The 144,179-nt window shown below is 38.8% G+C and overlaps 8 protein-coding genes and 1 non-coding gene across 15 annotated transcripts in view; 4 read left to right on the top strand and 5 right to left on the bottom strand.

The window, feature by feature from the left end:
- Positions 1-6,453, bottom strand: part of ibtk (inhibitor of Bruton agammaglobulinemia tyrosine kinase) — a 22,245-nt gene extending 15,792 nt beyond the window's left edge. The window contains exons 1-6 of one of the 2 annotated variants that reach the window (XM_043260900.1): positions 6,149-6,453; positions 4,467-5,303; positions 3,708-3,804; positions 3,095-3,219; positions 356-466; positions 102-272 (exon numbers count right to left, since the gene is read on the bottom strand). In XM_043260900.1, coding sequence (XP_043116835.1) covers positions 102-272; positions 356-466; positions 3,095-3,219; positions 3,708-3,804; positions 4,467-4,790 — 828 coding nt within the window. In that variant the 5' untranslated portion in view covers positions 4,791-5,303; positions 6,149-6,453. The remainder of the gene's footprint in view (positions 1-101; positions 273-355; positions 467-3,094; positions 3,220-3,707; positions 3,805-4,466; positions 5,304-6,148) is intronic. The other variant, XM_043260899.1, reaches the window with a different exon arrangement.
- A 555-nt stretch (positions 6,454-7,008) lies between these two features.
- On the top strand, positions 7,009-9,176 carry tpbgb (trophoblast glycoprotein b). The gene has a single exon (XM_043261998.1). The coding sequence runs from the start codon at positions 7,485-7,487 to the stop codon at positions 8,631-8,633; it is 1,149 nt and encodes a 382-aa protein (XP_043117933.1). The 5' UTR covers positions 7,009-7,484; the 3' UTR covers positions 8,634-9,176.
- A 23,273-nt stretch (positions 9,177-32,449) lies between these two features.
- Positions 32,450-47,425, bottom strand: ube3d (ubiquitin protein ligase E3D). 5 transcript variants are annotated; one of them, XR_006252855.1, is made up of 11 exons: positions 47,260-47,425; positions 46,097-46,299; positions 45,206-45,296; positions 44,891-45,107; positions 43,796-43,856; positions 42,415-42,508; positions 42,209-42,317; positions 40,946-41,115; positions 36,947-37,085; positions 34,071-34,272; positions 32,450-32,577 (listed from the first exon to the last, which is right to left on the bottom strand). XR_006252855.1 is itself a non-coding variant. In XM_043262087.1 (10 exons), the coding sequence occupies exons 1-10, from the start codon at positions 47,334-47,336 to the stop codon at positions 32,557-32,559; spliced, it is 1,182 nt and encodes a 393-aa protein (XP_043118022.1). In that variant the 5' UTR covers positions 47,337-47,424; the 3' UTR covers positions 32,450-32,556. The 5 variants fall into 5 exon arrangements, 1 of the variants encoding a protein (XP_043118022.1); XR_006252857.1 differs by having other exon boundaries at positions 45,206-45,293; positions 47,260-47,424; XR_006252856.1 differs by having other exon boundaries at positions 46,097-46,296; positions 47,260-47,424.
- A 261-nt stretch (positions 47,426-47,686) lies between these two features.
- rpa2 (replication protein A2) lies at positions 47,687-60,317 on the top strand. The gene is made up of 9 exons (XM_043260026.1): positions 47,687-47,824; positions 48,022-48,113; positions 48,932-49,033; positions 51,897-52,010; positions 53,596-53,670; positions 54,011-54,127; positions 56,149-56,268; positions 57,222-57,316; positions 60,083-60,317. The coding sequence occupies exons 1-9, from the start codon at positions 47,812-47,814 to the stop codon at positions 60,168-60,170; spliced, it is 816 nt and encodes a 271-aa protein (XP_043115961.1). The 5' UTR covers positions 47,687-47,811; the 3' UTR covers positions 60,171-60,317.
- A 93-nt stretch (positions 60,318-60,410) lies between these two features.
- themis2 (thymocyte selection associated family member 2) lies at positions 60,411-66,804 on the bottom strand. The gene is made up of 6 exons (XM_043261274.1): positions 66,632-66,804; positions 65,367-65,507; positions 64,587-65,012; positions 61,762-62,933; positions 60,636-60,744; positions 60,411-60,514 (listed from the first exon to the last, which is right to left on the bottom strand). Exons 1-6 carry the CDS (start codon positions 66,726-66,728, stop codon positions 60,432-60,434), a joined length of 2,028 nt encoding a protein of 675 aa, XP_043117209.1. The 5' UTR covers positions 66,729-66,804; the 3' UTR covers positions 60,411-60,431.
- Positions 66,805-67,230: 426 nt separating this feature from the next.
- ppp1r8b (protein phosphatase 1, regulatory subunit 8b) lies at positions 67,231-71,662 on the top strand. Its single transcript, XM_043261275.1, has 7 exons — positions 67,231-67,371; positions 67,700-67,760; positions 68,354-68,507; positions 68,592-68,809; positions 69,569-69,713; positions 69,900-69,964; positions 70,047-71,662. The coding sequence occupies exons 1-7, from the start codon at positions 67,322-67,324 to the stop codon at positions 70,398-70,400; spliced, it is 1,047 nt and encodes a 348-aa protein (XP_043117210.1). The 5' UTR covers positions 67,231-67,321; the 3' UTR covers positions 70,401-71,662.
- Positions 67,970-68,139, top strand: LOC122361376. The gene has a single exon (XR_006252935.1).
- Positions 71,663-74,520: 2,858 nt separating the features above from the next.
- Positions 74,521-83,630, bottom strand: LOC122360587 (cytochrome P450 4B1). Of its 2 annotated transcripts, none has more exons than XM_043261342.1 (12): positions 83,374-83,630; positions 82,712-82,856; positions 82,570-82,614; positions 82,187-82,314; positions 81,323-81,447; positions 81,090-81,244; positions 80,090-80,193; positions 79,759-79,949; positions 77,837-77,970; positions 77,255-77,319; positions 76,345-76,427; positions 74,521-75,398 (listed from the first exon to the last, which is right to left on the bottom strand). In XM_043261342.1, exons 1-12 carry the CDS (start codon positions 83,545-83,547, stop codon positions 75,221-75,223), a joined length of 1,527 nt encoding a protein of 508 aa, XP_043117277.1. In that variant the 5' UTR covers positions 83,548-83,630; the 3' UTR covers positions 74,521-75,220. The 2 variants fall into 2 exon arrangements, with proteins under 2 accessions (XP_043117277.1, XP_043117276.1); XM_043261341.1 differs by having other exon boundaries at positions 80,090-80,196; positions 83,374-83,629.
- Positions 83,631-84,999: 1,369 nt separating this feature from the next.
- Positions 85,000-89,668, bottom strand: ttc29 (tetratricopeptide repeat domain 29). Its single transcript, XM_043260411.1, has 10 exons — positions 89,607-89,668; positions 89,446-89,509; positions 89,298-89,366; positions 89,033-89,202; positions 88,079-88,264; positions 87,398-87,610; positions 86,884-86,969; positions 86,717-86,808; positions 86,154-86,274; positions 85,000-86,058 (listed from the first exon to the last, which is right to left on the bottom strand). The coding sequence occupies exons 2-10, from the start codon at positions 89,505-89,507 to the stop codon at positions 85,762-85,764; spliced, it is 1,296 nt and encodes a 431-aa protein (XP_043116346.1). The 5' UTR covers positions 89,508-89,509; positions 89,607-89,668; the 3' UTR covers positions 85,000-85,761.
- Positions 89,669-144,179: the final 54,511 nt, after the last annotated feature.

The raw sequence follows: 144,179 nt of genomic DNA, 5'->3' as shown, positions 1-144,179 counted from the left end.
AAAACTGTAAAGCTGCTTTGACAAAATATAATATAACGAAGGTGACCTGACCCAGAATTTTTATTTTGATGCATCACTAGTTTTGCGATATCCAGGCTGACCTGTTTGGGAACGTGGCTGGAAGCAGGAGGAGGTGCCAGGCCCAGCTGATGGTGGGTGTTGAGCCCAAACGTATAGACGTATCCCTCCTCTGTCAGAACAACAGTGTGATCTCGGGCCGCTGCGATCTGAGAGCAGTGATGGGACAAGAGCCCCTCCACCCTCCGGGGAACCTATGATACGAATGCGAACGCCAAGTCTTAGAAAGACAGCAGATGTAGAAATGCGTGTGTCGACCCACCGTAAAGTGTCCTACCAGATATGTCTGTTCATCACCATGTCCGAGTCGCCCGCCCTGTCCGTGTCCGCATGTGTATACCTGACCTTTCTGGGACAGGAAGACAGAGTGGAACTTACACAGCACCACCTTAAAACACACACAGAAAAACAAAACATTACCATCATGTTACCATCACAAAAGCACAAAAGTTTGGACTGACAATCACTTTTTGGTTAAGTAAGTCCTTTTTTACATTTTCTAAAATTTTAGTAGTAGGTACAATAGCTAAGTCTTTACTGTCCCCTTTGATAAATTGAATCACTGCTTAATAAAATTATGTATTTCTTGGAGGTAAATTCATACACACAAACACACAGTCAATGACTGATTCGGCTGCTGTAGCTTTAGACACAACCTTTGCAACAAGTCGGTTAAAAGTCACTGGAAAAAACACCAAAGCGCGTTGCATCACCACAATGAAAAAAAAAATCCAAAAAAGAACTAATTTCACTTTTCTAGGCCCTTTTTTGGCCCCCCACCAAAGATGTCTAATGCAATTACGTTTAAACACCTTTAAGTGTAGCAAATACTTTAAAAGGCCACCGTAATTATGATATCGTTGGAGATTATCAATCAATTGAGAACCGAGACCTGGACAGAATAACTGCGGGCCCAGAACGAACCAGCTGCGTCCTGCTCGTCACGAGGGCTTTGACTTTTAGCCGTGACAGCTTTGCCCTTTCTCCGCAAAACCCGCCAGCTCTGGATTGGCTTGGAGTCGACTGCAGCGGAGCAGGGGTGCCAAGGTCAACATCATCACTAATTTAACACGCTCCTCAAGGCTGAAACAGAAGCGAGAGATGTTCTGTAAAGCGTCCAAGCTCTGCGCTGACTGGCAGCCGTACGCATGCGTTCGCAGCGCTTATTTAATCTGCCAAAGTTATCCCTGAATGAATATTTTAATATTTAACCGAAAGCACCTGCAGAACAGCGCGGCGGGTCACAATGCGCTCTCTTTCCATGTAAGGGGGCATTGGAGAGCTGATGAAAGGGTCAGGAAACAAGATCCGTCATCACAATGGGCAGTGTAAAATTAAAGGACCGCCCTGCACTTCAGAAATTAATTAGCCGAATGTAAGTACACGCATTGACTGAACAATGAAAAATGAAATGCATCGCTAAAACGTCTTCTCAAGGGTAAGCTGCTATTCTAGAAATATTCCAAACAGCTGACATCCATAGCCTTATGCTTTCTGATCGTGTTTTCTCCTTTCAAAACTGCCCGAATCCCAAGTGAAAGGCTGACAATGGGATCATGCAACACTACTGGATCACATTTCCCATCCACATATGAGCACAAGCTGGTTATCCATCCAAAATGCAAATGAGTCCCCGCTATGACCATGGAAAAATGGAAACTTATACAGCGTTAAAGCACGATGTTGGCATCTTTCAGGGTCAGGTATGCCAAAGCAGCTCAAAGTAGTTGCGTGAGTTCCGACACAAAGAGGCTTCTCCTCATCAACAAGAACATAGTTTTCATCCTCAAGGGCATTTTCGAACACGATTTGCAGAGTAACAAAGCGGTCTTGGTTTCCTCGGATGGTTTGAAGGGACCCTTGGAGAGTTTTGTTTTGAAGGAGGTTCCCTGTGAGGAGCCCGTTATCAAGGCAACGCTCGCAGGTCCTCTGTTTTCACAGTCCTCTCTTGTTGTCACACGCAACCCCGGGGAGTTTTAGGCCCTGCTTGCTCACACGTGCCTCCGGGAATTGCATTGCAGATGAGGATTTCATAACACTATGTGCCTCATCAGCAGAAAATAATCCATATAGATGTATAATGATGAAGTTTAAGAGTGACTGCGTCGAAAATATTAAGCTTCTGAAGATGAAAACCTCCTTGCTGCCTTTCAGTTGTGGAACAGTTAAAGCATTTATTAAATCTGGGTAGCTATTTTATTATTCATATATTTTTTTATGTATAATATTCTACTTCTCTTACGGTATTTTACTGTTTTGTAAATACACAGAACTTTGGTACACTTTGAGTGCTTTATAAACAGGTGCACTGTAAGTGGGGTGCATGTGCGAGCAAAATAAAAAAAATAAGTTCAGAGAGAATACCAACATTCAGCATTTGCATACCAACATGGTTGACAGCTGTTAATGCAGTAACACCTTTTTAGACTGACCAACTTTAATACTTGGTACGATTTCTACTAGATAGAAAAAAAAAAAAAAAAAAAAAAAACCCTTACTAAAAAGAAAGCTGCTTTTTTTTTATTGAATACTCCCTTATTATTTTCAAATATAGTATATTAAACTCATGAAATAAATAAAAAAAAAAAAAAATATATATATATATATATATATATATATATATATATATATATATATATATATATATATATATATATATATATAGAATTTTTAATATAATACTGTTCACTTTATCTTTATTATTTGATTAAAAGACAACAACAATAATATTACCCCTATTATTAATTTAATTATTATTAATTTCATCAAACTCTCTTATAAAAACCAGGCTAAAAACTTGTGTACCCCTGTTTCTAAATAATAATTATGATGATGATAATAATAATAATAATAATAATAATAATAATAATAATAATAATAACAACAACAACAAGTTAAATTTATTTAGAAAAAAAACAAAAAAAAAAACTAATAACAGTCATTTACAAAAAGAACTGTTGACAGAAAAAGAAAAAAGACTTTTTCCAAAACTTTAGTAACACTGAAAGGCATTTACCTGCTTGACATAGATCCGAGATCTTGAAAACAGGTCCACGATCTCAGGATGGTGTCTGCTCTCCTGGTTCCCATGTCCCAGACTAAAATTTGTGTTGCTTCCCCAAGTGTACACTTCAGTAGGGTCTGCGATGAGATCGGATCAACAAAGTGAGCTGTGTGCTTGTGTTTGCAGCCCAGTAACAAATACTGTTCACAGATCCAAGTCTTAACTCTTCAAGCGAGAATTTAAAGAATTAAACTCAACACGGAGTCTAACAGGACAGCGTGAGTGTATACAAGCACCGTTTGTTGTGTTGGAAACTGATGATGTGCTCAGATCCACAAATAGTCAAACTAAACAATGTGAACTGATAAGGAACAATTTTGGTTTCAATGATTTAAGTTCAAGCCAAACACAAACATGCTCTCATTTAACTGCCAACATATTCAATCTTAGAGCATGAGCATGAATGTCTTAGTTTGGACTGAACAGTGAAACCAACAAACAATCATGGTTCTGGCATTTTTATTGACTAGATGTTGTGTGTCAATATGCAAAAGTGCTACAGGAGAAACGAACAAAGAGCACGTAGCACTGCCCCAATCGTAGATATTAATAAGGACATGATTACCAGTGTTTCGGAACACAACGTGAGCTGGGCGATCCTTCATGGTGAGGTCTAGGGCAGAAAGACCCTCCTTGTCCTGGATGGACAGCGCTCCTCCACGCTGGAACACAAACCAACAAACCAATGGAACGGGGAGGAAAAGATTAAGCCGTTCTGGCGGCTCGTATTCTACAGACTCACGCGTCACACAGGCGTTACTTGCTTGCTTTGGGATTGGCAGAAGCGGTCTTTCACTAATATGGACATTCAAAAACCACCCAGTTTTGGACGGGGAAAGAGCGCACTGCTTGTTCGCGGTTCAAGTGAAGTGTGCATAGTGTTGCTAAATGTGAGGTTTTCCTGTGAAAGTGGGCAACTTTTACACCGTTGCCGCCGGGCGCTGTTTTTCGTGTCCAACAGGGATGATATTTAGCCCCTGCAATGTGAATTTTACCAAAAATGTGCATTTTATCCCAGGAATTTCTTTTTTGTTGTTGTTGTTTTGACCTGATGCACATGCAGGTTGCCAGATTGAGGACACCAATGTGCACATGACGATGAACAAAATTAAATACAATGCATTTTCCTTCAACCAAGCAACCCGGCGGCTAATAAAAAGAATGGCATGAGTCTTGAGAAAGAACAATGTATGTCTATGTTTACGCCTATGACGAATCACTACGTATTTAGAACCGGTCTAAATATAAACACCAAGACAAAAACATGCAGCTTTAAGTATCTGTAAAGACATCATGGTATTTTTCTGCTTTGGTAGAGTCTCACCTTGATGAGCCCCAGGAGGCAGTGGATTTGGCCGTAGAAGGCGCTGCGATGCAGGGCGGTCCACCCAGACTCCTTGTCCTTCGCCAGCATGTCGACGTGCTTGCTGTCCAGGAGCCACCGAAGCAGGTCACGCTTGCCCAGCGAGGCCACGAGGTGCAGAGCCGTGCGCCCAAACTCGTCCCGCAGGGTAGCCGCATTGTGACAGTGGACAGACAGAAAGCCCCGCAGACGGCCCTCCGAGCCGCTGGTCAAAGCGGCCATCACTTCCTCCGCGTGCCTCGCGGAGCGGCACTTCGGTGTGCAGTCTGGGCTTCCCAGACTCATTTTAGCTTCCCACCCGCTAAGATACAACCCCTAAAAAAAAAAAAAAAAAAAAACCCAAACACCTGCAAGCTTGTGCTTTAACTTAGACTGACACAGAAATTAATTTCTTAGATAACTGCGATAAATTAAAGAAAACAAAAATGAAAAAGAGGGAACGGGTTTAGCCTTTCGGTGAATTCAGGGCGCTAGGATTGTGCATGTGTTGAGGTTCCACAGCACCCTAGCGGCCCCCGAGAGAGAAGATCTAGCTCATCTCAATCCACCATGCCACCAACACGTTCCACGAAACCTTTAGGACGATCACGAGCATCGAGGAAAACGCCGCTTTCTATGTACAAAAGCATACAAATATATTCCAGTTTTCTCAAAAAAAATAAGTTAACTTGCGATCTATTGCACTTTACAAAAGGCAAGTCCTGCACCGTCCATTCAAGAGTCCATCAGCTTCGAGGGGAAAGTCTCCTTCCCCCCAAAACGCTCCACCATTTAAGCCTCCATAATTGCAAAAGGTGCCTGAAAAGAAAGAACGGCAACTTCATTATACATCAAGAACACCGAAATGGCGATTAAACTGTAAAATTCACCAGATAATACAAAGTTGTGCTTTTATTCATCACTAGACTAGGCTGCAATTTGAACTAATTTTCCTAAACTAGACTGGAAACCACATGAAGTACTCAAACTAGTTCTGTTTTGTGTAAAATTATATAAAAACTGCATGTTTTTTTTTTTAGTTGTTTTTGTTTTTTTTAATAAATGCAATATGTAATAAACATCAAACATTAAATATATACCACAACAGCATTATAAAAGTAGCATTAAAACATCTCCTGTAGTAAATAGTAATAACAAAGGTTTATGGAATAACTTTAACAGTCGATGGGAATGAAGTCAGTGTTTAATCTGGTAGTTAACACTAAATATAATAAAAAAAAAGTACACATACTTGAAGAAACATTATGAAGTGCTAGTTTGACACCTTCCAAATACCTCCACCATCAGCTAATTCTGGCTTCAGTTTTATTGCATCAGTTTTTGGATATTACCGATGTTATCATTATGTGTTTAAATTACTGAGCAAACGAGTCGTTTGTTCACATCTGGAGACCTGTCTCTCGTTAAATACCGTCAGTCAGGGACACTGACAATCAAGCTAGACTCAAGCTGTAATATTTTGTCGAAACGATGACTAAAACACGAGCCGATCGCGGATACGACATAATAATAGGTGATGTGTGTCATGAAGTCTGTTCTGAGTGACTGACACATCACCATCATGTTTATGAACCATATTGGGCTGAACTATGCACTCAAACCCCGTCAAATGAAAAGACAAAACGCTAATATCTCTCGCTCACCTGACGCTAGATGAAAGAAAATGACCGGTTTGTGTTGTCTCCAACGCGACAGATCCACAGAAACATCTTTAAAGGGAACCTTGACGTTTTGCAGCAAATATGTTGCAGTGGAGTTAGTCGGTTAAGTAAGAGCTAGAAGCGCGGACGCACGAGTAAAGCGAATTCTGATTGGCCCGGCGGAGACGTATCCTTACATTTCACTGGACGGTTCAACTTGCAGCCCTGTATCGCTATTTGTCATTGGACGGCTCGGCGCGTAAAAGACTTCACAGTTTGCGCTCGTGAAACAAACATGTTTTATTTACTTGTAAACATCCCAGTTATTTATGATTGTGCGCATATCTCGGTGACGGACTACACTGTGTGCTGCTTGCTAATGTCATGGCGAGTTGGATAGGGAGTCCCCTCTCTTGCGTCAGCACAGTGGGGGCGGGGCTTACAGGGCATACCTAACACATGAATCACATGACTCATATTACATATTCATATTAGATGATAGATAGATAGATAGGTAGATAGATAGATAGATAGGTAGATAGATAGATAGATAGATAGATAGATAGATAGATAAAACATATTCACAGGTATGTTATGTGCAAGTTTGAAATGTAAATGTGTGTTAAACAAATAAATGTATGATACTGTTGTGTGTTTTACATTTTATCGCAAATGGTTGTGTCGTGTTTATAATGTTTTATATCCAGAATGTGTAAATACTGGTTTATTCACCTGCACATTCCCGTCAAAGAATGCGCCATTTGGAAAACTTTACAACTCGGCTGGATCCTGCAGGATCGTGTGTGGTCCCCGACGCCCCCTGTTTGCTCGTGATGGTACAGTCCGGTGAACGGCGCGCGGGGTGGATGGAGCGCGCGGCGGGGGAGAGTCATAACAGCGCGCGCAGCGGGACAGAGGCGCGAGCCCCGAGCGGTGCACGCGAAAACATACGGCAAACCACACGATTACGGGTTTGCGGATCTACGGCGTCTTTTTAAAGCATCGGGAAGTTTAACAACAGTTCGGAGTTTTTGCACAGGAGTCGGTCGAGTGATTGGGAGACGCTAACGTTACTTTTGAAGAAACTCGCTTTGCGTTCTGGACTTGGAAAAAGAAGTGACGGTACGAACGCGCAAAGTGACGGAATCGGAGCAGGCGCGTCTCAAATCGTTTGCTTGCTACCGAGGAGCTGAAAGTTCAAAGAGCCACCCCGAGTGAAAGAACAAAGAAAAAACATGTGAGATTTTACGTTAAACGGTTGTTTGAGAAGCGCGAGCACGTTGCTTTCGTCTCCGCGGAGAGAAATACTTTCCCGCCGCTGGGTTCGCGTCGTTTCAAAATGTCCGATGTTGGATTATTTCTTTTGCTTCAACTTCAGAGAAAACAAAGGAACATGTGTAACCTGACTCTCTGTGTTTTACTCTTCCTGACGTGTTCCTGCTCGTCCTTATCTTCATGCCCTGCCCAGTGCTCCTGCGAAACCTCGGCGGTGAGCTGTGTGAGCCAAAACTTGACATCCGTCCCACAGCCCCTTCCAGAAAACATCATCACGCTTAACATAAATGGAAACGAGATATGGAATCTGAACAGTGAATCTTTTCCCAGGCCGCTGGAGCATTTAACAAACCTTTACGCGTCTGGAAGTCAAGTGGAGCAACTGGACTCCCTGGCGTTTAAAAACTTGCCACGTTTGAAGTTGCTCGACCTCAGCAACAACAGGATTTTGGGGTTCAGCGTCGAGGCTTTGCCTAAAGACAACAAGATCGAGGTTCTAAACCTCAGCAGGTCCTTATACAATCACTCCTACGTTGGCGTGCTTGCAGATGTTTTCACGCACCGCCTGCCTAAGGTTTCCCATCTTGATCTGTCCAGTAACGACCTGGTGCTCCTTCCGGAAGGTATGTTCACGGGCTTGTCGGACCTCACCGTTCTGGATTTGAGGAACAACTCGCTTGTTGCAATCAGCAATGACACGTTTTGGAACCGGGCGCTTAAAGAGTTGGACTTGCGAGACAATGCGTTGAAAGTCCTGCCCAACGTGACCCTTGAGAAGCTCAGCTCGGTCCCCGATTTGCGAGTCAGACTCGCGGGAAACCCCTGGCGCTGCGATTGCAATATCGAGGACATGTTGATTTGGTTGGAGAGGCATCAGTTTGTGGTGGACCGATTAAATCTGACCTGTTACAGCCCGGCAGGACTAAAAAATGTCTCGCTTCTAACCTTGGAACAACCGCAGCTCTCGTGCTGGAGCGACGACGGACATGCGATGGACCGCGTGCTGGAGCCCTCCTATGTGTTCTTGGGCATGGTTCTTGCCCTCATCGGGGTCATCTTCCTTCTGGTCCTTTACCTTAACAGGAAGGGAATCAAGAGGTGGATGTACAACATCCGTGACGCGTGCAGAGATCATATGGAGGGATACCATTACAGATACGAGATCAACTCAGACCCGCGGCTAGCCAACCTCAGCCTCAACTCCGATGTGTGACGGGACACTTGCACGAATGGCACGCAACGATCAGACTCTAGCTTTGCATGAATACATATATAACTGTAGAGGTTTGCTGTGACATGCATTCTTTTCCGTCGGATAGGGCGTTAACTGGATTTTGCAAGCATCAACCCCGTTATGCTCACTGCAGGCTCGTTCATATATGCTGGCGTGTTGCTATAATGTTTCCAGTGATGCATGATCAAGTGCATACGTTTAAAATTCATGTTTGCCTTTTCATAAAAGCACAACGGACGGGACTGTGGAGGAAGTCCTGCTTTTTTCCGATGAATTACAGAGTAACCTGTCTTTTATGTCAGAACTATCGTTTTTTTTTTATCGTTTCATTTATTCTGCAAAAAAAAACAAAACTGTTCCTACTGCCATGCATGTATTTATGTATTTTTTCATTGATGTAAAATTACGGCAATATCCAATTTTTTTATGATGAGTTATTGGTTTTTATATCTACATTTTGTTGGCTGGACATAGATCAACTCTTCTAGGGGATGCCCTGTTGAATTAAAAGTCTTGCACATATTTTTTCTCTTCAGTCTAGTGATTATTTGATTCAGACGTTTTTACCGTTACAAGAGACTTGACTTTTTATGATTGCTGCTGAGATTATGTATTAAACCCAGATCTCGAATCGCTTCCTTTTGTCAATCGTTGGACTACTTCAGTAACGGAACAGCATAGATTATACCCATTCGATTATTGAAATAATATTAAACTCATTGACATTATTTATTAAACCGAATATAGGTCTATCCCCCATTCTGGATCTGTTTCCAAGGCTGTTTATCCACCTCCGGGCCGTGAGGATAGACCACAGTAAAACAGGACCTCACACCTACTCGAGGTGCCGAAGCCGCAAAGATTTGCATAACATTCAAAAACATCTGTTCGTGATGGGCCTGCAGATCCCGGCATGATATTAAAACGACAGTCGTGAGGGACATTCACGCAACATCAATCATGACTGATCATTTCCAGAAACGGATTTAATAGCCAGCATTTAGTAGCTTGTTATTTCGTTTATGCCCGAGAAGCACTATAATCCAAATGGGCTTCTTAATGAACATTTCTTGGTCTCGTCGGGCATGTTATTCCAAAGGAAAGCAATTTGTCTTCATTTATATCAAAGCATAATCATTTTGCCATCTCTTTCGGGTTGACGTCACGAATGTCTCCGCTCGCTTCTTTACAAAGCAGTTTCTGACCAAAAATGCGTTCATAGCGCTGGTTGGTTATTAACCGGTGGATATTTGATTAGTTATTAATATTTGAAATGCAAAAGGCAGCTGAAATGATGTGAACAATACCGAACGCTGTGAGATTTCATATTTAAGACTAATGATAAGACAGCAGCAGAACCTGAGCTGAGTGCTATATGAGATACTTGTGGCCCATCCAAACAAAAGCGCAAATATACATTTCATCTCCATTCAGCCCTGTGTGACCACATGTGGTTAGCTCTCTTTTAGCTTCCAATGTTGTTGTGATGTGCTGTAGCGTGACACAAATATGATTCTTTAGTCTACTGTAGATTTGTAGTGATTCGCGTTTGAGCCGTATATTTCAGGTTTGGATTTCGTGACATGATCTTTGACGAGGTCAATGGAGTTTAGCCATACATTATTCATTTAGCATTCAAGGAATGTAATGCATCAGTATTTGTGTTACCTGGGAATTGCACCCTTGATGGCATTGCTGTTGCTAGGCAGGCAAACGCCTTCCAGAATTAGGTAAGTAAAATATGTTTTACATCTTAAAGCAACACCACCTAAAAATTTTTTTTGCGTTTTTTAACCACTAGACCTGAACAATCGGCATCATGCAATGTGTTGACCGAGCATTGGCATTGTAGCATATTTCCGGCCTGGTGTGCATTATAACCTTAATATTTGCTTCTGTTTGATCTAGAATTGGCTGATTGGCGCTTTTGAGCTTCTACCAAGTCCACCCGATTTCAAGTCGTGCATGAGCGCCAGCGCCGCCAGCTTTTGTTGACATCGTTCGGCCGCACAGCTGAGCAGGAGCTGGATGCTGGGATCAGACGCGGCTCCGTTGGGTTGAATCTGGCAGCCGATGACACTCCAAGGAATCGCCGCACCTTCCCCGGAGGACAGGGCGCCAGGGAAGGAACAGGTGCTTGCTATCTCACGTTTCCACAGCGACAATCTCGACCTCATGCGCTCGGTGACTCTCGGCAGACTTTTATTAACTACGTAGCTCAGACATGCTTGGCAGGGCAGGCGTAATTTGATGGAACAATAAAGGCGGGAGAACCTTTAGAGGAGGGCCGGTGCTTTCGCTTCGCCATTGCAACCTCTTAATGACCCTTGTGCATATTAAACCTAGACTCCAAATAGACGAGAGCAGGATTGGATATTTCAGCCAACTGAGACTGACATTCATTTTTATTATTATTGTTTAATCGCAGGGCTTGCCTAGGCTCGCATAGCAACGAAATGCCACACTTTGCATCTTATCCACCCCACAGGAAGAGGAAGTCTTCTCACTGATACAGAAGGTAAGGTGGCCGTCTGTGGTCTACTTTGTGGAAATGATATTGCAATCATAGGTGGGCATGAAAATATGCACATTAATAGAATTGCCCACAAATTGTTGTACAGATCACACATCATTTTTTTTAAATCAATTGTTTTGTCCAATGGAAACTAATAGGTACTGATGATTTCATTTCAAGTTTATTATATGAAGTCGCCTTGTCCGCAATGGCCACACACAACAAAACCCCAATTAATTTACTAAAATGAAAAAGTATCCTTTCTGTGGCAATGGCATCATTAAACAAAATGTAATAAAAATAGAAACTGGAACTTGCTTTTACCAATTAATATAATGATTGAATTTGACCGATTTTAAATTATAAGCTTAAAAGCGATTACCCATAGACCCGAGACACTGCTGTAATGCGCCCAAAACTATATACAACTATATACAATATAAAAATACCGATTTACTTTGGTATTTCTGATCATAGATCATTATTTTATTTCCAATTTTTCCACAGTAGGGTGATGCACGTGGAACAATACTCCATTGTTTACTGAAAAACATTCTTCATCTTAAAAGTATTGAAAAATTACGAGGACTTCGATTACTATAATACGTTGCTGGCTAGATGTCCTGTTAAAAAACGTCTTTTAAAGTCCTTAACAGATCATATTACCTACATTTTTATCTTTGCTATTATCTACCTGATGTGTTCTGATGATAATGATGAACATGACGACAAAATACTGATACTTATGAAGGGCTTAGTAAGTGTCTCACAGTTTGATCATCTATCATGCCACAAGCTGGCACACTCATGCACTTAAGTCTCTTTATTTTCCAAGTCTTGTAGATTCTGTTAGTCAGATCTGAGGAGTCATTGTAAAATAAATATCGCTCATGCAACATTCTCACTTCTCTTTAATGGGACGAGCTACTTTGAGAATATATTGTGAAGAATTTACAAATGAAACACTTTTGACTTCTCAAGCACATATAGTGGCAATATTATACTTATAACACTCATAGAGCATCCATACCCCACATCTCTAATCATGATGGCATTAAGGGAAAGGCTGCTTCTGCTTAATATGGAGTTATGATGCATTATGTGCCAGTCCATCCCTCCCTACTGAGTCTTATTAAATGACCGTAACAATAAATGAAGACTAATACGAGCCTTGCCGGTCTAATGCAGCAGTTCTCTGAGAACACAATCAGACACATGCATGTAGAAAGGAAAGAATGACCTTCATTTATTCTGATAAAGCACTGTTCTCAGGCCTTGAAATAATACACAGAGAAAGGTCAACCGTTACAGTGACCAAAGGGGAAGTGTGATTCCAGTTTGGTTGGTGATGATTGGAAAAGTTTTCATTTTTACAAAGTGATTGGTACATCAATACCTTTTCCAGATGTTACCTGCGCTCTATGAAGACCAAATCAAGAGACATACAACTTATTGCATGGTTTTGAGTTACAAAAATCAAAATGTATCGATTTAATAAAATGTCTTAAGTTGCAAACATTTTCCCGTACGCAAGTGCAATTATATGTACATAAAATCCATTCTAAAATCCTCAAAACATATCTATATTATATAAATGATAAACAGGCATTTCAAAATTATTACAAAACCAGTATGTCATATATTGCATTTCCATACAGACTGATGAGCTCGGTTAACATAATGTTGATCGTAACTACAATTAGTTCAATCTAACTCTTTTTTTACATTTCTTATTTCCTTTGAAATAAATGAGTAACTTACTGAAAATGTCAAGAAAACTGAGCAGTTTTTTTAGTTCCTAGCATTTTGCATAGGTTATATATATATATATATATATATATATATATATATATATATATATATTTTTTTTTTTTTTTTTTTTTTTTATTTGATTGTTTTATTTATTTGATGTTGTTGTTTCTCTAAATGGAAAACCCCATTAAAAGACCCATAGGAAAATCTCACAGCACCCATATATATATATATATATATATATATATATATATATATATATATATATATATATATATATATATATTAGGGAACGCTACATACACTATATTACCAAAAGTATAGTCATCCCCTTCCAATGAACAGGTTTAACTACTTTAGTTATATCCATGAGTACAGATCTCAATGGTAATGCATATAAGGATATTCTAGGGAATTGTGTGCTTCTAATTTTATATCAACAGTTTGGGCAGCTAGTGATGTTTAGTGATGAGTTTTTGACTCAAACTGGATTAGGAGTTGGCTTCATACTGACTCAATCATACATTTTATTCATTTTTTTTTATACATGAATGGAGGCATTGGCATGTTAGTATAGAAATGGCTCCTGTCACCAGTGCTATAAAATGAAAAGCACACAATTCCTTAGAATATCGTTAGAATATCATTATATCAATACTTTTGGCAATATAATATATACGAGGTATTTTGAAGTAAACTGGTTTGATATTTCGGTCCTCCTGACCTGTTTAATGTATAAGCCGAGCGGCACGGTTGGCACAAATCTCACAAGAGCCCTCAAGCCGCTGTCAAGTACTGTGCTGATAGCAGTCCTGTGCGTCATGTCATGGTATTTATGATTTCTATTTTTAATTGAACTTGACGGCAAGATACCTACACCTTTAAAGTGCATGACGTTTCAGGGAGAAAGAGTTAAACAGTTCGTGCAGTCTACACAATCGAGCTACAGTCTTCGGTCTTTAAGTATACATGATGTAAAGCGTTATCAGTTTTGAAGGATTGTGCATCACTTCTGTCTCTTATCATAAATGCACAGCACCGAGGCCCGTTGCAGTCTGATTACCGTGCATATGAAGCCACAATCACATCATTCCCGTTAGTTTGACACTGACCGATATCGTTTCGTTCCACAATTTTGGTCGTCTTCACGTAAAGCCATCGTACAACCCAGAAGACATGAAACATAGCGCAGAAGGCTAATTTGGAGCTTGACGGGATAAATCAGCATCCACTTTCGTCCTATGAAGAAGAGCAGCTCCCGCATTCCGGCTTGAAAATAACACGCTTTTAGATAACATGAGAAGGAGAGTAAATGTTTATTTTGGGGAAAACTGTTTACTAGGCTAGAAAATCAAATAGGATGCGAGTGTCTTTACAGCCCGGGGGTGTGTTTTTAGGTTTGAGCCGCTTGAATCTCCCCTATTTGGACAGAGACGGCTTTCCATGAAGAGGTGAACGACCCAGAGTTGTTGTTTTTTTTGTTTTTTTTTGAAAAGTCTGTCCTCTGACAAATCGAATCCTGTTCAGATAAGAATAACTCTGAGTGTGATATTTTTTTCACAGTCCTTCTCATTTATTTTGACCTTTGACAAATCCAGTAACTCGAGTTCACTTTTCCATCGCTCTGTCTGGTGCTCCTTCATTATGGATTTTGACCTTTTTGCCAACTTTATCGGTAACAGTCGGTGGCTCAAATACTGCTGGAATCTCTTCTGACATAAAAAGAAAATGAAATCGATAAGTCTGATCCTGGAAAATGTGCAGAGTGCCCACTTCATTATCATACAAGATGTACACCTAAATCCTTTACAGGTTCAAATTAAAATTAGTTAACGTATCGTGAACTAACAATTATAATATTTTAGCTATTTTACACGTACAGTGTATTTCAAGTTGAATAAATTCGTATTACGAACAACCATGAATGCTAAAACTATTTATAAAATAAAGGTACGGCAAGTGATTTCTGAGAAACGTTAACCAAACGATGCCTTCTCCAGAAGGTCACTCCCCTTTCTTGATAGCTCCACCCCAAATTCACAAACGTGCTATACAACGCAGGCTCCTCCCTCTTTGTATGTGGACACGCCCCTTACTGCTGATTGATTACGAATGTGTTTCTGTGCTCGATCGGATCCACAGATGCCGCACAGAACCAGTTAACATGTTGTTCACTGTTAGTCCATCATATGTGATTAATACATAATAATGTAATTCATAACTGATAATGAAGCATTTTTGGAAGTACTTTCTGTTCGATTTGCATCATTGATTCATTGTTTTCCTGCTCGTCCCTGTAAAGCTGCTTTGATGAAATCTGTATTATACACAAAGCGTATTGGCAAATACATATTTGACAGCTTTTTGACAGCTACAGCTGCTTTCAGCGATAGCCTATCAGTCTGAGAGATTCCACCTTTAGATTTAATATGAAAGCAGGGGAACTGAAGTGCAAAATGATTTCATCAAACTCATCGATCCGTGTGGTGATGGAGAGAGACTTTGAAATGCATATATCCACTAAATGTTTGCTTTGAAGTGGATTCGACCAGCTAGCATATAATCCCAAGGCTAACTGAGTCGATTTTTTCATTTAGACTAAAGTTGTGACGGCTCTACGGACGATTGCAAAAAAAACAACCGCAACAGGACTTGGTTTTATGCGTCAGTTGTTGATTGGATGTTGAGATGTGGGCGTGGCCAGACTATGATTGGAAAAGTCTTTATCGCCAGTGTCGAAAAAAGTTCGACACATGCACGGTTGAATTGTTCACAATAAGAACCCTAACATTTAGAAAGCGCTCTGTTGCACGTGCGTACGTGACGTTCCTTAACACTTGCATCTAAACAACTGGCATTTTAGTAAAGCTTCGGAGATCCTGATCCCGATCCGGACACGCCGTGACGGGCTTCATGTGTTATTAATAAGGAAATGATTGTAAGGAGTTGAGTTGTGCTGAGTCAGACTGCGGCAGCCGTGGTGTGTTTTGGAGGAAGACGGCTGTGCTGTGAAGTGTAACAACCGATAGTGACTGAGCTCGAGGAAAGGGAACATTGCCATCAATCTGTCCGCTTACTGACGGAGGGTCTGCGATAGAAAGTGGATTCGGTGGGGGATTTAGGGAACGTGTTCCCAAGCTGAGGCTGTGACACAAGATATATAGTGAGCTGCAGACTCGTGTGAGTCAGCATCTGAAAAGAAACCTCAAGATACCGATTTGATCACTTTAGCGGCGTCATGCTAACAGCACCCCTCCTGTGAAGCGCACTCGAATCAATTGATTTCAAGAGCATGTCGCTAAGCTAACGGCGCAGCGCTCTAATAAGCATAAAAATAGCAGACACGCATTGTGGAAAATTCAGTTTTTATTTGGATGCGCCTTTGTAAATGATACAAACATAATATCCATTCAACACCTGTAGAATATTGTGTCCGCCCGTGCAAAAAAAAAACTTTATCTCAAAAATCTGATATTAAAATTAAATGTGAAATTCTATCTCATAATTCTGAGTTCATATCATACTCTTCTGGGTTCATATCTTGAGATTCTGAAAAAACAATCTTGCAATTCATTCATTCATTCATTCATTCTGGGGCAGAAACAGGTTTTCCTCCCCCTATAAAACAACCAGAATTAGTTCTGCGAGAGGTTTAACTTCTTTCAGTGAGAAATTCGGTGAAACAGCTGAAAAAAAAATGTTGGAAAAAATGAACCAGAAACTTTTTAGTTTTAGAGTTGTTTGAAATATTTCACACCGTGTAGACTTCTTTTTTCGATCTGTTTAAGCTTTGGGCAAAATAAATGTTGGCAGGAGAGACCGGTCAGGGGAAAAAGAAAGTCTATTTCATGCCTCATTATGCTAAAGCATAAACGACTGATAAACAATGAATATAGCTTTTTCCATAAAAGTGAAAATCTATACAAATAATCAAATTCCTGAGCCCACATTAACCATTATCCACACACACACACACACACACACACACACACACACACACACACTCACTCACTCACACACACGCACACACACACACACACACACACACACGCACACACACACACACACACACACTCACACACACACACACACACTCACACACACACACACACACACACACTCACATACACACACACACACACACACGCACTGACACTCACGCACGCACACACACACACATGCACTCACACACACTCGCGCACACACACACGCGCACACACACACGCACTCACTCACACGCACACACACACTCACACACACTCACACACACACACACTGCTGAAAGGTTCAGAGAGACAGAAAAGTTCACCCTGCAAATACTTTCCTTTCATGTCCAAACAAGAGCAGCTCGTTTATAGTCTGGAAGTCACGGAAAGCCAAGAGAATCAGTAAGGGTCATTAAACCTAGTCACAGTAAACAAAAAAAACATGATCATTTATTTTTTTTTTAAACATGTTCCAAAATGTTTAATCTGGTGAATCTCTGACATTCTGCAGTAAACCTTTTCCTCAATATACTCCCATTTCATGTCTGTTCCGTTTCACAGCCTGTTTGTTGCTTTTATTTTTAGTTATATGTAGGAACTGTCATGCGTTAATCGCTTTTTGCTTGCCAATGTTCGAACGGCTGTTGATGAAACTCCAAAGACGAGACCCTCCCCGACTTCCTATGTTTCCTGCGAAAGTCTGTAAACTGAACGTGAAGGACGTTTTCAAAATCAAAAGGACGTGACATCTGCTACTGTAATGTCGGTGTGTTTAAAAAAAGGGTTTCTTGCAAAACCTATAGCCTCAAATATATTCTAATATGCAAACATGATCAGATGCTTTCCTAACAGCTGCTTTTCCCCGCTTTCAGTTCATTGTGTTCCCGTATGATGCAGGGAAAGCTCACAGAACATATTAACACGTTCATCCAAACGTGCTTTCAGCAGAACGGACAGATGTTTGTTAGCAGTATATTTTTATATGATTGTGAGCAAAGAACGAAAAAGAACCTCATCGCGAGTATATCGGTGACCTGTAAGTCACAAGCCACAAATTGCTGGCTGCACTTCACTTAACGTCATATATTTCACCCGTTTGATGAATGCATGCACGAGAGCAGCAGTAAACGGCAGCCGGTGAGTGCAGGAGAACGGCTTCAGGATGTGGGAGTAATAACAGCAACAAAAGAGGAAAACATCTAACTTATGTCTCCTCAAGCACCGAAAAAAAAGTGTTTCTTCCCTGTAGTCTGTTGGCATGTTGTCAAGGATCGTGAGAATGTATTCAGAATCAGTCAGGGAGAAGAATGATTGTAATTGACTATAATTGAATGCTCATAGTCTGTGATTAGTAGCATAATAGACGGATTACAAGAGACTGTGAGTCTTTGCATGCATGTGTTTTGCACCAGCAGTATCTACTGTATCCATTCGCCATGTTACTCAACACACGTTAAATCTGGGGCTCTATAGGTTTTATATTTGTGATGTCACAAAACCAAGCAGTCCAAAATGAGCCATTAAGTTAAAATACTTTTTTTGGTGCCGTTTTGAGCTCTGAAATTGTCCTTTTAAAGTATGTACATTTATTTTAGTGTTATTTTAGTATAACTGATATGCTACTGTAGTTTTTCTGATTTTACGGTTACACATATTAGTTGCTTATTAGCATGCATAATATTAGAATATTAGTCAATTATCAGTGCTAATTAAGCACATATTAGTGCCTTATTCTACATAACTAAAAACTTAACAACTACCACACTAACTATTAATAAGCAGCGAATTAAGAATTTATTGAGGGAAAAACCATAGTTAAAAGTTAACAAGTGTTACTGTTTTTCTTAATATTTTGAATTTGTTTTTCTACATTTAGATTTTTATTTAAAATAGTTTTCTTTTATGTATTTATTATTTTTTTATTTTATTATTATTTTCATTTTTAGTTAGTTTTAATTTTGGCCTATAGTTGCCTGTCTTATCTATAGTTTAGTTTTATACTTATAGTTAAGTTATTTTAGGACTTCAGTTCTATTTTAGAATCAATGAGAGAGTACTATTTTATATCATTTTATTTCAGTTCAAATGAATTCAAGTAGGAAATTTTGACGTAGCTGACGTAAAAAGCTTTTTCATATATTTTATGTTTATTTTATTTCAAGTAACTGTTTGAACTGTAAGAATCCTTCTTCAAGTTAAACCTAAGAAACTAAGGCCTTAAAATAAAGCAGTTATTACATTGCAAGAGATGCTACTTGCAGACAGACCAGTTGTTACTGTATTTGCTAGGCAAGTGTTAATTTTTCCCTGCCTATAATTAATAACTAAGTGTAAAGAACAAATGTTTTGCACAAGAACAAATGATTGTTGGTTGAACTCATAAGGAAAAGAGCGTCTCTGGAGCGTCACGACACACATTATTAAGCATCTGGTAATGAGATGTGCATCAGTGGTGCATGAGAGAGAGAATAATGATCACACAGGGCCTGCACCGAGACACACACTCTTACATTACCACCGCATATTAGACTTATTTTTCAAGGTATGAGCTCTCCGTGATGTGAACGGTGTGCTTTCCTGTGTCTCTCTGCCCTCGAGACACACGCAGGTTTACTCAGCCTGATCCTGTCGACAGGGACATAAAGCACTGTTCTCTGGGACGCACAGTATGTGGGAGATTTATAACAAACCGCTTTTAATTACTTCAATGTACCGTTTAGCTTCTGTTCTCAGGAGGAATGAACAAACAAGTTCCACTGTGCCGCTTTACAGAGATGAACTCACAGCCCTGAATACCTGCTTAGACTTTTGTATATAACATTTTTTTCAATGTTCATGTTTAGTTACACTGAACAGCAGGCTGGAGGAAGTCATCTTACTGAAAGTACTAGATTTAAAAACTAGATAATTTTTTTTTTTGCATACAACACTTAACTGCATTCCTATGTGCTTTGCTCACTCCAAAGTCCCTACTAACTTTGAAAATGACCATGAACCATACGATATTCAAATTTGACCCCTATTTTTATATTTTCAGTGTTCATTTTTTGTGAGATGAGGCAAAAGAGCAAGAATCCGTTTGCATGAACGTTTTTTATTAAAACCAGATGGTCCACAGCTGAGAAACAGGCAAAAATCCAAAAGAGCACATAAACAAGTACATACAAGTTCCTCGAGCAGAACAAAAACCTTGAAAACAACAAACAATGACTCACCAAACATGACTGAAACGCATACAGAGAGCACGGGGATAATTAATTACGGGTGTGAATAATCAGTGTAATGTCTCAAGCCGGACTCACACTGTGCAATTATAAGTCCTTTGGGATTGTACCTGTCTGACTGTACGAACATGATGATCAAGTCACACTGTGGGATCTCAGTTGTTATTAATGACAGATTGTACAACGGAAAAGACGTGCTAAAATGCGTGCAAAAAATTGTCCAGAGTTTAATATAAACTCGAGTTGCGTTGCACACGGTGCTGACATGTTGACTATCATAAAAAGTATATAAACGGCGACAATACCAGCGAAGAATAAGCACACCCACACGAAAACAGTGGCACAATCAATGTTTATCGTAGCAAATATCAGATGTATTCTGTAAGCGGAGGACACAAGAAGAAATCTCTAGCAAATCTTCTGACACTGCCAGAGAGGTCAAATTTGATTGCAACGGCTATTAATCGGCTGTCGGTGAACATATCAAACTAACAATCAAAGACTGCAGATTTTAACCTAGGATTATAGGAATCTTTTAGGATTTTCAAAATATGTCTCAGACAGCCAAATTGCGCCTGAAATCACACAGTGTGAGCCGGGCTTCAGTTACATACATTCTGATGGCGGCATCAAAGAAATCATGTTGTGACGACATTAGAAGTCAACCTTGGAGCCTCAATCATGACAGAGATTTAAAGAAAACACCAGTGAAAATTGGTGGATTTTACATGCTGAGACGCTCCATGCCGTATATACGGCAACAGCATGCATCCCCTCATTCAGGTTGTACGCTGAGGAGCCGAGAACGAGTCCCGGCATCAGCATTTGGTTCAGAGTTTTGGCATGGGGACATAATATCTGCTGCAGCTGTCAAACCTTCCCAACACCCCAGCACGAATTCGGTGACCCGAGTCCCCAAGAGGACCACGGGTGAATACATCTCTGCTGAAAATAGCCATGCTGCTGTTCTGCCCACAAACATTTCTTAATAGAAGGGATTTCCACCTTCAGTGAAAAATTGTTACAGCTTGGCCATAAAGGGGAAGAAAGCCCTCAAGGAAAAGGTCTCTATGGAAGCTTTACACAAAGGTTGTAAAACCTTGCAAAGGAATTAGGTGTTGCCCAGCACACAGTTCTACAAATGTCTGCCCATGAAGAAGCAACAGTCTGGGTGGAGTGAGCCCTCACTCCCAGGAGGCATGGTCCTCATTGGGATTGGTACACCAAGGCAATGGCATCCAATATTCAGTGGGCCAACCCCTGCTTGGAGTCAACTTTCTCTTTCTGCTGACCTCTCCAACCGACAAGAAACTGCTCAAAGCTTCTAAGAATACTTGACCCTCTTAATGGAGGTGAGCACAATCAAGAGCGCGGTCTTAGTAGACAGGTACTGTATTTCAGCTCAACCAATTCCAGCAACTCAAGGGATCTCTGAAGTCCATCCAGGATGACAGAGATCCCAGGAGTGAACAAGGATGATTTAAAATTCTGGCACACCTCAGGAACCTAATGATCAGCTCATGCTTTCACAGGAACCAGCAGTCCACTGAATTGTGATAGGATAGGAGGTACATACACTTTCAAGGTGCGAGAGTGACAGCCTACGCTCTTACACCTCTTCCAGGAAAGAAAACAAATTTAAGCGGCATCTTCAGGGCTCTTCTCTGCAAGAAGAACACCAATTCAAAAACATACTCCACTTCAAAGCATGAGCTCGCCTTGTAGAGGGGGCACTAAACTGAGTTATAGTTTTTAGCCTCACCCATGGCAGGGTGTGCCATGTCCCATCCAGGAGGTTACAAAGACCTGGACATGGGTGCCATATGGATGCGCCAGGGAGGGGCTGTTGTGAGGAGTTCCAACAACCAGGTCCAGGTAGGCCAGTACGACGCAACCACCAGGAACTACTCCTCATCCTCCCTGACGTTGCACACTGATTGTGTGAGCAGGCTCACTGAGGAAAATGTATACTTGTGTAGGCACACAGCTGGCTTTGGGCTCTGAACAGGTGACTCGTGGGAAGTAAACAGGTCTACCTGAGATTCCCCAAAATGAGTCCAGATCAGCTAGACCATTTGGGGGATGGAGTCGCCATTCTCAGGGTAACCTGGGCTGTTACGAAAGCATGGCATAGTGTTGTCTGTGTGGACCAGCCTGATTGTCAAGCAACAGCGGCTGGAACCGCAGCAAGGCTGGAAGCCAGAAACTCCAGGCAGTTGATGTGCCAAAGCAGTGGAAGCCCTGTCCAGGACTCTGAGACTGCCTGCCCATTACACATAGAGCCCAGCCATCACAAGAGGAAAAGAAGCAGCAATCTGCTATTACTGGAGATATACAAAGTCAGGGCCAAAGAGGCTTTGGGATGCACCAGTGAACATAGGAGCTCCATAGACTCCCTCCATGTGAGCCGTTAAGAACACTGTGGTTAGGCTTTTATTTTCTAAGCAAATGTACCACAAAAAATCTCTATCATGCCAATCCTTGTACACTGGACTACCTCACAAATAAGTGGCCATTTCAACACTGAGTTTCCTCAAAGTCTGATTCTGATAGAGGAATCAATGTCAGCGCTTTGTGCACGGATGTCACAAGAGCTTCATCTTAATATTGTTTTCAGATTACCTTTCTGAAAGAGCTTCTTGGCACTGTAAAAGGCTAATGTTGCTAAAGCTACTGTTGTCTCTGCCTGTTTTTACTGATGGTGCCTTCGTGTCCTACCAGAAAAATAAATAGGAATGTGGTAAACATATGAAAGGAATGTCAGTTAATCGCTTGAGTTTCTGACAATTTTAGTGCGTGCAATTTGTTGAGTGTTGCCAGTTGCCCCAATTTGAGAAAACGATGACAGGATGGTCAGTTTAGTTGAACAAGTCGATTAAAATACTTAGCGGTAAATTCCCATGTCACGCTGATCTCGTGTCTGATAAAATGAGGGGCTCCACAATGTAATCTTGTTAGGATGCTTTTAAGCGGGACCCGTGCTGACTGTAATGTAGTGTGTAGTGCACGCCTGAGCTGTATCATGCTAATGACTTCTCTGAGAATAATTGATAAGCTGGACTCATTCATTACTTTGCACTTGTTCAAGATCATGCTTTATTAAGAAAATGGATACCGCTCTCTCTCAAATTCTCATTCATTTGCCACTGGATTTGAAGAAGAAACTGTTATCAGCATCAGCTCTTTGCTTTTAACCCTTATTAATGTGACTGTTATATTTGATACACACGTCCCTCAGTGTGATTGGAATGATCAAAACTTTGATGTTAAACCTAATACATATAGTGGGTCACAGCTTGAACATGGGAAACTGTGGGTTGAGAACCACTGTTTTAGTAAAATTGTACAAACTGTCAAATCTTTACTGATAACTCTAAACTTTATAAACTTTAATATAGTTAGTAATATTTCCAGATGAACACTTACTGGGCTACCGAAGCAACTTGGATTTACTTGATTGTCCAGATCATTTTTTAGAAAAATCAAGTATCAAGACCAATATAGATATGGGGTATCAACTGATTATAAATTAATTTCTTCATATAAATATCAGCATCTGCAGCAATTAATATATATTTACATAAAATGGTGGTGATTTCCTCCATATTCTCACTATCACTTGAGCCATGTAAGCAAATATGATGTATCAAAAATATGAAAACACGTATGAATTCAGTTTTCTCAATTAAATTGAGATAAATTGGTAGTGAATCCATTTTAAATTAATGGATGTTTTCTATGTTCACTAGTTTTTAAAAACAGCTCAACCCAAACTAAAATTATGGTAACAATTTAGAATGGGTAACACTTTTTAACTAGTAACTATAACGTTTCTCTCAATAAGTTCTTAATTTGCTACTTGTTAATAGTTAGTAAGCTAGTTGTTAAGTTTAGGTATTGCGTAGGATTGGACGTAGAATAAGGCGTTAATATGTGCTTAATCAGCAGTAATAAATGGCTAATATTGTAGCGATGTGCACGCTAATAAGCAACTAACAGGTGTAACCATAAAATGAAGTGTTACCAAAATTATTATTATTTATAATAAATCTTAATCTAAACTAATAACCAAAAAAATGTTAATTCTGTCATTAATTACTCATCCTCGCGTCGTTCCAAACCCGCAAGAATCCCGTACGACAACAGAAAGCAAGCGCTGCGTTTCGTCTGCTTAAGTGATAAAAGCATTGTTTCTTAATGGTTTTGGAAATAGTCACTGAAAACCTGAGGATGGTGATACTATGAAATAACAAAAGAGATTTCTATGAGATTTCCAAGCAAATGTTTGACTGAGAACACCAAATTAGATCAAGATTTGGGAAAACTGTAAACACTCTACCAACACTAAGTAACCTTTCAACTACATGTCAACCAGCAGTCATTAGAGTATTAGTAGACTGTCCACAACATACTACATACTACTATCAGAAAGTATATGTCAACTTATTCTACTAACCCTAAACCTACACTAACAGATAAAGTGTAACCCAAGATTTTCAGCACAGCAACTATTGCTATCCAGATTATTAAGAATATTAAGTCTTGCATCGGTTCAGCGGTCCATGCATTGTGTAGATGATGAACTTTAATCATAAGCACCGCAAGAATAAACTGAACTTCATCTCACTTATTCGGAAGCACATTTGGTGAATCAGGTTGCCATCTAGCCCCTAGATGTGCCATTTCCAAAAACAGGCCGACATTTAAATGTCTATGTAATGCATGTGTCATTAAATGGTAAGCCACTTTATTTGTGTCTTGACGAAAAATGTAAATTTTGTCAAATTTTGGACAGCCGCGCTCACACACACATCCCCCCCGTTCTGTACGAGTCGCCTGAGCTCCACACATTTTGACTTCAACATGGCAAAACCGCTCCAAAAGGCAACGACTTTTAAACCACGTTATGTTTGAATTGATAATCGTTGAACTTCTTTTTAATTCGAAAGATATTTGACAGAAAAAGGGGACAGTTGGTTGTGCGTTTAATGGCGCTGGATGCAAATCAACCCGTTTAACTCTTGTGTATCCGTTGTAAAATGAAAGGAGGAAAACCCATCTGATACGACTCTGGTGTAATTTGTGCTTACAGAGAGCGGCCCGTCTGAAGTTTGCTCTAATTAAACAGTACATGCTGTCCTGCAACACGAAATGTAATATTGCTAAAGTGGCGTGAAACCTGAGTGCGTAGTATAGATAGCAGATGTGTGGCGTTCAACCGTAACACTTGCCTTCATCACGCCGCTGATAGAGACAGTTACTACTTCTCTGGTTACCCTGCCTTTCTGAGCGGGGCGTGCTTTTGATAAGAGCCTACTGATAAATGTAATGAGCGACCGGACAAACTCAAAGAGGAAAAGACGTGCCGTAAAAGCAGTCCGTATGACTCTTGCACCATTTCTGACGCCATATGATGGTTTTGATCGTGAAACTAGTTTCCTATTTAGATTTTGCGACTGCATTCGGATTAAAATGGTATTTAGACGGCAGGTTTGACGTCCGAGCACACGAAGAGCTCCAGCAAAGAGACAAAAATTCAGCAAAGAATATTCATTTTCAATAACACCCAGATGCAATTTGATTGAAAATGAATCATTTGGTTCTTTTTAATGACTCTCACATGCATTCTTCCATAAATGTGAACGATCTATAGTGCAAATAACCAATATATTCAATAACCAATGAATCTCATGAGTCTTGTTAGTTTTACGCCACCACTAAAATGACCTTTTACACTACATATTTGAAATGCATTTATTTCTTATTCATAACATGTATGAAACACAATTTGACAATTACATTCATTGATTTAGTTTCAAATATGTATTCTTTATAAGCGCTAGAAGACTCCCAGAACAGTTAAGGAACTAGAATCATTAAAATGCAAGCATCTTCAGATAGGAAGGGAACGCTGTGATGGTTGGATTTATTATATATTTTCCATTGTGCAGTTTTTTCCCTTACCTTCAGCAGTGGATACGGACCATTTTACATACAAAGAGGAAGGAAACAAAACCTTTCTTTGGCACACGTGGCAGGTGATTGGTCTAATTAGGGAACGCGGCAGAAACAGACAGAGAACAGAGAGCTAGAGAAGAATGGAGAGCGCACTGCGGTGTGTGTTATATGCTTCAGTGTGCACACAAATATCCCTCTAAACAGCATTCAACGACCCGGTGGATGTCAGCTTGTGATCAAGGCTATTAGAATTAAACCAAAACAAAAAAAAAGTAAACAGTAAGTGAAATAAAATACAAAATCTAAACAAACAAGTAACAAAATTACAAAAAAAATAAATGTATATGGAAAACAGAAAAATACAGACATTCAAAATATTAATAGAAACTGTTGGCTCAAATAACACTGAGAAAACTGCATTTAAATTAAACAATTGAGTAAGTAGTTAATAGTTAGTGCACAACTTACACTAATATTTTTTAATAATAATAATTTATTAAAAAATATTTCATATTGTTTTTGCCATGGAATAAAAATAAATGTATATATATATATATATATATATATATATATATATATATATATATATATATATATATATATATATATTATTTTTTTTTTTTTTATTAGTAATTGCAACTTCATACTGGAAATTCACAAAAATTAACAAGACAATTGTATTGACTTGCTACAATTCAATTCAATTTAAATTGCATACTATATTAAGTTAATGTACTGATTAACACGTTAGATCGACCTAATATTATAACAACAATATATTATACATATTTCCATCATTATATAAGTACATGTAGAGCTTGTATTCAATATTACTCAGACATGATCCTGGAGCAACATTACTGTCCAAAAATATAGACTTCTACCGAGCTCCAGTGGGAAATGCTAGCTGATTAACACGGGTGCAGAAACACCTAACCCTGATCATAAGCCTAAAACACATATTTCCAGAAAAAAATTTCCCTCGAATCTGATTGGTTGATAAGAATGTTGTACTTGGTGGAATCACATTTACCGTAATCACGCATGCTCAACAACTGCCCCATCGTAAAAACAAAAATACACAGCATTTAATTACATTAAATTACAAAATCTAAAAAAATCCCAAGAGGAGAATTCACCCCATTTTCAAAAAAATGTCAATGGCAGTAAAAATCCTGATTAGATATCACTATAATTCTGCATGTAAAAAAGAAGCCTTTTTTAAACAGAGCGGGACACTCCTGCTTCTTGATAAAGTCAATATTCTGGAGGTAACAATATTAACTTTCAACAAACAACAAAAAGAAACAGGCTTTTAACGTTAGACATAATCAGAGAGAATTCAAAACAGCTGGGGAGGAATCAAACACGAAGAGGAAAATGTCCAAATAAGGGCACACAGGAAACAACGTAACAATGGTATTCAGAGGAAATCTAAGGGCCTCCAAATCACTAAACACACCCCTGACTGTAAGAAGGACTCAAAGGACTTAAAATGAAGTTTAGTTCACTTATTAAATTAGATTTGTTTTGCTTGCAACCATGCGTTTATTTAAGCCGAGGTTAACAGATCTCACGAATCTAGAGTTCTCTGGGATGGCTGACATCCGAAACACGTTTTAGGCAATATAAAAACAGCAGAATCTCTCCGAAAATCATGATCGGAAACAATCACGAAGCCCAAGAGAAGACACCGCTTTCAGTGTCTAGTCTGGAGATTCATTAATAACTTCGTATTCGTTGGCAACGACATCCACAAACATGCAGAAACAGAGAAAGAGAGGGAGAAAAGCAGCCCCCGGCCACAGCTGAATCTGATTAGATTTCATGCAGAGCTCTCATGAAATAATCAAATGAGTGAGATATTGCCGCCGAGTCCTCAGGCTGTACGGCTACAGATAATTCAGTGCTCAAACCCATGTTTCTGAAGATATTAAATCACACACAGCCGCTCGCAGAAAGCATTCGGGCCCTTAACTTTCTCTCTCATTTAACGGATTACGGATCCGCACGTGAATCTCTCCGAGATGTTTACGTTTCAAAGCTCAGAAACGATTTTAATCTGCCTCTTAAACTGTGTTTTGCATCAGCGCCGCGGGAATCGCCGGCTTTGAGGGCGGTTCAGGTGTGAGATGATGGAGTCTTTGCTCTCATGTCTTGGTCTTGGAGCGGGCAGAGAGCTAGCGGGGTGTTTTTCGGGTTAAATTGGGCGATTTATCTTAGCTGTGTGGAGGCAAACGGATGAGCTCCTGCCGTACTGTCCATCTATCATCACCAGCTCCCCTGTGGAGGTCAGAACAACACGTCGTATAATTCTACTGACCCCTTGAGTACCGGACAGAAAACCAGCATGATCTTTTTGGAAATAGGGAAATAGTGCTATAATTTTATTGTTATCGATCATTTTAAAACCTAGAAACTCTTAGATCTTAGCTAGGATCGTTGCACTTCAGTCCCTTTCTGCAGGTAGGTCTGATACATCAGCTCTAAACTCTAAATCATTATTCGATCTTTCTTCCCTGACATCTCTTTCATTTTCTTTGTTAGTCGTTTTCTCTGGACACCCAAAAGGCCTTTAACGGACGGATCATCAAAGAGTTGAAGCGCCCGGGCCAAAAAGTTCAGCAAACTCATTCATATTTATTTGCCGAAGTGAGAAAGTTCTCGCTGCGGTGCTCCCGCGACCCGGACGGGACGGGTTTAACCGCTTACGCTGCAGGTTTGTTTCATTACTTGAAGAAGAACTCCTGAAACCGCTGCATAACGAAGCTGGATTGACCGCAGACTCTGCCCGCAGGCCTGGCCTTTCTGCAGGGTGAGCGGCTCGGCGGTGTGGAGCTCTAATGAGACACCGGGGACTGGTTCTTAGAACCAGAACCAGAGACAAGAGACGCTCGTCCAGGATCTGAGCGAAGAACATCTGCACTGGAGAGACTCCAGAAGACCTAGTGAGACGCCTACCTAGACAGAACGTTAAAGCATCCTAGGCCCTTGACACTAAACTGAAACAACCAACAGCATACAAAACAAATCAAGCGAGATGTGAATGTTTTTGCTATTAAATCAGAAATACAGTAAAAATAGTAACCGTAAAACCGTTTCTGTGCGAATATATAGTGAACTAAACATTTTCAGCATTGTTAGACCAGTCTTCAGAGTCACACGATCATTCAGAAATCATTCTAATATGCTGGTTTACTGCTCAAGTGCTGCTTTATAATTTTGACGTATAAAAAGTTAAAAGAACAGCATTTATTTGTAATAGAAATAGTTTTTAGCATTATAAATGATCAGACAAGAACAAAAATAGGTGTCTTCGGGCCCTCAGACGTCACTCATCACATGATTCTTTCATTGACATTACTGAATGGGCCCAGGAATACTTCCAGAAACCTCTGTCGGTAAACACAATCCACCCAGCCATCTGCAGATGACTACTACAGCTCTACCATGAAGAAGGAAGCCATGTGCGAACATGGTCCAGAATCAAATCAATTTAAATACTAGTAAGAAAATGAAAAAGGCGACACAAAGAAAACAAAAATTAAGGTACTGATGTAAATGTGCACATATGATGACAGATGAAAGGAAATTACTGCAATAAACATAAGACACACAAATTGCAAATATTAGCTAAAATAGATGATTTTAAACGTGTGCCTCGTCACAGTTCTGTCTCTGAGCTCTTCAGGCAGTTCCTTTGACCTCATGATTCTCATTTGCTCTGACATGCACTGTGAGCTGTAAGGTCTTATATAGACAGGTGTCCAATCAGTATAATCAAACACACCATCTCAAGGATGATCAGAAGATATGAACAGCACTGGAGTTAAATATATGAGCGTCACAGCAAAGGGTCTGAATACTTAGGACCATGTGATGTTTCACTTTTTCTTGTTTCATAAATTATAGCTGATTGTATTCAGGAACGAAACATAAGAATCATAATCTTGTGTTGGTCCGAAAGACGATGGAGAAACCCTGCTGAGTTTTTGTCAAGGGAAGAATGATGCCAACTAATATAAGAGTTTTGGTGGTGTAAAAAAACAACAACTTAATAATAAAAAAAACAATTACTGCAAACGAGTTCCCTAGTTCGCATTTTCCAGGCGTCTGTTGAAACAGTAAGTTTGGCTGCAGGCTGTTATTTGTCAAAAACACAAGTGCTGTCAAAGAAACAGCGCAATGAGGATCTGGACTAACTGTGTTACTCGGTGGAGCTGGGCAGCGTCCGGCTCCCGGCGGCCCCAAAGACAGCAGCGGCGCTTTGATGGAGTACAGTCTGCTGGCAAATGCAGTTTCCCCTAAATTAGGTGCTGAGTGAAGCGCTGCAATGCATCCGTACAAGTGCGCTGGAAAAGGCCAGGGTGGCAGTGGTCAACCAAAAATACAATAGTCAGGAACATAAATACCTTTTTATGACATTCTGCAGTTTTTTCCATGATTACAACGAGATGTTTATGTATTCTTCTGACAAATTTGATTGATGTGCAACACCATGAATATATAGCGCACTCGCTAAGACCTACTTTTGCAATAGTTTCACGCTGCTTTTGTCTTTTTGGAGCCTGATGATAAAAATCATCATCCATTGTCAATTTAGGAAACTAAGCGGCTCAGACATTCTGAAAAAAAAAAAGCTCAAAAAAGCCAATGCTCATTTAAAATAGACTGTTTCAAAGTGGAAAAGTCTTCTGTGGTCAGTTGAGTCCAACTTTGATGTTCTTGTTGGAAATCATGGTCGCTGTGTCTTTCAGCTAAAGAGGAGGGTGTTATCAGAGTTCAGTTGAAAAGCCATTATCTGATGGTATGGGGGGTATAAGTGTATACGGTATGGGAAGCTTGCATGCTTTGAAAGGTACTGTGAATGCTGAGAGGTATATAAAAGGTTTTAGAGCAACATATGCTCCCCTCCAGATGACGTCTTTTTCAGGGAAGGTCTTGTGTATTTCAGCAGGACAATACTAAACCACACATTGCAGCAGGACTTCATAGTAGAAGAGTCCGGCGCTAAATTGACCTGCTGCATCATTAAAAGAAAAATATGTCAAAACTAACCACAAACTATTCAGCAGCTGGAAACCTGTATAAGGCAAGAATGAGACCAAACAAAACTCCAGAAACTCAAAACCTTGATACCCAGATGTCTTTAAACTCCTTTGAAAAGAAGAGGAGATGCTACACTGTGGTAAACATAAAATGTTTGTGGGTTTGCTGAAACTATAAGCAGTTCTGTCTTAGCTATGTTGAGTTGAAGGTGATGGTCCTTCATCCAGCAAGAAAACGTCTCTTAAGACATGCTGAGATGTGAGCAGCTATCACTGGATCATCAGGATGGAATGAGAGGTAGAGTTGAGTGTCATCAGCATAACGTTGACAGAAAAGCCGTGTTTCTAAAAGAAAGAACCTAGTTATGCCATGTAGACGGAGAATAGAAGCGGTCCAAGAACTGAGCCTTGAGGCACCCCAGTAGCTAGATGTTGCGTCTTGGACACCTCATATAACAAAAGCATTTTCATTATAGCCCTGAAAGTTTAGTCATAATAAAGTAATGGAATCATCTGAAAGACAGAGTGGCATTTCAAACTCGACACTAGAGCGAGGTGATTGATGCGATTTAGCTTTTTGAGGATGAAAGTTGCTAGAGTTTCCTTATGGGAGTGTGCTCAACAGTGCAAAGCAGATTTCATCCGTCTCTCTTAAAACCGAAGGATCTACTTGAAGAAAGAATATCTATCAACACAGAATTGAGAACTATAAAAGCCAAACTCTTTCTGATACACATCATCTTTCCATAATTTTATCCACTCCGTTTACGTAAACGCTAGCTGTCCTAAGAAAATGTTAGAGTTTGTGCCATTTCTCTTACAGCTAGCAAAGCAGTGCTATTCATAGAGGCCTGTCCAAGATTAATTAGCTTATTCATCCCTGCACAAAATATCACCTCACTGTACTTATAACTACACACATTCCTGCTCGTTTCACTCAAAGCGTAGGAGCCTGACGACACGCAGACGTTTGTAAAGGTAACCTGTCATCATGATGTGTGATGAAGAACAGCGAGCTCCGAGCGCATTCAGAGAGATCTATGAATATATTTATCCGTCACGTCTGGGAACACAGTGTTTCCCGTCGCTCACTGTATCGCACACTGCTGCAAATTCATACACTCCGGAGAATGAGCCAAGATAGAAAGTGAACCGAGCTGTCGGTGACATGTTTTGGGAGTACTGTAATTGTAATAAAGCATAAGGAGTATTCTACACAATACCAGTCATCAAAACCCCAATTAGAAAGATAAATGAGCCACTTCAATATAATACCACGTAGACTTCGGTAGACTGAAAAACAGCACAACTCTAAGGGTTTTATATAAAAATGTTTAATGTTTTTGCATTTAATATCTGAGTTCATGTGTCGCTGCATTGTGATGCTAAGCTGCTCCAATGGTGTCTGACTTCACTGCTTCACATCCGCAAGTAGGCCACCTGTAGAGAGAGGATGAAGAGACCGTTTAGTTCACCATACTCTCAGTACAGTACATCATGTACACTGTGCTAAAATCACCTAATACATGCCAAAATATGAAGCATATAATTACATCTCCACGCATGAAGTACTGCACTGCGCTCAACTAGTGATTAAAATGAACTGGAATTAATATAACTAATTCTTTCTCTTAACTCTTCATCTCAATGGACTACCAAATAATTCTTTTAAACCATTTCCAAGATGGTCTAAACATACAACATGATGCAACAACAATTAGCGTATTGCTCTCGGTCGCTGCAGACAGCGACAATAAACACGTTTTTCAGTGCTTCGAGAAGTCTGATTCTGAAGCGATCGCGTACACTGCCATTTAAAAGGTTGTAGGATCAGGAAGAATGGAAAAGAAAAATCTGCATTTGAGTAAAAATCCAGTACATATAGTAAATGTAATTATTATAATTGGTTCTATGTGAATATATGTTAAAATGTAACTTATCAAAGCTGTATATTCTAGTCTTCAGTGTCTGTTTTTACGGAAACCATGATACATTTTATGTTTCAGCATTCTTTGATGAACAGAACGTTCAAAATAACAGCGTTTATTATTATTGATCAATTGAATGCATCCTGCCCCCGAGCGTCTTCTTTCAGACACGTTTCATTTAAAAAACAACAGCATTATCGCATATAAATGCTGTAAACTGACCAATTCTGGCATCTTTTCATCAACAATGACAACTTAAAAACGTAAAGGTTACCCACAAATGGCCGCTTTACTTTAAAAGCATAAAGAAAAAATGTGGCAAATGTTTAACCAAATCAGCTTCATGCAGGCCTTGGGTCCCGTGACGGATGATGATAAACCCAGGCTCAAGGATTTGTCCCTGCTGTGAGTTCCCCGTGGCCTTCAGTGTGCTTCACACTTCCACTAACTCATGCACAACATCAAATAGACAGTATTTCAATTACATACATCAGACTTATGGCTGAGTGATCCTCTGTAACTGATACACCCTGGCATTCAAAAGTGCACGTTCAGTATTTTCTTTTTTTTTAGGGAAAGAAAGTAATACTTTTATACAGCAAGGACGCACAACACTGCTCAAAAGTGACAGTAAAGACACTCAAAAATGTAACATAACAGTTCTATTTCCAATAAATGCTGTTCTTTCTACAGAATTTGGAAAAAAATAAACATATGATGGTTTCCAACATTTGCAATAATCAAAAAATGACTATTGAGCAGCAAATCATCATATTAGAATGGTTTATGAAGATCATATGATACTGAAGACTAGAGGAATGATGCTGAAAATTTCACGGTAATACCGTTTTAATCAAATAAACGCAGTGTGGTGAGCAGAAAGGACTTCGGACAGTTGAGTATATACAACATCATAGCTAGTTTAGCTAGAAATTAAATGACAAATTTTATTAAATATGATGCAAACCAAACATGCTAAAACGGATCTCAATGCTCTGATCAAACCTTTTATTATCTCTATGGGTCAGTTGTTTGCATGTGTCTGCTTGCTCTCAGCACAACAATGAACAATGAACTGTCCCAGCATTCCCAGAGGCACGTGTTCATGACGATGCTCGTCTGCCATTTTATCATCGGAGCACTACAGAAATTGGCAAGAGGAGTGATAGTTTTCCACTTGATGGAGAAAGTTCAATGCCTGCAACAGCTGCAGCAGAGCAAACACATGTTGCTAGTATGAGAAACAAGGTTAAGATAAACCACGGCAACAAAAGAAGGACTTGTTTTTTAATGTAGCACAATGCTTTTTGGCTCCCTATAAATGACCTGAGATGAACAGGTTTACATTGCTGCTGCCACAAGAATAAAGTTTAAATACTAAGAGAATAAAGTTATATATTTTGTCACTTTAAATATTTTTATAAACGCAACAGTAGTCTATAGCTGCTTTAATGAATCGACTCGCACGAATGCTTTCAAAAATGGAAGTGTTAAACATTTATTTTCATAAATGAACAAAAGAGTATATCAATATTTGGTGTGACCACCCTTTGCCTTCAAAACAGCAGCAATTCTTCTAAGTACACTTGCACACACTTTTTGAAGGAACTTTTGAAGGTTGTTCCAAACATCTTGGTGAGCCTACATCCACAGAAGATCTGTGGTTAGTTTTCTCACATCTCTTCATGTAATCCCAGACACACTCGTTGATGTTGAGATCAGGTCTCTGTGAGGATCATGCCATCACTTCCAGTACTTCTTGTACTTCTTCTTACGTTGAAGATAGTTCTTAATGGCTTTGGCTGTACGTTTGGGGTCGTTGTCCTGTTGCAGAATAAATTTTGGGCCAATCACACGCCTCCCTGATGGTATTACATGATGGATAAGTATCTGGCTGTATTTTTCAGCATTGAGAACACCATTAACCCTGTCCAAATCTCCAAGGAACCTCCCCCATGCTTCATAAGCTTGATGCGTCTTGAAGTTTCCTTGGCCGACCACTGTGATCCTCAACGTTGCCCGTTTCTTTGTGCTTCTTCAAAAGAGCTTGAACAGCACATCTTGAAACCCCAGTCTGCTTTGAAATCTTTGTCTGGGAGAGATCTTTTTGATGCAGTATAACTTCCTTGTGTCTTGTTGCTGTGCTCAATCTAGTTTTTTTGTTCCTCACCTAGTTTTAAGCCTCCTACACAGCTCTTTCTGCTTCAGTTCATGACTGGGTTTCAATCTACGCATGACATTGATGATCATTAGCACTTGTTTGGTATAATTGGTTGATCATACACCTGACTATAATCCCTTTGTGCAGGTGCACCTATAAGAATTGATGCTGGTTTGAAGGCAAAAGGTAGTAACACCAAATATTGATTTGATCTAGATTTTTCTTTTGTTAACTCAATTTGCATTTTGCGAAAAATACAAATATAATTATTTGTATTTCTGAAAGCATTTTTTGTTTACAGCATTTTTTCACACTTGCCTAAAAAAGTATATGCACATATATATATATATATATATATATATATATATATATATATATATATACACACACACACACACACACACACACACACACACACACACACATATAAAACTCAATTTAAAAATCCCAAAGCTCACATGCACCATGATTATTAGTCTCTTAATATAAAATCTGTTGTCAAAAATCCTCTTTTCTCAAGGAATTTCTTCATGCCTCTTGTAATTATTTCCCCTCTTTATCAGCCTTTTTTTCCTCAGTAAGAATGTAAACGGAAATCTAGATTCTTTTGAAGAGGATAAAGCTGCACATCAGCATTAGCGTCGAGTCGAGCCCTGAAACTCTTCACAGGGAGGTGGGGAAAGACTGCAAGGAGACAGCCGTTTTGCTTCCTTAATTGGGAGCAAATATGCTGAAGATTCAACAGAAACTGAGGCAAGTGCTTCAACCAGGCTATCTGCCTGATACCAGTGCGCATCTGCTTCAAAGAGGTTTTGTTTTTATGCATTAGGCTATAGAAAAGCATTCTTACTCTGCACTCAAAGGCATTTCAGTTTAAGCAACCCGAATAAAAGCTACTGATGTCAGCTTGGCTGAAGGTGGGCAATTAAAAAATGCTGTTGAATGGGGTGATGGGTACCAAAACTTTTAGATTAAAACCTATGAGCCGTAATATATAGAGCCTTGTTATCATCCATCCTTATTCTGCTGGATCTCTCTGCATTCACTGCAAATCTCGACAGTGACCATTATGGGAACAGTACTTGCTCACAGTAAGATCATTTAGGGTATTTTTAGAAGGAAGAGGAGTTTAAACCACATCAACTAGCCACTGAGGTACCTCAGGGCTCGGTATGTGTCCCTTTTTTTTTTTTAACACAAGAACACAAAATGTTCATGTTGATTTTATAGCATGAAAGACATCAGTAAAACCTCCTCGGGATTTTAAAGCGTTGAATTTTCTCGATAAAAGTGGTCACTATCAAACGTCTGAATTGGTGAACACTCTGAACAGTTACTTTTAAAGCTTTGTTGTGTAAAACGCTGTATTCATTTGTAAAGATTATCACAATAAGCGAAATGGCTTGTGTTGGCTCCCAAGCTTATTTTCCACAATAATCTAAAATCCAATGGAAAATACGATGGGGTTTTTGTCAAGGGAACCAGGGTGGATTGGACCTCGGATATTAACACTACAGCACTCTATTATACTGTTAATCACCCACAGTGCATTTCTACCCTAGTCTATATTTTGGAATTTTATTATCGTTGTAGTAGATTCGATTAAAAGCGTAATCTAAATCAATAGATATTATGTAAAAAAGAGAAATACAAAGAAATAAGGCGCAGTGAGTAAGCAGTCACATGTTTTGGCACGCGTGTGGTCCGAGCGGTATGTGACCTGATATGAGTTCATGCAGCGCAGGAATGTAGGAAGTCTGGAGGTGCTGGACATCAGAAGCTTCTGGAGCTCCTCGCATGAGCTCTGGGGGAGCGGCAGGGGATGAACGCTAATGTCCTTCTCCCAGGCATCCACAACGCTGGAAAGAGAGGAGGAAAAATAGAAGATGAGTGAGAGAGAGTGAAACGCTTCTTACACTGAGCTCAAAACCGAGCTAAATCGAGTTACATGTATGTGGTTTTTAGTAAATAAATAAAGAGCGGGTTTTGCATCATCTTAAATAGTTTGCATAAGTTTAAATAAAAAGAAAAATCCACATTTTCAAATTAGTTCCAAACAGGATCATTTATTTCTATTTATAGCTTTTTATTTAGCCTTTTACTTCTGGTGTTTGCATTTAGGTTTTTAAATGTTTTTATATATATTTTTAATTAAATGTAAAAATTTTAATAAAATAAATTAAGTCTGTCTTGATAGTTTATATTTTATACATTTTATCAACACAAATGCATAAATATTAATCTCTCTCTCACTCTAACACACACACACACACACACACAGATATCATACATACAAAAATATATAATTTTGAAATATGAAATTTCATTTGATCCATTATCTTCTGTAGAGCTTTTTTTTCCGAAATTGATTTTAAAAATTGCTATTAACTATTATTGAACCGACTAGAGCTGAACAACAACACTCGCCTGCGGTAGAACTGCTATACAAATGAATTTATTTCATAATTCGCAGATTTTTCAACTTCAACACTGATTTTCAACAATTGGCATTACATAAAGCACTACAGAAATCAAAGTGACTCAATAAACCGTCCTGTATTAGTTTAATGTTTCTTTGTCTTTGGCGCAGTGAACAGCTCTGGTTCCACAGAGCGTTTCTGAACCAATAAAATGAGGTTTTGGTGACCTACAACTAAAAATCTCCAGCCAGGAACACAGGCTGAAGGTGCAAACAGAAAGTGTGATAACTCTGCACCCGCAGAAGCAGCTGGACCCTAAATTAAATTAATCTGACACTTTGATACATTACCGTTTTAATCATGTCACAGTAATCCGTCAATACGCCGCACCGAAGACAGCCAAGCGAGCGGAGAAACGGAGAGACTTATGTCCTGACACACATTATGGAGATGATCTATTCAGGACATTTCACTGACATTTACCCATCTGTGCTGCACTTCCACAGAAAACGCGCATGCAGCTCTTAAAGCAGAAACGCCGGAGAAGCATCACACGCTACTACAATCAGGAAGTCGGCCAATCACATAACAGTAATGGATTTCTTTACGGGTCATAATGATTCAATTCAATGTTTTTAACTTGCTTCTGGATAAATATATGTTCTCGGTCCGTACCGATTGAGGCCGTCTTACCCGAATCAGGGGAGAAATATGCGGTTCAAGCACTGTCGCGTATAAACAAATATGACAGCAGGAGATAGGCTTTTTCACTGGGGGAATTATGGACATATTTTTTATCAGTTACAGTATCTTTATGATGGATTTGTTTCTTACAAACACAACCTTCGGCTTCACAAAACATTAATTGATGGACTGGACCGGAGTGATGTGACTTTCATTTTGACGGCACCCATTCACTGATGAGTGAGCAATGTTACTGTTATCTAAATCTGACCGGGCTGAAGTGATGCAAAATCTCAATGGAAAAGCGTGAAAGAACAAATAAATTGACTGTAAGGAAAACAACTAGCAAACTAACGGTGGCGGCATATTCCTTACAAAATATCTTGCCGCGTGGAAAATAAATTGAATCAGGCATTTACATGTACAATATAGTGAACTTTCATTTCATAGCAAATGCAACATTTCCCAGGCTAACACAATGAGCAAATGAACAACATCCCATCTTTAAAATGGAATATTTTAATATATATTTATTAGAAACTAGTGGAAACCGTGCAATGTTTGTCAGTCAGTAGTGATTTTGCTTTACTACTAATGCTCGTGCCTGATGTTATATATACATATATACATAATCCGACACCAATTAGCTTGAAAAAAAACAAAAAACTGACAGCAATCAGCAAACTTGAACATAACCTCCAAGCTGTGTCACAAATGAGCCTTAAAAGCTCTGCTGATTGTAATGGGGGTAATTTAATGTTTGCTGTGTTTTGATGTACTGCTGACATCCATAACAAGGTCACTGTAGGTCATTTGTGGTTGCCATCCAATGTTGCATGTATAAATACTGTGCTCATATTATATAGGTTACACACACACACACACACTTGCATCTTGAAAAACTGAAATTATGCTGATTAGCAAAAAATCAGCCTGATAATATCCAATTTGATTATGCTGAATGCCATATCAATAACAACTTTCTATCACGTACAGTTTCTCCCAAAATAAGAATGAACAGATTTTCAAGCTACATTCATCGGCTTTAACGCACGTATCGAAACAACAAAAGACAAAAAAATATCGAAACTATATTATTCAATTTTTTTAACTAAGCTTTTTGTCGTGTTTGCATGTAGTAAAAATCTAGAGATGTAGGAAAAAACTTCTGGCTCATGTGCATTTTCTTCTGTCACTACACATAATCTGAAATCAGGACTAGGTATACAATATAATATTATTTTACACCTAATCCCGACATGTGATAACGGGCTAAAATTGAACAAAACAGTTGCGTTCCGGCCCAGAGGAAGCCTGGAAACATGTCTTTGTGCACTTTTAAGGGACAATGCAAGACTTCACCTTACAAATGGTCCTCAAAAGCGAAAATGCTACGAAATGCACCGTGTTTTTTATGAATGGGAGACTTGCATGAGCAAAACATACGCTATTTTTGAAATTTCCGGAATTCAATCAGCAAATATGACGCAGGGGTGTTATTCAAAACATTCACTGCTGGATTATGTACCCTTAATACGGCATAAAAATCGTAGTCCTTTTGAATATCAGTCGGTCGCTCGCTGTCTAAACGAGCAGTTTTTGGCCAGTCTAAGCTGCGATGCTAAAGCAGACATTACGTGGGCCGTCAAAAGTCTGGTTCCTGTAAGACTATCCTCTATTTAGCATAACGGCTCGGGGCCTGTATCTGAGCGCCATGAATCATGTTTGATCCGCACCTCTACTTACAGCGAGGAGGAGAGGCGCTCCGGCGCAGGGTAGGGAACGGGCAGAATTAATGCACACTTGAAATAAAGGTGAGTGAGACGAGGTAAGAGCAGCACAGAGTCGTGACGACCTTCTGGTGTCAGAGAAGAGCGGAGCGCACACCCACAATCCCTCTGTGATTCAGACGCCGATTCCAGCATCCGCGGCTCCTCAAGCTCTTATAATGGGAAGATTACGCATCTCGAGGAAGGATGAGAGCGACTAAGCTTGTGCTTTTACAGTATTTTCCCGGCTGCTGGTTACCATGCTTCATACTGCACTTCCCTCGGTTTTTTATCAGTACTTCTTTCTGACATTATAAACGTTTCTGCAAATGCAAAGTACAGTTACTGTACATATTGCTAAAACGTATGACTGTAATTTTTCCATTTAAATGACTCAATTACTTGAAAGATCAACGTTTCTGCCTGCATTTCCCCACGCGACATTACTTTATTTTAAGTAATGAATGTTTCTCGTGTTTCAAAACCTTTTTGCACTATAATAGCTTCCACCACGAGACATTATTATTATAGACTGAATTGTGAAATAAGTATGCAACTGCCTTTTATCTTTTTTGTATTCTGTTACGCGTACTTGTTACGCAGATGCTCTTTGCTAAACCTACTAAAGATTTTTATTTAAGAGTGGATAGGAGTCAGGCACTGAAAAATATATGACTTTTTCTTGTTTTATAGACGTGTTTATGCTTTAATTTGTCCTGATATTGTTTTACGGAGGTTTAAAAGTGGTCTAAATAAAATGTAATTTACATCCTGAGGTGGAATCCGATTAGATACGGACATTAATTTGAGCAATAAGCGCAGATGTCAGGGCGAGCTGTGACTTACTCTTTGAGTTTGCTGTCAGAGCAGAGGATGTACAGCACTTTGACTGCTTGAGCGGCCCGGCATGACTGATGCTCTCCGGGATGAAGCTCCTCTGCGGATATGAAGCTGTCGCCCCTCGCCGCGGCGTCAGGAAATGAGGCGACCAGAGCGTCCGTGTTCAGGAGCCACAGCTGATAATTAAAAGAGAACAGAAATGACCTGAAGGGCAGATTTAAAGTGGACAAGTGTCCTGGTTTCAGAGTTTTTTTCTCTTTTGCGTCGACTGCCGTCATGGCGGAGAAACAGTTAAGCTAACTAGAGGAGAACATTTCGTAAACAAGCAAGGCTTCACAAAGCCTTGCTGGGAGGTTTTAACATTTCACTTCAAGTCAATAAAATGTTACTGACACGTTCTAGCACACTGCAAAACCGTTTAAGCAAGTTGCTAAAATGATTTAACGCGCTGCTAACAGGTTTTAGCCCAAATGCTAGCATAATAAAGTTGCTAACAAGCTTTAGCATACTGCTAACATAAAATAGTATGCTGCTATCACGTTTTAACAGTTTGATATTATGTTTTGCATGTATGTTTCAGCACACTAAGACTTTGCATATTAGTAGCATGCTGCGAACACGTTTTAGCACATTGCTAACATGATTTAGCATGGCTTTGTCAAACCAACATGATCTATTTAAGTTAACTAAACCGTTGACATGTTGGCACAGCGGGAAGGAAGCTCCATTAAGTTTGTGACTAAAGCTCAGAGAGATGCTGACTGCATTTACGTGCACCCTCATAATGTTCTCATAATCAGGTATAAACAATATTATAACATTTGCCTCATATTAACACGATACTTCGACAGCGTTTATTCGAGACGGCGTGGCGACTAGTGAGGCGAAGACCTGTTCTGAGGAGGAGGAGCCGGGTGAAAAATACATCTCCAATATTTTGAAATTGGACTGCAATACCTAGTTCAACCACTCGGTGACAAACCTACACACAGCACCTTTAATGCAGTATACTGCTGGTCTAAAACACCATTTGCATTGGGATATATGTGAATACTAGCAGTAGAATAATGAAAGTTGCAGGATGCTAAACATCGGTTAAGTCCTCGCTCTGATTATTGGAAATATTACATTGTTTTGCACATGGAATAAAAATGACCTTTTTGAACACTTTTACGGAAAACGCCAGAAATCTTTGGCAGTAAAAATAACAGCAAGTAGCGTGAAAAAGTATTTTCTTGGAAAACGTGTATGATGTTTTATTGTCTGTACCAAAAGCACAGCTCGGTCGTCCGGGGTTTGGATGGAAAAGCGGAATATACTCTGTGCCGAAGAGAGTTCAACCAGCCGGGCCGCTAGAGTTCGCTCCAGAAATCTCTGCCTGTTTGAGACGCACACACACACACACACACAAAACCTCTGGGTGAGTATGATCTACAGATGACAACGACATGAATAAATCAAATAAACTCGCTAACCTAGGCTCGGACACCAAACTGAGCCGTGTTATATCACACTCCCCGTCTTCACGTGGCTTTACTGATATTTCAGTTATGTAAAACTTCAGCGCCCCTGAAACACAAAAGACAATGAAATAGAGGAGACACAGAAAAAAATAGCGCATTATCAACAGCCTCGTAGATAATATGCGCACCTTCAACATTTCACCGAAACACATAGAGCTTCCTCGTAATAAAGAAACAGTTGTAATATAATTCTGAGCTCAAGAATTGTTTTCCAGGCCAAATATTGCAAACTATTTTAAGAGTGGAATCGAGTCATAACTGAATATTGCATTAACACGGCATGCACACTATACGCAGTGGCTGTTGTTTAGAGCAAAAACCTACACTTTCTTGTACTTCTGCAGACTGGAGTCTAATTAATTACATTTGGAAAATCCCACACGAAACCATTTCAAAGCGGTTTCACTTTAACATACAGGAAAAAAACGATACGGATGGTTTTAGAAGTGAGTGAGTCAAGTTAAGACCGAGATCATTTGCAGCGCTGCTTATTATTTATGTATTTCTTAATACATTTAGCTGAAAACTTTCATCCCACAATACAAGCTTGTTAAAGCGTAGCAAAACAATAAATGATAATGTGAAGATGTGATTCCCATAAAGGGCCTTAAAATGAACAAACATTTAGATTTTCTTTATTGTATGTTTTACCTACTGAGACCATTTTACCATATTTAATGATAATTTTCAGCACTTTGCATGAAAAACTGAGCTATAAATATAATTAACACTGTCACAATGTGATATGCTGACAAAGCCATCCGTAAATACATTACCGTCCTTTCACTTCCCCATTTCTTTTAACACACTATAGTCTGAATACATCTGATATCATGATATTTTCTGATCTCCAGACAATTATGAATAGCCTACACGCTCTTTTTCTCTTCGCTCGCTCCACATTCGCTCCTGCCGAACTCATTTAACCCGATTTAAAATTCCTGATGTGGGCGAAACTCTCTAGTTGAGGTGGCATCAAATCTCAATATGTCTGAGGATAAGATCTGAGAACCTCATCAAAAAAGACTGCGTTTCGATGCAAAAAACATGAGTTATTCCAGTTTGTAAAAAAAAAAAAAAAAAAAAAAACAGGTGCATGCACGCAAACCATCCCTTTAAAATAATGGCAAAACTTACGATCACTAGAAACAGACTATTTCTGCACCAGAAGCACAGCACTTTTAAAAAGACCCAAGGGTCAATAACGTTTCAAAGCCTTTAAAGAGTCCCAGGCTGTTGCTGTTTGATGGCTGACATCACGATTTACGTATAAACAAACTCTGGTTTTCTTCATTTGCACTGATGTGAAACGAGTCGGTGGTGCTTTCCTCACCTGCAGCGACTTCCTCGGCCAGCGCCGCAGAGCAGCTCCTGCAGGACACCGTCACGCGCCGCTGCGGACACACACGAACACAGAGGTCAAAGGTACATATGGCTGTGGTTGCACGGCAAGGCTGGAGACAGAAGCTATTTAAAGCCATTTAAACCTTTTTTTTGCAGTTTGTTTAAATATGTAACACCATTATGAGGTTTTTCTTGGGGTAACGATCAGAAATGTTTCTCGAGCGGCAAAGCGGTATATTAGAACGATTTCTGAAAGATCACGTGAAGACTGGAGCGACGATGCAGAACATTCAGCCGTGCTTCACATAAATAAAGTACATTTTTAATTGCAATAATATTTCTCAATTTGACTGCATCAAATGAACGCTGCCTTGGTGAGCAGAAAAGTAAAATAATACAATGTACTCATTCTAAACAGCGGTTAGTTTATGAAGAACTGCAAACCCATTTCTGGATGACAAAATAACTAGCCCGGCTTATTTTTTTAAGCTAAATCTGCAGCCCTATTTCGGAAACAGGCTTGGAAAATTGCAAACCTCGTGCAACAAGAGCAGAAAAAGTGTTAAAAAGTGTTTCGCACTCCTGCACAAAAAAAATGCCAAGTAATTTTTAAACTTGTTTTCAAACTTCTGCTTCGGCTGCATGTTGAAAATATTTACTTTGAAAGAAAAAAAAAAAAGAAATCAATAAGAAAACCGACAAACTGAAGTCATTCAGGACTGAAAGAGTGCTGGAAAGCGTGTTTTTATCTCGTCGGCATGGCCACGGGCTACACACAGATTGAGCTCGAGAAAGAGAATCAATCCCTCTTAAAGACATGATCGCTTCTCCTCCGCAGCCCGGCCCGAGTGTAATGTTTTCAAGAGTGGATTTCCTCTCCGCCTCTCCAGCCTTTATTGTGATGAAAGGAAGCCATCTGCCTCCTCTGTCAAGCCCCGGGCCGTGTAAGTGAGATCTGTGCACTACTTAGGGTGGAAACATCACGACGGCGTGCGAGCTCTGAAGCTTCGGCACCCGCTCGCATTACAGAGAGTGCCGCTTTTTTGCTTAATTCAAGTCTGCATCTCCGCGGCCCACAGCTCACCTCCGCGGGGCTTGCTTTCCGAGGCGGCTTCTCTTCCCGTACGAGGGTCTGCTCGCAGCCGCTGTCCCGAGCCAACAGAAGAAACGTGTCTCCGAGCAGACAGTCTCCGTCTCGCGGGAGCAGGGTCCTGTTCGCGAAGGGGTCGGGGTGGCAGCACCAGTCGTCCACTAATGAATTCCAGTTTCCATTGGGCAAAGGAAGAACACGGCCAAAAGACCTTCAGGAGGAGGAAGATGAGCACAGTGCATTTATCACTATATTCGATGCATTACTTCACCAAAACAGGAGTTATATGTATATATAAAGAATAGCCACCTGTCTTGAAGCACCATGGATCCACAGGACTGGCACAGGAAGGAGTACTTCACATTGACCCGAAGCTGTCCAATCACACTGCAGGGAGCTTCTGGAGGAAGAAACACAAAACAAAGCTAAAGCATACCAAAAGATGATTCTTGTTTGGATAACCCATGATTCGTCTCGTGATGCCGGTTAGATAGGGTCAGAAAACACTAGCAAGCATCTGTAGAGAGCTGGGGATTATTTATATACAACTAGAGACAGACATTTTACCGGTTTAGCTTTTAGTTTAGTATTTTAGTTCAGCATTGTTGTAACCGTTCCTATTCAGCACTAGTTTGTTTTCATTTCAGCTTTAGTTCTGCTTTCGTTTACGTTTAGTTGCTTTAAGCGTTTTATCTGAATTTTACATTTAATCTTATTCGAGCTTTATTTCATTGCAAAGATTTAATAACACTAAAAAAAAATCTGATAACTCTGAGGTGTTCTGAGAAAAAATTATTTTAATTTTCTAATTAAAAAAAAAAATTAGTCATATTTTAATTTTAATAGAGATTTCTTTAATACATTTATTTATTTTCAGTGTCAGTCATTTTAGCACTTTTTGTTTGCATAATAATGTCTGCATACTGTGTATATTTATTATGTATATGTATATTATGTATATGTTTTTTTTTTTTTATACAAGCATAAATAATTTACTCAATTTTAAAAATCTAGTTTTTGTGGGATAGTTTTGGACTCTGAGTTGTTCTGACGCTCTGAAGTAAAGCTCGGGTTCAGAGCAGCAGGTCACGTCACTGGAGTGCTTTGTTCTTCCCTGATCTCTGTTAATCCTCACATTCCTCCAGAAGAATCAAACGAGAGCTCCACATCCTGACCTGGCTTTGGTGAGAAAGCGAGTACCTGTGTGCCGCTCCACCTTTAGCCGCAGTCTGAAGTGTGCTCCGTGCGGAGCGTCTCCCGGGCTCTTCTGACAGGACGTCTCCACCAGACTCACGCCGGGGGTCAGCTTCACCCGATAGCTCCGGTCAGGGGTCTGGACGCTCAGGATGGACTCTTGTTTGGACTCGATCTTCACATCGGCGTCATCCCTGACAACGTCACTGCTGAGACGTCAAAGAAAAAGTCACAGATAAACTTGATTTTAGAGACGTGTAAAAAAAACAAAAAAACAAAGCTGGGTAAAAGTCTTAAATTCAATCAATAAACCCTAGGACTGATACCAGTCCCATTGCAGAGATCATAAACTTTCCAAATAATTTCCACATTTTTTTCTCTGTTTCTCAAATTTAAGCCCCAAAACTCCATACAGTTTAACCTGGGACATTCTTCTCAAATGTTACTTTTGCTTAAGTTTTTTTAATTCACAAAAGTTGGCACAGACATCATCACAAAACCATCTGGAACGAAAACATATGGTATTACACATTTTGACTATAGCACTTATATCATACACACACATCTATCGGTCTCTCACATTATATATATATATATACACACACACACACACACACACACACACACACATACATATATATGTTTTTATATCATTTGTAAAACAAGATTTTAAAACAAGTTTGTGCACTAGTCAACTTTTTCTTGCACCAGAAAGGAGTCAGTTTTTGAAAAATTTCAACAATGCCAGCGAATATATGATTAGTATGCATGCGAGATAAATAAGCTCATATTAAATGGCTAAAACATTTTCTTGACACGAAGACGTAAAAAGGGGCGTTGTAGCCAAAACAACATAATAAAACTACTTCTTTACTTCGACATTCATATCCTATGTTTTGTTGTCCAAAGCCCTGTCATACACCGCCATCTGGAGTCCAGTAACAGGAGCTCTGTCTTAAAAGCATCTGATGTATCGAGCACGGCCAGAAATGATTAGATTTGATCATTCTCTGAAGTCACAGCCTACCAGAGCAAAGCTAGGAATGAGGCTTTACTGCACATTCATGTCGGTTGCGTCTTGCTGCTCACTCAAAGACTTTGATGAACCGCTGAAAATGATATAATTAACCAAACAAGCATTAACAGAGAGAAATAAACCGACACTTTACCGAATAAACAAAAGGCCGCTTTGCAGCTTCTGTCTGAGCTCAAGAAAGAAGAGGTCTTGTTGCGCAGTCTCTTCCATTTATATCCCTTACCAGGAATTCAGATTTCTATCATAAAGCTGATTCTACTGAGGAGCCCCACGCGACACACGAAAACTGACAACAAACTTCCGCGACACAGCCGTGACGTCAGCAAACACTTTATTTCAAATTAAAAGTCTTCAATAAACAGCGCTGTGCTATGTTATCTATATAAACATTACTAGGTGCAAAGTGTATTATTGGGAAATTAGGCATGTAATTGACACTTATATATTTATATATTTTTATATATGTTTCTAATGAACATGTTTCAGTCAGAATATGTCTTTTGTTGAAGAAAAAAATCAATCTCTAAGCTTTTGAAGGACTTTCGCGGCAGCGCTGGTACGCGCATGCGCACGTTCCGCGCGCGGACTTCAGTCGTGACGTCAGGCAGTGCGCGATCGGCGGTGGCGGGAGATTCTCCGGTGTTTTGTTCGCGGTCGTGTTCAGGAGAAAACGTTAGCAAGTAAAATGTGGAACCAAGGTACGTGTTTTTAGCAGCGAGTAACACGCTTAGGATCTTAGTTTAATGAGTTTTGCTAACTCGCTAATGAGATTCCTGAGAGTTCAGGTAGTCGTACGTCCGTTACTCGCACTGCAGTCACGCTTCACCACAGACTGTGTTGATCTAGTTTTACACATGGAGCGGTCTCGATGGAAACACTCTTTCTATTTTGTCAGGTAAATACGGCGAGGCCAGTATGGTTGGATACACACAGTCTCCAGGAGGGTTCGGGTCTCCAGCCGCTTCTCAGGGAGGAGAGAAGAAAGGGGTCAGTAGTCTGCTCCATCTAGATGAAACCTGTCAAAGAGTGTGTGTGTGTGTGTGTGTGTGTGTGTGTGTGTGTGTGTGTGTGTGTGTGTGTGTGTGTGTGTGTTATATAACTCAAAACTCAGAATAAGTTGCCTAAAGAAGCTTTATAGTAAGTAGAACTAATCAATAATACAATACAGAGGTGTTGAAAAGTGTTAAAATGAACTAAAAAGTTTATTTGCGATAATTGTAGTAAAGCTTAAAGTATGTGTATTAGATGAAAACTGAAAACCAGAAATGTTGGAACTACCTGAAAGCAGCTAGTTATTTGCTAAAACAGAAAATCAAAGCTAAATAGAAAAAGAGAGAAAACAACTTAAACAAATAAACTTGACAAAAGCTATGTTTAATATGATTGTGGATACTAAAACTAGTATGGATACTGTCAATAATAGCAGAAAAATGTGCATACTAATGTGTTACTGTCCCAGTACTGCCAGCAGTGAGGTTAAATAACATAAAAATAAAGTAGTTAAAAAAAAAAAAAAAAAAAAAAATTATTATATATATATATATATATATATATATATATATATATATATATATATATATATATATATATATATAATATTATTAGTATTATTTATTTTATTTTTTTTAACTACTTTATTTTTGTTTTGTTTTTCTTTTATATTTGTCATTTTAAATTCATATAGGTCCCAGACATTACTGTCTTCTGCTGACACATACATGGCATTCTGCTACTTTCCGTTTTATTTGCTGTATAAATGTTGCAGTGAAGCAGGGTGACCGTAAAGTCTGTTGTGTGTTGAGCAGAGAAGTCGAGCGCAGCAGATCGTCCCCTGCACCGTGTCCCAGCTGATGTCTGCGCTGCAGGCGGAGGACGTCTTCAAAGCCGGAGAGGTAGAGATCGCTCAGGTGAGTCCCGTGACGTAAAGTCTCCGTTGTGCCAAACTCAGATCACCCAGAAGACACGACGGAGACGATTATCAGTATTTCTCAATGTGTAAAAATGGGGATGATTTTAAAATGAACAGATGATTTCAGAGAGGGGCGAAGAGAGATTCTGATGATTAATGTGCACTATTTTTTTTTTCAAATTCAACAAAACGTGTTTTAATCCAATGTAAGCCAGTCTGAGAAAACAATGTTGCAGTGTGTGTGAGACCTGACTAAGATTAGAATTATTTATTCACTTGTTTTACGTTTTTGCTGTGTGTAATTTGCATATGCATGCCAAAATGAATAAATGATATTCAAAGTTATAAACCAAATAAGCCTATATGTTTAACATGGTTACATGCATTGCTAAATTCAACATTGTTAAAAAGTGTGGAAGTTGCCATTCATTTGTCTTTCTCAATACTTTTCTAACAAAAATCAACTATAGTTTCGCTAACCCTAGTTTTAAGAGAAAAACAATGTTCATTAGAATGAATGAGAGGCAGGTTAATTGGGAAATAAATCTATTTATTATTCATAATCCCTGCAAGAATGTCAAAAATGTTGTTAAAATATTTTTAAATGGTTGTTATTGATTTTATTTCTTTAAAAAGAATACAAAATGGTAAATAGCACTATTTTTTTCACACAATAGTGAAAAAAATGAAGTGTTTATTTTTGTTCAGTTTCAGCCAAGAGTTTTCATTTTGGTGCATCCCTTCCTGTAATATGTAATTTTTTCGTATCAAATATTAAATATTGCAACTAGGTATGCACCTAATAATATTCATATTCAATATTTTTTTTCTTTAATCCCCAGACACTACTGCTTAAGTACCCGTGGTCCAATATCCTGATCTTTGACTATTTTGGAAGATACATTTTTTTCCTCATTTATGCCTGGTATTAACACATTCCCTATTATTGACAGAATGTTCTGGCTTTCGGTGTTTTCACTGTTATACAGTAGGGGGCGCTGTTATACTTCTTCTGAAAGAGTACTGAATCTCTGCATCAAAACACAGGTGAAGAAGGACCAGAAACAAGGCATGTGTTAAACGATCAAAACATTAAACGGCATCTAAATGAAAACTGAATGAAATGTCGACCCAGGATGAGCTTTAGGTCTGTGAAGCTGTGGATGTTGATGGAAGTGATCTACTTTTTTTTTTTCTTAATGAAAATTGCCTACAAACGTAATAAAGCAATTTGTTTTTATTAAATGTGTTTAAAAACAGATGCTGTGGACTTCAAAAAGCTGAGTGCTTCAGAAACACACCACTTCTTAATCAACCTCACAGGCGTTAAGAGAAGAAAGACTCTTATTTTGTAGAACAGTAACTGTTGGGATAAAATGTCTTCTAAAACAGTGTACATTTGTTTTATGTACCACCTAAACGACGCTCTCTCATACCCATCATGCCTTTAAAGTGACACAGCGTGTGTGTGTGAAGGCATGATGCTCCAAAACAGACAAACTTACCCCTTTTACTAAATGTTTATTCAATTATTTTTGCATATTTTACCTATTTTTTGGTGATCATGATTTCGGTTTTTATCGTTGACGCGTAATCACCTGCAGTTGTTTTCACACAGTTTATAGCATTTTGTAGTTTTTCCTTTGCTACCTTGCATCAACAACAAGCTCCCACAAGCGTTCATGGTCACGGTTGCCAGTTATCAAGAGTTGAAATCCCCTAATAAGAGCTTTTCTGATCTTAATTATGAGGTGCAGTGTGTAATATTTAGGAGTATCTATTTAGAGAGATGCTAAATAATCTACTACCCAAAAAAAGGGCACATAAAAGCAGTCTATATACTTCTGTAACCTGCTGAGCACCAAGACATTAAAGCATAAAAGCTCCTGATGAAATATTTATTTAGGCTAAGCGTCAACATTCACTAAACACAGTTATTTTTAACAGAAATGTAAGCATGGGCTGCTGAGTGTATGGTTTGGCATGGCAGAAAGCGAGCAGCGTTTTTATCACTAAAACTGACATCAGAAGCTATAATGATGCAAGTCATTCAAACAACGTTTATAACACGTTCATAACACACAGGAACATCTGTATGTGTTATTATGCATGAAAGTTATAAAACTGTGTGCCAGAAATCCAGAGTCTGATTGGCTACATTGCGGAGCCCTTTAAACGTGCTATAAATAGTAGCTAGGCAGAGCTTGTTTTTTTTGCTTTTGTGCAATAGATAAACTACATTTTATATTTTAGTGCTGCGCAATATATTGCATGAGACCCGTCTGTGATTATGCAAGCGGAAAAAAAAGTTGTTAAACAAGTTTTTCTTTATCAATTGATGGCTGTAAAAAGTAGGGAAAAATCTGTCTTTGCATGAATAACTTTCTGCATAAATCTCTGTCAATAATCAATATATCGACTTCTTGCACGCTGTATATGTACGTGACCTCAATCATATTTGGTGATTATATAATATAACATTTATAAAAAATACAATAACATAAAATAACCATTTTTTTGCATTCCAGTCTATGTGCCAGCTTCTCGTACATAACGTGGTGTAGTCATGAGGAACTAGTTTAGATTTGTAAAAATCCTTGTTTAAGGGTCTGTGCCTTTGTGCATGCAGAGAGCTGACTGCTGAATAGGGATTGTGTTTTTCAGCACTAGCGTGGGGGCAAATTTGATGATAATAATATTGCTTATGGCAATTATTTGTGGGGCAGTGTATCACACAACAAGGTTATTGTGACAGGTCTAGTTATGGTGAAACAGGAAAGTAGTTGTGCAACATTTGTCAAGTAGGCCCTTAATTTTTGTTTTTGTGAAGTGACTTGATGGCTTCTTTTTTTTTTGTCTAGGTAACTATTGTTGGTGTGATCAGAAGCACTGATAAATCCACAATCAATATCCAGTATAAGGTGGATGACATGACGGCCGCTCCCATGGATGTGAAGCAGTGGATCGACACAGAGGTACTGCTTCAGATGGATCCCAGCTCTTCACACGCTCAACAGATAGGCCTGTGATTAGCTACAGTACACGTTTAAGGCTCTGTTTAACAGTGCTCAAATCTTAGTGGGAAATGGATGTTCAGCATTGACTGGTATCGCAGTCGGTACTTTTCACAACACTATCTGGGGGCAAATGTTTTTTTATTTTAGGCATGATGTTAAATTTGGATCTTTTGCGAAACTTGATTTGGGATTCTTATCAACTTTTAATCAAAATAATACGAGCTACTTGAATCTGTAATTACTTATGTGTTGCATCTTCAATCAATAAGTCACTTATTTATATAGCGCTTTTAACGGTACAGATTTTGCCAAAGCACCGAACAGTATTAAATATTAGAATAGGGTGATAGTAGTGTATAATGATGAGTTAAACACTGGATTTTCTATTTGCAGAGACAGTCTGTGTAATCAAATCAGCGATAATCACTAGAGGCAAGGCAAGACAGTGGCAAGGAACCTGTGTCTCTGTGTGTGTCTCTGTGTGTGTCTCTGTGTGTGTGTGTGTGTGTGTGTGTGTGTGTGTGTGTGTGTGTGTGTGTGTGTGTGTGTGGTTCCAGTGGTCTGTCCACGGGCTCATCTAGGTGATCTGGTCTCTGATGAACATCATCTCTTGATGCTAATCTACCATCTGATCTAGATAGGAAATGAGAAACAGAGTAAGACAGAAACAGGCTAATATCAGAGTAGATGCCATTCTTTTTACGATGTAACAAGTACATTGTGTTTTCTGAGTAGTGTTTCCGGTTCTAGCTGATCTAATTAATGCAGGCTAAAAATCCTTTAATGGACTTCAATAATAGTAGCGTGTTATGTGTGGGCTTGGTTAAAGAGACAGGTCTTTAATCTAGAGTTCCAGAGTTTGGGTGCTAAATAGGAAAATGATCTGCCGCCTTGAGTCGATTTTAATATTCTCTGTATTACCAAAGTTTTGAGAACGCAGCAGACGTGCAGGACTATGTGATAAAAGCTCGCTCGAGTATTGAGGGGATTGGCTTCAAACAGCACAACTAGGTTCTTAACTGAAATAACAGAGCAGCTATCAAGTGTTAGAAAGTGGTTATTATATGTACAGTGTGAAAAGTAACGGCCCTAGTACTGAGCCTTGAGGTACTTCATATTTCACTGCTGTACACAGTAGCCAGTATAAACATGACGTGATTTATCACTAGCATGTGTTTCTCTAGATAATGTTATATGCAGCACCATGACTTCTTATATTTATATATAAGTTATACTTAAAGCCTTCCCTCTGAGAAGTTCTGAGAATATTGTTATAAATTGTAGCAACACCTCCCCCTTTACCTTTTTGACGTGGCTCACTTCTATAGCAGTGATTTTGGGGGGTAGACTCATTTAAAGTGATGGTTTTAGCCGGGATTCTGTCAAACAGAGCAAATCTAGGTTCTGATCATTGATCAAATCTTTTATATAAAGTGCATGTGCAGGAAGGGATCTGATATTCAGCAAGTCTAAATCCTGCCTGGAAATCTGTCTGTAATAAAGAACTGGAAACAAAAAGTTTGGGGATCTTTTGTATTTCCAGGACATGGGTGTGGACAACTCGGTCATTCCTCCAGGCTCTTACGTCAAAGTCTCCGGCAACCTCCGCTCTTTTCAGGTAACAACGTGTGTCTAACGTGTGTAGGTTGAAGTCCAGAAAGTGTGGAGTTGTTACACTTTAATTATAAAGTTCAAACTGCACAATAAATGGCATGCGATATTCATGCACATCTCATCAGTTAGGCCAGCATTTACTACACAGAACCAAAACCACATCTATCATGAAGTTGCCGGCGTAGCTTCTCCTGAACAACTGCTCTGTGTAGTAAATACTGCTCCTCCCGAAAGCATTACCACATTTAATAACATTTTGTTATAAAGAAAATGATAAGAACAACTCAGATATAGCATATATTGTCACATCTTGAGTAGTATATAAACACTTGGTCTCGTTGCAGAATAACCGGTCTTTGGTAGCGTTCAGCGTCCGAGTGCTGGAGGACATGAATGAAGTCACTTCACACATGCTGGAGGTTGTGAATGCTCATATGCAGCAGAGCAAACCACAGGGCACGGTGAGATTAGTCTTTCTCACTGTACACTTCTGTTTTTCCTCTCGCTCGCACTGCAGCTCTTAGATGATAGTTACACTGCGCCTGTTTGCACGTAATAGAGATGTACTAACACAGGGTTTTTGGTTTGCACGTTAGTGAAAGACAAACATGCCGTTCTCCGTCTGACCAGACACAGTCATCTCACAGGTGGTCATTGCTCTGGTTTGAAGTCATGAAGATCACGTTCTCTGTGATCAGCAGTAGATCATAGACTTCGTCTCCGAGATCAAGCACAATATGGAATTATTTTTCCCCCTCTCCTTTGCAGAGTGTTAGATTAAGATTAAGGTAATTGACCGTTTGCACAAAAAAAAGTCCCCGTTGCCATGACCGACAAACTATTTTTACCTTTCACAGTAAAAAATACTGCGCAGAGCAAACAGGAAACTGACAAATAAGCTTACTTCTGGTGTGAAACGAGGTGTCTGGATAGATCGCTGTATTGCCTCCGAACACGAACCGATCCTCTTTACATGAACATGAATAAATCTAATCTCCTGTCTGATTTGGGCTGGAAGGGATACAGCTGCTGCCACTGGGATATGCACATATGGTTAGCTGCATTGAAAACAGATGAGCGCGGATCTGCATCCCGATTGAGGAAGTTCATGGGATCTTGTTGATAGAATTAAATGCACAAGTTGTAACGCATTTCACACTAATGCACATAACGCTGAACGTGACAGGTTTTCCGGTATGCGAAATAATTCCTTTACTTATTACCTTTACTATGGCAGCCAACAACAGCACAGATTAGCCCTCCGCACATTTTTATTTTCAGTTACATGGAAGAAATTTCAGTCCAGTCAATCTTTTTTGCTCCGTTTTAGCATGGATTTCTGGAGATGTTGAGGCAGATCGCGGCGGCGGCATGTATGATTCAACACAAAATCAATAGAGGTTAATGAGATTGATGTGGTTTGGGATCGGTAAAATGTTCTTGGGGGAAAAATATGACCAGAATTTCAACTTATAATAATTCGTAACGCAGTGTAACATTCTGATTAGTCAGATCACCCGTCAATCAAGCGCTTTGCAAACGGTCAATTGTGCAGAAAACTTCTTTAACAACAATAATGGCCTGTTTTTAATTTCTATTCAGTTGCTTTTGTTTTTGTTCTGCGTTTGAATTTTTCTGCGTTCTGTTTTTTTATTTTGTGAAATGTATGTTACCCAATCTGTGTAAGTCAAATAAGTTAAAATAGTTACAAAAAAAAAAAAATAAGATATATATTTATTTATTATATTTTTAATTAAAAAGTATATTATATATTAAAAAAAAAAATATATATATATATATATATATATATATATATATATATATATATATATTTTATTTATTTTTTTTATATATATATATATATATATATATATATATATATATATATATATATATATATATATATATATGATGTTGGAACAACTAAAGTTACTATATATTTTGGGTAAGCTTTTTGGGTAAGCAGAGCGTGGCACAACAGAGGTTTACTCTTTCCTTATGTTCTACTGTACAATTATAATGCATTTCTGTTATAACTGAAAAAGTTAAAGTGAACTTTTATTTCAGTGGGTTGTTGAGTTTTCCTTGTATTCGATGGTAGTTCTTTTCACATGAAATGAAGTCATGTCCTTATATAGTCAGATGCAGACGTGCGTCGCGTGTGCTGGAGTTTGTGCAGCAGACCAAACGGTCACACTCAGACCAAGAGTCAGCGTTTTGCACACACACACTAATCCATATCATGATTTAATTGTACAGCTCTATGTTTGAGTTTATTCCTCCAAAATAATAGTGCTGTAAATTATAAAATATAATTCTGGAATATTGAAACTGCTATAGGCGAAAGCAGCAAAATGTTGAGCCGGTTGTTATTATTAGCGGTTTCCCAGTTATTACTGTATATAACTGTTTCATTGCGTTCACATTAATGTCTCTGATGTGACTGTTTTGTTTTTGGTAATCGATGCTCTCTCTGCTGTAGATGGGAGGAGGCGTGGGAACGAACATGATGCCCGCGGCGCACACTAGCATGAGCTCCACAGGAAGCTACTCTGGCGCTAGTATGATGCTAGTCAATGGTTTGAGTGCTAACCAGAACCAAGTGAGTCAAAAATGCTTCATTGTACAAGAGTTGAATGGGGTGTGTGTGTGTGTGTGTGTGTGTGTGCGTGCAGTTTCCTATATTAGTACAGACAGAAAGATTCAATAGAGCATAAGTAGACTGTCTGATTATTATCTGCTAACTTCTGTACGGTGATGATCAACCAACAGACATTACACTGACTATAACCTTTCAAGAACATGTCGGCTTATTCTAACCCTAACCCTGCCAGTCTACTAATACTCGAATGAAAATGAGTTGACATGTAGGTGCATAGTTGCTTATTATCGACAGAAAGTTCATAAGGGACCATCAAAATAGGTTGGCCGGTCTAAATGGCTAACCTAAGAAACGGTATACAGTTGGAAGTATTTTGAGGCCTTTCCTCTGGTACGGTTCGTTTAAGATAAATATGGCCTGATCTCGATCCGAGCTAATTGCAGAAAGCATGCATGCAAAAACCTTTTCCCCAGCAAAAGCTACAATGTCTGGGGAAACGCTAAGGACGCATTTCAATTATTTATTATTAAAAGAGTTTTCTGAGTCATGTCACTAAAGTCTCACCATCGCTTTCGAAAGCAATGCATTTTTATGGATTACACAATGAAAGATTTAATTTTGTACATGTTTTCTTCCTTAAAAACACGCTTTCTTGATTCTGTGAGTGCACACAAATAAAAAAAGACCTATTAGAGTTCCAAATGGTGTATTATTCTTACCTTTATGAGCAACAATTATGAATTAATTTGTATCCACTGATGTCCTGAAATGTGCTTCAGCTTCCACAAAACATAGGATATGCTCCTAATAGCACTTCTCTAGGTGAACTGTTTAAACTAATATTTTAATATGCTTATTCTGCATGTCGTAATGATGCTCATAAGTGTCTTCATGTCTCGTTAGTACCCGATAACACCAGTACAAGAATAAAAATTGTTCTGGTCTCTGTGCAGGTTTTGAGTCTGATCAAGAGCTGTCACGAGCCTCAAGGCATCAGCATGCACGACCTCAAGCAGAAGCTGAGCAGCATGAGCATCACTGTCATCAGGTACAGACTTCTCGCTGCTCTTCACAGAAAGAGGGGGAAGACTAAAACTATTGGTCCGAAAACATTTTTGTAAGCTAAAAAAACCTAATAAATGAAAAGCAGCATATGCATGAAAAACTAAACTAAGCAACAGTAACTAAAATAATAATTAGCAAAAAACATCATGTTCTTTTTCTGTGATCGTTTGGGAAATACCTGAAGGAGGTGCTTCGTGCAGTCTTGAGTTTTTGCATTTAAAAAGAGAACAAGACGCCGGAAGTGAAATTGTTAATGACTGTAAAATATGAAATAAGGACGCAGTAATAATGCACACCCTGCAGAGCGTGGATGTTTAAAAGCGTGCTTGATGTTCGAGAACAACATGAGAGTGAGTTAGCAGACGCAGAATTATAATTTCTGGATGAGCTGACTAGTCTTTTTGATTAATATGAGAGCGTCCACCTCGAGTGCATGACAACCACCCTTTCAAAGCATTTCAGACGCTCTGGAGGGTCATCGTCCTGCAGAATTGATCTCCAACCCTGATTAAAAACACCACTGCTTCCAGCTTTCTAGTAACTCCTGCTAAAAACCTTGATTAGCTTGTTGTCTGTAACTATTGGCTCGTTTAACAAGATCTTTAATATGAGAGAATATCAACGCGAATATGGATGAATACATTATATTCTTATTAGTTGCATATTTTTGTTTCTTGTTCAGTTGTAAAAAATAGTTTTACTCTCGTAGGTTTGCAGAAGAGTTACGTGTAAACTGTGCAAACGTTCAACTTTGCGGAAATGTCTTGCTTTGGTCTTCATGGGAAGTGTACTATAATTATATGTATGATTAAACTGAAACTAAAATATATGAAAAAAAATTAATAGAAATATTTTAAAAAATTAAAAACTGAACTTAAAACTATTCCAGAAGCTAACTAATACTGAGCTGAAATTACAGGAAATTTGTAGACGATATTAAAATAAAAACTGATTTAAAAATTGATATCCATTTCTAGTGGACTTTAACCCAGAGGAAGGGGTTTGACATTGCTCTTCCTTTTTCTTAGTTTCAGTTTCTCTTCTTTTAAGTCAAATGAGCTTTGTGACCAGCACGTCCTTTATTTCCCTGAAGAGGCTTCCTCTTATTTTGAGTCGCAGTGAGCTTTTACATACACTATTTGTATTTGTGGTTAGTTTCCCAATGTATGAGACTGTTCTCATGTAGAAATGGTATTTCAAATGGTGCTTCTCGTTCTTTCTTTAACAAAGTTCACAATTTTGCAATAAATTATTTTCTAATTGACTTGTAATTTAAGCGTAGCGTCTGCGATGGATTTGAAAGTGTACGCTTTAATTCTTTTAATGCACATCTTTATTTTTTCGTTAACCCTTTCATTTTCCTGAAAAAGCCAGTCATTGCAGCGGACTAAAAACTGAATTTGAACAACTTTTGGCAAAGAAGCACCAGTTAGCGCAGGTTTTGCGATTCTTTCTGTAACTCTTCTAAACGTATGCGTCTCGGCTCGAGTGAACATGGCCAAAATTATACTCAAATAATTTGCATGAGTTCAGATCAGTGAGGCTTTCGATGAACTAGTTCCACAAAGAAACGCAAAACCAAAAAAGTAATCGATTCGATGATTTAGGGGTAGTAGAAGATAATAATGAAAGATCTGCAAGCGGTAGATTTGTGGCAGGAAACGATGATTTAAAATACTCGGCACAAAAGATTATTCAAGCCGTTAAGCGAAACCTGTTGAGTGTATATAGTCCTCTTCAAACCACAGCTCATCAGGAAGATGGTTTTTCATTAAAACAACTGACCAAAAATAGCTGCTGTTTCAAGAGCTCGACTTGTTTCAGAACCGGTTGTTCAGAAGCTGATTCTACCTTCAGCTCCACCCAGAACGCTCCAGTCTCAGTAGATAACAGCCCTGAGGAAAACGTCAATTACACTTCTTTTATCAATTATGGGGACGCAACAGTACAAACAAATCAGCAGTAAAAATGTGAGAGTGTGAAAAAAAAAAAGGGCAAAGCAGTAACGGTATTAAGTGCAAGACGATCGTGTCAACAGATATGAGCACTAAACCCATGAGAAACACAGAACAGTCACGTTTGTGTCTCTTCTGCTCACCAAAGCTGCATTTATTCAAGTAATGCGGCAAAAACAGCAAAGCTGTAAAACATTATTCCAAACTTTTATATTTTAATATGTTAAAGATTTGATCAGCATCAGTCTTCAATAATTGATGGTAATGGAGCCGCAGTTCCTAATAATGTTCATCATTTATAAATGATAAAAAGAATAAACGTTTGTGCAAACCATGGATCGGGATTCTTTTGAATAGGTTAAAAAAGGAGAATTGCATTTATTTGAAATTGCATTGGTCGAATACTGATGATAACACCAGATGTTTCACAGATTGCAATAAACGAATGCTTGTCAACACGCTTTCTATGTGATACTGAACTGTGTGGAGTCTGCTATCGGTAACACTTCACAGTAAGGGGAACATTTGTTAACCTCAATTAAGAATGAACAATACTTCTGTAGTACTCATTAATTTTAGTTTGTTCATTCCAGCATTTACTAAGACATTATTAAAATCACAAGTTGTGTTTGTTAATATTAGTCAGTGCATTGTGAACTAACTTAATAAACAGTGTAACAAATCGCTCGTTGTTCATGTTAATCAAGACATTAATGTTAACAAGTGACACCTTACTGAAAAACACCTCACCGTTAAACACTAGTTTGATTCTCACTTCTCTTTTTGTTTTACAGGCAAATTGTGGATTTTCTCAGCAACGAGGGACACATATTCTCCACGATCGATGAAGACCACTTCAGGTCAACGGACAACGAGGTCTAATGACTGATGTGCATTTCTTTAATAAACCTGTTCATTGTCTACATAGTGTTCACGAGGAAAAAAATATATATAATAATTTCAGTTAGTTTTGGTATTTTAATAAAAGCACTCATTTAAAGCCATTTTCTTTTGAGTTCAGCATGCTGTGAAAAAAAGTAAAAAGGACATTATCTGATTTACAATAAATGTTGTATTTGGTGAACCTTGCATTGTTTTTGTATTTTGAGCCAGAAGAATAGAAAGAATAGAAATGTCCTTGAATTAATAAAACCAGCTTTCGTGGGGGGGGTTTAATGTTTCCTCCATAAACTCATAGTCGTGGTCAGAGTCAGAGAGAGTCCTTGCTGGGGTTTTTTGGAGGAAGAAAAGGAAAGAATAGATCATTATACAATATTTCAGCTCCACGGCGGCTATTCCAAATATCTAGCTAGCAACAATGGTCTTAAAATGCAAAGAGAAACTTGCCTGATATGTGTGCTACCATGGGGCTTTTCACATACGTGTTTTGTGCACTGATGCTCTCAGCAACTGATGAGCTTTTTCTAGGCAACAGCGGAGGCGGCTGGCTTAGAGTCTAATGGAGGTTCACAAGAGAAAAAAAAATGTATAAGCTGCTGAGCCAGCTAGACAAATAAGAGGAACATGTGACAATGTGTTTCTGTTTAGTGATAAACACATGCATGGTTACCATCACACATGCTATTTGCACAAGACATTAGTTCACGCAAAAATGCAATCTAAACATGTATTTTGTTATACCTAACAAATCACATTTGTTGTTATGAAGGGCATGCTCTTGCTGGTTGGCCGCAGCAGGCGCAGTGATATCACGTAGCGTCTGTGGCAAACGGTGAACGATATAACTACAGAAGAGTTATGTTTTAAATAGGAAAAATATTGAAACCCTTCTGTGATTTTTGAACGCGATGCTACTGGTCTAATTGGATTTAATGATCTATGCTAAGCTATGCTAAAAGTGCTAGCGTCAGACCCGGAGATCGGCTGAATGGATTCCAAAAAATTGTAAAACTCAACTTATTATCTCTGGAGGAGATGGATTGTGGATTGTGAAGTGGATTGTTCCTTTAATAACTAGGACTTTTCCCTCAATAAATTCTAAATTTGCAGCTTATTAATAGTTAGTGTGGTAGTTGTTAAGTGTAGGTATTGGGTAGGATTAGGGATGTAGAGTAAGGTCATGTATAATAAAAGCATTAGTATGTGCGTAATTTGGTCTATTTGGAAGGTGACATTGAGTGCCAATGAGCTGCAATAAACATCAGATGCAGCTTTAGTTCTGTAGTGACCACTTCTTCAATTCTTCAAATATACGAATTTGACATTCAGAGGGGATGTGTTCAGCAAGGTTAGCATGGATGAGCCCTTATAAGGTCAGCATAGAAGGAAAAGTTATCTTTGTCACTGAGAAATTAAATCTATGCAAATACGTGAGCAACTGGTTTTTCCGTCACAGGGGAATTTTGGAAAATGTAGTAATAGAGAATAGTGTGATAGCCAATCTAAAAATCAAATCACTACGAAACCATGTTTGCCTTTCTGATTAAGTGGGTGAATAAAGGTTGATGCTTACGTCCTCTGGTGGAGGTGGAGGTGGAGCAGGAGCCCGTTTGCACGTCGCCTGACCCAGCGAAAGACCATCGAGCTGTTTGGTCACAGAGCTCGTTGATTTTGATTTTGATTTAGACTTGGAGGATTTCTTAGCTTCTGAAGTGGATGGCTTCCTCTTTGGTGGACGAGGCGGTGGTTCCTCACTTTTTCTTTCAAGTTTATGATATTCATAGTAGAATTTCTCTGTGACCTCTGTGACTGTCTCTACGTGACGATCTTGGTACTCGGGCGGCAAATGATCGGAGGTGAAACAGAGAGTCATTTGTAACCAGCGTACTGGCAACTCGAAGCACCAGTCTGGTTTATGTGGTAGACTCGTCAACACCGTGGACTCGGTGAAAGACTCCTCGAGTTTAAGTGCTGCCAGCCCCATCAGGGGGTCTTTTTCGAGGTCTTTATCCCGAGTCACAACTTTCACATCCAGGGGCAAAGAAATGCTCATTAAATCTGTTAATTTATACTTTTTGTTGTCTGAAAGCTTTTCCACAAAGTGACCGGTCATAAAGAGTGGCAGAGAGATTTCCTCGCTGTCCTCGTCTTCTTCGTCGTCCTCATCTTCGTCGTCCTCATCGTCGGCCACCTCCGTAGTCCGTTTGCAAATTAAACATTCCACTTTCTGAGCAGCTCCAGATTTCTCCATCTGCACCATCTCCAGAACCTCCAGCTGCTCTCCGACACTGAGCGCAGGTATGCCCTCTTCCTCCACTGCCTCGCAGTGCCGGGTCACGCTTACTTTCAAACCCGGAGACTGAGACCATGCCAAGTAGAGCTCGTACACCGATTCAAATTCCCGAGCCCTCCTTCTCATTCGTCCACCATACTGCTCAGAGATGAAGAAGTACTGTTTCCCCTTCCTCCCCTTTGGAGTTGAGGCTAAAGTCATTTTTGTTTTTCCGCACGCGTGCAGCAGCAGTTGCTTGCCTTTTTGCAGTTCTTGGAACCAGCTGCAATTAAAAAACTGGTTGCCTTCTGGGCCATCGAGGATCTCTGCCACGGTCGGGAAGGACTCCGCTGGCTGACTCGCAACTTCAGTTATTGAAAACGGAGTTATAAAAACTAAATCCTTGTACTGTTCTGTCACGTCCTGGACATCCACTTCCAGGCTCGACGGGAACTTGACTATGTTCTTCCTCACTATATGTAAAATAAACATAAGTAAAAATTATTCCCAGGCCATTCCCATGCATCAAGGCTCTTTGATTAGGGCGTCCAGTCCTGCTGCTGGAGAGCCAGTGTCCTGCTGAGTTTAGCTCTAACACACCTGCCTGGATGTTTCTACTGACTCTGAAGACCTTTATTAACTATTTCAGGTGAGTTTACTTAGGATTGGACCTGAACTTTGCAGGATAATGGCACTTCAGGAGCACAGCTGGACTCCCCTGATCTTTAATAAGAGTGGACTCCCAATCGTGGAAGATGCAAACACATTGGCCTGTAGTTAACCCAAAGACCTTGATTAGCTGGTCCAAATGTTTTAGGCCCGCTTTCATAGACAGGGTTTAGCCTAAACCTGGATTAGGGCATAGTTCAATTTGGACATATAAGAAATTTTTATAAACATGCATTAGGAAAAAAATCATTACTGGTATGTATGTATCTCAAAGAAGTAGTTGACCCAAAAAGGTCGGGCCACCTTCCACCAGCATTTTCAAGCTCAGAAGAGCCAGGATCTTTTTTTTTTTTTTTTTTTGTTGGTCTCAAAGAAGAAAGTCATACACACCTAGGATGGCTTGGGGGTAGATTATGGGGTAATTTTCATTAATTTAAGACAAAACAAAGGCACTGATATGCACTGACTAATCTTAAAACATGTTTCTTTCAGTGGAAACATCTCCGATTTACATTTTAGTCTAGGACTAAGCTTAAACCTTGTTTGTGGGGTTAGATTTACAACTGAACTCTGCTGGAAGCTGGACCTGGACCTCCAGGAGTAGCACTGAGCGATGACTGACCGCTCTCTTCCACAAACATGGTGTTAATCTGAGGGATCTGCACTCTGACCTTGCTTTAACTGACGCCAAAAAATGATGTACAGTCATTGTTACAGTTACGATACAATTCATATCAGATAATTTCCACTTCAGACTGCTTTAGTGATTATATTATAAAGTCTCTATTAAGGAAAGTCAGTTAACTCTGTGGCCATATTTGCCAGGCATTCTGGTAGTTTCTCCAGACATGGAAAACCAACTCCTATTTACTTTAAATTGGAAATACCAGAATCTTAAACACTCCTTGCAGCATTTAAAAAAGAAAAGACATGCAATATTTTCTTTTCAAGTGCAAGTCTCTCCAGCCAGTGGTCACCCGGTGCATTTCAAGTCAATGATGGTTTCTATGAGAAGTGGAGCTTTTTTACCAGTTGGTGATTGGTATTTTTTATAAATAACGATGATGTATTTTTAGGCCAAAACCCGGAAACATTTGAGCTGTTTAACAGCTTAAAAGTGCAGCCCTTCTTGTTCCATTGTTGTTAAGTCAGAGGCTTTTTTGGTTAAACGCTTGAAATGAGGTCTGTGGTTCAAACAAGTACAAAATATTCTCACGTTTCATTCTACAACATTTTACTTAGTCTTTAAAATGGCGGTTTGTAACAAATGGGCCCAGCTTACTTTCTGGAATAATCCAAAAGTCAGTGGAAAAATCTTTGGGTTTTTGTCGAGGGATTCAATTTGATGCTAACGTCTTGCCCTAAAAAAATACACCATCACTGCAGCACCCCGAGTGCTGGACAATTATGGATTTGTTTTCTGACAAATATTGAGCGAGTAACACTGCTGTACTTACTGTGCATGATGGCACTTATTTCATACACTGGGCTGAAGACCAGCGAGCTTCCTCTGTTGGTCTCAGTCGTGCTGCAGAAGCGACGGCAGCTCAGTCTGGATGACGACATGATTTCCTGGAGAGAGTAGCCTTGGGCACTCTGACACTCGTAAAACTCTCCTTTGAGGTGGAGAGGAAGGAGTATCTCTGCGGAGGCCATGTTGTGCCCCAGCACCTGACAGCGTGCCAGTCTTTCTCCATTTCTGTCCACCTCCACCGACAGCAGGGTCAGCCGTCTTCCCGCGGGTAGCGTGAAGTTGTCTATAGTCAGCTCGTTTTGGCATACGAAGGAGAAGGAGCCGCAGGCGTCCACACCAACGGGACACAAGCCCACAATTTCCTCTATTGTGTTGTACGGCAGGTCCTCGGCGACGAGACTGAAGTGACCTAGAGAGACGCACAGGATGCATTTAATGTGCAATAGCTTCACCCTATGATTTTGTACTTAATATACCAAAACTTTGTACTTAAGACGTCATAATTGTACTGAACTGCTATTGTTTTAAAAATGCAACACTTGAGCTCATCTTTCATACACTAGTACATTCTCAAGTACTAAAATCTGTAATTAAATACACTTTAAATGGGTATTTTAGTTCGTATTAATAGTGTACCAAAATAGCAGTTGGGTACACTCACCTGAGCTTAACTTCTGATCACTTGTGTTGTTATTTACCCGATACTCAACTCTGGTTTATATCAATCTACTTGGAAAGGCTTTGCTGTTGTTCATCGGCTCACCTGAATATCCGGTGGGCAGCTCAAATGAAGCTCCAGAGTCAATCTCCTCACAGGACACGGACAGGAGCTCCAAACCGATGACCTTCACCAGATCTCCAGTAGATAAACACACTTCACTCCCTGAAAGCTCATAGATGGAACCTGAAAAAACAGCACATCATCAAGCTATCCGCATAACGTCTTGTCTGCATTTTATAGGGATGTCCTGCGAAATGTTAAGATGGGCTTTGATCGCAAAGTCAGACGTGCCATAACCTCCCGAGAACAATAAAAGCGTTGAAACCAGAACGCATCCACTTGGGCCAAAATTTGCAGAATGAAATCAAATTTATTTCCCTAATCACTTATAATGTCTAAAAGTGCCCGATAAGCGTCTTCTGTGATGATGTATGTATAATACTGATGCATATCTCAGCAGAAAATCGTATTCTGCTCCGAAACCCTGCTGAAAGATGCCCTGAGATACTCATTCGAGAAAAACTGTTTGAAAATTAGTCTGAATATGATATGATCATCCTTTGCATATGCATAGTATACTCTGTTTTATTGTATTTCAATATTGTTCTTCAAATGCATGACATTCTTTATTTGAAGCAGCGGTTTCGGCCTGGGTCGGGCGGATGGTTGCGTTCAGCATGAGAAACAATAGGTCTAAACTATTGGTTTTTAGAGAAACGCATTCGATCACACATCTACTTGAACAAAAGATGCTCAGCGTAAATCTAACTGACAATGGGAAAAAAAAAAACATCTTAAACATCATGTTTGGGGTCAGAGACCACAGAGTAAGACATTTTAACTTTTGGTTATGGTTGGCAAGTTTTACATCGCTTCAGTTTAGAGTTTCAGAGACACACATTCTCTATTTGTGTATTTTCAGATGTATGTTTTCAGATGTAAAAATAGGTCGACCTAAACCAAACAGAAGCAGCTTCAGATACTGACCAAGTGTTTAAAAGCGCCTGTCTATTTAATACAGGCGGTCATAGCTCCATTGGAAATTAAAAATGTCTATATTTTTACATCATTGTACATCGACACAATGTGGGTATTAAGAAAACATTTTTGTTCCTCATTTTACAAAATGTTGATTGTAAGATACGTTTGGAGGAATTATTCACAATCACAATGCAAAACAATTAATGCACGGACAAGAATTTGACTGCGAATAACAGTTTTATCTTAATGTTTGTTTTGTGTTTTTATGCCTTGAGAAAACCTCATACAGAATATGCAGGAATAGAGTAAATATCAAATAAGCCTACCCTGGAAGTAAACCCCAGAGCAGATCTGCAGGATGCGGGGCAGAGACCGTTGATCCAGACAGTTGATGAAGAATCGCAGAGAGTGGTTGTCTCCCATCTCTCACAGCGGACAGACAATCACACACTGAGCTCATCTGGTGTTTGCTCTCTCTGAAAAACTATAGTTCAGAGAGGAAGTCTCAGAGGAACTCACCCAGAACCACAAACATTCTATAGCCTAGTGAAAAGCACAACAGCCTTTTATTTTGCATGTATTTAAACATTTATTTAAATGGATGCATTTCAGTTGGGTGTCGGTTATTATACGTGTAATTATTGTTTCAACATAGAATAACTGCGTTAATAATTCACATTTATGCGCTTTCACTTGCGTTGTCTTGCGCTTATACAACCGTTTCCCGGAAAGCCAAGTCCTTATATGGTTATGGCTCGCCTCATGAATATTAATAGGGCAATACTGCTATTGGTTAGTCTTCGTAAAGGGGCGTTCACCAGTGCCCGTCATTCACCACCGCGTGACTCGCTGATTCGCCAGTTGAGTGACGCCCACTTAATCGCGTCGGCCAAACAATCGCGAGTTTTAAACGAACGTCGCGTTACTTTTTAATATTTATGAGCCGGAAGACGATCCGGTTTGAGTAGATTACCCAAGATGCTCGGCGTGCTTGTAGCAGGGGGGAATGCGTGACAATGGCAACAAATACTACAGCAAATAACCCATCTTTCGATTGTCCATCATGGTAAAAAAACAAAAACAAAACACTAAAGTGCTAGCTGGTTTCAGCGCGCGAGCGAGGCTTTATTGCATCCAGCACGAAAACAGCAATCAATCCTCCAGCGCGCTGTTAGCTCTCGTGCTCTTTAGCAGATCTGCCGCCACACTGGAACTCCAACTTGTTTTATAAATCGCTTTCTTTGTGTATATTGCGTTTATTTAACCGGAGTAGATTTTTACGCAGAACGCCTCGCATGCCGCGTGCTTTGTTGATGACCGTGTTTTTAGCAAATGCGTGTTTGCGGATGATCCTGGGTGCTAACGAGTTCATTCGTGCCTTGGTTTTATTTCAGGGCAGGGAAGCCTCCAGCGGGACTGCATTTGGACGTGGTGAAAGGAGACAAGCTAGTCGAGGTACTGCTTTGAGTTTTGTAAATCCCCCCTGGTGATGGTAAACCATGCAGTCCCTCTTGTGTTCTTCCAAACCTCGTTTTCCACAGTTCCACATTTTTTTAAGGAATCCCAAAGCAGCACGTCTCTGTGCAAAATTACAACAGCAGCTCCAAGATAAAAGCCCAGGAAAGGGTTTATTTATGCATTTGATCTTTCTGTGATTGACCGGGATGCACCAGATGCTGACCTGTCCGCCTGCGGCTCGGTTGAGGTTCCTCACACTGATGCACGCGTGATCGTGGCTGTGGGTCCAAAAGGTGCTACAGAAACACAAGACCCTGAGATTTAAGCCCTGAGAGGGGAGTCGCTCCCTCAGGTGTTATAACTCTAGGGTACATTAAGAAAATACTGTTATCACGCTACGATTCGATCGTTTTGTATCATGAGAACTTAGCTTGTGTTCATACAGAGTGGCACCTGCAGCTGAACATTTGAACTAATTTTCCCGGTGGACAATACGATTTGTATTAGTCGCTTTGGATACGCAAACATAAAGCAGTTTTTGAAATGCTGTGTGTACGTTTCTTCGGCCCACTGGGGTGCTCTCTTTGCAGAAACTGATCATCGATGAGAAGAAGTATTACTTGTTCGGGAGGAACCCGGACGTCTGTGACTTCACCATCGATCATCAGTCGTGCTCTCGGGTGCACGCGGCCCTCGTCTACCACAGGCATCTGAAAAGAGTGTTTCTCATCGACCTCAACAGCAGTAAGTGCCTCCGACCGATGAAAGCCATGCCTCGTCGTACGCGTGAGAGTGGATGGGTAAACCGTGTATGTTGACGTCCTGCAGCACATGGCACGTTCCTCGGACACATTCGCCTGGAGCCCCACAAGCCCCAGCAGGTTCCCATCGACTCCACCATGTCGTTCGGCGCTTCCACGCGCGTTTACACCATTCGGGAGAAACCTCAGAGTCAGCCGGGCTCCGGCGTAGGGGACAGTAAAACCGGGGACGAAGAGGAGCTGAAGGGTCTTCTGGGACTTCCAGAGGAAGAAACTGAGCTGGAGGTACGCCGGTGCTCTACTAGGTTGCATCAACCTAATAGTAATAGAGTCAAAACTATATAGTGATGTCACAATACTACACTTTTTGCAGGTGGGCGCCACCACACACACATTTCAGGGATCATAGCAAAGAAAAAATTAAATAAATGAATTGTGTTAATGCTTAATTAAATAGATGTTTAAAATAGTAGGTAGTCTTCATACAAATAAATTCTATTCATGTCTTTCAGAACTCGATCTGTTATGATACATGAACGAATGTGGACCGTTTATTCATCTTTTTAGTTGAGGAACCTTCTTGTAAAGCGTTTCATTTTGTGAAATTTTAATGTTCTCAATAGCAAGTTTGGTAGCGCAGCTAAACCAAAATCGAATTTGTAAAAACCTGTCATGTTTAACAAGGGAGGAGAAAAATTACTTTAATAAAGTAGAGCCGTACAACCTGCTTTTTAAAAATGTTTTGTTTTTAATTTATTTATAGAGTCACAGCGAGCTCTTAGGACATCCTGTGATACAGCTGCTGTTGGACCAGATATAATACGCTACCAAATTGAGGCCTACCTCATCATTTTTGAATATTTAACTCTGATTATCAGGAAGAATCAGTTTCTCTGGGAACGAAGCAGATTTAATACAGATTCCACGCCCATGAAAATAAGATTTACACGGGCACAACTGATCAGCAAAATTAATTTCGGGTGTTTCAGGTCCATTGCAATGAATGAACGGGTCTATCAAATGTTTTGTTGCCTCTTTCGGCAGAACCTGACTGAGTTCAACACCGCTCATAACAAGCGCATCTCCACCCTCACCATAGAGGAGGGCAACCTGGATATTCAGAGACCCAAGAGAAAAAGGAAGAGCTCCAGAGTGACCTTCAATGAAGACGATGAGATCATTAACCCAGGTGAAGTGTTAAAATCAATGGAGATGTTCTGCTACTTTAAGAACGCTTATCATTTAAAAGAGTCACGTGATGTTGCTGAAAAGGATATTATTTTGTGTATTTAGTGTAATGCAATATTTTTGTGGTTTAAAAAAAAAAAGCATTTTTCCCCACACTGTGGCTTTTAACCATGTTTAACTCTTTTAGAGGACATCGACCCCTCTGTCGGACGTTTCAGAAACATGGTCACAACAGCCGTGGTTCCCATTAAGGTAACTTCTCGAGTCCTTCTGCTTGGTGCAAAAAAAAAAAAACCGAGAGCGATTTACATGCTCGTGTTTGTTCGCCCAACAGAAGAAGAAAATGGGCGGAGGCAACGCGCTGGGAATCGAGGAAACCATGACGCGACACATGCACACGTTCCCTTTGCAAGGTGGACTCTACAGAGACCTCCCCCCGGCCAGTCACGAAGCTCAGTCCCCGGGAGCTCCCGGCGGAGCCACCATCCTGGGAGGACTGCCGCTGCCGCTGCCCAACCCGGCCCCGGACGTAGACCTGGCCCAGGAGGCCCCGCCGCCTCCGCTCGTGCTCAACCCCACGCCGCTACCCGGCCCCTACGCCGCCGACCCGCTCAGTGAACCCCGCAAGAAGAAGTACGCTAAAGAGGCGTGGCCCGGCAAGAAGCCCACGCCGTCTCTGCTCATCTAGCCGCGTGTCGACACGCCACTCTCCTACGCTCACGAACTCTGTCTTGAAGCGTCTGGCAAACGGACTTGATCTCTCTCTACAAGAATCCGATTCGATGCGAGAAATTAGTTTTAAAAGATGACCTCGGCTCGCTCTCGTGTCACTCCAGGCGTGTAGTACTTACAGAACGCTACTTCCTCAAACGGATTCAATTGGTCCCAATCGTTCGTTTTTGTTTTGTGCTGCTTGCACGTGATGCGCCGTTTCGTAGGAACCTTGCAATGACGTGAGGGTGAGCGAACGATTCAACGCGCTTCGAACGATTTGAAATGCCAGCTTGAAAGTGAGAGCCTGATGAAAAACAAACACAAGTGCATAACCAGATCCAGCAGAATATCACGTTTAGCCCAAGATGGCGGGGAGGAGGGGTTAACTTCTACAGTGTTTTTATGTAAAATGTTCTCGAAAACGTACCACTAGGCAGCAAGTTGTTTCAAACTAGCTGTTTGGCCACGCTTTTAGGAGCATCGTCAATCCAGATGATCACTTCGGTTTCAAAACCAAGGAAATTCTTCAATATCGTAACGCTTTACCGTGTGAAGATCTGTTTTTTTCTCTCTGTGGTTTCACACTCTATTAGTTTCATACCCGTTCCCCTTTAATCCACGAAGCGAGGGCAGAGGTGTTCGCAGTGAACTGTTCGCTGACGGTTCATCAGGGCTCAATGTATACGGTCTTCACTGTTAAAGAAAAAACTGTTTTCTACTCCTGTTCTGTTTGGTACATTTGATGTTTGTACATATCATTCACAATAAAAGCCAGTGTATTTTTATATATTTAAACTGATGCCGGTTTAAGTCTTTACCTTTTGAATAGAGGTTCCTGTTTCGTATTCGTGACCGAGCTGTTCATTTTCTCCACAACTGGTTTGATGTCAAGATGTCAGCAGTCATGTGACTTGGGGTTTTTTGGTTCAACACCATGACGCTGATTATCAGAAGTCGTCCGTTCTGGCCTTTCATTGCTACAGCATGCCTTCACAAAAAGTCACCTTCCTGAGATACGCCGCCGCAAGCGGAAAAAGCGGTTTGGGATACCCGTGATGAATTACCTTTAACAGTTAAACTCGACTGTGACCGTGTCAACGAAGAAAACCTTTCCCGTGTCACTTCCTGTTAATCAGCACGCTCTATTTCTGGATACTGATGTCAAACCTGCGTTCGGTGGCTTTGGTTTGTCTGACTAGACGTGTTTTCCCGAAATAAAATGCTTATTTTTTTGTCCCTCTTTTGTATTCATTTCTGTATTTGTGTGTGTATAAAAAAAACATTAATTAAAACACTAAGACAAACTTCTATACGATATCCGTGACTTGTCAGATTGGCGCGTCTCTTACGTTCATCAGGCGTAAAAATAGACCGAATAAAGCTAGTTAAAATCACTGACTTCTACATATACCACCTCTTAACTTCTGAAAGAGGTCACCCAGTACTGAAGGTTTACTGAAAGATCTCAAAGGGCACAATAAGCAGGATTTTTCTGCTGCACTCAAATGGCAGGAAATGATTTGTATCTTTTCGTTTCGCGCTGTAGAGCATGCTGCCCACTTCTGCTTCTCGTCCTGCGCTAATGAGACATGATTATTAGAAAGCCAAATGTTTTTTTCCCTGATACTTATTCGTACTTCTACACGTTGACGATTAGAGCTCAGAGCTCATAAAAGACAGTATCTCAAAATATTAGAATATCTATTAAGATGAGTTAAAAAAGGCTTTACGAAACAGAAAAGGTACTCACATTTCGGCACTTAATACTCAGTCTGAAGTTGTTTCTGTTTCAGAAGTGGATGGAGACCGCTCTCTTGAAGGTCACAGAGCAAACCTGGATCCTTTAGGCAATACAGAAGTCTTTCAAAGTAAAAATGGCCCATATGGTCACCCTGAGTAATGACCTTCTGTGACTCTTCAGATCAAAAGGTAGTTCGAGTGATAGTTATCCCAGGTAAAAAAACCATTATGTAATTAAACAGTATTATGTAATAATTCTTTAGTACTTACGGCAGCTAAATACACTTTTTAAAACAAAGGTAGTATGTTAAAAGTGCATTTTAGTTCTGAAAACAGCACAGCTGAGTACTCTTAGACGATCTTACTTTTATCTTAAGAAGTACTAAAGAATTGTTTTCTACGAATTAGTGCGTGAAAATAGAGCCCTTTAATTACATTATGGAAGTGTACTTGTTTTTTTTACACGTGAAGTGAAGCGAAGCACAGCATCCACAGACTGATGTAACTGTGTTAGCTCTCCACTAATGGTTATAAAAGTCATCATTTACATCCACACTGAAAACCCTCATTTCCATATCTGTTTCTTTTCTTCTGTGGAAGACGAAAGAAGACATCTGAAGTGTTTACATTGATACTTTGAAAGTCAGTGGGGCCCAAAGCAGCGGCATGAACAATATTCGTTGCTTACTTCATCGTTTGTTGCACTTCTTCGTGGGTCAAAACAGCAAAATGGGTTTATTTTAATTTAACTATACATTATATCTCTACTTAAATAATGCCTAACGTCTCTGCAGCATCAGGTTCATCTCTTTAGTTACCTTTAACCTATAGAAAATAAGTGTGTTCCTTGAAATAAAATGAACTGCAGCTGAACGTAAAAATCAAAATGCTAATAAAAAAATGTTATCATCTCATTGTCACATTTAAAAAAAAAAAAATAAAGATGAAAGAGAGAAAATAAAGCTAGACTTTATTTACTCAAAAACCGCTAGACATGAACAGAATCAACTGAACAAGACGAAGCACAGCTTTGTGAAGCTTCAGATGTTTTTTGAATCATTTTTTCAATTTGGATTGTGAATCAAAGCGCCAAAGTCATTTGATTTCAGCAAACAAGGCTTCATTACGTCATATCTGCTATAAAACGCAGCTTGGATGACTTTGCAGGCAGTTTTTTTTACACAAAGACACCTCATGAAACTGATTTCAGACAGCCTTCTGAGACACTGTAATGCTTTAATGATATGTAACAAAATAGAATGAGTTTTGGTGATAATTACTATAATCAACTATAACATATTTCCCAATGTGCATACTATCCGTCCTAATTTTTCAATACTATTAATGGCGGATAGATAGCAGAGGATAGTGGGATGCAGGGAAGAATATTCTTTAATGCACGGTCTGTCCCGTTTGTACAAGCTTTTCCATGAAATATTTTTACCTCTGCCTGTTTTCTCCAGCTTCTCCAAAACATTAGTTTTTCAAAGACACGTCACTTAGTGGCCTATAAATACGTAAAATACTGTTAAAGTAAACTCTAGCGGGAACTAATTTTCTCTGTAAGGTATCTGTACTTACATTTAAGTATTGTTTTCAGGTTACATCTATGCCTATAACAGTTTTACGACACACACACCAGCAATAATAGATAATTAGGGTGACCACCATCGAGTGAAATGCTAGGTATGCTAACAAATAACAGAATATCAAAATGACTCTTGTATTTAAAACAATTGCTTTTAACTCGGAAAACGAGTTTCGAAGTCATTCTACTGACTTCTAATAAGACGAACGGCTTCTGTTTCTGTCTAAACGTCTATATAAGTCTTATAAAATATAAAAGTTTGCAAAACTCCGCAAATCGCTCAACGGCAGCAACAACAGCGCGTGCACAGCTATCCGCCGTAATTACGACAGCGGTGTATTTACGACAGTGCACTCACTGAACTGTAGGGGGCGCTAAAGCCGCAAAAACAACAACAAACACATGCAGTTGAACCTAAATATGAATTAAATCGCATCTAAACGGAATCTTCTTCTGAATAATTCAGTGTATAATTACACAGAAGTTGCCTAATGTTTTTAGAAGAGTGTCTGAGGTAAGTTTTCAAACCTAATTTTATATCCTTCAATAATTAGCCTTATTGAAGACTGGTTTCAACCCTTAAAGGCTGTTGATGTTTTAAGGATCCAGCTTCCAGGGGCTTCCAGAAATATACTGAAACCCTTTCGATTGATTACTTGATTACTTTCACTGCATGGGGGAAAAAAAACACTTTCACAAAGTACCTTGTTTTGTGTTTGACAGAAGAAAGAAAGTCAAGCTGGAGCGATAATCATAAATCGTTTGGTGAGTAAATGAGTGCATTTTTATTTTTAGATAAACCATTCTTCTAAGGATCACCTCAGTTTTAATTCATGTGATGTAAAACTGAACTTTTATTTCAAACGTGTAAAGCTGCTAAGAGTAAACTATTAACAGAAACACTCAAATATTTTACATTTCACTGGGCGTAAAAACACACACACAAAAAAGAATAAACATGCATTTTTCTTTTTTGCACTAGTTACGGATCAAAAGATTGATCTTTTATAAGATGCATAATTCTGAGGCAAAAAATTCATTCAGTACATCAAATTAATTAACACTTGGAAGTAAAAACTGTATAACAGAGGATCAAGCCTCTTATACACTGCCAGGAAATAATCACTGACGGCTGGCCGCGTCTGGTGTCACGAGGAAAAGTGACAAAATGAGTTTATACCGATGGTAGAAAGGGATTCATTACACAGCTGGGCCACTTAAGTGTGTGGTGTTTTCCAACCATCCGGTTTCCAGGAGTTAAATGTGTATTAGATGTTTAAATGAAGCCATTAAGGCACCTCCTACGTGCTTTTTTTAGCTGTTTTTTAGATTTTGCTCACCCCTAAGCAAAAAAAAATCACTTAATTTTGACTTGTTTATTTTTCTGAAAACAAGACAATCATTAGAAAACCCCTCGTGATTTAAGAACCTCTAGAGATCTTGGCTGGAAACGAGTGTCAGACGGATCACGAATCACTTTCTGCTGGTTTGATCTTGATGTGAATTCCGTTGAGTGATCTGAGCACGACTTGAGGGATCATCTTCGGGATGTGCTGGGGGTCTTTAATCAGCCGGTATTTCTTCAGTGTCAACGCCACCGCAACTTTCATCTCGTTCATGGCAAAGTTCTGTCCGATGCAGTTTCTGTAATCCAATACACACGAGAAGCCTCAGTTCATTCACAGCTGTTACGTCATTTTTTTCTTCGCATAAACACTGCAGCAAGTGTGAAGCAAATCGGACTAAAATGACTGGAAAATTAGTTCACAAATCACAACAGTTTGCATATACTGTATATAAGTATTGTTTATGAAACAGGTGCATATATTACGCAGTGCCTAAAAATAACTTTTAATGTGATACAGAGGTCAGAAACATATTTAAACAGGATGCGAGAATGGGTTGAATTAATTATTTTGAAGTTATTTGTGCACGTCACTGTCTAAAAGGATAATTAATCTTTATTTTCTCAGCAAATATTGCTATAGAATTATTAGTGACTAATTATAGGAATTGAGAAAATTATTAAGATTATAAAAAAATAATTTGATGACCAAAAAAATATTAATTAAGGGTCCAAATTCTCACTTAACGTGTCGTGTAATGACATATTATTAATACAACTTATCCACCGCATGGTAAGAACATCACTAAACATGAATTACAAATGTAATGTACTTTAAGTTGAAATAAATTGTAAGTAGCAAAAAGTTGTTTTTTTCAGAAATGTAATCAAGTAAAAGTACAAGTAGTCAGTTTGTACTTAAATGAAGTAAAATCCCCCCCAAATTATACTTACGTACAGTAATTTTAAGTAAAAGTATTTTATATCTGGTGGTTACTATGAACTGCACAGAATTTCTATTCGATAGAAAAACAACATGGATGCATGTTTCTGCCTTGGGTACAAAATAAAACGTTTTCCCTCACAATTGTGACTAGATCGATGTAAATGCAGAATCCCAGCATAGCCAAGTCACCTCGTTGCTGCTGGCCCTCATGAGGGTTGAAATGAGGTCGAACCTCTAAACCAAAGAGCAGCTCTGTTCTGTGTGAATGACCCACTTGCTAAACCGCTCATGAAACAAACCTGGGTCCGGCAGAAAAGGGCACAAAAGCATGCGGAGACCTCTTAGCAACGTTGTCTGGCAGAAACCTCGACGGATCAAATACCTGTGGACAACACAACATACAAGAAATGAGTCAAAGACATTTCTAGAGGCCTATTTAAGACTTATTTCTACCTATTTAAGTCATATAATTTGGGTTATTTCTGACTTTAATAAAACAGTATATATAAAAAAAAAAAAAAAAAAAAAAATATATATATATATATATATATATATATATATACAAAACTTTATAATACTTTATAAATAGTCTTAAATATTAAATATTAATAAAGGAATATTGCAAACATAAAATGTTTATGTTTAAAATATGGTAAAATATATTCTTTAGTTGTTTTACAGATGAGTATTATTATCTTACAGTGGGGTCCAAAATGACGAGAACAAAATTATATTTAAATCTAATATAAATTTGGAAATAATTTGTGATTTAATTCTATTTGATGAATTCTTGAAAAAAAGTGCTGAACTGGTTACGATTTCACAATGTCTAAAGAACTAGTCAGATGTGAGTAAATGATTGTCACTGATCATGGGACTCTTTGTGCAGATGGCCGTGACATCTTAAATCAGGCCAGAAACACACACACACACACGATCATCTGGTTCTTGGTAATGCGGCTCCAGTGCATTACAGTAAATTAAAAGCAAAGTAAATACTAAGACATTCATTCAATTTTTGTTCATTTTCATTCATTCAAATCAAATTTGAGTTTTGCTGCTAAATATTTTTGAATTAAAAAAAAAAAAAAAAAAGACATGCAATTGATGCAACTTCGGACTCCACGTGGACACTCCTCTTTAAAAGTATTGTGACTGAGCTGTGTTACGTAATGAGCGATATTTCAGATTTAAAGAATGCACACATACATATGGATTCTCCCACACGGAGGCATTCAGGTGGATCCCATAAATGCTGACTCCGATGGTACAACCTATGGAAGAGTAAAGGGGTTTTTTAAAGCATGCACAGTGATGTATTCGGTCTCTGTTTCGTGATGAACTGATAACATTCAGTGTCATGTGTGACTGAACAACAAGCAGGCAAGTTAATGTTTGATCAGATGTTTTTTGAGTTAAAGGTCATCATATCTGTTTATAGGTGAACAGGGAATAAAGCATTAAGTGAAATACTACATCAAGGACAAGCTTTGCGAGTGTGTCCATGTTCACTTAAACTGCTGCTTCTCACAAACTCTTTGGGTTTTTATGTCTGATGCATTCGGTGGAAAACAATATGGTCAACCTTTTGGACCAATAATGGACTTGATCAGTCAAAAATGTTGATTCTGTCATCAACTAATTTTCAAGTTGCCCTAAAAATGTGTTATGACTATGTGCTCCAAAAGGACAAAAAGTGCATTAAACTATCACTAAACGTACTTTGAATTAGTATGTGACTTGTGCACTTGCCATTTTTAGTTTTTACGATTGCTTTGTGTTTAGGCCTACCTTCAGGTACAGTTCGTCCATCAAAGAAAGTCATGGGTTTAGTCAGCTTTCGTGATATTCCTGGGACAGGAGGGCACAGCCGCAGGGATTCTTTAATGCACATTGTGGTATAAGGGATTTTATTGAGGTCTTCCCTGAAACATTAGAAGACAAAAAGGAGAGCAATGAAATCCAGATGTAATGAGTTGAATTTCAGCTGATGTGCTGTGAAACGCTTTGAGGGAAATGAAATGAGATCTAATACTAGCCAATTAAAAAATTGTATCCATTGCATTATTTAAAGATTTATTTACAGTGAATTTTCTGGAGAAATAAATAAACAAAACATTGACAGCCAATCATAAACCACCCTGTTTGAGAATTTATAATTTCGTTATCTTTATAGTTATCATGCTTGGGGTGAACGGGCCTTAAATCTAGAAGAACTAGCAACGTTTCGTAAACGCATAAGAAAAAGTGCAAAAACGCTGTCAAAATTAATGTCAGCTTTTGCCCTTGGTTCTTGAAACATCTTAGACATGTTGCCAGTTCTTATAGATTTAGTCTGTCTCAGTTTGTCCTGTTTCTTCGGATCAGATGTCTTTGTGGCAATCGATTCTCTAATCCTTTTGTATCTTTGTAACTTTTTGTACATCATTGCTTTTTTGTTGATTTTGATGGCTTCCATTGACCTCATTTGTAAGTCACTTTAGATAAAAGTGTCTGCTAATGACCAAAATATAAAAGCAACTCATATATTTAGGCATATAGACATGGCCAGAACCAAGCAAAAGAATAGAGGAGAATTTAAGTGACTTTTAACACGGCATGGGTGACGATGGTCTGAGAATTTCAGAAAGTGCTGATATACTGGGATTTTTATGCACAACCATCTCTATGGTTTACAGAGAATGGTCTGAAAATGAGATAATATCTAGTGAGCGGTAGTTTTATTTGTGAAAATGCCTTATTGATGCCAGAGGTCAGAAGAAAATGGCCAGGCTAGTTCAGCTGATAGAAAGGCAACAAATAGCCACTGTTTACAACCGAGGTTTACAGAAGAGTAAAAAGTATTGTTAACCACAGTGTCAGCCCTACATCTGGCAGGATAACACACAAAGCTCAAATCATCTCAGACTGGTTTCTTGAACATGACGATGAGTTCACTGTACTCAAATGGCCTCCACAGTCACCAGACCTCAATACTATAGAGCACCTTGGGGATGTGGTGGAACGGGAGATTCATGGATGTGCGGCTGAAAAATCTGCGGCAACTGCCTGATGCCATCATGTCAATATGGAACAAAATCTCAGAGAAAAGTTTCCAGAACTTTGTTGAATCTGTTCCATTAAGAACTGGAGCAGTTCTGAAGAACAAAGGTGGTCCAACCCAGTACTTGCAAGGTGTACTTAATAAAGAGGTGTACTTTATGACAAAAGCTGCCTCTGATTCTGATCACACCACTCAATCCTAAACACGTTAAACGATCAGGATCACCATACTGACCAAAATAATCAGTGTATTCAAGAAGCCATATGTGTTACTGTAACTTAAAACAATTTTTCCCAAGATCATACCACTATTAAGCCGACGGTGAGCGACGTTCAGGCTAGTTTGTCTGGTGCTGCTAAAAATGAAGAAAGTTATCAACGTTACCGATATTCAAAATGATAAACAAGCCCTGCATGGTTTACGTTTCATGTATCGGCATTGTATATTGTATATCTTTTCTCAGTTTAAATGATGATTATTTAAAGCTGCTCTCATGCGTGTGTTTAGTTTGCTGTTGGCTGTAATCAAGCTCGGCTTTTTTGACAGACGCTGCCGATGCGAGGCGAGAACACTGTCGGCTTTCGACGCTGCTAGTTGGTTGACCTTTACCGACCCAAGAGCCTACACTCCACATAGTCCAACCCATGAGTAATTGCGGTAATGTGAGTACCAGTCCACTGTGTCTTTTCCTTCCAGAACCTGCCGGATCTCCTCTCTGCATTTCTCCTGGTGCTCAGGGTTACAAGCCAGATTGTAGAAGATCCAAGATATTCCACTGGCTGTGGTGTCATGGCCTTCAAACATGAATGTGTCCACTTCAGCCCTGATATCTTCATCCGACAATCCCTGCTGATGCTCATCCTGTGAGTGACAAAAATATCTCCATCATCCATATTGTGATAGATGATATAATGGCAATAAGCAATGTGTAACAAAATATCAGCTATTTTCATTGGTTTATTTAAATATAAGAGTTGTGTAAGTGCTTGAGAATATCATACTCGGGCAGACAGAAGAATATCCAAAAAGTCCAAATATCGTCTGTTTTTAACAATGCCCTGTTCCTTCTCAATCTTCAAGACTTCTTTCCTCTTTCTGATAACTTCCGCTAAAAATATAAAGAAATTAAAATTCCATTATAGCTTTATAGATTCGTTTGTTACACATCTGTTCAAAAATTTGTGGTCGTGAGATTATGGAATGTCTTTGAAAGTACTCTCTTTCTCTCACTAAGGCTGCATTTATTTGATTAAAAACTGTGAAATATTTTTAAAATAATAATTTTCATTGAGAATTTATGCGCAGCTGAATCTTTAGCATCATTACTTCAGTCTTCAGTATCACATGATCCTTCAGAAACCATTGTATGCTGATCATTTCTGATTATTATCCATTTTGCTGTTTAATATTTTTGTTCAAACGGCTCCATTTCGAATTGTTTGATAAACAGAACGTTTAAAGAACAGCATTTATTTTACATAGAAATGCTTTACTGTCAGAATTCTTGGAAATGGTTTTGAAAAGTCACACACTTGTTAGACCGCCTTTAGCTTTGACTACGGCATGCCTTCGCCGTGGCATCGTTTCAATAAGCTTCTACGGATGTCACAACATTTATTCCTGTCCAGAGTTGCATTAAAGATTATTTTTTAATCTTGTATTGATGATGGGAAACTCTCCCGGACATCCCAAAGATTCCCAGTGGGGTTAAGTTCTAGACTCTGTTCAATCCATGTGAAATGGATCTCCCCGAACCGCTCTTTCACAATTTGAGCCTGATGAATCCTTGCATTGTTGTCTTAGAATATGCCTGTGCCATCAGAGAATAAAAAAATTAAACCCATTAATAGACTAACCTGGTCATTCAGTATATTTTGGTAGTCATTTGACCACATTCTTTGGGCACACAGCATAACTGATCCTAGTCAAAATGGTCAAATGGTCAAAATCATAGTTAAACTCTGTTGGGTGCATGACTGTGGCTTAGCGAAGAAATGTCACCTGTATGATTGTGTGCTATTCTGGCCGCCTTCCTGAATTTGTATCCATGTGGACTGAGATGAAATATGGCCTTGCTGTGGTATGGAAACACTCTGAACCTGACGTTCACCAGGTGGCAGAGGTCATACACCGCTTGGATGTACGGGTTGGTTCCACTGCAGACAGATCGGGGAGGTCACACCGAAAGAAGACTGAAGTGTACAGTAGGATGAGGTAAAGGAGTATGGACTGACCTGTCTGTCTGACAGTTGCTGTTACAGCTGAACGCACATTTCATGATGCTGTCCAGCGTCATCAGACTTACATGCTTAAACAGTTCAAACGACTCTCCTGACTCGACATAAACGTCCCACTTATCCTGAAAGACAGAAGAATAAACGACTTCAAATTACACAAGCTTTTTAAATAATCCTACTTATAATTCAAGTGGTTTAAGTGTATCGTGTCACCCAGCAACACTAAAAAATATATGATCAAAAAGTCATAGACGCATTTGCTTTTCCGTTGCTTGAATTCAGCAAAATGAAATTTTACATCGAAGTGGAAGGTGATTTTTATAACAGCCAATAAGGAATTACAAAAATAACAACTGTTGTCAAACAGGTTTCTCAAAAAATCATTTGACCTCCATTGTTTGAACCCTGGGCCACAAAACCAGTCATGCATTAAAAACAACTGAATAAATAAGCTTTCCATTGGTGTATGGTTTGATATTTGATATACAATTGCTGTATTTAAAGATTTGTATTTAAAAAAACTAAATCTAAATACTGAGAATACTGCCTTTAAAGTTGGAACACGATCTTTACTTAATATCCTAATGATATTTGCATTAAAAAACACCAAACATTTTGAGCCGTACCATGTGTTTTGGCTATTGTTACAATTATTCCTGAGATACTGGAAAAAAAACTGGTTTTAGGATCCAGGGTCACAAGTAGTCCTGCCCCAATATTACATAATTTGTTGTGAAAACGTTGCTGCTTTAGGTTCTTTGAGATGATCGAATTTTAGCAGCAGTCTTTAAGCTGTGCACATTGAGCTGGGACAGTTTTCTTGAGTATATAATGACAGGTTTTTATTATTTGGTCACATACAAGCATGACTTTGGTTGAATCAGAAACAAGTTTCACATAAGGCTTCAGAACATCGTAATGGAAACCAGGAGTGAGAAGCCGCCTGTGCCGAAACCACTTCTGTCCAGTAGACACAAGCAAGCCATCGCCTGCGAAGACAGTCAAGAGTTTCACCAGCGATGATGACGCAATGCCACAGAATAAATGATGAATGACTAACAAAAATGGGATAATTCTTCTTTGGTGTCTCTACCATGCACTGGACGTTGCTAGTGAATAAATTAAAGAAACTAGAGTGTGAGATAAAAGTTTATTTTCTGAATATCCACAAGGAAACACCCAATAATAAGCCTAGTGGTATAGATTAATAACGAAATAATTTAACATTTTATGTGAGATCTTACCTAACCAAGGGATGAAAAACTTGTATGCATAATCATCTTTGGGTTCTGTAAATAAAGAGGAAAAAATAAAGGAATACAGGCTAACATAGTGGTTGTAGTTAGCCTGTAATATAAATCTTAAACGTGTGAAAGGGGTGAGCACCTGTAGTGGTGAGAAGGGTCTTCACGTACGAGGGGTGGTGGATGTTCAGGATGGACAGTGACGGGCCAAACCACAGCGGAAAGGCAAAGGGGTACTGTCCACTCCACTTCATAATCTTTTCCAAATCATGTCCATCCTGGTGAAACTATGAACGAAACGACAATGAAACGCGTTTCAAGAACAAATTGCCCTCTCAATTTAATTTCACGTGAATTCTTCCAACTGCTGCTGCAGAATGTCGAGGCTGATGGGTTTATTGCTGCACAGTATAGTTATGCAATTGTTTAGTCGCAGTGAATAGACAAGGGCTCGGGCGTGAGGTTTCCTCCCTCGAAGATAACAAGAGTAAATTCCTACATTGTGTAGTATCACTGTAATAAAGTGAAAAATAATACTGTAACGTCATTACCAACAATTTGAGTTTTAACACGAATCATTTTTTCCACTCTAGTAATGAATAGTCTTTATAAAATGGCAACATAACATGAACATGACTTGCACAGACCCAATGCATCAAAAACAGATATGGTCCTATATTTAATATTATGAATAAAAGTTATTCTACATAAACAACAATGTTCGAAAGCAGCGATGAAAACATGGTTAGTCTACAATGGACTCCAAAATGTAGCTAGAGAGACGGTCGTAGTTTGGGGTTTTACCTCTTTGACGTGTCCGATGAGCCAGTGTGCAGGTGGTCCTGGGAAAGCCTCCATAGTTCGCATCCCTCTTCTCCTCATAACCAGTAATTTAACCATAATCGCCAAACACACGAGCGAGGCGAGCGCGAACACATGATTCAAGGAGATGAACTCCAAACTCGACGGGAAGCTCATAACGTGAGGAGTCTGTCGCGCGAGGGGTCTGCTGACATTCAGCTCGATGTGGGAAAGACAGAGGAAGTGATAAGAGAGAGATAGAGAGAGGGAGAGAGGGAGAGAGGGAGGGAAGGAGAGAGAGAGAGAGAGAGAGAGAGAGAGGAGAAGGAGAGAGAGGGAGAGAGAGAGAGAGAGAGAGGGAGAGAGAGAGAGAGAGAGAGAGAGAGAGAGAGAGAGAGAGAGAGAGAGAGAGAGAGAGAGAGAGAGAGAGAGAGAGAGAGAGAGAGAGAGAGAGAGAGAGAGAGAGAGAGAGAGAGAGAGAGAGAGAGAGAGAGAGAGAGAGAGAGAGAGAGAGAGAGAGAGAGAGACAGAGAGAGAGAGAGAGAGAGAGAGACAGAGAGAGAGAGAGAGAGAGAGAGAGAGAGAGAGAGAGAGAGAGAGAGAGAGAGAGAGAGAGAGAGAGAGAGAGAGAGAGAGAGAGAGGAGGGAGGGAGGGCGGACTTTCTCCTGGACCAAACAAACAACTTTTTATTGGCTACAAGAAATAAAAAACGTATAGCTCTGAGGAAACCTGTTGTATGTGAATACACTGTGCCTTCTAACGACATTTCTCCCTTTTAAAATTACATCAAAAAAGCATTCATGTTCAATAGAAATGAAGGAAATACATGTCCCAATAATAAATGTCCCAATAAGGGTGTCAACCACGACATCTATTTAATAATTTGGATTAAAATTAATATTTACATTCTGTTTTATAACGTCATTCAGTACTGAGGTGCAGATAATTGTCAGCTGCGGAAAACATCTTATTTTTCATTTTATAAAAAAAAAACCAAAAAGCCTTAGACTTAATTTGGATAACAAAAGTATAACTAAAATATACGTCTATGAATGAATGAATGCAGGCATAGCCCATTTTTAAAATAGTCCCTATTTTCCTGTTTCTTTCTCAATCTGTTTTCACAGTTTGTATCCAGACTAGATGGTGGATCAGCACACAGAGATTATGTTCATCAGAGACCAGAACACCTAGATGCGTCCGTCGACAGATCACCAGATCCTGATGCACACACACACACACACACGCACACGCACACACTAAGTCATTTACACTATCTGACACAGCTGCGTTTAAAATTGAACTGGAAGTTAAGTGCTGGGCGTCCGGTCAGAGGAGAACTGACCTCAACTGAGTCTGGTTTCTCCCAAGGTTTTTTTTTTCTCCATTCTGTATGCATGGGGTTTTGTTTCCTTGCCGCTGTCGCCTCTGGCTTGCTTGGTTGGGGACACTTAACTTCTAGTGACTATCGTTGAATTGACTACAGAGACCGTCTCTGCATTTAATAAGAAATTGGTCACTCTCGTCACTATACATCCCTGTCATTATACTGTACAGTGCTTTGATGCAACCTGTGTTGTTAAAAGCGCTATATAAATAAAAATGATTGATTGATTGATTGATTAGACACTTTGGTAATGATGTAGACGCAATGAGCACATTTGAAATACAGTAATTCATGAAAAATGAAACCCTGTACTTGTTTATTCTGCAAATAAACTTTAATCTCAGGGCAATTAAAACTACTAAATATGCTTCGCAATCATAATAATAAAATGAATCATTAAGCTATACATCAGCATCACTGCATAACGCTTCCCAAAGCAGTACTTCGTTCAGATACAATCAAATGTAATTATATTTTTATATTCATATTATAACGTCTGTTTACATTATTCATCAAAAAGTGTTATAAAAATGAACTGAGCGGGCAAACAAAAGGTCTTCGCTTCGAAGAGCAATAGGAATGTGCGTTTTTTGTTTACGTGTGGTTTCAGACGGTTTAAAATTTAAACATTTGATAAACCATTTATGCACGCAAGACATTAATTCACAGATTTTGTGCAGATACATGTGTGTGTGAAGTGCATAAGATGTGGTGAATAAATAATGACAAAATAATACTTTGTAGTGAACTTGAACTTGAAGAAAGACACTTTTTTTGTTTTGCTTAAAATTGCTAATCGTTTTAATAATGGTTGTGTCTGAAAGCGTAGCATTCGATATCTTCACACTTCAGAATATTCTTTAACATTTTTAATTTATTATGGAACCTTTCCAAAAGACAGATCATAGAACTTTATTCAGCCTTCAGACAAACATCTGCCTTCATCTCTTCGTTTCTTCGTCTCTGTGAAGAAAGAAGAGAGTCGTTTTGTGCCTCGTTGGACTCACCGAAGTATCTCAGATACCTCTGCTGCGGCTGAGATTTCTTCTGGATCGTTCAGGTGTCTGCTCACTCGCGATGGCACACTCGAGCTTTGGCGCCTTCTCTGCTTCCAGCTGAAGATTTCCTGGATGTTCTGGCGTGCCGGCGTCTCTATGAGCCTGTGGTAGGTCTGCATCACGCCGAGGGCCCGAGCGCTGCCCGTACACACCTGAGCCTTCCTCAGCCGGGCCACCGACGCCAGATTGCACGCGATCTCGTACGCTCGTCCAAAATGTTCACGAGCTCCATCGTACTGCTTCTACGTGCAGAAATAAACATGCTGATACACGGGGATACTGATAACTCTATAAACACGCCAAAGGTCGTACGCTGGTTTGGGACACTATCTCTTACTCTCGAGCTGAGGATGTTTCCGAGGCACATGTAGGCTTTCTCAAGGTTTCTGTCCTGTTTGCTTTGAGAAACCTCTGCAAACTTCTCCAAATATTCGGTTGCCTCTGTTAGTTTGCCTTCACTGTAACACGCAAACACACAGAAATGGTTATTGGTCATAGTTGATAAGTAATCAGGGTTCAAGTACTGTAATTACCAAAAACCACCGACTAAGTCATTCTATTAAAACAAACTAACCATGTAGACACAAGTTCCTGTACTGCCACCTTCTGGCTAATGTTCATGTCTTACATATAGCAGTCAAAAGTATAGACACTATTATTGTACATTTTAAAATGTTCTGTTATTTTCTGCTCTGTAGCACCATTAGCAGTTTGGACTTTATTAGCCCATTAGACTAGTGTCCAAAGCAGCTTATATTCTATTCAATTTATACATAAATTAATGGGAAATTCCCAGGCAACTGAACTTTGATATGGCTAGAGACGTTTACTGGAAATTTTTGTACATTTTCATTTGTGTTCCGATATGTGTGTGTGTGTGTGTGTGTGCAACTACTGTACCTCTGCAAAGATTTGGCAATGGCTTCATATGCTCTTCCCAGGCTGTCTGTGTTTCCAAGTGTTGTGGAGATCTCCATACAAATGCTGAAAAACTGACACGAGCAACAAAACCCTCAAAGAACGAATAATTACAGAACGAACAAGTCTGTGAGTCCTCTGAAGCCGACCTGTTTAGCGGTCTTCTGGTCTCCAATGCTCTGATACACCAGGCCCAGTCTATAGGCTGCTTCTCCTTCCAGCCCTCGATCTCCCGCTAGACAACACATCAGAAACAACAGTCGTTAAACTCTGCTTTTGTGGGGTTTTACTGCTGACGTGGAAGAGCCTTCCGCTGCCAAGTGTTTGAAAATCTGGTCATAAATGGCTTGTATAGCGAGTATAAGATGTCATTATATGACAATAAGTGGTAATACTTTCTAACAAGCATGCACTTTTGTTAGTCATTTGCAAACTATTAGTTATTAGTAATTAATAGTTTATAAATTGTATTTAATAAGACACCACGCAACACACAATTACGTCAGGCCCCAGTGGAAAGAGATTTCTTCCAAGGTTCCTGTTCCCTAAACCTACTCCTAATCCTAACTGATGATCTTAAGAGTATTTGTATTGAAGTCTCGAAGCTGAACGCTGCTTATATCTCACATCAAACCACTTTCAGAGTGAAATGAGTGTGCATACACTCTTTAGCCATCTGGTAGGCCTTGTTGAACATCTTAACGGTGTGTGTGCCGTCTCGTTCTCCACGCGGTCTCTGTCCCAGCAGCGTGAACACCTTCTGGAGCTCCTCACATGAGCGGGAGTGATGCACGCGGCCGCCGGGGTCCTGCCATGTACGGCCCGCGGTCGACTGATAAAACACCTCGTAATGCTCTCGCGCTCGCTCCAGCTGACCTGTAACACACACAGCGCTTTTCTCTTCTTCCTCTGTTTGGTGGATTTGTACAAGAAGGGTCATATTTTGCTCCCCACGGTTTAAAAGAAACACTTTAGTTTTAATTGAAATCGATCTGAATTCCAGTTCAGTGCAGGCTCATTGATTTAGGAAGGAAATTAGAATCTGAATGTTTAGAGAGCGATTGAATGTATTGAAGGACTGTGTGTGTATTAGGGGTGCAACGATATCGAGTATAGTGTGTCGATCGGTTCGCGGCCATTTTCCAAATCGAAGTGATCATACTTGTCCGCTTGTTAGTGAGCAGAGCACATGACCACGGTTATTTAGTCTTCTGGAAGGCACTCGGGACACAAAGGAGCCATGCATTTTCTCGTTATCTTCAGCTGAAGTCTCCACTAACATCACTTTGATTTGGAAGGTGCCCTCGAACCGTTCTGTACACCACTAGTATGTATGTATGTTACCCTGCTCTAAATAAACTTGGCCCATGTGTAGGTTGGCCTCAGCCTCTCTTTTGCCGGAGTCCATTTTGAATTTGCGAGCTGAATGGAGGGCCAGCTCAACGAAATGATGCTTTAACCATTTGTCCTCCGGCTCGGTGAAAAACCCGGCCAAAAACATGTGGCTGTCATACGCCTCTCCATACCGTCCTAAAGAGAAAACACAGAGAGGTAATACCAGTCTCAAGGTTTAGGGGAACAGAGCTAACGCACCGATGAACTGTACTTTACTTATAATGTAGAGGATGAGGATTCGTATTACAACTATTACATACTGTTTAATTATAACAACTGTTTTAATGTTTAAAATTAGGTTAAGGGGAAAAAACAACTAGACAGATTGAACAGAACAGAATAGAGAGTGCTAGTTTTAGAGTATGTTAGTGTTACTAATGGCTGCACCTTCAGATGACGTACTTCTGATATTATTTAGTCATTAGCTCTAAATCAAATCTTAAAAGCTTAATGCACATTCATTTGTAATAAAACCCCCAAAAACAAATCAAATCACAGAATCGGACCCAAGTAAATAAGCTTCACCTGTGCCACTTTATAATAGGTGACCTTAACTACTATGTACTAACGTTTCAGTTAATAATTTGACACTTATTGTATACATTCATGTTTATACTTATACTAATTACATCTGTAATTACATTTATAATATAACATGCCTCTTACTAGGCATGTTAGAAACTTTTCGAGTTTGGACAGCCCTGTCTTACACCTTAACCTACCCATAACTCCATCCAAGTATTTTGTATAATGTGACCATATTATATATAATATAGTCATATATCATATATAATATGGTCATATAAAATACTCACTACATTATACTCGTTTTGACGTAAGCACGTCGCATTTCACGCACATTTCCCGGTTGGCTGAGAGTGTAATCATGAACTGTGCCGGTACCGTGTCTCTCGGCGGCCTCGGCGGAGGTGAGGCGCTGCTGGAGCGCGCGCAGTTTGCGCGCGTCCGCCGCGTCCCCGCGCCGCAGCAGCGCGAACGTCTGCGCGAACGAGCGGGGGAAGCCCTCGCGCAGCAGATCCACGCAAACGCTCTGACGCGGGGGCCTCGCGAACCTCGAGACACACGACAGGAGCGGGAATGAATGAATGAATGAATGAGGCTGACGTTAGGCTTTTCAAACGATCGTCTCGTTAACCGGAGATCTTACTCGGCGGGGGTCTGTGTTTTCTCCGCAGCTGGATGGACGGGCTTCTCCTTCAGCCGTTCCGGGACGGACCTAAACTTAACCAAAAACCGTTTAGACATTGATTGGAAGGCAAAACGTTTCGGTTTTAGCGTTGATAAGCAGGTCTTACTTAGTTTCCCTGTGTTTGTGGGGATCGTAGATGTCTGGAAGGAGAGGAGTCGCCGAAGACATGGCTATCAGAAAAAAAAAGTTAAAATAAACTCAATCTGAGTTAGCACACGTGTGACGACGAATTATTTTAAACAGACAGGATGAGGAGTTTAGAAAAACCTGCTCCGATGTACCTGCTCGTCAGATTTCTAACTCTCCCGTAACTTGTTAAAGTTGACAGAATAGAGTTCCGTTGCCACAGCAACCAAAGTGCTCACTTCCGCCCGACTCTCTCTCGCTCTCATCTGTCTGGTATATCATGTTAATATTTTAAATTTTATTTTAATTTTGCTGAGTCTGAACTGAGAGTGATTGCAACAACCCTTATTTGTCAAGAAACCACACTTTATTTTAAAATGCCCTAATATTTCCAGGCTTTCATGAACATGTATATGAAATATCTCTTGATTGAATATCTAAAAAAGAGATTATATGATTAGTATGATTAAATATATGACAAATTATGGAATGTAAGAAATTAATTAAATTATAATTAATATCACCGGCCTCAATTTTTTTTTAACCCGACCTCCGCTATTAACCACACGGTGGCGCTGTACACTGCTTTATGCGTTTGATTTCAGCTGACGCTTTTAATTTCATTTTTCTTTTCTGTGCCGGTTAGATGTGTCCATGTTCATCGTCCATTAACTCGTTGTAGGTACGGCCACTTTAGTCTCAGAACGCTTAGATCAAATAAATGTAGTTTTTTTCTTATTTTAAATTACGTGAACGTTTAATCTCGTCAGATGGAGGCGCTGCGTCGCTTTCGCCGGATGTAGTTTGTGGCGCGCTCGGGACTAAAATTAATTTCTGGAAGAAATTCTGTCTACCTCAGCTTCTTCAGGTAGAGAAGTGTACAAATACGAATATATATGACTATCGGGCAACTATATAATACAGTGAATGGCCTAGATATTAGTTTTGGAGTGGCACTGACACTGGCTAATTTAATTTAATTGGCATTACTTTAGCCACCTTTTTCTGGGCGAGGCTTCCGGTTCATTAGAAGCTATAGGTAAACAAACGGCAAAACCGTTTGCACTGCAAACCAGTGTGTTCGTAACTAATATAATACATTAAAATAACACGAAAAGACACACCAGTTTTCACTATCAAGCAGCAAAACGAACTGTTTTGTAATGCTAAAAATAGCTGGACACGGACGAGACCGGAAGCTAGACCCATAGAATTCACAAATGGCGGCGTCCGTTTTTACGTCTGGAAAGAGGTGGGTAGGCAACAAATATAGAATTGAGTTTATGTACACTTCTGGTGAAGCTCATATGTGCTAATAGTAGAAAATAAATAACCACAGCACCTTAAATAACGGTAGTCGAATTAACATGCTGTTTATGTGATTGAAAAACATAATGTCATATGCAGAGTTTCTTGGGTAATCCCAGGAAAGTGCCCACACATGATAACTGTACATTTAAATGCTGACAAAAAAAAATCACTGTTTATGCAGTTCAGGCTAATCTCTTAAACTACATTGTAATGGTATGTTCTATAGGACCTTTTATTGGCTCCAGCTGCCATTTCATGTCTTTTTATTTATTATAAAATGCATTTAACATTTTGCAACCAATTTAGTACTTTATCTCAAAGCCAGACAAGACCCTATAATGCTGAATTATGTAAATGCCTGTGAACTCCAATATAAATTAAATAAACAATTCATTCAATGTTTTGAAATGTTTATTTAATTCAATATTTTTTTCCGACACAGACACAATACTTATATGTTTAAGTGCATCATAACATACAGTATGTACTTCGTAAAGCATGGCCTTTTCTGTACAGGTTCTCTGGCTGCTTGCAGATATCAACTGTGCATATATTTGTATTTTTAGTTCACAGTTAACTTAATAATCTGTGTGAGATGGAACCCATTAAAAAACGGCCAGGAATCAATTTAGGGGATTAAAATGTTTAACTCCTGATAGCCTTTATTCTGTGCATTTTAAGTGCTCTAATTAAATGTGGAGACTTAATTAATACCCTCACTGGTTATTATTACTACTGAGAACTAGGTAGCATAAAAATTACCGCCCCAAATGAAAAGAATACTTGTTCCCTATTTAGTCAATAGTGGCTGAACTTTATGTTAATTAGTGGATAATTTAAACTGTCCAATTTGAAAGCATCACTTCCTCTTTTTGTTGAATAGGTTTAATTCCATTGTCTTTACCAGATCAGCACCGGTTGAATGAGTGGTAACTTGGGTCCGGACTCATTGCTCTGCCTCCACAAGCTGTCAACCATGACGAACTCAAAGAACTGTCCCCAGACTATAAAAGACTGCCATTTACGCCGTTTGGTGTGTGTGTTTGAGTGTGAGGGTGGGTTGAAGGCCAAGGCACGAAAGAGGGCCACAATTTCACCCCTTTAGTCACCTGTGGAGAAGCCCCAGGGTGAGAGAATAAAGACTAGCCGTGGATTGGCTGTGCCGTGGTAAACCCACTATGTGACCACTTTTAGTAGCTCCACCCATCATGCCACCCTAGAAGGTCTTTCAGCGCATGAGCTCCCCAGCCATTCAGCGGGCTGACGGCTGAATAATGCGCTGAAAAAGAGGATTATCATTGCTGAATGCAAACCGTTTTGGTTGTAAAATGTTCGTCGAGACATGCTAGCAGAGATGAGCATCCCTCACTGCATTCATCGCATTCAGATAGTCTCAATGTTAAGGCGGAGGGTAAATGCTGTAAAACAGTTTCATTACATTTTTCTGAAACCAAATTTTGTTCAGTGCAGAGCAAGCAAGCCATTTCGTTTTTATGAAAAATGTTTCGATTTCATGGCATTGCACAACAGAAATACTTTAAAAAATAAGCAAATAAGTAGTAATAATAATTATTATACATTTAGAATTAACGTGGAGTGCAACAAATCCTACTTTTCAAAAGTAACAACGAAGGAGATTAAATATTATATTATATCATTAGAAATAGAGAGATAATGTTTGTATTTATTAACAACTTTGAGAAATATTTTCCCCCCATTATACAGCTATGCTGCAATTCAATGATATTTCCTAACTATCCAACATCCATTCACCCAATGAAATGTTTGTACATCCCTAAAACGGGATCAACCAATGTAAAGTACAGAGAGAACGCGGCACAGGGCAGATATGGCCATCGAGCCGTTCTTATTTATCTGTCACATTTTTTATTGTGTCTGATCTCCCACTAAATCGTAAGAGCTTCATTGCTCATGTATAAGCAAAGGCATATTAGTCAAATGTTTCAGGCTGACCTCGTCTTTGTTTCAGAGTCCAGGTGGCATTTGATGAGTGATTCTGGGTGCCCCTTTTGTTCAGGGGTTCCAGTGTGTGCCAAGAAGACCGGGTAGATTTCCATAGGCAGCTGACCCATGAGCATGGGGCCCAATACAAAGCAGGATTTATGAGGCCGTGGAGAGGAGAGGGGACAGAGCGAACCCCGGGCCAACACTTTACTTACAGATCATTCTAAACAAATAATTCCTGCTAATTTTTTTGGAAGCTTTCTGGAAAAGTTTTACATGCATTTCATGGAATTTACTTAAAATATGGAAGGCTTATCTGGTGTGACTGTGACCCATTTCCACTCTCGAAACTTGCTTGAAGCATTGCATCTTTAAGCATTAAATCCAGTTTCGTTTAACAGGAAATCGCATATGAACTGGTTACATGTTCCAGTACATCCTTAAATAGACAACATTTTTCTTAGGACATTAAACGCTGGAGGTGCTGTGCCTTTGTACATGTTTTAGGCCATTAGGGGGAGACGTTAACCTGTTAGACGCCAATTGCTAGTCAGTTTTTTACAGTAAACTGATATATTTTAAACCACTTTACACCGGAGGGGGGCATTGGTTGACTTGTTGTATAGTGATTTTCTGCATTAGTTTTGAAACTAGCTTACAGTGGATCCCACAGACAGTGTACAGCTCATTAAAGAGGTCTAAATTGGATTACATGCGAGAAATACAGCTTGTCGTGTTCATATCAACACAGAAAAGAGATTGCGCTTTCTTTTCAGCTATTGCTGCGGCTTCACACCCGGCTGAGCAGGATCCGTTACAGCTGTACCGTTTTAACTAGCACAGCACAAATGCTGGCATCATCCGTTTCTACACGTGTCTTAGATTTTACTACAAAGTGCCCCATTTGTATATATACTTTTAACCTCCGTTTTATTTGAGTCAGCATGACATAACAACGTTTTTGAGTTTGCAGTTGACTCTTAAAACAAGCTAAATGGACTTGACAAAAGAATAATATAATCTAGTGTTTCTCAGTCCTGCTTCTGAAAAGTATGTGGCATTGGCTTTAAGGGTTAGCTAACAGATTAGCTCCTCATGTTGTTTCAAACCTGTATGACTTTATTTCTTTTGCTGAACGCAAAACAAGATATTTTGCAGATTGGGAAATTGGGGACCATCTCCTGAAAATGTCTTTTTTTGTGCTCAGCAAAAGAAAGAAACTCATACATATGACAGTTTCAGATGATAAAATCGTACAATTTCATCCTTTTTTATGTATTGCTAATATGAATTTTTTTTCTGTGATGCCTTCAACAAGATATCTACCTATCAAGATAATCGTTTTTAGACTGCATGAATTATAATAGTTTTGAAAAACAACATCAGAAAGAAAACAGAATATATAAAATATATATACCATTGTTTTCCAGTAAAAGTGTGTTAATTACGTTGCTTTGTAGCTGTGATTTTTATTTTTATTTTTTTACAATTCTCATTATTGCTGGGTCCACCATTGACAAAAAGCGTACACATAATTGACTATTCATATTACTCCGTCATAGGACAAAGTATTTTATAAGAAACCCCCCTAAATGCAGATTTATGAATATACTTAGGGTTTTTTTTGAAGGCCTGAAAGCATGTATTAGCAAGACTTTAAAATGCAGTCCAGTGATCTGCGTAGAACAGTAAAATAAAAGCAGCGCACGGGCCATTTAGAAAGAAAGTCAGACTTTTGCCAGAGTTGCACAGATAACTCATTGAGCAAAAGTGTTTGTCAGGGGTGTGATCTGCGTAAGACTGGTGATTGGACTGTCTGTTGTGACTGACAGAATCAAGTAGACGGGGGTTTGCTTGCACAATAGGTTTTGGCCTGAAACAATAAACACATGTAATAAAGGTTGAGCAACTGCGCAGTAGGCTGTGTTCTCATGAAACTCTGTCCATCGTACAGCCTTTAGTTCCTCTGAGATGCCCCCTGCACCCTCTGCAGAGTTGAGTCATCATCTTCGGTCAGTCCAAGATGCTGTCATCGCTGTGATGTTTTGAAGCCTGTAAAGATAACAGGCTGATCTCTGGATGATTGCACACAGTGGGGTAATTAAAGGTTTGTTCTTGTGATGTACTGAGGAGCTTGACGTTATGTTGCATGGCTCTCATGTGAACTTTAAAAAGCTGCCTGTTATCGGAGGCTCATATTGTACACTTCCAGATAAAATCTGTTTGAACTCAGAGAATGGCAGTTTTGGCAGATGGGAGAAAAAATGGCCTGGTTTTATTTGCCAGTGAGTGGCCCATATATCTTATTATTTTCTGGGATTTAGTCTACAGTGAGAATTAGACTGTTTTGCTGTGGGTTTCTGTGCTGACTTAGGCCTGTTGTGGAGCTGACTCACAAAGCTTTTCATATTCCTCGTATTCTGTGGAGTGGTCAGTTCTTAGCAGTAATCAACAAAATCTGCCCTCTAATGTTGATTTAAAGGAACATTTTTTAAGGAAGTTACGAATCAAATGAAATCAGTATCAACAAAATCCATCTCTGCACTGTAGAAGCTGCATCTGAAGTGGCATTTAGATATTTAGATGGATTTACAGACTGATGCTCAGAGATGGCACGAATGCAGATACAGTAGCATAAATAGGCATGATTTTAAATATAAACAAAATTCTACTTTAAATACGAAACTGAAACGGCCCAAGTGCAACACATTTCTTCCAAAAAAAAATCTCTCTCTATATTTTTGTTCAAAAACAGTTTTTTTCAATAAAAAAACATTGCTGTTGCTTAGATATGTGTTCATTCTGTGAAGCATTTGATGGCAAAACAAAAGCAAAATAGAGCAAAAACATACAAAATTGTGCCTAAAATTGAACCAAATTACTACTAACAACTCTCCGAACTGGTTACACACTGGCAGTAGTGCTGATATTCAGGAAAATCGAATATTGTGTAACTATATTTTATGATATAACTATATATAAGTATAATTTGAACAATAAAAGATTTTGTCTACGTAAATGGAAAAAATACACGATTTCTGAGCAATGAATCAAAGGAGCGTTGCTTTATGAACAATGAGCTGTATCACACATAACATGTCCAAATGTGTTTTCAATATTCATATTCAAAAATGTGATAAACATAAATACAATTTATACAAGTTATTTATTTTCATTACGCTATACTGTCACTGTGTTGTTTATATGCTGAAAGCAGAAAATCGAGCTTCATTTCAGATCCGTTTTCACTCAGGTCATAACACGGGAAGCATTCTCCATTCCAATGTGTTTTTATTGTATAATTGAAATATTGCTTGAAATATAATTTTATATCTCCAATATTAGGTTTATTACACCCCTCTCAAACTGATTACAATTTCAATCGGTTTGAGCATTTTTATGTGTAATTTTTGTGCATCCCTACCTTTGAATGCACATCTGCATTTGTTATTCACACAGCTGTACTGTCCAAAAGGGTTTAAGGCAAGTGGTTTACAAAATCGATGCTTATTACCCCTGGTGTACATGTCTTCATTAACATGCTGAAGTATACCTCAGTGCACTACAAATCAATGACATCAGCGATATACCGCTCCGCCCACCTTCATCAACACAGCCGATAAGAATGACTGCGTTTGATTGATTAGTCCCCGCAGTGCATGTCCGCACCTATCCGCTCTCCGCATGGAGCTCACACAAAGATGGGGTCAGCTTGTTCTTCTTGGAAGCAGATGTGATGTTCTGTCCTGGGGAGGAGACAGCACAAGCTCGGGCGGCGCTCCAGGAACACCTCTCAGTTTTTCTGTCCCATGTCGCTGCAACCCATCCTTGGCTGCGCTCTAAAAGTTTCAAGTTTGCTTTCACCTTTACACTTTAAAGGCAGCGCAAAAGTTGCATCTGAAGCAGTGCATATATCACAGAATGGTGTGCTGTGGACTTGACAGATGCCACAGTGATTTGTTCAACTTTTAGACCTGTGTGTTCTGTTCTGAGCAACTGGCTTTGAATGCGAAAACACATCCTGGTACTTCAAGCTTGAACGCACAGCTGCTAGAGATATTTATTTCAACGTCCGAGTGAAATCAAAATTGACTGTATTTATTTTGTTAGCACACAAAGCTATTATTGTGGTGCTATCATCCGTGCAAGTCAATCGACAAAAAAAAAAAAAAATGTTTGCCTTCGTAATCTTCTATTCAAATCTGAAAGTGCTCCTTATTTTTGAAAGGTCATGAAGATGTGTTGGTGATACGTCAAGCTTGAACGTCTCGGATTTATCAGGTAGGAATTTGTTTCATAATGGATTGCTTTTAGGGGTTAATGTAGTGTTTTGCCTAAATTGCAGTTAGATTCTGGAATATATAAATAATTTTATATATTATTATTTGCAAAACTAAATGCACTATAGTTTTTTCTACATATCTAATTTCTAAGTAAGTAAGTTTTCAGATTTCAGGCAAGTGTGTCCAAGCTTTGTATTGCTATACAAAGCTTGTTATATTGTTTGTAGGTACACCTCTTAAAGATATCGATGAACGGCCAATTGTCAAGACACAAAACCAGACATGCAATCATTGTCAGGCCAAAAGCAGAGCTCAAGGCTGCCTCGAGATGCCTCACAGAAGTCATGCTTTTGCATGGATCTTATGCCTCCCTACTCTGAATTTGGCAGTTGCTGCAAAACCAGACACTGAAAAGAAGTCTCAAGATGCCAAGATCCCAGTAGCAGCTCTTAAGGGGCTTTGCTCAACAAGTTGTGACAGCTAGAAGTGCAGAGAATGTTGCAGAGTCTGAAAGGAAGGCTAGTCTTGGTGGAGAGGCTACTGAGACGGGCAAAGAAGCGGTTATGCAAGCTGAGTGTGAGGCAAGAAGGATACAGTCGGCCTGCATCACTCATACCGGGAAGATAAAGTTCAAAGCCTTGCTATCAGCCTACTGAGAGGAAAAACAACCCGCAACCTCTCCCCACGCTCTCCAGAGGAGACACCGCCAGACACACTGCTTCTGTAGACAGAGCAGACAGATCCTGCTTAACCCGACTTCAGAATCAAATCAAAATTCAGAATTGAATATACAATTGATTATATGGAGTAGAATTAGAACTGATAGTAAGAAAATACAGCAAAATTGAAGTTTGGATGACAAATGTGTTCGAAAGTTGTGTCTTGCAAGTATGAAATGCAAAAACAACAACGTTACATTTCGGAATGCTTGAGTGAAAAAAACCCCCAAAAGGTGTAATTCGCTTTCAATTGGTTCCCACTCACTTGCATGGTGTTTTTTTCCCCTTTCCCCATATTATGGAACTCAAAAGGCAACAGAGACTGAAGGTGAACTGTCCCTTTAATTATGCATCATACACCCAGTTTAAAGTTTTCTTTTTGGCATCACTGACATACCTTGGGTCAAACAATGTAGCAAAATTTACCAGGTGACAATTTCTACCATCAGATAATATTTGCTGTCATCCCGCCCCGGTCTAAGTTCAATGATGTGTCAGAAGAAACTGTGGGACGGACTGGTGTTTGCTGGCACTTGCGTGTAGAATCAGTAGAATCACATCAAGAAGTCACTATGTGAACCGTGACCCATTGGGTGGGTTTGCATGAAAAGACATTTCCCTCCTGGGGCTGTACTAATGAATTGTTTAAGCAATGTGAACAAAAGAAAATGAAAACAAAATTAAGCTCTATTTAGTGGAAAGACGCTGACATTAGGAAGGATCAAACAAACCTTGGAAAGCATGCGGGCACTTTGGAAATCAGCTTGACACATCTAACCAGTGCAGGAGACACTGAAGCCTTAAAGAGGAGCTGCTCAGGTGAGTCCTTCAAGACGTTTAATATTTTCTAAAGGTAAAAATGAGTTTATTTAAATTGTAGCTCAAAAAATCTGGATTACGTATACTGTTACTTCCTACTGTTTATCGATTTATCAAGCTGGCCCACACAGAATCTACACCCAGAGAAGGCACAGAGATCCATGAGATTTGACGCGTTTGCTGATTAAATGTTTTGGCTGAATTGATTGTGTTCAAATTTTGCAAAATGTAGCAGTTTCAGTTACGCCGTTGAGCACGTTTCACCAAGTTTAAAAGAATTCGTCAGATTTTCCCATCATTTAGCTTAAGTAAGAAGCATTAACAAACGGTTTGTTTGCCTCTCCTTTCCTTTGAACCACAGCTGGAATTGATTCTATCTTAACTTCCCTAAATAGGATGATTAGAGTTTGTGAAGTTGTAATGTTACATCTATGTAAATAACTGGACCTGGGTTGCGTTGCCCAAAAGCGTTTTTAGCCATTGATCGAAGATCCATTGTAACAAACACAGTTCTACCATTTGGAAAATAATTCCTGAAATCATAGTTCCAACATATATTCAAAAACAGCATCACAAATATAGGATTGGAACTATGAATATTGTCTCAATATGAATATCTTGACTATTATAAGCAACTTTGCACTCAAATAAGATGAGCCTGCTCTCATGTGACCGTTATTTTGTCATCATAGTGAATACTCTGCCAAATAACCTTTTGAAAATAATCATGATTTGATTAGTTTGAACTGATGATTCATTCAGGAGTTAAGTAAGTTGCTCTCTTTATGAAGGTTAAACGTGGTGCTATATATATATATCCTGGTGAAGGTCCGTCATCGGGTCTGTTCATAATGCCTCATTGGCCGACCAGAGGGGTTCTCAAATCTAACATCCCTCCTCGATGGCTTGCAGTGGGTGAGTCTGGTCAGGAGGGATCTTCTGTCTCAGGTGCAGGGGACAATATTTCATCCCCAGCCTGAGCTCTGGAACCTTCATGTCTCTCACCTGAGGGGGACCAACTAAGAGATTCTGGCCTTCCTGCCAATGTAAAAGACACTATTCGAAGTGCTAGGACTCCCTTTACTAGAAGAACGTATGCTCTTAGATGGCGGTTTTATTTTTCGAAACTTGGTATATGACACACCATGCAGATCTAGATCACTGCCAAATTGTGTCAGTACTGGAGTTAATGCAAAGAATAACTGTCCTCGGGCACATTTCCTAGTGCTCGCAGAACTTATGACTGCCATTTCAGCTCGCCATGTTCTGATTGACGGGGTTACCCTCTCGTTGCCCATTGCATTTGTGGAGCCAAGCAGTTGAGGCCGCCCACTAGAGCAAATGTCCCTTCATGAGATTTAGCTATTGTGTTTGAGGGCCTGGCTGACGCTCCTTTCGAACCGCTAGAGTCAGTGCCTGTTAGATTTCTGACTCTAAAGATGTGTTTTTTCTAATGGCCATTGCCTCTCATTAGACAATTGAGGATTTGCAGGCTCTTATATAGAGTAGGGGTTATGTAAGCCAAACTTTAATGTGTTTGACACATGCTTCAGCAGCAACTTTTTTCCTCTTTTTTAGGGAACAGGGTTACAGTCAGGTATATTTTGTGGGAGATACCAAACCCTTTTAACCCTCTTAGTACAAGATGTAACTACTCAACTTGTTAACTGTTTAGGGGAGTTGGAAAATGAGCCTCAATAACAGTGGTGTGTTCCTTTTAGTCATGTTTAAGTCATCTTTAAAATGCCTCTATTCCAGTCATGCAAGTGCAGTTTCTATGTCTATGAATGGGGAAACATCAAATTCTCCAAAGCTAGCTTATGGTTAAATTCCATGTTCTGACAAAAGTTTCTTTCAGTCTAGACCAGCCAATGCTCATGAGCAGACCAAGCTTTTCACTGTGTCTCAGAACACTGAGCATTACTATAGATTAATTATCACCTTACGTGACACAGACATCACGCTGTTTCAATTGCACATGTCGTTTGCAAAAGACAATCGGGGTAATGTCGTGTTGTGCAGTGGGATGCCAGAATAATAAATCTGTAAACAGTCTAGTCTACAATAAACAGTAATAATATGTATTAAAGGCCTATTTATTTATATATATATATTTATATATATGTACAGTTTATCCACACAGACATCGGAACCCGTTTGACAACACCGTTTCTGTATATCTAAAGTCCTTGCTGATACTAACCCCGTGGTTTAAGCCACTGAAAACGTAAGCTTGCAGATTTTGAGCCTATGAACCGAAGAGATACTTTTCCCATCATGTGAATGTAAAAAACACTATTTCAGGTTGCTCCTGGGGGTAACTGATGGGCAACTGGTCCTGCAGCTGTACTAAATGTTTTATTAAAAACAAAAAGTTAGGCGAATAAATAACACCGTACTTGTCTTATTGTCTATGATACAGTTTCCTTGTCTAACACCTAGAGTGAAATAGATCTTAATGTCATGTTTTGGCTTGTGTTTTTATATTTTAGTGTCATTCATAAGAGGACTCCCTCTATTAGTTGAAATTGCGGCAGAGACAAAACAGCTTGCGTTGTGGTTGAGTACTGTCAGGAAGCTTATAAATTATCTAATGCATATAAGCCCCAAAGCCCACTCCCCGAAGTCTCTCTCGTCATAGCCACTCAATTACAATAACGATCATAACACGTTCATCATAAAGACTGCAGCATTACTCACGGCATGCAGTCATCCAAGTTAAATTGTGTTAAATCTTCATTAGTTTGTTAAATCATTCTACTTCTGTTACTTGCAAAGAGCCAGTATTCCCGAAATGCTCCCTTTGGAATTATCTCGAAAGGCCCCCACATGCTCTTGCTGTAATAAATGCTCAGAAAGAGTAAAACACACAACCCCAGGGTGTTTGAACTGCTGTATGCTCTGTCAAGTATGAACTGTAAACTAGAGCTCAGTTCGCTCTTTATTTAGAGTGATAGGCAGTGTAGCGTGGTAATACAATCCAGAATATTTTGCCACAACACAAGTTAAGACCATCAACACTGTTAACAACCGTAGCGAAGCTGCACTGATAGCGTTTTGCGTCGGGAAAACTACAGGGATTTGGTTTGACGAGAAATGTGCAAAAACGCAATTAGATGTTACTGTTAGTTCAGCTGGGCATCAGCACTTTAAACCAATTATTGAGTAAATGTTATTAGCAATAGGTCCAACACATCAAAATGTAGGAAAAATAAACCATGCGATACTCTAAAAATATTGGTCAAATAATCCATTTTAATTAAAGGGAACAATCATTAATACGTTTAAGCATTGAGTGAAATATAAGTTTATTTATAATCAATATTTTTAATTTTCTCACTCATAATAGATTCACTTTTTTTTATCGAGCTTATCGTATTTTTTATACTGTCAAGGACACACATGATGCTGTTTTTAGATCATCCTAGGCTCTCTTAATAAATATGTAGTTATTTATATTACTTGATCTTTTGCGTTTGTTGGAATAAATACGCCGTTTGAATTTATCTTCTTTGCGCCTTTACCTTCATCTAGCAGCAGCGTGACATCTTGTGGATTTATATGGTAATTTTTATACCATTTTTAAGCCCAATTTACTGTCGCCACAACATTTCAGAGTGAATTATTCTTCTCTGGAAAGGCAAACCATCATTTCAGCGTTCACATAGTTCATGCATTTGTCTTCATATGAAAATACTCCAAATTTGAATGAAAATATAGAATTGTGTCACTTTATAAAGCTGTTTTCCACTTCTAGGCATGTTTGCATCAGGTTTGATTACTGTAAGGACATCTGGTCACCATAAGGAAAGACAAACGCAACAAAAATGACAACACACGTTAAAACATATTTGTGTTTCTATCATGGTTGGGGACATTTTCTGAGCTAATGACATTTTCTGACCCATAACCTAACCCTCACACAAAGCTTTAGGCAGTTATACATTTATTTTGTATTTAATTTAGTTTCCTTAAAGGAAGTTTCCTTAAAGAGAATAATGCAGAAAATGTTTCAGAGGTTTTGAATACAACAGTGTTTATCAGGAAATAATGCAAGAGTGTGTTTGAATTGAAGTGCAAATTGAATGTAATGTTTTCGTTATTTTGTCTTTTAATTGAAATTAAATAAAAGTGTATTAAAGCGTACATTTATATTACAAGATCAGTTTCTCAGTTTTAATGGAGAATCTTTATTTTCTTGATCTTTATTTTAATGAAATAACACTTTTTACATTCCAAAATTTACCTCTTGATACATTAACAAAACGTGACTAAACAATAGTTTTGGTGCAATTCTTCTTCAATTGGTGCATTTCCAGACCAACAGTATCTGGTATGATATATGGTAAAGGCCTACATAGCCTAAAATGCCCTTAGCTCTGAACCAAGCTACAACTGACCTGCTATATACATACATACCATCTGGCAAATTCTCTTTTATAATGTTTCTTTATTAGTTATTCCCAGCATTTTATAAAGGTCAAGTTCTTTGATGCCGTTCCTCCAATTAATCTGGAAAGGGTTCGTCTTTGAAATTATTTTCACCTGTTTTCCAGATGTCTTCGTATGCATCCTCCCCCACCACAGACACAAACTGAATCCTCAAACACTCATGATACACAATAGACATGATGAAATTAGATGTTTTCTACCATCTTGTTATAGAAGCGTCGCGACCGCACAAAAGAACAAAAAAGCATTCGCCTCTCCACCATAATGACTTTAACCAGGGCATTGTAGGTAAGCGCAGTTAAGAGACAGCCATAATGACATGCTGTACGAGGTGAGATTTGATTTGGTCTGATGGCAGACACACAGCTGATGTGAGCCAGCTGGGATAGAACAGGATAGCTGTCACATTGAGGAGGTTTTCACAATCAATATCCGTCATTGTCAAACTAATGAATGGTTTGCCTGATTGCTACCCTGATTGTATTTGACACCTCTGATGCCTAGTAAATAATTGTAGAGGTTTAATACCATATTACTTCAGATCTATACAGTATGCAACTTCAAGTAAAACATGTGTAAACAGTACTGGAACTTACTCTGCGTTATTTTGATATGTATTTATATAACCTAATGTTTATTTTGGCTTGCTAAAAATACAATGAATAACTATAATATACTTCTAATGCAAAAAAGCAAAGTTGAAAATAGCCCAGTTAAAAAAGGGATTATATACCCTACATTGTCTGGACCCAACGTGCTGGTCTGTTTTTATAAAATCGACTATTGTTTTAATTATTATACTGCTGGATGTAAATAAACCAGATCCTGCTTTAATCTTTCTGTTTGACCATTGGACTCAACGGATGAAATCCAGAGGACAGGCTCAGAGTCACCCCCAAAAGCTGACAGAACACCCACCAGAATCACAAATCCAAAATTCAATATCCTATTGAAGATCTCCTTGCTGGTCAGTCACCAAAAGTCCCGAAAGAAACTGTAACTTTACTGGCTGGCTTGGATTGGTGCGGAATAGAACTGTTCTTTTACTGTTCTCCCTATTCTTTTAATAGAAATGTTCTGCCTAATAGTGGAAAAGCGGCTAAAGATTTTTGTCTAAATCTGGGACAGTGAAAATGTCTTAGCGCCTTATGATATGCTTTGCTTGCTTGATTGAGGAACTTGAAAAGATGAGAATATCAACCAGGCAGACGAATAGAAAACTGATTGAGCATGTCCTTAAGAACATCAAGTATCAGAGCCTGAAAGACTGCTAGGAGCGTTGGTGAGGCCAAAGGGCATAACTAGGTACTTGTTGTGCCCAGTGGGAGTGTAAAATGCAGTCTTCCACTCATCCCCATGTGTAATGTGTATTAGATTAATAGCACATGAACATTCTCCCCTCAGCAACATTTTACGTAAAATGCATATGAATTATCCTGATCACATTGGATGGGGTGACCAAAGACGCCCTTAAATTCAGGTACAGTAAGGACTCTAAGAGGCAAAAACTCAACACATGTCAAAATACGCACTATTGGGTTACTGGTTATAAATGCAGCTGGATGCTGCACACTGGTGGTTGTTTAGGAGAGACCTCCTTCCTAAACTGATTGTAAAGCACTTTGAGTGTTTGAGTGCTATATAAATGCCTCATTCATTCATACATGAATGATTATCAACCCAAATGTTTTCAAAATTTTACATTTTCACCAACAGTCTCAACCTGAATTTAAGTTGAAGAAAAAACATAGCTTGGTGTGTACATTACACATACTATAAAAACATTTTCTTGAAACAAAAGCGGACTGTCTACAGCTCAGGGCGGGTCAATGCTGAAACTCTAGTGTTGATCAATAATCATGGGACGGGATCACACAGCCAAGAATATGAGGATATCTTGACTGTAGAAAGGGGTCATGATTTATTGATTATATATAAAACACTGGGAGATTTTTTGATCATTATAGGGTGGCCTGTAATGAAAGTCAGAGTTTGCTCTACTATGTAGGAGCACGTCTGGAGTTTGTAGGCATCTGTTTGTGAATGGGTTTTGGCCTTGTGTCAGTGAAAATAACTGTTTGTGCTTATGTAGGATGTCAATGAGTGAATTTACAGAGGAAAAATAAGTGCATGGATGACTGCAAAAGGAAGAGAAGAGGAAGATAAAACAATAAACAGAAGTGAGTCTTGGTTTATCTGAGCATTCCCTGTTTTTGACCACCGAGTGCTCTGTTGCAATCCAGCAGTTGCACAACACTTTTGTCTGTTAGTCATCTTGGGCCTCTACGCCAGCTGCTGATTCTTAATAAAACGCTTAAGTGCTTTAATACCTCCGTATTTATGGTATGCAGTATGCTGTATGGTGTATAAAAATGCGTCAGAGAAACAGACGTCTGACATTTGGACACTGCATGCAGCTTGAGGCCCTGTGCCCAGCTCAAGTATGCTGTGCTCCATTCACCAACAATGTTGATAACAATGTTGATGTATATGTATATGTATGATGTAGATTTCTTCATAGGAACAGATTAACAGAGAAATTTAGCATTACATCACTTGCTTTCCAGTGAATTCTCTGAAAGAGTGCAATTAGGATGAGAGTCCAAAGTTGTCTAGTCTGAATCAGAAGTGAAATATACACAAATCAAGCACTGTTTAGATGAAAACAGGCCAACAGTTCAATGCAATTTTGTAAGCAGATTTTCATGAAAGGGCAACAGTAGATGTACTTTATCACTGGACGGTTATTATGGATAATGAACTTATATTTTTCCAGGAGCAATGATTTGAAGCTAAGATGTGTTAATGATGGTTTTGTTTATTGCAGATTTACAGCTTTCGCTCTTTCTGACAATCCTGCTTTAAATTTATCCTTGTTTGTAAACCAATGTGTGGTAAAATGAAGTGAACAATGGAATTGTTTCTTACCGATGCAGTTTAAAAGTCTTGTTTGGTTTCTGGGTAGACCTGCACGTTCGCCTCTCATAAATATTACATGAGCAAATCAGTAGGCGGGGCTAAACGGCTGAGCTTTTTCTGCGGAGGCGGTGCTTAGCCACACTATTACATCACAGAGTAGAGCGTTCCATAACCTGTTGTTTTGGCAGACTGGCTTCAATATAAGTTGTTTTAACTAGAACTTTCTGAATTCTGAAACAGATATTTTTATAGTGAAATTACCTTTTATGTCAAAATATCAATAGTACTTTGGTTTCTTAGTTTTAAATTCCACAGAAAAGAGTAACACTGTAATTCTGTGGTCCTGTCCAGAATTTACAACCTTCTAAAAATGCTGTATAAATGTTCTAAAAACTGTAAACTATGCTCCTGTTTATACTAGTGTGTTTTCGTTTTAAACGCGTAACTTTTGCCACGGTTATGCCTATTGTTTACGCTACTCTGGCATTTTAGAAGATGAAACTGTGATTTTAAAAAATGCTGCAAACTCTGTTTTAGTTCGAAGACTTTGGAGTTGCATTACAGAGAAAATGGAGCAAAACAGAGGCTTTTAAAAACGATGGCATGGCTGCCCGCATTGGCTCTGTGTATCCTTGATGACTGCATAAACAATAACATAACTCTAGTTGTTGTACCCATAGATATGTGTTGGTAGCCTGCCTATTCAATCAATCCCAGCATGCAGACACATCCACCATCTAAATAAGGAATCTACCTATACCTATGTATGGATGTACCTGCATGAATGGTCATGTGACATGCACTTTTCTTTTTGCTGCAATAATTCTGTTTGTCACAGCTTGGTGGCAATAAAAATCAGATCCAAACACAGGAAATTAGTGTTTAAAGAAAAATAACTCGAGAACAAAACAATCCAACTTATAAATAACAAGATCTGACAAAGAACAGAAGAAAACACAGACCTTAAATACACACAAAAAAACCCGTTCAAACAGGTGCAGACGCTTTTCAAACTAAGGTAACAGGAAAAAAAATAGGAAGAAAGGAAACTGGGGCAAAAAAGGAACACTAGAAAAACAGAACAGATCATGTAACGCTGTTAAAGTGATTTCAGTTGCCAACCCATTTTGGTTTCATTTTATTCCAGCCATATTTGTAAACAATAGTTGAGAAAAAATGACTCAGCATGTTGGGTCGAACATTTAACCCGACCCAGCTGGGTCAAAACATCCTAGTTCTGGATTTCCAAAATGACCCAAATTAGGTTGTTTTTAACCAAGCAGAGTCCAGAGTGAACAATTTGACAATAATGCATTTTAGTCTTTCGATCTGCAAACATGAATTAACTGGATTAAAGCATTGTGTTGGTTACATGACCTACACGATGCCAGCAAGTGTCATCACCATCTTCCACAAACACTTGCTCACATTAGATAATCTCATTGGCCTTGATACGGTGTGTGTGGCATAGGGCTAAACATAAAACGAAGGGATGAGATGTTCTCTGTGTCCTGACTAAAGTCCCTCGGGGAACGGTTATAGCAGCCACCCTGCAGCACTCAATCCGTAACCTGCTCAACCGTAGCAGGCGCTGCGTCTTTAAATATAACAAAAGCATCACCCCACGCAGAGAGAACACTTGATTGCCCCTGTGGCACCAAGTTATACAAGAGGATATGCAAGAGGATTTCAGAGTTTAAACTAGCAAGGTTGCGCCCCGAGGAAACTCAATTCCACCGTCTAAATTGTTTAGGATGGATGAAGTCAAGGCTAGAAAATGTAATGTAATTAAACACAAAAACTAAATGGGGCCCTGACTTAAATGGTATTTTCTGAGGGGTTAAATTGATAACAAACATGTTTTAAACCACGGAAATCTTTTTATTTTTTACAATTATTATTTTAAAACATCTGGTAACCAATGTAAGCTGCTTCCTGAATGCAATATATGATATGGCCAGCTATGAGAAAGGTTCTATTAATTTTGTCATCAATAGCAGTTTTTTTTCCGTAAGTTAGTTAGGCTGGATTGTTTGTATGCCAATTGCAAAGATTTAATATGAACTGAATCTTAGACCATACAGACTCGAGTTTGGAAAACCACTTCCACAGTTAATTGAACCAGTTTGTGGTAACAGACCGAATCAAATCTTTTTGTTTTGTCTTGTTTTTTTAACCATAAATGCAGCAGAATTTGGGGAGGTTTTGGCAAAAAAACAAACAAAAAAAAAACAAGAAAAATGCTGGAAGGGTAAAAAATGAAGTAATTTTAAATGTAATTCAGTTAATTATCCAAAAAGATTTTTTTAAGATACGTTGTCAACATTGTCAAGTAATGCTGACAGAAATACTGATAAATATCTATGCAATTTACAGTAGAAACAAAGAATGAAATTGCAAACTAACGAGACCTGACTTAATATCTGTAAAATGATCCACTAGTGAATGAATGTGCAGGTGAAAGGTTCGTTTGTGAAATCGTACACTAAAACACACACATACACATGTTGTGACAACCGAGGAAGATGTCTGTCAGCCGCGTTGAGGGAGGCGATGGGGATATGAGGGTAAGACAGGGCCCAACAAGACTGACAGTCAGAAGGGAAAAATGCACATACCGATCACCTCAAACACGCTCCTGCTTTCCGCACAGCGCTTCTCAATGTGTGATGATGGAGCTCCGCTTCACGCCACATTATCGTCTCATTCCATCCCCCCTCATCACTTTCTCCAGACATCTGCTGACAGTAATCATAGCTTGCCTATCTCCAACATGTAGTTTAGTAGAAACAAAGCTTTGTGTAATTGGATCCCGTCGGTCTTTCATCAGGAACGGGGAGAATATTAATGACAAATCTTGATTGCAGGATAAATTTAACCAAATGTTTGAGTGCTTCACAGGCTGACTGCATCAGAGTACAGAGAACCAGGAGTTGCAAACCAATATCTGTTTTCAGTGTGTTTTTCAGCAATCAAAATCTACAAAAGAGCAGTGTTACCCAAGTGCTATAAACAAGTTAGGATTTTTAAAATAATATAGTAAAAAAGAAAAGCGATAGAATAGAGCAAGTTATAGAGCACTCTTGTTTTTAAAAAGGAAAAAGAAAGGGAAAATAGTGAATGTTATTTTTTATATAGGAAAATAAGAATTAAATGAAAGATGGCAATCTAAAAAGTAAAATAGGAATATGAAAACAGACAAGTAGAACCAATAGATGCTATTATACTTAGTCCTCTTGTCTGTTGATGGCCGATGGTGAAGGAGGTCACCTTTTTTTGTACACTTCATTTTTTGATGGAAGTCAGTTAATTGTGCATTAAGAAATCAATTGCTATCATTTTTATTATATTATTTTCAGAGGTTCAAGAACAATTTGCTTTATATCTGCAGGCAGTTTTTTCTGCATGTAGCATCTCTTGTGTAAAAGAGTGCAATAAAGTTGTACATAATTCATTTGTTTGGTAGAATTCTTTCCCAATGTGTCGCAGTCTGTCTTATCCGGGCCATAGTTGCTGTGCGTGACGCACAAGGAGATGAAATCCTGCCCCAGGCCCAAGTGACGCTTAAGTGGGTGATGGTTGCACAATCTTGGGAAGTGCTGGCTTTTGTTAAGTTGCCTTTTCAAAAGCCTGCTGGCCCTTTCTCCATAGGAGTATAACAATAATAGCCGTATCGGTGCATGCATCAGATGGAGATTGGCATCTTAAGATGGCATGTTTTAGCTGTAGATGGTAAGACACTTTAAAACTGGACTCCAACAGGCACATTTATCTCGATCGTGTAGACAGCCAGCACAATATTGTAAAATACAGGGCCGGGTATTTTGTCCACAACCCATAAGGTTGCAGTTCAGAGGCATGTTTTCTCATGATTGAAACTTGATAGCCTTTCGAGCAGTACACAAGCAGCGGCAATGTTGGCGTGCTAGACAGAGTGAAAATGTTGAACTGTGGCTATAGGTTCATATTTGGTGAGAAACTATTTTTCTTCTCCAAATGTGCTTGTGTTACATGAGAATAAACCTGAATAAAATACTTATGGGTTTGGACATTGTCAGAGACCGGAACAGACTCCTTCAACCAGGTGCTTGGAAGCTTAATATGCATTGGAAAGGAGTTAGGCAGGTGGTAGCTTGGCATAGCTAGATTCTTGCATACTTGGACAAAGGGAGAAACTGCACTCCAGCTGTGTTGAGGCAATGGCAATGTGTTCTTAAGAAGTATCCAATTTCCTGGATCTTCCTCCCCATCTGCCTGTTAGTCTGTGGATGTTAACCAGAAAAGTAGCTTACAGTCACATCCTGGAGAACGAAGGTGGCATGCCAGATGAGATGAACTGGGAACCTCTGTCTGATACAATGTCTTCAGAAGCCCAAAGTTGTGTAAAATATTATAATATAAGTATTGCTTTCCATGGATGAGGTAAGTTCTTTTAAAGCAGTTATGCGACCTTGGATGATCGATCTACACCGTCTAGGATGCATGTGAAGCCATGAGATGCAGGTAATGAAGTCATAGGTGTGACCATGGGAGATGAGGAACAAACAGCAGGAGGTATGGTTGTTTTGAGATGGAACAACCTTGAACTATTCAACAGACTTCCTGGGAAATGTGAGGTCACCAGTAGGTGTTCTTGTAAGAAAAAGAGGGTCAGTTGAACCAGGGAGGCAAGTGCCAGGAGAAATGGTCTTGGATTCTTCAGAAAGCTGCAGCCTGTTGGGAGTTTAACAAATTGGCATCTTGCAGGTATTCAAGCTTGTGGTGGTCGTGAGAACTTAGGAAGCAAGGCGAAAACCTTTAAATCTGTGATGTCAATACTCTAATGCCAACTCGAGGGTGAGAAACTCATAGTTGATGTAATCCTATTTCCCCTATTTTATACTGTTAAGTGCTTTGACACAATCTGTATTCTTAAAAGCAATATAAATAAGGGTCTAATTAGTTGCATAATGTGCAAATTCATTAATAAAATAAATCCCAAAATAACAAGATTTATTAACATGCACATTATAAGCTGAAGAGTGTGGTCCAGACTTGAAGGGTGAATCGGGTCCCCGATCGGACACAATGTCATCAGGCAACCTGTTGAATCAGAACACTTGATTGCATAGTTGTTTTGCAGTCTTAAAGGCTGTGGGGAGTTTGGGCAATGGGTTTAAGTGGCAAGCTTTATAGAAGCCATCGACTACGGTGAGGATGGTAGTGTACCCATGTGAGTTGAGCAAGTTTGTGATGAAGTCAGTGGCTATGTGAGACCAGGGTCGTTGTGGTATGGGAGTGGATTGAGTTTGATCACTGAACGTTTGGCAGGGCACGGGAGACCAGGTGAGCTTGGCGGCAATGACACTTAAGTTTTTGCTGAATCTCCGATAGAAGTTAGCAAATGCTAGAAACCTCTGCAGTTCTTTAATGATCTGAAGTTGGGGCCAATACTAATACTGCCTTGACTTTTCTTTTGTCCATACCATGCCCTCCTAATTGATCACATACCCAATTAAAGATATGCTGGTTTGACGGAATTCACACTTTTCTGCCTTGGTGTATAAATGGAACTGAACTGTTTCTTGAGCACTGTTCTGACATGTTGGACATGCTCTTCCAGGGTATTTGAATTCACCAGGATGTCATCAATGTACATGATCACCTGTCAATCCAGCATATTTTTTGAGGACATTGTTCAAAAAAGATTGGAAGACAGATGGACCATTGGTGAGGCCGAAGGGCATAATATTCATAGTGCCCACTAGTGGTGGAGAATGCAGTCTTCTATTAATCTCCCCTCTCAGATTCAAATAAGATTGTAGGCATTGCAGAGATCAAGTTTGGTGTAATACTTGGCTTGCCGTAACTGTTCAAAGGCAACTGGCACTAGAGGTAAGGGATAGTGGTATTTGATGGTGATGTCATTTAAGCCCCGGTAGTCAATACACCGTCTCAGTCTACCATCCAGTAGTGGAACCAGGCATGAGGTTGATCACACAGTCAACAGAGCGGTGAGTGGAAAACGGAGATGCCGCCTTCTTGTTGAATGCTTCAGTAAAGTCAGAAAATTCACTGGGTACCATTACATTCTCTGAGTATGGGCTGGTTCTCTCTGTGTCCACTTTGGGGAGAGAAAAGTGGTGTGGTTAAATTTAAACTGTGGTTTCAATCAGAATGGGGTTTGGTGAGCTAAAGTCTTTGTGAGACTTTGTGCGGCATGGCTTTATTGGACACTTTGACAGTCCCTCCAGGAGATGTGTGGATCGTGGGTGCATAGCCAGGGTAGACCAAGGATGATGGGGTGGTTGGTAGAGTGGATGACTGAATGACTTCCAAATGCAGTATCCCAATTTGTAGCTTGATTTCCTATAGGATTCGTTGAATTCTCTACTCTCCAAGAGGGCGCCAGTCTCTACTGGTTCATTTTAGGTTGTTTTGTGAAGTGAATTCAGTAGATACAAAATTTTTTGCTGCCCCAGAATATAGTAAAGTGAAGAAATCTATGGTTTTATCTTGGAACAATAATTGAACTGGGAGCTTGAAGCTGGATATTACACCATTGAATTTTGACACTCACTGATGCAAAATTAGATGAGGGATGAACTGGGCAGGCGGTCTTCATATGTCTGTTTTGTCCACATTACAGGCATAACTGATTATGAATGCAACGTTCCCGCCCCTCGGGTGTCAGATGAGTGAAGCCAAGTTGCATGGGTTCAGTTGTGGTGGTGGTTTCATGCGTGTAATAAGATGGGACCTGAGATTGTCCAGTTTAATGGCGAATTCTATGAATTCCCTCAACACTTTGTCCTCATCTCTGCAGGCTTAGTTCTGAACTTGAAGGGGCAAGGGTGTGGAAAGACAATGCATACTCAGCGGCCGGCTTCCTTCTAAGAGCATTAACAGCTGTTCCCACTGTGCTCTTTCCCTCAGCGGAGTGTTCAAATACCTTGCATACCTGTAACTGAAAGCATTAAATATAGTGAAAACAATCAGTAACAGAGACAAACAGTCCAAAGTAAAAGCCAGAAAACAATTACAGGTAGAACGCTCAGAAATGATAGCCAGGGTAAACCAATAGTGTGGCTTAAATGTGTATGTGGTAATGAGGTTTGGGTGTGTACGTTGATGAGGTGGAGGTGTGTGAGCAGGTATGAGGTACTATGGCAAATGGAGTTTGATGGGGAAGTGATTAGAATTCAAGGTAAGTTCCACTGACGACTTGAGGAAGGCGGCACAGAAACCTCTTGTGTAACACCTTTGCTTAAGATCTACAAGATTTTCAGAGGCTTGATGGCCAGTGACTCGTAACACAGTTAATGCTTGGCACAGGCTTGGGTGAATACTGGATAAGAAATAAAACTGTATTAAGACCTGAACTTTATTAAGATTGACACAATGAATCATTTGAAGAAATGCGGGGCATAAAAACTATAAAGGGAATGGAAGATCAATCAACATTCATATCATTTTTTTTAATTACACATTTTTGAGGTGTTTCTACATATTACAGTCTGTATTTGCTTTTAGTTTATATATATATATATATATATATATATATATTTTATTATATATATTTTATTTTTAAACATTTAATTTAATTTCATAATATATTAGCTTGTGCACATAGGTAATTTAATTATGTTAAACCTGTTGAACAAAAGAAACAATTAGACCCATGTGGATATAACTAAAACTGTTTTAAGCAGCAGTTTCAGCATGTCTACTTTGTACCGTTGACCTTAATTGTGTTCACAGCACAGAAGCACTATTTATGTGATTTTCCAAAAACTAAAAATCTAAAAAAAATTGATGATCATTCACTGCACCCACACATTTTACCATACAAGTTGTCATGCAGATTTATAATTGGCAACCTAAAATGTTGATGTTGTAAAAAACCAAAAGTTCATGTACATTTATAAACTACTTGATTACAGTGTGCTTTTGCTAAAGAAACAGTTTGTGATGTTTGCAGTAGAGGTTTTTATGTTATGACACCGGTGGGGAACCATTTTCATGAATTGGCCCCAGGGCCCAGCAAACCCACGGACTGGCCCTAAATGAGGGAGAGTAAATAAAACACAGGGGCTGGTATAAAGTACTTCCCAAATAGCATAACAAATCAGACTGTCAAATCAGTAAAAAGACATTTTGTTTAAATAAAAAAAATAAATGACCAAATTTGAAAGATAATTTGTTTTTGAAGCAGTGGCCAAGAGTTCGGCTGATATTGAGATGAAGTGACCATGCTGACAGTTGTTTCTGGGGAGCATGTAAACAAGTATGGTTTCTTTGAAATGCACAGACCCAGATGTTGTAGTATAAAAGGTATCCTAGAATTCATTGGATTTGTGCAATATGTTTAGCTACGTTTTGTTGTGATGACTCTACCTGTCATGAAATAGATATAATCATTAATTGATCAACCTCATTTAGTTGTTGACTGAAATGTGAAGCTACTTGAAATCAGATTTGGTTTTGTGATGGATGGCGTGCATTGGAAATATTGCCAGCGACTCAGGGACTGATCATTTGCTTGCTCTTGACTACCTTATGTATAGTCAAAAAAAACCAAAACTATATGGTTAAATTCACAAAACAAAGAATAAGAATAGCGGGGGCAACCGAGCTAATGTGGGAGGTTGAGAGGTAACGACTAGAGATAGTCGGGCTCACCTTCATGCGCAGCTCAGAACCCATCTCGAAAAGGGCTGAACTCTTCACTACTCTGGTGTTGCCCATGGTGAGAGGTGGCGGGCTGGTGTGGGCTTGCTCATAGTCGGAGAGCTAGAGGGTCGCCTTCCTGCACCTTTGGGTTGGAAATAGGTCTTCCACTGTCATTTGTGCCTATGGGCTGAATGGCAGTTTAGAGTACCCAGACTTTTTGGGGTCTCTGAGATGGGTGCTGGAAAGTGCTCTGACCAGGAACATGGAAAAGGATGAGATCCCGGATATATAAGGTCGAAATTAATTTTCCTCCGCATGGTGGCTGGGTGAGGATCTCAGTCACTTGGGAGGAGCTTGGAGTAGACTTACTGCTCCTCCACATCGAGAGAGGCCAGCTGATTTAACGTCTCCTGATGGAGGTGTTCCAGGCATGTCCCACCAAGAGGAGGCCCCAGGGATGACCAAGGACTAGCTGGAGGGACTATGTCCCTCGATTGGCCTGGGAGCGCCTCGGTTTTCCAACGGAAGAGCTGGGAAAGTGTCTGGGGAGAGGAAAGTCTGGGCGTTCCTACTCAGACTTTTGAAACGATTTTAATTAAAAACCTGAAGGCAAGAACCACCTGACACAAGGCTACGGCTTTTTAGCTTAGCATTCTGCCTGCTTCAGATAAGAAAGAGATGAAAGATCACATTTACCTAAATTATCTACTTGAATTAATTATTTGATCTCGAGAGAGAGAGAGGTGACATGTGTGAATTAGTCTACCTGCCTCCTTTATTAATAAAAGTCATGGAGCAGAGTTTTCAAGACGTTTGTCTTCTCCTAAATGTTTGTATGCGTGCGCAGTGCAATCTTCCATCTCACAAACCAAAATAATAATAGACCACATGTAAAATCATGAGAATTATTCTATAGCCTATGTAGGCCAATAGATGACAGTTGATTATAATAATATTTCAGCTTTTTCCATCATTAGTAACAGTTTCCCTTGTGGGACAAAAAAAGTTAATATTACTTGTATAGTAATAATACTTCATTAATTTTGTTATTTACTATGACTGTTGTAGCATTATTCATAAGACAAAACCATAGTGAACCATTTTTTCATCATGTTTCAAACTCTCTGGCGAGTTGAGCCATTGTTCTTTAATCTCTCTGATGAGTCTTATCATATAACTTGCATGTTTGACTGACCTGTTTCTTGTGGGCATGTCAGAATGGGCTTTAGCACAATGTTTCTGTTAAGGAACTGAGGCTTAATAAGTTACGTTTTACCATTTTTTTAATCCATTCTCTGTTTTTTAATACCATTCATTCGATCTCTGGGTCTGGCAATAGCACTTTTAGCGTAGCTTAGCATAGATCATTGAATCCAATTATACCAGTAGCATTGTGTTCAAAAATGACCAATGAGTTTCGTAGAGGGTAGAATGAGCCTATTTCCAAAAAAAAAGTGAAGTATTTCTTTAATACAGAACTGGGCACTTGATAAAACTTGTCCTGTATGGAGAAACTGTGTCTGATTCATTGATCACCAAGCAGATAGTGCTTCTTTTCATATGCCGCAGTAAAAGTAATGAGGTTTCTGTGTTAAGAAGATAAAAAGTATCAACCCTGAGTGGGTAGTGAAAGCAGAGCCAAGTAGGCCATGCTATTCAACCATAATAGGGGGTGGCAAAGCCTTTTTTAATTAATACACTCAAAGTTTAGAGAATAAAGTAAACAATATAAATGCAAATAATAGTGTTGCCCCAAAAACAAGGCACACATTGTTCTTATGTTCCATTAGCAGTCACTATGCTTGACAGAAACCCAAAAAAGTGACTCCCTGCCTGAAACAGCATTTTAAACCATCAGATACATGCTCCCATTATAAATATACATAATCCTGGGGATTATATGTATATTTATATTATATTTATAAATTGAATTGAATTAATTATAATATAATACAATACACTATTTTTCCAATGAGGACAAAAGTCTTGCTTAATGTTTTATGGTGCCCAGCTATAATTCATTAAAAAAAAAATAAAAATATTTTTTTAACTATTTTGTCTATGCTGTGTGTGTGTTGTTTTGTGTGTGTGTATATATATATATATATATATATATATATATATATATATATATATATATATATATATATATATATATATATATAACTAATGTATCATCATTTTGAACAGCCCGCCCCTGAACAAAAGAAAAAAAAGAAATCAGGGCAAAACAATTTGTTTTGTTGTTTGTTTTTTTTTGGAGTTGCCAGAGTGAACTTTCTGGAAAGGTTTGCAACAGCTGGTGAACACCTTTGAATGGCCATTGATTCGTAACAATTATGTAATAGATTTTATTTCTTCTCTAGTTAATTTTTTCTGTTCAGTCCATTGAGGTCAGTTTAGAGTAAAATTTTGAACACAGCGGAGACCTGTTTTATAGTGGAAACTAAACTTGTAATTCTACTAGAAAGCCACACTGACACTTGTTTTTTAAAATATTAAATACTGCTTGCTGTAAAGTAATGTCTTATGTGAAGTGCTATATAAACAAAATGATGCAACTCTACTGTAGTGCTGAATTGCAGGGCTGGTGCAAGCATATCCATATTGCTACTGTACGATCAGATGCCTTCATAACTGCTGTTTTCCTTAACCGTTTTTTGGAGGGTTTTATTTCGTTATTATGAGGAAAGTGCACTGTGTTGTATACTGTAATTTTTACCCTTAAGCAAGGAAAAAAAAACTTTGAACACTTTGAGTAAGTCAACTTTTTTCATGTTGAATTTCACGTTTCAGATCCATCACTTTCTTTTATTTTTATTAAGATGCTGCCAGAGCAGCATGTTGCCAGTAGACAGTGAGAGAGCTCACTAGGTTTAGGAACAGAACTATAGTGTCTGATCGTTTTTTCATGGGCTTTGATATTTAAATGAAACTACACTACCAAAAGTCTAATGCTATAGGCATTAGCAGAATTAGATGGCTGAAAAAAGATTCCTTGGCATTTCACAGCAAGCCATGCAGAACAATGGGACAATGTTAGTTTTATTTGTCAGGGTGAGAAAATGTGGGTGAACCCCTCAACCTACATGACCTACATGATAGTATCACAGCATCAGGAAAACATATAGTGAGTTAGATGTGATTGCTTAAATGTAGGAAATAAGTGCTAGAAAAAAACGGTTTACACAACAAGAGGGCCAGGAGTCAAGAGTCCCCTGAGGTTCATTAATGATCCTAAAAAAGGTTATCAAGGCTTGTCTGGGCAATAGAAACTTACCCTTTAACATAGTCAGAGGATGACAACGCTAACAGAAAATGTACCTGTACATACATTTCAATTTCAGTTTCCAGGCAACATGAGCTGGAGGCAGTAAAACACCAACAGCTTTTGTTCCTTCTTTACACAATTTATGATTTCTGGGTAAGATTATCAAACAATAAAAAACATTTCTTTACAGTTCTTCTTTACAGTACCATAATGCGTTATTTGCAAACAAACACATTTTACTCTTTGCATCACACAATCTTCTCTAGATATATGACATATGTGTGGCTTATACCTGGTCTCTTAAAAATATGTACCTCTGTGAACTTTTTTTGTAATATCGTTTTTGTCGCGATGTGCCTTACTGCATGTTTTGCCACAGTTTCAAAGAGCAAAGTCCACTGAATGGCGTTAAAACACAGGTTCAGTATGTGAACTCTGGCACATTTTTATTATGTTGATATAGGCATGTATTGCAAATATATAAAAAAAAACTCGGACTGTTGGACCGTGGACTAACCCTAAACCTACTCCATAGTGTTAACGATTCTAAGGGCCTGATGATTGACGGGGGCACCCCGGGGGAAAATGCGGTCATGATTTCTATCGCAGCCTGCAGGCAGTCGTGATTTTTCAGAGAGGTTAAACCCCCTTGTCGGAACGCGATTGCAAGGGAGCCCCGAAGGGACATGCTCTCCAGGGGGTATAGAAACCGTAGAGGCGCCCCTGCCCACAGGCACTATTTTTAATACACTGGGTTGTTTAGTAAACCTTCATCTACAGTGCAGGAACAAACAAAAATTGTTCATAGTACATCTTGTGAATGCGCCGCCTTAATGCAGGAAATATACCCAGATTAACGAATTTCAGGTTTGAAAGAAATGTAGGCATATATCTCCACTGCATCCTGTGACCTCTCGTAATCGGATTTCAAGAGGGGAGTTTCTGTTGTTGGTAGCAGACAGTGACGTCACTAGTCTAGCCAGATTGGGTTAGTGTCCTTCTGGTGCTGATTTTGTCAAGGTAAAGGAATCATGCTGGCAATGTCCTTTTGTAAGTTATTCCCTTTAATGGTTCCATTCTCAATCACAGCTAGAGATGCATTAACTATCAGGCCCGTCACTATCAAGGAGCCAAAATAGCTGTGCTGAAGTACACTCTACTTGTGTGGAATGAACTAGGGAATACATTAAAGCCAAGTGCAAGAATTCCAAAAAACCCCATTGAAATGGACTTTCTTAATCAACTCGAAGTTCCCAACCGGGTTAGACTGAATGATTACATTCATATTGGGCACAATGAGCGGGATGGCCGCTGTACGCGAGTGCTGTGAGTCTTTGCCAGGACCGCTCCCTGAGATCGGGGCGTACGTGCCGACTGGCAGCATCCCCTCCAGAGCCCCCTCCTCTTTCCTCCATCTCTCATTCTACCCTCTCCAACTCTCTCTCTCGCCATCCTTTCTGAACAAGTGTTTGTATCCCACACTATGCCTCTCTCTGTCGCCCTGTGTGCCAGCATCACCCCATAGTAACTGCCTGATGCCTTTGTTTGCCGGCTCTTGTTCACAAACACAAATGTACAACCGCGCAGATGCACACATAGCTCTCTTTATCCTTGCCCAAGAAGGGGACGAAAAAGCAGCGAGGGGGAGAGAGAGGTTTGTGTTAATTGCATGCATGACGCATCACTAGTCGCATAATGAAGCCGAGGCCACCCATTCAGCAGTGTTTGACAACATTCCCGCGTTATTGGTCACATGATGCTGTGGCATACCTGAGTTCCACGCAAACTTTGCATATTTACAGCCAGTTATATTCCCCCAAACGCTGCTTTGAAGGACAAATTAGCACACAAGTTAGACGTTTGCCATCCCTGACTCTGGCAGCAGCTTGTGTTCCTCTTTTCAGGCCAGCAGCTCTGCTCAAATGAATAATTACGAGCAGAATGAATGAAACGGGAACGTTCTGGAAACCACGTCAGAATTATCATGCTGAGTGGCTTTGGAGGTTAAGCTGACTCTCTTCTTAATGGCCAATAGAGGAACGCTCTCACGCAATCTAGCCATCAACGCTCTCAGGCATTTGTGTGGTAGCTGTGCGTCACAACTCAGTCAATGCATGGGCTCGAACACATCCCTTAAAAGCATAACACATAGTTTATGAGATTAGTCATAGTTTTATTGCTCTTCCATGGCTCACAAGATCCCAAATCAGACAATTGTTGATATAGAGAACTGTCAAATTAACATTAACTACATTACTCATATTATAAATGCTATAAATAAAATGCCAAAACTCTAAGAGAAAAAAGCTTCTATTTATTGCATCATCCACCTTTTGACTTTGCTTTGTCACCAATTTTCATGCACTTTCATCACACATATATAAGATTATCTTTCACCCAGCGATTTCTATAGATATATCACTGCGGGTGTTTGTAGAGAGACTATTCTTGCAGGTTCTTGCAGTATTGGGGAAAGTTACTTGCGTTACTCCGTAAAAGGAAACTAATTGTGTCAATTATATAATAAAGGGTATAGTCAACAAATTGGAATTGAGCAGTGCAAATGCGTCCCTAGTTACAGCTTCGTGTTTGCCATCTGCATTGTGGTGGATCAAAGAATATTTTTGTATTTTTGACAAAAAGCACATGACAAATTGTATGCGTTTTGACCCTGCAGTGCAGCATTCACCCAACAGAACACACATAACACAGTTACAAGGCCATTAGTATAATATTACACACAGGCTACAGGCCTTAAATGAGGCGTGCAGCAGCCTTTGAAATGGTATCTGTTGTTATATGCTCTGCTAATAAATACTCAGTGTCCTGTCAATGTAAAATGTTAGTTTTGGTCCTCAGGCTTCCTTTTCTTGACTCTAGAGGAAGGAGGAGATATATTATGTAACTTAAGTATTGCATGATGGATGGAATAACTGAAAACATTGTAGCAGCTTTCATCACCAAAAAGACATCATCTCACTAATCCCGTCACACTATGTGGATTTATTAAAGACCAAGTGCTAAGTGGAAATGTGATGATTGCCAGATAAAGTGGACTGTTGACTTTTGTATCCATCTTAGTGATAAACCATATCTTTTATCTACACCAATGAAGCCTTGAATGGACACCAGATGTGTGACTTGCACGTGTTCACATAGCAAAGTTAAGTCTCCTTGCATGCTGGGGCTCAGGGAGTGAGTGTGCAGGAATAGGCAGGGTGGAGCTGATGGACATTCTTCAGTGCTTTTATGGCTGCTTCGTTCCATCTATGAGGAAATGAAGATGAATGCAAACAGCTGCTTCATGTCTGTTGCATTTCAGTTGACTCTCATCATCTTCAGCGCATCCCAGAGCAGCAGGCTGTCTTCTTCAACTGCTTCAGTTGAGAAGTAGTCATCATTGGCCGAGTAAACTCTGACCCTCACACTAACTAACCCTAGCAAAAATGTAAATATAGCCGCAAGCAACATTCGTAAGAGTCTAAGCAGTTGGAAGAGTTGACTAAATGACCACAACAGAAAGAAAGAACAGATCCTTTGGATGCTGTGTCCTCAGATCGTCCTTGTGTCCATGAGTATTAAACCAAAGATGAGCCACATTCATAAGAGTGAATTATTTTCAGAAATTTTGAGAAGGTTTATCTGTAGATGATACATGCCAAACTATATGTGAAGTGGGTCAACTGAAAATGTTTAAAAGACCTGGGTCCGTATTCTTAAAGATTCGAAGATGAGAGTTCTTAACTTATAAAAATGGATAACTAGCAGTCTTAGGACCAATCTGAGAGCAAATGTGAGCGAGGAAAATACAAAAACCTTTCATCTTAGTGAAGAAGCAGGGCTAACCCCATTGCTAGCTACGACACAGTCTTTTGAAGACTGTGATTGGTTGGTTTTCCAAGAAGGAAATAAAAGAGCTTTTAAGAGTAGGGTCTATTATAAGCCTTCACTTTGAACTTAACGGCATATTTTTTTGCTGTTTTCCCATACTCTCTCTCTCTCTCACTCACATACACACACACACACACACATGTATACATCTTCTTTTTATGTTGCATGTTGTCTTACTTGATGTATTCTACAGGAAATGAACAGCGATACAATAAGTAGTGATGTGATTTGATTTCCAATTGATTTTTGTCTTTAAGCAACAAACAGTAAAGAATGAAAGTACACAGATGTATATTTGGTATTTAACAGGACTATAATTGTAACCTTCTGAAATTAACGCAACTAAGTGCATTTAACACAAACAAATTAGGTTGAAACTACTTAGACCTGGCCTTAAATGAAAACATAAACTGTAACCTTGTAAAATTAAAGGCAACAACTGCATAGTTAAAATCCAAATAACAAAATCAAGAGTCCAGATTCAACAGTCCAAACTAAGATTTTACATAATCAAGATTCAGCATTTGTTTTAGTTTTTAAAATCGGTGTGAAATTATTCCAAAATGTTAAAATCAAAAAATGTTTAGTGCAACAAATTAAACAAAGCTGCAACAGCAGGTGCTTTTTAAGTAAAATTAAGTCAATGTAATTTTAAGGTAAGATAAAAAAATCTTCCTGTACAAAACTCCACATCGCATAGCTGAATATGTAGTTAATGATCGCTGGGGCACAAACATGATTAAGCTTCACAAACATGATTAAGCTTCTGAAAAGTTTTAGTATGTTCTCCTAACAATTTCACACCATAAGACCTCATTTAAGATGCTTTCTGAATTACTTTTTTTAATTACTAGGAAACACACTTTTCTAATAATTTTCTTAGATTTTATTACTCTTAGATTTTCATGAATATAATCCCGGATTTCTACAACATTGAAAAGGCTTTCCTTTTTGCTGCTTATTAATAGTTAGTAAGGTAGTTGTTTGGGCTTTAAAATACAGGGTGCTTATTGGAAGTGGCTATTTACACTAACTCTACCTACCAACATGTCATCATTACAAAAGAGGGTTATTTTTACATCAGCTCCAGTGGGGTCTATACTAAGAAAATATTCTATTTTCACATATCACTAAAAAGTGGCTATTTTCTGGTATAAACAGAATACATTGCTATTTGCATTTGATGTAAATAGCTGCTGTCTTTATGGTCATACAGAACAAATATTAACTTGTGCATTAAAAGTACTAATAAGAATCCAATATTTGAGTAATATTTATGCTAGTTGGTAGTGGAAATAAACTTAAAACTAGCACTATGTCAAGAAGAGCTCTGTTCACAGCGCATTTCAGTGCATGTCCCTTTAAATGCTAATGAGCTCTGCTGACCCCTCCCCTCTCTTCCCCTCCGTCTTCTCATGAGACTGTTTACTTTAACCACATTTAACTGTAGAACGTGCTAACTAGCAATTATTAGGAAAGGCAGTTTGCAAAGATTCATAAAAAAAACCCTCTCGCATGTGCAGGTGAAGCTGGATCTTCAATGCTTTACGCAAACATAAACACATTTAGGTGCATTTCCTTAAAAAATAAAATACAGATGTCATACATTTAAGTTCAAACACAATGAAAAAGTGAATTTTGCAACTGATGTCACCAGTAAGGTGCCTCAATCAAATCAAGAACCAGTTGGTAAAACCACATCTCCATTCTACATTTTGTCTTTTTCAGTAATGTTTCACTTAGATGTACACCACAAAACTGAAGAAAAGATCTGCCGCTGTATACTTCAAATACTATTTCTTATCTCTACATATCCAAACCTGAATCCTAACCCCTACTTCTTTGCATCCCTAAATCCCAAACCAAAGCTGATCCTATAGAGTAAAACCACATGTCGTCGATGCTGGTCCAAGTACTGTGATAAAGATAATGTTTTGATTGGCAGGATTGTGAATATATATGAACATTTTCCCCTCCCTCTGACTTGGATGCTGTGAACAAGATAGTGGATTTTTGCAGACTGGAAAGAACAAACCGCTCGTATCCTCAAGAGCCCCATAGCCCCACAGAAAATTTATGATTGCATAAAGAGACCAATGGAAAGCAAGCCATATCTCTGAGTTAGCGGGTGGTTGAGAGACGCTTCAGAGGTTGAGCAAGGAGACCCTTTGGTGCATTTGTGCAGTGAAGCAGCAGGGGGCAGTCTGATCTCAGACACAATGACTCCGCAGAATCTTTTTCACATCTTTTTAATTGAAAAGTGCAACACCCCAATCAAGGAACTTGGGATCTCTACGTCTAGGGAACACGCCGTGACCTTTCCAATTTATTCAGAGGGCTGTGCCTCTTGGTGCCTCCCAAACTTGATGCAATGTTTACAGTGGTTGACACAGTTATGTGCATCATAATAGAAAACATATTGGACACATGACACCAGTTTAGTAGGGCAGTGATTTTATGAGTTGTGAGAGGGGTATGAGTGTATGGGAGAAGCTTTGCAGGATTGTGATTTACTGTCAATGAGATGGCTAGCTCAGCGTGGCTGGATGCCTTTCTCAGACAGGAAGCAGCTGCTCTTCTGGAGAACCCTGGGGAGGCTTGAGGAAGGCTAGAAAGTGGTTGCTCGCTCTTCGGGGATATCCTCTACTGATGTTACAATCCAAATATAAGACCTTTTTTTTTGGCATTTCTACCCCTACCGTCAATCTGAAAAACCGTGGTTAGGGCCCTATGCAATCCCTCGTATTTAATACTTATTTTGTGAATTACATTTTTTAAATTTATTTATTGTAATGGTGAATTTTAGTCATTTAAAACATCTCTAATTAATTGGATATTGAAATTTTTTGAAATATGTAAATGTGAAATCATGAAACTTTGTTTTGTACATCCCCTCAAATTCAATTTTACTTTTACCATTTTTAATTTTTTACAAGTTTAGCTGTAATGGTTCAATTACATTTTAATAATCAAAAAGCATTTCCAATCAGTTAAATTCATAATATGTTTTTTATAAATTTTATAATTGTAAAAAAATAACAATTTTAGAGCCTTAAGTTTTTTTTCGTCAAATTACATATTTTTCCTCTGCAAAATTTTATTTTATGTGTTTTTTTAATTACATTTTAAGGGTTTAATGAAATTATAATAATAATAAAAAATTTTTTTTTTATAATTGCAAATAGAGGACCCTATGAAATAATTTATTAAACAATTTTATCAGAAAGGTGGTAATCAAATAAAAACTAAATTCTGAAACCAAAACGCTGAAGAAAAGTTTTTATATTTGTAAAAATAAAGATTTAATATTTGTATAATTATTAATATTTAGTTTCTACTGTACAATAATAAATATACCATTGTGGCCACATTTTTAAAGTTACATTAAATGTATCTTTTTTTAGTATTTTAATTTTGCAAGGTTTTTTGGAAGTTTTTCTCTAATTAAATGGTAAAATGCTGTTGACGTGACTCTCTGAAGATGAAGTTCACTTATTCATCTCTTCATGTAACTGTCACGGCAGACATTGATATCCTGTCCACACATTAAATCACAGAAATCATAGGGTAATTGTAATAAATGTATCTAATGTTGAACATGAACTTCTAATGCTAATGCTATCACTGCTTTTTGTGGCTCTCTTGCAATCGTGCTTTTCTCGCAGATGCAAACTTGCACACTAAAAGCACTGTTGTTATATGCTCCAGATTTTGCCTGGAAGGTCTAAATCTCCCCAGCACTCTTTTTCTGCTTCCTGCATGTGTTATTAGTGTGACATCCTGTGACTTTATATGGTAGTTAGTGAATGCCCTACATACTTTGCCCTTAGTTATTCAGATATCTCTTGCTTTAACATTCGATGCTTTACAAGCATCACATGCACAGCTGTCTGGTGAAATGTGATACAAAATATGATCCCTGTAAAATCAAATCCAAAACACTCCCCGTGGCTCACGAAAATTGGCATCTCCTCCTAAAACATGGCTACAAGTCATTCGGATTTTAACAACAGGCATAGCTGGCTCTGATGGTTAAAACCAGGTTTGGTGGTTTGGAAGTGCTAAATTCAAAAGTCCACACCACCCAAAGAGATCTTCATCCACTGTAAATCACGCTGGCATGTCTGCAGGGGCTCAGATCACACTTCAAAGGCCTGGAGGCCCTCATCATCCTCACCCAGAAAAAAGGTATCCCCCACCTTCTTCCTTTCCGTTGCCACAGGAGAGAGAGAGAAGAGACTGTGTGAAACAGGAGCGAGAGAGAGGATATATCCTGCTGGTTTGATGTGGAGGGGGGCATTGTAGAAAGTGCAGTGACCCCAGACGTAGGCTGACGGGACGGGGAAGCCCGCTTGAAAGTGCTTGAGTGATAGACATAACAGCAAAGAAGCCCCAGCCGGCAGGGCCTCTCAGCTCTCACAGAACTTTAATAGTCGTGCTCATGAGCCGGCCATGTGCGCCCCATTGCGTCACAACACCAAGAACATCAAAGGTCTCGGCTTGCTCCACTTTTATATGAGATCATGCAAGCACTTTTCTTTAATGTCTGCAGCTTCACAGCTGTAGAAGATGTGGTGGCGGAACAAGTGTTTGTGGAGATCCTGCTCTCCCACATGTCGCCCCCAGTCAGCTGATGACGCTGACATTTTTGTTCAAGCGCCATTGCCTCGACTTAAAACTCGCGAATATCAGATTCAGTGCTCAGGAACTCTCCATGCTATGGTTTTGGTGGATAATTTGGATTTTGGATTTTGTCGGTTGCGCTGTATTGACTTTTGCCGATGAAGGCTTTTCGACATGTAAGGAAAATTCACTTATAAACAACAAAACGAAAGTAACCAGCAGCCCCTCGTTAATGGCTGCTGCACAAATAGAAACATAAAACTATAAAACCAGCAACATAAATGCGACCACAGAACCAATCATAGAGGTCACATATATGTATATGTCTGAAAGTTGGCTAAAGAAGCTTTCATGTTTGTTAGTGTCAGACTTGGCAGAGATACAACTATTTAAAATCTACGAAAAAATCTAAATATTGGGAAAAGTTGTCCAAACGAATAGTTTTGATATATTCATGTTAGGAAATGTACAAAATGTTAGTCATGTAACATGATCTTTGCGCAATATCCTAATGATTTCTAGCAAAAATTAGTGTTTACATATAGTGTTTTGTTGCTTATTGCTTTAAATATACTCAGGCTACTTATGACTGACTGGTTTCAGGGTCACAAATGTCCTCAGTCCCATTCCTAATTACTGTTAGAACCAACAGTACCGACAAATACGGCATTACATTTAATCTAAAACATTTTCTTAGTTTCACGTGATTAGTGCAAATTGGCACATGACCAGAGCCGTTTATTTCCTGTTTGCAGCTTGAGAAGATGATAACTGCATCAAAGCTCCAAACGAAGGGCTAGTAAAGTATATTAACATAAAGAAATGACAAAGATTTTTGGTACACTGTATCTTTAGGGTCTCTAGTATTAATATATGCATTTGCATATATTTATTTTTGTTGAGTGTTGCCATAGATTGAGAAACATCTTGATGGTCATAAAAGTGAGCTTTGTAGCCAATCAAACAATTTTGTTGAGCATGGTACCGCCTTGACCAATCAGAGACTTGTAATCTGCTCAATACTCAATAATAGAGTTTGTTCAGTGTGAGTTCTGCAATTTTTCAGTTACAAAAATTACGTTTTGTAGATTTTTTTGTTGCTTATTTAATAATGTGTTAATAAAAAAAAGAACGAAAACACGCATAACCCCAACCCCCCCTAGTCTCAAGATGAAACTATTTAACAGAGGCAATATTAAGATATCATGAAAAGACATACGTTTATTACTTAAATAAAAAAAAAAACCCAGTCATCATTTAGTGACCATTATTGTTCTAAACCCGTATGACTTGCTTTCATCCATGGAACACAAAAGAAAACATTTGTAAGATTGCTCTGGTTCATCTGTTCTGGGAACTAAGCCTTGCACGCTTCAAAAAGTGAGGCTTATGTGTTTTGTTATTTGCAAAACCAGTCTGAATCCGTCATTCACACATCGGACAGACATGTTTCTAATTTCTAAATGGAAGGAAAGATGTCAACAGCCAATACAAAGATGAAGCTCTTGCTCTGACGGCTAATCTCTGAGCATGATAAGAATAAGACGCTCCTTCACTATCACAGGGTAAATGAGATTACGTGAGTCTGGACAGTGTGATTGTGTCTTCTGCTCATCCAGGGAATGTAGAGAACCTATATTTTTGTCCACTATTTGGAGATAATGGCATGTCAGGGCAAATCTGCGATGCCTTGGGTTGAATGGGTTTTCCAACTAAGAAGGTTGATTTAGTGTTGTTTGCAGAATGCTGGCAGCAAGTTGTGTTGAAGTGTGACTATCGCTCTCTTTCTCACACATATGCTTTACTATCGTCACTCCTTCTTCCAGCCTCTCCTCTGCTAGCACATGTTCTGTCTGTAATATCTCTTTCTGGCAAATCTTCACAGTGGAGCAATGCCAACAACATTAACAGTGCAGGACATCTGTTGGAAATGCAATTACACTGTCTTGGATAATAAGTTACATGTGGAAAAAATTGTGTTTTTGCTAACAACTTTGATGAAAAGGGCTGCTTAGATCAGCATTAATCCCCATGCTGGTTTAAGCTGGTTTGATGCTGGTCTAACTTGGTAAACCAAATGTTGAAAGTTACGTTTTCATAATGATTTTTTAGCATCATTTTTATTAGGGCCGGAATTAATCAGACATCTTGCGGTTCAAACTAATTCAATTCTGTAAAAATCCTGTTTTTGTTATTTTTTAAATAATAATAAATAAACAAAAAAATAAACATGCAAGCAAATATAAAGGTAGAATTGATTTTTGCATTCATTTCACATATTAAAGCATGTGTGCTTTGTGCATTACATTTATGCTGCTTTTCAAATGGCATGCATTCTCTTCATAGAGCGTTTGGAAGGAAAATAAGGTGAATGAAACTGTACTTAGTCAAGCGAAGCACAACTTTCTCACACTGCGTATCCCATGCAACAAAGTTTTATTTTGCTTCAACCATGAAATGTTTTGTTTATATACTTAATTTCATGATTTTGTGTGTGTTTATGTATAATTGGCAGCAAGCAGTCTCTACCACACATGAATGGCAAGTTTACAGAATCAATAAAGAATCATGATACATCGTACATCATTTTTTCCCCTCGGAGCCATTATTTATGCTACAAAATGGTGTATAATGGTGCATAAGTATGTCAATTGGGGCACATGTCAAGAGAGTCTGGTCTGTGGTAGAACAAGAATCATGCCGTGTCCGCAGATTTGTTTGCTGTGCATTCATGCTCCATTCCATGTTGGATTTAGAGGGGATTGACTCCGGAGGCCACTGGAGTACAATGGACTAGTTGTCATATTCATGAAACCAGTCTGAGATGATGTTCGGTGCGACACGTTAACCTGCTGGAAGTAGCCATTACAAGATGCCTTATGTGCATTAAGGGATGCACACGGTTATTTAATGATGCTCATTTGCCATCAGGGAAATGCATGCCAAGGGATTTTTTTAAATACCAGCCTGAACCGTTGACACAATCGTTTACACCCAGTTTTGCTCATATTATCTGCTTGGTGTATTTACAGTCTTCTACTCTAGCTTGTGCTCAGTTTAGTGTCCTCTGCTGAGTTGAGTGAAAACTGATGTGTTCTTCTGCTGCTGCAGCTCTCTTGTAATTTATTTCAGTTACTCTCTCTCTTCCTGCCAGCTTGAACCAGTCTGGCCATCCTCCTCCGGCACTTCTCACTAACAAGGTGTTTTCACCCACAGAAACGCCTCTTCCATGATCTTTGTTGACTTTCGCACCATTTTCTGTAAAGTGTAGAGATCGCTGAAAGTGAAAATCTCAGGAGCTCAGCAATTTCTTTAACAATCTCCCAAGTCTTCAGGCTTTCATAAATTGGATAACTTTCACATGATTGGCTTATTGAAGCATTTATACAGCTGTCTCCGTATCACTGGCCATTCAAGTACACACAGAATTATTTGTAGGCTATACAATTATAAGCATTAACAAAACAGATACTTTACACTAAATGTGATAGCTGAAACTTTTTCTCTTTCAAAAATTGTATTAAATAATTTAGACATGGTGGTTTGCCTGTTACAGCGATCAATTGATCCATCAATTTGTCAATCAATCAAAGATTATAGTTAGTTAGTAAGTTACTTAGTCCATCCTGTCTTTAAAACCCCTATATTTTACATCTATTTTCTTGGCCGTTGTTGTCAAAAAAGAAATGAAATCAGAAAACAAAAATTTTGTTACAATTTTTTTTTTTTAAATGACACTACACTTCACTCTTCAATTGCCTGAAATAGTCGAATTTTCTTCAGCTAAGTATAAAGCTAAGAAAATTGTGATTTGACTCAACGATGAACAAAACAGATGCAGTACAGGGCTTTCATCAACAAATTCACAGTCCATTTCCTGGTTTGACATTTCATTCAGTAACGTTGAGCAGTTTTAGTTTGTATGTTGTTTAATGTTTGATGATTGCATTGTTTCACGTATTCAATCGTTTGTTTCTGCTGCTTCTGCACAGTGAAAACCAAGAAATATGGAAAATTCTTCCGATGGAGGGAAAAGAGTTCAAGTTTTGTTTTACTTTGCGTGATTATTGAGAACTTGCTGGAGTAATAAGCGATTATATCGTTTCCATGTATTTACGTCAATGTTCACGTGTTTACGTCAAAGTCTTTTGTCACAAAAGTCGTCAAAAACTCGGATCATGCGAAACTGCATGATCTCTATAGCTGTTTGGACGTAAGGGTTCAGTTGACTTGATCGTCTCGGGAGCTTGAAGGTTCTCTGCAGCTGTGTGTATGTCAGCGAGAGCTTTGCTGTTGTGCGTCAAATGCGATGTGTGTAAATCTGGGAGAGATCTCTGGAGACCTTCAGGTCATGTGATTCTTCCTGTGCCGGCCTGGTGCTGATCTGCCGCTCCCTCCATCTCTATCTCCTCTAAGGTCTTGTTCCCACAGTACACTCCTTTCTTGCTTCAGGACATAGAGCAATGTAAGCAGCTGCCATGGATCCATCTGATATTAGAAGACATCCGATTATTTTCTTTCTTCTGCCTCCAAACTTCCATGTTTTTTTCTTTCTATTTGGAGAAAGTTTTCTTTTTTTCTGGGTTCTCTAGTTTGGACAGTCCACGGTGTCGTACTAAGGGAACCACTCACATACTTACACACCTGGTTCTTGTCCCCTTGTGAACCGCACAGAGAGGAAAGCCCACCTACCTTGAAGTCAGCTCTACTCGTTTAGCCCCTGAACCCAGGCCTGGTTGGTGCGTTTGCTCAATTTCTTCCCACATCTCTTCAAACCCACATCTGGCAGAGTTTAGGTGTGACAAGGTCCGCTGAGCTTTTAGCTTATCGAATTCTATGGCTTCCTTCTGCACTTAAGGTCTCTATTTTGTGAGAGTATGTGCGTAATTGAGAAAAAGCGAAGTTAAAAGGGGAAATGTGTAGTCTGTAAAGATAATTACCAACCCAAACACATTTCAGATGTGTTGGTCATGGATCACCAATTAGCTGTTTTTCTTCCATTTCACAATCTGATGTTTCGGACTGCTTTGTATGTTTTTCAGTATGGAAAAATGATTGTGTGCATTGTGCATCTTGTACCCTGTGATGTACAGACAACAAACAAACAGACAAACACAAAGGCAGTGTTGTTTCCATGAATTCAGTTCATCTACCCCATTCAGGGAAGTGGGCCATGCGTACCACAGCAATAGAGACACAGAAAACCTAAAACAATGCATAAGTACTCATTGAAGAAACCCACCCGCTCATTCTACTTTCGCTACACCCTCCTCTACTGTCTGTGCTAAAAGCGGTCCCAAAAGTGTAAACTGACCCTTCACTAAGACTGACCAATTCTGGCTTAGCAACTGTGGACACCTGCCATTTTGCAAGCCATTTCGAATAAAATGATCTAGGAATACCAGTAGAGGCTCATTGGAAAAACCTACATTTTTGCAAAACTGAAACGTATCCCTAACAACTTGAAAAAACAGTAAAACACCAACTTCTTGTATTCTTGTTCACAAATCGTTGTTATCAACTAATTATGACTTATTGTTATCTGGTTATTCGCACGGTACTATGTTATGGCCTCAAACCATTTTTACCATAGTGTCTGGTTTATAAACTAATACATTTTGATGTTTGCGTCACAAAACCAGTGACATATGTATAATTTTTTCAATGTATCAAAATAGCTCGGTAGCACAACTAGTGCAACATTGCCATATAAAGAACTCTGGTATGAGTTTTATAAAAGATGAATCGCTCAAAATTTGATAAAAGAACTCAAAAGAGCTTTGATTTTGTTAACACTATTGATTTAATGTATTTCTATCAATTATGTTATTTACAAATGTAGTGAAGCACAAACCTTTTAGCACAAATCCACTCACTGGACATTTCACATTAAAGTGCTGCAAAATGTACAAAAAACAATGTTATAGAATTATGAAGAAATGTTGCCACAGGCACTTTTTTCCAATGGGACTAGGATAAAAAATACACAAATATGACACAAGCTTTATATTTTTAATATTTACCAAAATGTCACAATTCCGTCTGGCCCTAGGAATAATATCAATTGATTTTTACCATTTTTTTGAACATGTTTTACTGTTAATCATGCTGTCCACAGAAATTTCCCTAATCATTCCTATGGGATATTCCAAAAAGCCTAATGTAGTATACCCTTTCCTCTGTCCATTTATTTTTCTTGCGTCTCTACCCTATCCTTCTAGCTCATCTTTGAAGGTGGACAATCTGACCGGACATTTGCCTGAAATCAGAGATGCTTGTGTCAGTGCTCGCAGCTCCAGAAAACACACACAAGGGGGATTTACAAAGACAGGAACTCTCACTTAGAAGGTATTAAGCTGTCCCGCATAAAGAAGTTAATGGTGGGGCAGCTGGTGCCATAACATTAGCCTCCATTGAGCTCAAAAGACAACATAAGATAAGCGGTAGATTAGCTCTCACCCACACACAGGCAGTCCGTACCAGTTACAACACATGCCCTCTGTGCTTAACTAAACACTTAGAGCCCAAGATAAATAGAGAGCATGGGAAAAGTGGTGAGCTTTTATGGACATACCAAGCTAAGATGTTGTAGTGGGCAGCATTTTTTAGGTTTTAAGGTCAAATGTAAGAAGCTAATTCTCATCCTGTCCATGTTTGCCCTGTCACCCCAAGTCATTTCTAACACACGCATACAAATACCTGCACACATGCATGTACATATCACTGCCTTAAAGACTTTTATTACTAGCCGATCTGAAAATCTAACAATAAAACACTAAAAACAATATATGATTTTTATCTGATTTCAGATCACACAGATCTGTGTTCAATAACAGTTGTACAGCAGTAAAATCGTCTCTTTTTGACTATTAAAATAACACTTTTTTTGTACAGACACTTATATTTAATGGTTTTGTTAACTACATTTAATAGACTGTTTTTTAAAATTGTTTATGCAAGTTTTCATTTACACCATTCTGACCAGCAGATATCTCCAGCATGTGGCATTTCAAATGTTTTGAATCAGTGAATCGTTTTGTGGAGCAGCTGGTTCAATTGATTCAAAGTATTAAAAATCGACCGATGAACCTCTCACAGTTATTGATCAGAACTGAACCAACAGATTTTTGCAGATTATGAATTGTCTTCGTAAATAAGCTTCTATATCTGATTGTATTATTGCACTGTTTATCTCTGTAAAGCTGCTTTCAATCTGTATTGCATAAAGCGCTATAGAAATGAAGATGACTATCCTGCCTTGTGGAGCTCATGATTATTGAATGGCATGCCTTTGGCAGACAGAGGGCACCACTGCTCTCCTCAAGAGCTGCCTTTGGTGCTGATGAAGATGGCTGAGTCATTTGTGTGTGCAGTTCTATCTAGTGCATTTGGTACATTTCTCCATGAGTGATATCAAGATGCTGAAAGCATGCATGAACAAGATTTTTGTTGTTTAGGCAATAAACTTTCAAGAACTTGCACTTTCAAACCTGATTACAAAACATTTGCATTTTCATAACTTCAAAAGGCTAATGTTGTGTAAATGAACAGCCAAAGGTCATAAAAAATGTACATGTGTATCATATAAAAAAGTTTACATAAAATAGTGCTGTGTAATGGCCAACCTCTGAGGTTTTACTGGTTCTTAAAAAACCTCTAAAAAACTCTTTATTAAAAACTCTAAATGTGTAAAAACATGGGTCAATTGTCATGTTGGTCTGAACAAAAACAGAGGACATGTTTCTTGAAAACGTTGATTTATTTTCTGCCCGTAGAGGGCAGAAAGAGAGCATTTGAAAATATCTAAAGACCCTTCAGACTTTGAATCGTGCAGCTTTCATAAATACATTTCATATATAGGCCTCTCAAAATTATAATTAAAGAGTTACTTCACAGAAGTGGCCCATGTTTTACTCACCCTTAAGGTGTATTTAGGTGTATTTGACTTTCTTCTTTCAGACGAACCCTGTGTATGTATATATGTGGGGGTTTTCTAACACTATCTCATCCCATGTATCTATGGTTCAACAAAACAGCTTAAACCAGCATATAAAGAAGTTAAAATAGAACTGCTGCATCAGCGAATGCATTTATCCCAATTTGAGTAGGTTTAGGGTTGAGTTTGGTACAGAAGGTATGTTATTTTCCATCACAATACAGCATTAACTTAGCGACAGTCCACACACATTTAAATGATGTACTGTATCACCCCAATATTCAGTCAAAGCAACACGGCAATGTTCCCTGGACCAAAAAAATATGCACCGTCATGTATTAAATGCAAAATTTAGCATTCACTAGGGGTTGCAAAGAGGTAGTGGGATTGTAGCAAGAAATGTGTGTAGAATGCTTGCTGAATACCATGGTATACGATAGCTAATACACATGATATACATGGCCTTGCCAATGTGCGGTTCATGGTCATCATAGCTGGACTGCCGATTGGACATGGAGCGGTTTTTAATTGGTGCTGACAATAAAAGAGTCCAATTGAGAATCCTTCAAAAGGAAAGAAGGCCCAAAGCAGAAAATATGATGATAAGTACTTGGAAGACATCTGGAGGTTTCTCGACCACAGTCTGTAATTTGCGGCGAGGTGTTAACGAAGAAGAGTCTTAAACCTTCCAAAATGCTTAGACACTTGACAACTAAACGCGAATCACTGCAGTCTAAACCGCAGTGAAAACTACAGGAGCTACATGAACGAAAATCTGTGCTACAGAAAGAGACTCTGGAGAAGGGCTCTTCACACGTCGTCCATTATCTCTTATTACATTGACAAGACTGGGAAACCACAATTATGGTGAATGATTGTATTGGGAAAATGGCGATAGATGTGAAAGAGCGGAATGACGGAAATGTGATCGAGTTGTATTTCGTTTGATTTGTATGTGAACATGACATCAAATGCAAAACTGTGGGAATTTGTTCAGATGGAGCATGGGCATTGACTGGCGGATCGGTGACAAAGGTACATTTCTCTCTCTTTCTTTCTTAAAATGGACATATTTGAGGACAAAGTTGAGAAGATCTTAAAACAACGTCCATCTTATCTCGCTTGCTTTCGACATTAAATTGAAATTTCGAGCTGAAAGGCACGTTCTGCTTCTGTGAACACCAAACACTGCCTACTTTGATTTGATTGGCCATTTAAATAAAATCACTTTGCCAGCTATTATCTATGTTTCATAGGTTGCCAGACCCAGGTATATACTTTAGCATGTGGAAATGTAGTGTTTTTCAATGGAAAATGTGTTTTTTGACTGATTATGACTATCAGTATATATATATATATATATATATATATATATATATATATATATATATATATATATATATATATATATATATATATATATATAGACTACTTCAACTACTTTTGCTGTTTTTACCGTAATTTCGTAGATTTTTTTTTCAATGGCGTTAAAATGTGAAACAAAGACTACTAACAGAACAGCAGGAAAGAGAAGAAATTTGGAAAAATGGCACTAAAGCAGCTAAGCCTCTGCTAATCTTTAACCCGCCCAGTTCCCCAGATCAAAGCCACCTTCTACCTTGGGATTTGGCTCCTCAATTAGACGGATTAGTATCAAATCGAGTTTTGATTTGCTTCCCATTGTTACGTTCTCAGTGGGGAAGCAGGGCAGAGAAAAGGAGCACGTGAGTGACCCAGAAATGCTGGCTGCAGTCCTGCAGAAAGAGAGAGGCTCCCATGGAAAGGGGCCCCCCTGTATTTGGAGGCCCCGGAAACACGCGTTAATGGCCAGTCAGAGACGTTTGTGTGAAACAAAAGGCAGCAGCTCAGCTTTTTTCCTGCTTCCCTTTGCTTCGGAGCCACTAGATGTGGACAGGAGTGCTTGCCAAGTGACTTTACATGCGAATATTTGATTGGTAATTAAGGAAAAGCTTGAATGAAGGGTTTTTCTAACGCTGAAGTGTCCGGGCATGTCTGTGTGTGCGTGTGCTTGGATGAGACGGACTGCACAATGTGGAGAATCCACAGAAGAAATGGGGGGTGGGGGCTTGTGCGGTGAAGTGAATTCAATATTTTATTTAAGAAGCTCTGAATTGCTGGAAATCTGCTGACAGCACACATTGTTTCTGTTTAATTCCAAGCCCGAGTGTGGAGGACCAAAATAAATCACCCTGAGAAAAGTACACACAAATCTTTTCATTTCAGTCCAGTGGTACAATGTGTTATGTAATGTGCTGTGTGTTAGCATAATGATATAGTGTTTGAAAAATTAAGTATGTATTGACCTCCCTCTTTTTTAACAATAGTTTTCAGCAAAAAAACCCTCCCATACTTACTGCGTTATTGTTTTGAAAAGTACATTATACAAGTATACAAAAGTGTATTTGAAATAACTGTCCAAATTACTAGCAAGTGCTCTGACCTCAGCCTGTAAATGTTTGAACTGAGATTTTATTATTTTTATTTTATATTTTATGTATTGTAATTTGTGTTTGTATAATAATTTTGCCAAGCTGTTACTGAAAATAAAAAAGTGCTTAATTAAATAAAGGTTATTTAAAAATAAACAACAAAGTATTATATTATTTATACTGTTTACTATATATTAATTATATATATATATATATAATTTTTTTTTTTTTTTTTTTATTAATTTATTTCTTTAAATTATTTATTAAAAAATACCATATCCCTTGCTTTTTTCCTTCCATAACTGAATCTTGTTGGACTAATCTACTTAAAATAATTTTATTAGTAAGATCATATTAAACAAGTAAGGACTTCTTTAATATGATCTTACCAGAAAACAACTTTTTTCATTTTTTTGTACTTATCATACTTGTTTATTTTATTTTGTACTAGGGCTGCATGATTTAGAGAAACAATGCATTAAAAGAATTTATATAAAATAATAATAACAATTAACTAACGATAATTACTACTAACAATAATACTAACAATACCAGTATAATATAGCATGTAACTAATATAACTAACACATATTGGTTACAGGCTTGAATGATTTGGTATATTACTTGTGTAAATGATGTACTTTCCTCGGTGTCACAATTCTCTGGAATATTTCTGGTTTTCAGTAATATGAAAAATCACTGTGGAAACATGACGCGCGACAGAAATGTGTGTAAACATTCTCACAGATACAGTTGGGAAGGTGAAAACCAGACATCAGAGAAAATTGGCGAGTATGGACGAGAGCTCTAATTTAAAGAAACAAAGGGCACATGAGGTGAAAGCAGAAAGTATGCTGTGTCATGTCTCACTTTTAGGACCTGACACACCCTTCTCTTTCCTCCATTTATTTCTGCTCGCTTCTTTGCCATGCGGCACCAAAACCATACAAATAACCTTGCAACTTAATAATGATATTATTTCAGTCAGACTTCATGTGGTAGTGATGCATTCTGAGCCTGAGGCAACCAGACTTATCCAGTTCATATATATATATATATATATATATATATATATATATATATATATATATATATATATATATATATACATATATACAAACATTCTTTTTGACATTGTAATAATCCAGTTAGATTGTATAAACTAGACAACAGCTATTGCTCAACACTATATATTACATACATATATATATAAATGTGTTGTAGAAATATTGAACTCAGAAATTGAATTTTTTGAACTGGGCCAATGGAAAAATTTAGATCGCATAAAAATAATTATTTTAAGTAAAAAGACCGAAATAGCATTTTCATATAAAACATATTCCAGCAATTGGTGTTTTGTTTCCAGTTTTTTATTGTGTACGATGGGATTTCTTTATTCACTGTGGTTAAAAAAATGCTGCAAAAACCTTATAAAACCGCCACGAATATATTTTAACAGTAGTCCAGATGGCTTTTTGAACGTCAGGAAGGTTGGACGGTCTGTGCGAAGAATCACATGATCGGTCTGCTTGCATTGATTATCGAATATGTCTTTTATTTTGCATCATGTGTCTTTGTTTTAAATGGTTTGGCCTCCTAAAACTCAGTTTTAAAGAAATTAGAATCCCAGATTGTTTCATGTGGTCACAGACCCCTCTGTGTGAGGATTTAGACAAATATTCCCTAAACCCAAAGGAGGAAATGACAGTAGTCTGCATACGCATCCCGTCCTTGTCATGCTTTAGAAATCATTGGTGACTTTTGGTTTGATCTCATCATCAGAGACGAAGTGATGTAACGTACAGGAGGAGCTGGAAAGAGAGTGATTGGAGGCACGTGTGTGTGTGTTGCAGACGAGACTAAAAGCACATCGCTGTGTAAATAGAGGACGACTCATTAGTGTGTGTGTGTGTGTGTGTGTGTGTGGTTGTACTGAGTCATCATCTACATCTGGAGAGCTCCTCTCCTGACCTAATGGACTACTTGCACTGAACTTTGTGACGTACTTCAGATTTGAAATATCTCGGCAGTCGCTTATTTCCCGAAATGTCATTTAAAGTTAATTTCTACTAGAACATTTGAAAACCTGGGCTTAATACCATGGAGGTTTTGGAGGACATGCAATGCTGTTTAACTTCGGATGAGCTTGAAGGACTGAAGGAGACTAGTGAAGGCTTTCAGTGATCTGAACAACTACACCCGATGAACCCATGGTGCTAAAAAGAAATAGTCAAAAAACTCAGCTTTTTGATATATGTTCAATAATCCTATGTTGTGTCAGTAGTTTTTTATATATTTTTTTATAGTATGAAAGAAAGCATTTCTTCAGCCATATCATTGGGAAAGCATGGATAGACATTGTGTGTTGTGATTCATGCACCGATAATCATAATTTATTAGGTGCTCTTTATGGTTTATAAACTACTTCACAAGGGTTTGGAGTCTGTAAGATTTTTTCAATGTTTTTGAGTGTTTTGTCTATCTACGGTAGACTGTTTCTGCCACTGAAGAAAAAGTACAATTCCAACTTTTAATCTAAAAATGTAGACTTTCAAATATTTTTGGTGGAAATGTTTACATTTTATTTTTTAGAATTATGTATGAACATACAGTTAAAAGAACGGCAATGTGTTTGAAATTTAAATCTTTATAATATTTTAAACATTTTAAGTGTCTTCAATATCACGTGAGGTACAACAACACAGCAACACGGTTAACTTAAAATGATAAAACACCCTTGTAACCACATTTCTTTTTAAAATATGTTTATGTAGACGTATACACTCATGCTCCTCTGTTCCTTTCATCAGGAAGTCCATTAATGATGTCTGTTGGAGTTATGATCCTGTGTGGTCATGTTGAGGTCAGACCTGTGGCGAGACTCTCTAGTTACGTCTCAGAGCAGCTGCAGAAGTATGTGTGTCATATAGTTCATACGAAGAATGGGATGCAAATCAGCAAGCAGAAAGGATGAGTGTTTAGGATAAAGTCTTGCTCATATTTCTGAAGCGACTGACTCATGGGATCTTCAGGAGCATCAGTATCCTGTTGAGAAATGGGAGCAGAGCCATGTTCCCCTACATGGATGACAGGTGTCTAGCCCAGCTGATGTTCCTCAGAAAACACAAATATTAATCTACTTTTATCACATCCTGCCTGTGGTGTATGAAGACTTTGGTTTGGAAAAAAATAGGCAGTGTTTATCAGTCAGACGTTTCTGTGTAGAATGACCGTGAGTCAGACACGACTCAACTGACCATTCTCTGATCTGAAATTTTTATATACATATACTTCTTATGTAAAAAAGCATTTCCCTTAAATATCTTGTATAGGGAAACAATTCTGACCTAGTAATCTACTTTCTAACTTTACTTATTACAAATTCTTTTGCCAGACGTATATTGAAAAAAAAGGCCCCCTTTTATTCAGTTCTTTCTGAAGCCTCCGTTTTCCAGCTTAACAGCTCTAAATTTTCTTCTATAATGCCTGATGAGGTTAAAGAACACCTGATGAGATCAGAGACCATTCCTTCATCCAGAATAACTCCAGACCCTTTAGATTCCCAGCTCCACGTTTCTGCTTTCTTCTCTTCAATCTTCTCAATCAGGTCAGAGAACTGGAATGGCCAGCAGAATTTGGTTTTGTGCTCAGTGACCCATTTTTGTGTGGTTTTTGAGATTTGTGTTTATTATACGGTTGGAAGATGCAAACATGGCCCATTGTAAGATTTTTGGGGTTTTTTCAGTTGGTATTTGATAGAATTCACGTGTCATGTGCATATACAAGATGTCCAGGACCTCCAGCAAACATATAGGTCCACAACATCAAAAAAACATTGTACATTTATTTCATTGTACAGATGGTGTACATTTCATACCGTGTGTTCACCAAAACCATCTTGAGTGTTTTCTGCTAAAAAGCTCATATTTTTAGTTTCATCTGACCATGGAAGCCAGTCCCAAGTGAAGTCCCAAGTGAAGTTGAACAGTCATGTTTGATAACTGAACTTCTTTCTTTGAAACCCTCCCAAACCATAATGATGTAGGTGCCGTTTTTTAAGGTTTTCTGTCCCTGAGATTCAACTGTTTTCTGTTTATAACAGTTTATATTTCTGTAAAACAGGATGCAGCCATGACTGGATATTTTCTTGTTCTGGATCAATCAACTCAAATCATAAGAATTTCTAGGGGTGCCAATAATCGGTCCAATGTGTATTTGAGGGGAAAAAAAATATTTAGATTAGGTTAGATTTTTGTGAATTTGTTAGATAAAAAATCAAAAGGATTAAGAATGCAGATTCATTTTCACAGCTGCCTTTGATCATATTTACCAAGAGTGGCAATATATTTGGCAATGACTGTATGATGAATTAATTAATTTGAAAAATAAATAAATAAATAATAAGTGATTACTTTGAGGTAGACTTTTATTTGAGATACAGTGGTTTAATTTAATTTTTTCCAGTAACCTTTGCCCCCAAACACTGTTACAAAACAAAACAAAAATACAGTTACGACTAAGACTTTTTGCATTTAATATTACAGTTTTGTCCTCATTCGTGATAATATATTAAAGGTACTATATTGTTAATTCATACACCTTTATTTCTTGTATCAACAGATGACTAGTGTATTCATAAAGCAAGACATGAATTGCCTTTTTTTATTGGCTTACTCAAATAATATTTGCACTAAAGTACTAATTTTCCCCCCTAAAGCACTTTAAAATTGTTCCTTCTTTCAGAATAATGAAATTGTTAATATCTACTCTTTTGAAACAACTCTCAAACCAGTATTATTTTTGTATTATTGAGGTACTATTATTGTTGCTTTGACAGTTGTTTTTATATTTTATTTTATTTCAGTAATCATTCATTTTAAAGTACCAAAAATAATATATTTGTATGGTTTTCGTCATATTTTTCATGGATGAAAATAGATAGTCATATGGGTTTGGTACAACATGAGGGTGAGTAAATGACTGGATTTTTATTTTTAGGTGAACTATGGTTTGGAACTTGTTGGTAATGTTGGATCCATTGTCATTTGACCAATATGTTATTTTTACTCTATTCCTTTTTTTTTTTTTTTTTTTTTTTTTTTTTTTTAGCTAAATACGTATACTGGTTTATTGCAAAGAGGGCAAAGCTTTGAAGGCCACCCCTCAAGACATGAGCTCATTTACTTCCTCTCCCACCCATTTCCACAAACACTGCCAGTAAAATAATGTCACGATTGTATTCCTCAGCCCAACGGCATCAAAGACTCATTAAATAATGTGATTATAACCTCATTGCGCAGTCTAAAGCAGGCTTTGATGACTCGAGGAAGCATTAATGAACACAAAATGATTTGTTGGCACTTTCAGTCCTGCTTGTACATAAATGTTTATAGAGATGAGAATGAGCCTTCGAGAGGAAATAAAAACTGCCTGTAAACAACAGAGGCCGGGAAGAGCCTGACACACCTTTCAACACTTCATTTTTACAAGAAAATGTGACCGTGGTTTTTTAAATACAAATTTTAAGAGATTGTAAGAGATTCACTGGTACCAGACTCTGTGGAGGAAACAGGTGAGTGGAAAGGTTTCAGTAGGAAAACATGGAAGGTTGGATTAACTCGGGGTAACTTTAACTTTAAAAGTGACAGGTTTATTTGGACTTTTTGTCATGAAAGGGCAGATGGGAACTGCAACTGGGAACTCATCTTCCTGCAGGGGAGGCATAGATGCATCTGGATTTATACGATGGAGTGGAGGTCTGTTGGCCCTTTTGACGTTGAATGACTCCTTGCACATAATGGAGAGCCTCAGAGACTCTTCTGGCACAACTAATGCACTGAAGGTACATTGAAAGGTAAGAACAGTGGAGCTTTGAAACCAAGTGTGCACTTGAAGGTGACGCCAGGAGATTTCAGCATACTGTAAAAATTATGACTGTGATTTTAACTGTAAAAAAACTGAAAAGGCTGCGGTAAAAACCTTTTAAATAGTTAATGGTAAATTCCTGTAAAATTTACAGGAATTTACAAACTGACATTCCCAGAATTCCCTGCATTGCATTTCGAATTTAGTTTGAATTAATTTTTTTTTTTAAATAACTGTTTCTTATCAGTTATGTTTATTAAAGGTGTATGTTACATGTAATGTTGTTAAATTAATGTTAAATTCATATTTCAGTTTAATGAGTGATGGTGTTTAGCACCTACATATTTTATATGTACAAAACACATTTCAGTACTTTCATAGGTGGGTATATCAATATTTATATCAGTTAATGATATTACAGAATTTAACCCTAAATTTAACATAAAACCTAAAACACTTACCATATTTTTATGCTCTGTCATAATTCTGTCATCTTTGTGGCAGCTGGAGCGCTATTTAGAGGAAACAGTCAGCAAGATTTACTCCACAATTATAAGTATATATGAATTAATATTGGAACATCAGTAATGAGTCTGTGCTAAAATGTGACAAGGATTGGAGGATTGGAGTTAAGAGCTTTTACAGGCTAGGGAAAAAAGCTGTTGAGCAGTCTGACAGAGCGAGCTTTGATACTATGAAGATGAAGATGTTGTCATTTAGCCATGTTTCAGTGAAAACAAACATACAACAATCCCTTGCCTCATGCTGTGTAGATCGACTGAGCTTGATTAAGTCTAGCTTGTTTTCCAGATAGCAAACATTTGAGAGCATGAGTGTTGGAAGTGCCGTTTTTGTGGGGTTAGCCCTTAGCCTAGCTTGTATACCTCTGCGCTTACTGTGTTTCCATCCTCTCTCACCACTTTTCGCCGCTGCCTTTTGTGAGTAGCGCCAGTAGGTGAGGCAGTGGTCTCAGGGTCTGCCTTAAACAAAGGCCTTATAGCGTCTCTGTAGTCACCGGCGAGAGATGATGTTTATATGCTTTGCCAATGTCCAAGAGACTTTGACGATCATATAGCGATTTCCTTATGAATTACTGGTATACTGATGCCATTTGGAGACAAACACATGACATTGGAACCCAGAGTAGCTGCTGCATCCGACCTGGCTGCCATCTTGGATATAATAATCCAAGGTGGGGAAGCATTTATTTGCCAATGTTGTCGTAGGATGATGCCAGTGGTTGAGGTGATGGCAGAATCCCTACTCTTAGATGTCTTCAGAAAAAGGGGTACCCAGCCACTTCTGAAACAGAAACAACGTCAGAAGAATATTACCTGGGCTAGGGATAAAAAGAACTGGATTGCTGCTTAGCGGTTCAAAGTCCTTTTTTCAGATAAAAGTACATTTTGCATTTCAATTGGAAACCAAGAACTGGAGTCTGGAAGAAGATTGGAGAGGCACAGAATTCAAAGAGCTTGAAGTCCAATATGAAGTTTCTGAAGTCAGTGATGATTTGTGGTACCGTGGTGTCTGCTGATGTTGGTCTGTTGTGTTTTAT

The sequence above is a fragment of the Puntigrus tetrazona genome, chromosome 16, assembly GCF_018831695.1.
Source record: "Puntigrus tetrazona isolate hp1 chromosome 16, ASM1883169v1, whole genome shotgun sequence".
In the NCBI taxonomy this organism is placed as follows: domain Eukaryota; kingdom Metazoa; phylum Chordata; class Actinopteri; order Cypriniformes; family Cyprinidae; genus Puntigrus; species Puntigrus tetrazona.
Note: the sequence above shows the minus strand (reverse complement) of the source record. Positions and strands in the feature narration are given on the sequence as shown.

Bases quoted from the DNA above. Each gene is read 5' to 3' on its own strand.
- LOC122360587 (XM_043261341.1), bottom strand. From the start codon at position 83,547: ATGAGCTTCCCGTCGAGTTTGGAGTTCATCTCCTTGAATCATGTGTTC. The intron at 82,615-82,711 runs GTGCTCACCCCT...CTTTATTTACAG, and splicing joins GACCCTTCTCACCACTACAG to AACCCAAAGATGATTATGCA. The intron at 76,428-77,254 runs GTATGTGTGCAT...TGTTGTCCACAG, and splicing joins CCGTGTGGGAGAATCCATAT to GTATTTGATCCGTCGAGGTT.
- ube3d (XM_043262087.1), bottom strand. From the start codon at position 47,336: ATGGAAGAGACTGCGCAACAAGACCTCTTCTTTCTTGAGCTCAGACAG. The intron at 42,509-43,795 runs GTGAGGAAAGCA...TTTGTGTTTCAG, and splicing joins GGCCGAGGAAGTCGCTGCAG to GGGCGCTGAAGTTTTACATA. The intron at 41,116-42,208 runs GTACAGACAATA...TTTAATTATCAG, and splicing joins ACGACCGAGCTGTGCTTTTG to CTGTGGCTCCTGAACACGGA.
- ppp1r8b (XM_043261275.1), top strand. From the start codon at position 67,322: ATGGCAACAAATACTACAGCAAATAACCCATCTTTCGATTGTCCATCA. The intron at 67,372-67,699 runs GTAAAAAAACAA...GTTTTATTTCAG, and splicing joins TCTTTCGATTGTCCATCATG to GGCAGGGAAGCCTCCAGCGG. The intron at 69,965-70,046 runs GTAACTTCTCGA...TTCGCCCAACAG, and splicing joins CAGCCGTGGTTCCCATTAAG to AAGAAGAAAATGGGCGGAGG.
- themis2 (XM_043261274.1), bottom strand. From the start codon at position 66,728: ATGGGAGACAACCACTCTCTGCGATTCTTCATCAACTGTCTGGATCAA. The intron at 62,934-64,586 runs GTAAGTACAGCA...TTTTACATATAG, and splicing joins AATAAGTGCCATCATGCACA to TGAGGAAGAACATAGTCAAG. The intron at 60,745-61,761 runs GTAAGCATCAAC...AACCTCCATTAG, and splicing joins CTCCACCTCCACCAGAGGAC to ACTCTAAGCCAGCCGCCTCC.
- ttc29 (XM_043260411.1), bottom strand. From the start codon at position 89,507: ATGTCTTCGGCGACTCCTCTCCTTCCAGACATCTACGATCCCCACAAA. The intron at 87,611-88,078 runs GTAACATACATA...TGTGTGTTACAG, and splicing joins CCAAGTTTATTTAGAGCAGG to GTCAGCTGGAGCGAGCGCGA. The intron at 86,970-87,397 runs GTATGCACACTC...TGTGTTGTCTAG, and splicing joins CTACCAGATGGCTAAAGAGT to CGGGAGATCGAGGGCTGGAA.
- rpa2 (XM_043260026.1), top strand. The intron at 49,034-51,896 runs GTGAGTCCCGTG...TTTTTTGTCTAG, and splicing joins GAGAGGTAGAGATCGCTCAG to GTAACTATTGTTGGTGTGAT. The intron at 56,269-57,221 runs GTGAGTCAAAAA...GTCTCTGTGCAG, and splicing joins TGAGTGCTAACCAGAACCAA to GTTTTGAGTCTGATCAAGAG.
- tpbgb (XM_043261998.1), top strand. From the start codon at position 7,485: ATGTCCGATGTTGGATTATTTCTTTTGCTTCAACTTCAGAGAAAACAA.